Raw genomic sequence first — 127,650 nt, 5'->3', positions numbered from 1 at the left:
GATATATCATATGCAGTAAGTGTGGTGAGTCAATACATGCATAAACCACAACTTACTCATTGGCAAGCATTAGAAAGAATATTGCAATATTTGAATGGAGCTCCAGGAAGAGGGTTTCTCTATAAGAACCATGGTCACTTCAACATAGAAAAGTTCTCAGATATAGACTGGGCTAGATCCCCGGAGGATAGAAAATCTATTTCGGCATATTGTACAATGGTTGGAAGGAACTTAGTTACATGGAGAAGCAAGAAACATAATATAGTTTCAAGGTCCAATGCAGAAGCAGAATACAAGGCCATGACACACACAGTTAGTGAGCTTTTGTGGATCAGATCCCTTCTCACTGAACTGGGATTCTATAAAGAAGCTCTTATGGATCTACATTGCGATAGTCAGGTGGTAATACATATCACCTCAAATCCAGTCTTTCATGAGAGAACAAAGCACATTGAGGTAGACTACCATTTTATACGAGAAAAATTCCAAGCCGGCATATTATCTCTCAAACATATGTCCTCACAAGGGCAAATTGTTGACATTCTCACCATACTAGTCACTCATAAGATCTTTTCCACCATCTGCAACAAGTTTGGCATTTACAATGTTTTCTCACCCCCAGCTTGAGTGGGAGTGTTATAAGGAGGGACCAAACCTACTATGACCACACGAGCTAGCATGATGAGTCACCACATAAGGTGGCATGATGAGTCATCACATGAGGTGGAATCACATGAGTTAAAAGATTTGGCAATCTTCCTTGATTAATGTAATTGATTTATCTTCCATTGATTGATGTAATTTAGTTAATCATGATTGATATAATTAGGGATATTAGAGATCCTAATTGATTGAGAAGTTTTCCTAAATATGTAATGAAAATAGTATAAATAGGGGTCTTGGTTGAAAGATTCAATCAAGCTCACATGTTCTCAATTCGTGGAAGAATCTCTCTCTAGCCTAAAGTCTCTTTTCTCTCTTTTCTCTTCTCTCCTCTCTACCCAAGCTCTCTCTCTTTGCTCTTTTTCTCCGCTCTTCTCCCTCTCATATTGCTTTAGGTTTCAAGCCTGAGGTCCTAAATTCAACAACACCAAACAAATCTCACTTAAGAATTTGTACTAGTATATTTAGGTTAACGAGTACGAGGAGACATTTCAATAATTGACCTCATAGTGAGCTCCTATTAGTTGAACCTCGTAGTGTTTTAACCGAAAAACTAAGAACACAATACTATATTAGAATTTTTTTTTTCAAATCCCCACAGATGAACAACTATAGCTGACCAATATAAGCATTTGAAAAAATATTTTGAAAGGAACACACAATTTACTCATAATAGAGACTAATAGTAAATTGTAGCCCCCTTGCATTGGAAAACTTGGCACAAGCAAATCAAAATGACTAAAAAAATATCGGGGCATAGTAAACTTTTCCAAATCTAAGTGACTTTTATGCAAAAGGAGTAGGAGAATAATTCATTGGTAAATGTTCAATAGTTCTCTAGTAAATAAACTTTCCACTCGTATTTATAGATTCTACCAACCTTTTTTAGCCATTTTGGGGCATAAATTTGGATAACTTCAAAATTTTAAGTTTGGGGGATAATCATATGTTCATAGTCCTTCAAAAATAATATAAAGTAATTGGAGATTATGTAGGTGATTTTATAAGAATAAGTAGGTATTAGTAGGGGTGGCATCGAACCGAGCCGGTTCGCGAGCGGCTCGAGCTCGGGTCGGTTCCGACTTGGTTCGATTCGATTTATCTGGATCTCAAATCGAGTTCGAGATCCAGATAAGGCTCGTTTGAGTTAACGAGCTGAGCTCAACCATACCATGGTTCGGTTTGAAAGCTCGCAAGGTGGCTCTTTAACGGGCTCAAAAGTCGGGACTGGGAGAGAGAGCGAGGAGGGTAAAATTCTGCCGAGCCCCTCCCATTCGCTGTTGTGGCCGCCTCTTTCGCCGTCGACAACTGCTCGTCAACTGCCTTCGTTGCTACTCGGTTCAATTTATTCCTTTAATTTCTTCCTCCTCTCGTCTGCCTTCGCCGCTACTTCTGTCGTCGCCATCGCCTCCATCATAGCTGTCAACCCAGATGGCAGGTCCTCGTCGGCGTCGCTAGACCCCCTTCCCTCCGTGTCGGTGGAAAACCAGAGACCTAAGTTAAGGGAGAAATAATTTTTCTCCCCTGCCCGTGAAGACATTGTGCGATTTCACATGTGCTAGATCATAAGCAATTGAAAAAAGCCTCTTTCTTGAACTCCCGACTATCCCTTCCTTATGACTCTTGAAGAAATTGAAAATAAATTTTAGTAGAAATACGTTTCTAGGGACTATTAGTGTTTTTTTCAATAAATGTTGAAAAAACATTTTTAGTAGAAATACATTTCTAGGGACTATTAGTGCCTCATGTTTTTTGGAAACATTTTTCTAATTGGAAATTCTTATTAAAAAAATCATATAATTTTTTAAGTAAGATTTTCCTGCCAAGATGGGCAAGAAAAACGTATAGAAATTTTTTGAATAATTATTTGACAGTTGTTGTTGTAATACCTTTAGCAGGAGGCAATTTTCATAAGAATTTTGTGTTTGACGTTTTATTTGATTAAAAATTTATCAATAGGTATAGTAATATATTAGATTGATTGTTAATTTTTTATTTATTTCCCTGGAAGAGGCAATAAAAGGTCCTTTTAACTTTCCGAAGAAAAATTTAAAATATTTCTTGTAATTTTCTAGTAAGTCATTAATAGTAATAAAATTTTATTTAAAGATTTTTTTGGATATATGTATCCTAGGAAAAAAATATTTTTAGTTTTTTCTAGAATATAAATTTTCAAACAGGGGCACTAAGGATGCCATAGTAAATTTATGGCCATATTCAAAAATTAAAAAATAAGCTAGATAATATTTGGGGTAAAAAAGATTAATATTGGTGTATTCTAATCCATTTTCGAGATTCAATCCCGAATCTCCCTATCATTTTTTTTAAATGTATGCATAATTTTATACATAATTTACTTGACATATATTTTATGCAGAGTATTAAATGTAGGGTGAAGCTCGAACTCAGTTAAAATTATTAGGCTCGAACTCAAGTTCAAAATATTTAAATCAAGCTCGGCTCGAAAATAGGAAGGTTCGGGCTCAACTCGATTCGATGCCACCCTTATGCCCAATTTTAATTAAAGGTCATGCCTATTTTATGTAGAGGTCATGCCCAAATTATGTAAAATGTATGTATAATTTTATATATAATTTATTTGACATGTATTGTTTGAAAAATTTTAAATATATGTTGGAGCTTGAACTCGAGACATGTATTTTTTGAAAAGTTTTAAATGAATGTTGAAGCTTGAGCTCGGCTCGAACTCGGTTAAAATTATTGGGTTCAAGCTCGATAATAATTTTAGACTCGAGGCTGGGCTGGGCTGGGCTCGAGTTTAAATTCAAAATATTTAAATTAAGCTCGGCTTGAACATAAGCAGGTTCGGGCTGGGTTGGGCTCGATGCCACCCCTAAGTATTAGTTTGAATACCAGTGGTTATGCAGGCATTTTCTCATATTATAGGGGCATAGGGGTAACTGCACTTTTAGTTCGTCCTTCCTGGAATATCCAAAAATTCGCTCACTGAATAAGGAGACATATTTCGAATTCCGGTTCGGGGCTAGAGCGGCAAAATTTCTCATTTGAAAGGCTTTCAGTTTCAGAGCTCCTCCATTTTCAAGAAGACCAACGCCCTCCACCTCCATCCCGACAGTCCTCAACATTCCTTTCATTCCCATTGTACTAATCGGACCGAGAAAGGCTCATGTGCAACCGTTCTTTCTGATTCACTCTTTACGCACAGTTCGAGATGCCGCTGAGCCCCAGCCATGGAGAGGGAGTCTAAACTCCCCCAACAGGTACCCTCTTCGGCGTCCTCCTCGCCGCCCAGGGATTTGCTCCGACACGTGCAAGCAGCTTTCAAGCGGTCCAGGCCTCTCACTGGTCGGTACTGTTTTCCTCTTGTTGGGGTTGGATTTCATCATATCTTACCCAAGGAAGAAACACATGAATTTTGATTCCTTGGAAAAAGTTTGGAATTTTTATTATTTTTTGTCTTTTTCTGTCTTTGACTTAGGCAACATGGCCTCAAATGTCTCTCGGGCGAGGCGTGTATTAGTTCCTGAAGTGGAATCCAGGAAGATCGCTAGTTCTGCTAATCTTAGCGGCACCAGTGCCTTTGGGGAGAAGTTGCGGATTAACGTGGGAAGGGACCCAGGTGGTCAGAATGCTGCGGAACCAGTTCAGGAAGATTCTATATGCACCCCTCTTTCCATTACAGGAACTAGAGTGAGCACCCTTGATGAGAGCAATGTCACTAGCGACGTTGGTCATCGAGCTACTTCAGCAACAGATGCGCAGTTGGACTCTAAAGTTGAAGGCTTTCAGCCTGGTTTGGTTGATGATGCCAAAAAGGTTCAGTTTTCTCTGGCAGCTACTTTAGGTTCGATTGGTCCTACGGCTCACTCTCAGGGTATTCAATAATTGGTTGCTGGAAGTTTCTTAATATTGCTTCACATTGCTTTTTACCTTTTCATATAGCTACTTTTCATTGATTAATTGGAAAAAAAATAGATGACAACCCACAAATATTAGAGCTGGGCAAGGATACATTTCCCTGCAACAATCTCTTGACCAGTGTCTTTATAGACCAATATATTTCAGTACATTTGTTGCAGGGGCCTATGACAGAATGGCCATTGATACTGCTGCAATGGACATCATATCTTCTCATATGCATTCTATTGCATTGACAGAGAGTGAAAGTGCTGTGGGCATTCAAGTTGGACAAGCATCCAGGAACATCAAGCACGATCTCAAGCAGAGAGAGTTTCAGCACACTCAAATGTCTGATACGAGTAGTGTTAGGTCCGGTGTAACTCAAATGTTAGCAAAGAAAGATGACTTCTTGGTCCATCCAGTTAACCAGTCAGCGTCATCATTCTCATGTGCTGTTACCGCTTCTGTACATTCTATGTCAGCACCAATGTTGAACTCCACCACATACAATTCTTGTTCAAACATGGATGTGGAGACTGATGAGGAGTTCAATTTAAAACCTCGACCCACACCTCAAGGTGATGTAGTCACGCCATTGTGTCCTAAGTTTCAGCCTACAGGTGTAAGTTCCACCAGACAGTCGGCTGTATCTACCCTTGTCTCAGGTTCTGCTCCTGGAGCCTCACTAGGAACACAGGATCATAGCCTTTCAAAAGGGCAAGGATCAGTGTTAAAGGAAACTGATCCTTCAAAAGCTGCTGAACTTGATGACAAGTCATCTAAAGAGAAAGTACAGATTTCAGTTGTTGACTATGATAACAGACAATCTCAAGCTCAATCCGTGAAAGTACCACCATCTAGTTCAAGCATCGACACAGCACAGGTAAACAAAACCGAGAAGAGTGCTAGTGCAAGAGGCATGTCTGTACCTCGCAAAAAGAATTACGATCCTGATGTATTTTTCAAAGTCAATCGGAAACTCTATCAGAAGTTGGGCAAGATAGGAAGTGGAGGAAGTAGTGAGGTTCATAAGGTCATATCATCTGATTGTACCATATATGCATTAAAAAAAATCAAGCTGAAAGGTCGGGATTACTCCACAGCTTATGGGTTTTATCAGGAGATTGAGTATCTAAACAAACTCAAGGGGAAGAACAACATCATACAACTTGTTGATTATGAGGTACCTAACCTACTCATTGTGTTTAACCACTATGACTGACTTACTGCTTTATCAATTAACTATTGTGTTATTTCACTACATAGTTCCTACTTTCATTTGGTTACAAAGGAAGATTTTTCTCCTTGTTGAACTTCATTTTAATCTGTCAAAGTGGGAATAATCTTTTGTATACATGAATAAAATTTCTTTTTGTTATACCAATGACAGTAAATTTAAAGGGTTCTAATAGAACTTTAATTGATGCTTATTTTATATTTTAGGTACACCAACAGTTCATAAGTTAACTGGTGTAATTTATGAATCTATAATAGTCAACTAATCAACAAAACATCCTATCTTTATTAGTAGGTGTATTTTTTATCAAGATCTTTCATATCACTATAAAAGAAAATTACTTGCTCACGAAAATAGCTTCATCCACCGTTGCTGACCTAGAATTAACTGCATGGTATGTTATTCAAAGCCCTTGCCCTTCTCTAAGTTAAGTATGCGTATTATTATATAAAGTTGATTAATCCAGCCTCTTGTATGACTTGCAGCCACTAATTGGGCGTAGAATAGATTTTTGTATGAAGATTGATCGTCAGCTCCTTAAATTTAAATTTAGTGGCTATCTTGTGTTAGGAACGCCAAACAATAATGGAGGCTGCTCTCTTTAGAAAAGAAAAGGCCCAAGTGCACTGCAGTGGAGCTGATAGGAGAAGTTTATGAACCTTTGGTGGGATTGACATGCAATAAGCTGTTGTTAGTAGCCTAGGTCAGGGGTCATTTAGTCATTTTATATAAAAGGTTAGTATGAGCATTCAGGTGTAAAAGTGTGAAATTGTTTGAGTTAGGGGCATTGTAGACATTACTTAGTCAAGTTGGTGCTAGAACTGGTTGCTTAGTTTAGGAATGTCTCTAAGTTAGAGTGTCCTTATTGAGCAGGTTGCCTGAGTAGGAAGTTACTTAGAATTCTAGTAATAGAGTTTGCTTTTAGAAATAGTCTTAGGTGAGATACAGACCGAGCTAGCAGGTGTTTCCATCTAGTTGCTTAGGTTGCTTTAAGTATTTGTTTTCTAGTTGCTTTAGGTTGCTTAGAGTATTTGTTTTCTAGTTGCTTTAGGTTGCTTGGAGTAATTGTTTCCTAGTTAACTTTAAACTCTATGTATGAGATCAATTTAAATTCTTGAAATGAACGAGCTGGAGAGAGCAGAATTGAAGCTCTCTTTGTTTATTTGTTTTATGTCTTTTAGTATATCCAAGACTCATGTCTCTCTCTACCTCTTTTCTCTCTCTTTGATCAGTAAATATTTTATATCTTGTTAAGTTTCTCTCTTTCTCTTATCGAGTTAGAAAGTTTCATAACAGTTGTAAAACCAAACTTTCTAATTTTTGGATGAACTTTCTATTTTTTCTGTCCAAGTTGGGGAGCCACCTAGAAGCTGTGTTTTCTGGATGCATGGTTCTGCATGTGCCTGGATCAGATTGGACTCATTCTCTTCTTACTTGTTTTCAGACAATGGATGTTGCTTATAGTGCAAGCCCAAGTAATCATAATTTTAGTTTTAGCTTCTTCCTCCTGTTAAATTTGGTGTAGTTCTGATTTTAAGGACTTGCCTTAAGGCAAGATAGTGTTTAATTCTTCTGCTGATTTTGATTTCTAGTATAAAAGCTTTGGAATATTATCTTCCTACTTTACGTGATCATTTTAAGTGTGTTTTATTCGATGTTATAAAACCTGACTTGGCAAGGTGATTGGGTTTGATCGAACCCATGTTAATTGGTTTTGATCATTGATTGATCCGAAGATAACATCATATATTTATTTTAAAAAATATAAAAGATTGGCAGGAGTAAGGTGAGTGAGCCTGACACCTCCTCCTCCACTACCATTTTGCAATGGGGGATGGAACCTTTGCCTTAGCTGTTGTTGCAATGGCTGCCTCTTGCCTCTTTTATACATCTCTCAATTTTATTAAAGGAGTGAGTTTTGTACATATCTCCATTTTACAGAGAGTGTGGGAGGGGGTAAAGTGGCATTTGGCATCATACCAGTCAAGAATTGGGGCCTCACCACTGGCCAATATACTTTTCTCCCATGCCTTTGTTCATTCATGGAACGATATTCTGCTGCCTAGGCATAGATGAACCACTCCAATTCATTTTGAATTTGATGGTTAACTATGTAAAGTTGGGAATTAATGAGTGGGAGAGAGAAGAAGAAGAGAAAAGTCTGGGAGAAAGCAATGTAAGGAGAGCAGCAATCTTTAGGAGTCCAAACTTGACCCCTAATCCTTTTATTAAATCACTCTAGCATCATTACAGCAAAAGATTAAAATACCCCTCTTCTCTAAACGCTCCTAACTCCATGATTACTCACTATATTTTGATAAAAACATGACCAAATCAACTCTACTAGAAACATAAAATTATCCTGAGGTAAGAGGAGTAAACGTCCAGTTTAATGGCCATAATAGCCTTAATAGACACTCTATTTTGGTGGCCATGTAGTAGAGGGGAAAAATAGCTTGATGGCTTTGTGCTCCCACCTTGGTTTCTTCTGGCTAGTGCCAAGAGAGAGGGGAAAGGGCAGTCAATTTTTGTGTCATGCGAGGAAAATTCCCTCTACAAGGCTCAGTTAATTTATTGTTTGAACATGCAAAACTAGCCCGGTCAACTGGGTTTTGATCCTTTTTGGGTCTTGTAAAGTGTTGATCCAGTGAAGGGACTGGTTCTGCTTAAACACATTTTTCCCAGCGAGTCTGGTTTGGGTTGGATAACTCTGGTTTTGTCAATTAGTTGTATTTACGGTAGATGACACCTCCCAATGATTACTTTTGATATGCATACAGAGAATGCAGAGAGAGGGTCTCCAAAGGTTCTGTTTTAAACATTAAATTTGGAGGTTAACTTGATTGCATAATGCAAGAGTGTTATGAATTCCTAATATGAGAAGTATACAACATGCAATCTCTATTTTCCTTTGATCCATTGTAAAGAAAAAAATGCCAAAAGTGGTTACCTTGGGTAGAAGTTTATTTATATTGAATGGAGCTGAATTTCTCTCGTTGATTAGGCAGGTGTTTTAAAAATTGCCATTAATTGGAAAATTTTCTAGAGATGTATTTAATAGGACATGTTTCAATTTCAACAACATGGAATTGTTTACTAAGAAAAAGAAAACCAAATCATTGTAGGGAAAGTCTTGTCTTGTTAGAAAATACATTCAGGGATATTTTGGTCATGTTACCACTTCAGTGGTTAATTTTCTTTATGTAATCTTATTCTGCATGTTAAATTATATCAATGATTAAATTTTCATATACATAGGATGTGTAGTTGGGAAGATATAAGGAGATTAGGGTTTATTAAGTGTATAGACATTTTTGTAATTTGTAACTCAAAACACTTATTTAAGAAGTCTGGAAATTCATGCACAGTTACCAAAGAAGCCTTTTCAGGCTTTTCAGAAAATTTTTCTTCTCTTTTCTTCTTTTCTCTCAATTTTCTCCCATTCCTTCACCCAAATCTTGATTTTTACACGGTATTAGAGTAGTAGATCATTGCTAGGAACATTCTACTATAGATTCTTGCCATTTTTGAAGAGGACAACTTGTTGGAAGGAGAAAAACTACATGTTTTTGATCCTAGTTCATCAAAGTAAAACTTTTTTCTTCTTTTCTTTGCCATAACCTAGTGTTGGATGCTTGCGTTATCACCTAATTGCTACTACTTTTGCATGATATTGGTTGAAACAGCTGTGAATTGCTGGCTATTGGATTGTTGAAGTGCGCATATCCTATTTCTTTGCCCTAACCTTAATCTTGTGAGTGGGGGGCCCACCTTGGTAATAAATATGAAAATTGTTTGGAAGCTTACATTGGTTATTTTATGATCATATATCAGTATTATGTCTGAGACAGGAGAAATTTATACCCTAGCTAGAGAAAATTTTGGGTTTGATGAAAATGATATCATCATGATTACTTCAGAAAAATTGATAAGGCCTAATTATCTAAATTGGGTTAAGTCTATCAGAATGTATCTTAAGGGAAGAAAGAAGTTAAAGTTTATCCAAGATGATCCCTCAGTGCTTCCAGATGATGATTGAGAAGTAGAGAATAGTTAGGTTATGACATGGATTATCAAATGGATTATCAATAGTATTGTCTACTCTTAGAAATCAGGTGATAAATTGTGAGACAACAAAGACTATGTGATTGTTTCTAGAATCTTTATATGCACAGGAGAGTAATCTCTCTCGAGTTTATGAGTTGTCTATAGACTTTTTTGGGTTGAAAAGAGGAAATTGAATTATTACAGCATATTATAGTACATTCCTTGGCACATGGCAGGAGATCAATGTATATCAGTAGTTTACTACGGATGAGAATGAGTTGAGAAAACAGCAAAATCAACTGCTTGTTGCAAAATTTTTGGATGGTTTAGGTACTAAATTTGATGCTATTAAAGCCTAGGTGTTAGCTTCAAATGAAATTCTTACTCTCTCTACCACTTTTAGTCGTATTATGAAGGCTGAGAAGACTATTGCACCTGGAGCAGGTAATGGAGGTAAGATAATGAAAGCCACTGCCCTTAATGCTTCCAACACTACATCAGCCCTTATAGATTCCTCTAGAGGTAGAGGTAGAGGCTGAGGTAGAGAGGGCTTAGGTAGAGGAAGAGGACATGGTGATGTTAAGTCAGAAAGGAAGTATGTTCATTGTGGCAGAAATAATAATTATTTTGACAGATGCTGGGTTAAGTTTGGAAAGCTTGCATGGGCTAATTCTACAACTCTTGATAGTGGAAGTAGAAGTTTAGATTCTTCTATGTTGATTACACCGGGTGCTCCGGATGAGATGCAACAATTGATACAACAACAACAACAAATTGCTTAGTAACTCATGATTTTATCCCAGTACCTAGTTCTACTAGTGTTGACTCAAGAGCCTCTAGACACGTCAGGTATGTTGTCATTGTTTTTCGATTTAAAAGAGTCTCTGTGTGTCAAACATGTTAATCTGGCCGATGGTTCTACCTCTCATGTTCAAGGAGTAGGCAATGTTACTCTTGCTTCATTTCTATCTCCTCAGTCAGCGTTTTTTTTGTTCCCATGTTTCCTTAAATTTGTTGTCAGTTAGTCAGTTAGCCAAGTCAATGAGTTGTTCTTTCACATTTTATCCCACTTATTGTGTTTTTCAGGATCTTGCAACGAGGAAGATGATCGGTTCCACTCATGAGAGAGATGGGCTATACTACTTGGAGAACAATTGGCAAAATAATATTCAAGCGTTATATATTGCAAATTCTCCTCTACAATGGCATATGCGGCTAGGTCATCCGTCTATAGCAAAATTGACTCAAGTCTTTCCAGATTTTCCTTCAAGTTCTTTTTTTTAGTGCGAGTTGCGTCGACTGGGCAAGCATCACAAAAGTTTGTTTCTAGTCTTGTCTCATAAAATCAACCTACCATCTATTTGAAATTGTACACTCAGACATCTGGGGTCCTTGTCCAATGACTAGTTAGTTTGGTCATAGGTATTTTATTTCCTTTATTGATGATTTTAGTAGTTATACTTGGATTTACCTTCTTAAGGAAAAATTTGAGGTCTTTAATGTATTCAAACTTTTCTTCAATGAAATAAAAAATTAGTTTGCTGCTTCACTTCATATCTTACGTAGTGATAATGGCCTCGAGTTCATGAGTCATAAATTTCGGGTCTTTTGTCAAGAACATGAAACATCGTGTATCTTTATCCTTCATCAAAATGGCGTAGCTGAACATAAGAATCGCCATTTACTATAGGTGGCTAGGACAATGATGATACATATGCATGTGCCCAAGTCTTATTGGGGTGATGCTGTTTTTGTAGCCTATTTCTTGGTTAATAGAATGCCTTCGTTTGTGTTAGAAAGAAAATACCTATGCAGGTTTTTTTGTTGTCCGCACCATTATTTCCTATTTCTCCCTGAGTGTTTGGATGTGTCTGTTTTGCTCATGTATTTTTCCAGGGATAAGTTGTCTCCTCGAGCAGTTAGGTGTGTATTTTTTGGCTACTCTCGCACATAGAAGTTGTACAAATGTTTTTCTAGCTACAAAAACATTTGTATCTGCTGATGTTACTTTTTTTGAGGGTGTGCCGTTCTTTTCTTGTGTCTTTACCTTATGATCCTATTGTCTCACCTGAACCGGTACTAGTTATCCTTGTACCAGTTGATGAGCCTGTTGGAAGGTCACAAGTTGTCCATTATAGGTACATAAATGCCATAAAGAAGTATCACTGCCGACTCTCTCATTGGACCATGACTCTAACTCGTCTCAAGATCTTGGAGGTATTGATCTACATCTTCCTATTGCATTCAGGAAGGGTGTTAGGAAAGGTAAATGTATCCGGTATCCTTTATCTCAGTTTGTATATTTTTGTTCCTTATCTGACTCCTATAAAAAGATCGCTTTGTCCATTTCTACCTGCATTATCCCTTCTTCAGGAGGTTCTCTCGTCTCCTCATTGGAAGCAAGCTATGGATGTTAAAATGGATGCTTTGATAGATCGGGGTACTTGGCAACTATGTGATCTACCATCAGGGGCCAAAGTTGTTGGCTACCGTTGGGTTTATGCTATCAACTATAATGCAAATAGTTTTATTGAGCTGTATAAAACTCAATTGGTTGTGAAGGGGTATATTCAAACTGTTGGTATTGATGTGTTTGAAACCTTTTTGCCTGTTGATCGTTTATTGTCTATTCGTATTTTGTTCTTAGTTGCAATGAATCAGGGGTGGTCCCTACATCAATTGGACATTAAAAATGCCTTCTTATATGGTGATTTGGAGAATAAGTATATATGGAAAAACCTCCAGGATATGTTGCTTAGGGTGGAGACACATAAAGTATGCAAATTTAAGAAGGTGATTTATTGGTTGTAGTAGAGTCTACATGCTTGGTTTGAAATATTCAGCTAGGTTGTGATATCTATGGGGTCCTCGAGGAGTCATTGTGATCACTTCATGTTTGTGATGAAGAGGTCCCCTCTAGATTTGTGGTGCTTTTGGTTAATGTAAATGACATTATATTATCTGGGAGTGATATTTACCAAGTCTCGTTTGTCTACACATTTTCAAACCAAAGACTTGGGACCATTGAAAACTTTCTGGGCATTGAAGTGGCGAAAAGTACAGAAGACAATGTGATGACACAATGTAAGTATGTTACAAATATGCTTCAAGAATATGGTTTGTTGGGAGCCAAGCCAGCTGATACCCTAATGGAAGTGGGACATGATCTCCATGATGAGTAGAGTGATGAATTAAATGATAGAACACAATATCAGAGGTTAGTGAGAAAATTGATGTAAACAACAATTACTAGACTTGGCATTTCTTTTGTAGTAAGTGTAGTGAGTCAGTTTATAGAACATCCTCTGAAATTACATTTAACAGCTGTACAAAGAATTTTAAGGTTTTTGAAAGGAGCACTAAGAAAAGGTCTTTTCTTTAGACCTAACAATCATACGAAGATAGATGCTTTCTCTGATGCAGATTATGCAAGGTCCAAACTGGACAGAAAGTCAACCTCTTGGATATTGTGTCTTCTTAGCAGGAAATTTGGTTTGTTGGAAAAGTAAAAAGCAGAATGTTGTAGCCTGGTCTAGTGTAAGAGTTGAATACATGACGATGACTCACACAGTGAGCGAGTTGATGTGAGTTAGGTCTGTCTCACGATAGTTGGGTTTCAACCAGGATGAGCCAATGAACATGTTTTGTGATAATCAGGTTGCAATCTTTATTACAAGTAACCCAGTTTTCCATAAGAGGACTAAACATATAGAAGTGGATTGTCACTTTATTCGAGATGTGGTGATGAAAAAAGAGGTAGTAACTCCGTTTGTTTGGTTTGGAGATCAGTTAGGAGATGTCTTCACCAAGGCCCTTTGGCAAGCAAGAATTTATATCATTCTGTAACAAGCTGGGACACTTGGATATGTCCGCTCTAGCTTGAGGGGGAGTGTTAGAAAATACATCCAGGGGTATTTTTGTCATTTTATCACTTTGGTGGTTAAGTTTTTTAATGTAATCTTATTCTACATGCTAACTTATATCATTGGTTAAAATTTAATGTATATAGGATGTGTATTTAGGGAGATATGATGAGATTAAAGTTTATTAAGTGTATAGGGGCATTTTTGTAATTTGTAACTCAAAACACTTATTTAAGAAGTCTGGGAATTCGCGCACAGTTACCAACGAAGCCTTTTCAGGCCCTTCAGAAAATTCTTCTTTTCTTTTCCCATTTCTCTCAATTTTCTCATATTCCTTTACCCAAATCTTGATTTTTACAAGTCTCTTAAATTTTGAAATCCATTGACCATTCAAATTTACAAAGGGAAGGGACCTATGTCAACAATGAAGCAATGGAGTTTGGTAGAACCACAACATGCGTTAGTTGATAATGGGTTTGAGACCAAGAGAAAGAGAAATGGACAGACTAAAAGAAGAGAAATGAAAGTAGGTGGATTCCATGGATAGAAGGATTCCAATTGAGTGCCTACATGATTCATCATGGAGAACCACAGCCTTGAGGAGGTCATATCTCATTGGTGCAATGGCCTAAAAACTAGAAGCCTCATAAAAAATGAGCAGAGAGGGAAAAAGAAAAGAAGAAAAAGTCAAAATTAGAGTCTGAAGTTATTTATGTGATCATAGGAGATGAGAAAAGCCAAGAGATCAGGTGTTCAAATGGTTGAAGGAGAAGCTGCTTGCATGAGCTTCTAGAGCATCATTTTCTTTCACAATCTTGGGACTGCAGTTTTTTTTTTTGCTTGGAACGCAACTAGTACTTCATAAGTGGTTGATCAGTAATGAAACTACCTCTTTTTTGCTAATAAAGTTTTTATAGTTCCAATTTGGCAATGACGCTGTAACCTCTCTTCTTTAGTAATACACTCACACTTTTCTCTCAATTTTTTTTTGGCAATGACTAACCCCTACTATGTATTTATTGATCTTATATTTTCACTTTTGGTTCCATCCCAAAGTGATTAGTCATTTAGAAGGCTTATTGCTCAACATTATAAATTGATTATTTTTATTGACAATTATCTTTGTGGACTATTCCAATTAATACTCCCCCTCATGTCATGGCACACATATAGAGAATGAGCGTAAGACATGGTTAACACGGATAAAGTGCAAACTCAATTGGACACAAACTGGGCCTTCAAGCAAATGTCTTGCTCTAATACCATATTAAGATTGAGCTTGGTTCCACCTCAAAATAACTAGCTTCTTAGGAGGCCTATTGAACAACTTTATTGTTAAATTGGGTCCAAAGCCCTATCCGAAAATGACTAGCCAACTTAGGAAACCTCTTTACCAACTAATAAACTCAAGATCTTTGTACTCACTAATCTATGTGGGACTATTCCTTAACACTCCCCCTCACGTGTAGACCCTCTTTTGTGGCTCTACAAGTGGATAATTTAGGAGTAGGCAGTTTAGGTGTAGGCCCTCTTTTGTGGCTCTACAAGTGGATAGTTTTAGGTGTAGGCTATTTTTTGTGGCTCTACAAGTAGATAGTTTAGGTGTAGGCCCACATATGAGTTTCTGCTCTGATACCACGTTAAATTGGGTCCAATGCCCTATCCCAAAATGACTTGCCAACTTAGGAAACCTCTTTACCAACTAATAAACTCAAGATCTTTATATTCACTAATCTATGTGGGACTATTCCTTAACATTTATAAATTAACAAATTTTCTTACATTTATCTAACATTACAAATAACACTGATTTATTTTTTTCCTGATTTTCTTATTTGTCCATATTGCTAAATAACAAACATCACTACTCCTAGGTTACTGATAAAAGATTACTTGAAGAAATCACTCATGGCTCAATAAATGCAAAGGATGCCAGAATCAGGGAGGATGGGTACATTTACATGGTTCTTGAGTATGGTGAAATCGACCTGGCCCACATGCTGTCACAAAAGTGGAAAGACATGGACAGCTCCAGCTGTCAAATAGATGAGAATTGGCTCCGCTTCTATTGGCAGGTATATTATGTCTCTTTTTTCTGTTCTTCTTCTTCAAATTGCTGCCTAACTATGTTAGGATACCTACATGAATCCTTTGTCCTTATGATCTATCATCTGCCAGCTCTATTGATTGTTGGCCTAATTAATAACAGGCAAGACATAGCATACCCACATCTAAATAGGAAATATATCTGTAACTAGCATAAAATTTTCACTAGCTGGTAAAGTACCTGATGCAATTCTCACTCTTTACCTGGCCTTGGGACTGGCAGTTGGATATAACTTGCAGGCTTTTGTTATGACTAATTTTCCTTTATTAATAATTGGTTGATATTGTTGTAAGTATTGATGTTAACAGTTTATATATCAATTTGATGCCACCCAACAATAATTAGCTGAAGAAATTAAACAAAGCAGAATGGGAATAAGAGAAATAGATCTGTTTCACTACCCAGATATTGGGGAGATGGATTGTATGTTTGGTGTATTATAGCCATCTGAAGCAAGGATGGATGAACTAGAACTAATAGAAAACATCTCTCAAAGAAAAGTTGTTGTTTCATCTGGTGTTGATTTTCTATTTACAGAAATTGGTAGAAAGCCGTAATCTACTTCAAATAGTAATTGCTTTGGAAGAATCCTTCTGAAACTTCTCTGTGAATGAATAACTTTTCTATATTATGCCATCTACTGCAAATTTTTATATTGTTTCTTGAAGAAAGACACTCGAGGCAGTAATTTCATATATTCTGCAGCAGACTTTAAACAGAAATTGCATGTCAAATCCCTTTGGCACAAGTTCTCATGGCAGGACTTATTTAAGAAAAATATCTGCTGAGGAGGAAAAAAGTGAGAGTTTAACAGGTTAAGAGGAGAAGAAAGAGCCTAGAATTAGGATTGTTGGCCTTCTTCGACGCAGCACCAGGTCGTTTCTACTGTAATGAGAGTGAGAAGAGGAAGAATAGAAGGAGAAAGAACAGGGGGAGAAGAAGAAGAATTGAGGGAGAAAAGAGGGAACCAGCCAGGGGAAAAATGAATAAACTATTTCATTGATTCACTTAAAAGCATAAAAATTATTAAATAAGGTTCAAAATCTTCATTGACAATTCAAATAACGAAAATACCCCTAATAAAATAAAATAATCAATTCCTTAAAAAACACAATCCAAAATATGAATAATAAAATTACAAAAATGTCTTCTAATCAATCCTAGGTGAATCACTATTCGACCATGAGGTGGTGGGTTCAGTCGTGGTCCGATGCTTCCTATTATACACTCGTGTAATTGGTGGCACACGAGTGTGTTTCAACCGACTCTCTTGGGGTGGGGAAAATTCGACTCAAGCTTGTTGAGTAGGACTCCTGGTGGCTTCGCTAATATTCCGACAAATCGGGGTCTAGCTACTATCGCGTGTCTCTCGAAATCCATGTGTAGTCAAAATCTGTCTGCCCTGCCCATCGACTAGGAAGCATTGAATCGTGCCACTCTTGGTAAAAACAATTTGCTTATCCAAAATAACATCACTAGTTTTCTTTTTGTGCTGGTGCTATAGGTAATGGAATATGCTGATTTCTAGGGCCAACACATAAACACAAAAGATTTCACGGGAATGAAAGAAGAGAGAAACTCTAACTCTTGGGAGAGAGGAGAGTAGAAACCAAGGGAGAGAAAGAAGAGGAAAAGAGAGAGAGGTGTAAGGACGAATTTGAGGCAAGAGGAAAAGGATTGAATGCTCTACCCCATGCCTTGAAGCTATATTTATAGGTGTGGGAAGGTGTTTACAATGACCATAATGCCCTTTGGGCTACATGCTTCAAAAGGAAAAAGACATAAGAAGACATACATTTGTTTGCATAATTACAATTCTATGCTATCTCTATGGAAGTTCTCCTTATTTACTATCCATGCCACCCCTACACACATGAATGTCTTTTAACGAAATAGGTCCATAGGGGTATCAAACAAGGAAAGAGGGGGTGTGTCTGGCGAAGGTGAAGTACAAACAATTCATCAAGAGTGGAAGGGTGGTCTCTATATGCCATCAAATTTTCAATGTTAAAAGTGAAGCTAATGTCTGAATCTGACGACAAATCCACACTATAAGCATTAACACCTACCCTTTTCAACATTTTATGAGGTCCTGCTCTATGAGTTAGCAACTTTTGAGCAGATCCCATAGGAAATTGCTTTGGTCTAATCCGAACCATGACATAGTTACCCACATTAAATTGTTTATCACATTATACACATCGGCATGAAGTTTGTATTGGCCACTACTTGCTTGGATGCATTTAGTGATTTCAGCATGTTGATCTTAAACCCTACATGCAAATGATGTGGTGGACTCTGAAATCCTACCATGAGGGGACATGGGTATGAGATCCAAAGGTTTCTTGAGCTGATAACCATGGACAACTTGAAATGGGTTCATGCCTATAGACCTTTTGATAGAATTATTGTAGGCAAATTGGGTTGTTGGGAGAATTAAGTCTAGAGTGCAATGGTGATCTCCTACAAGGAAACATAGGATGTTTCCCAAGCTTTGATGAACGATTTTAGTTTGGCCGTTAGTTTGGGAATGGTAGATAGTAGAGAACTTTAATCGGGATCTCCATTAAATGCCGATGAGTTTTTCAAAAATAGCTCATAAAGTGAACATTCTTTAGAAAAAATGGGATGAGGAAGGTCATATAGCTTGAAGATCTCATAAAAGAAAAGTTGAGTGACTTTAGAGGTGTCAGAAGTTTTAGTGTAGGGGATAAAATGAGCTATCTTGGAAAAATGGTTCACCATGATGAATATGGAGTTGTGCATCCGAAAGGTACATGGAAGGTCTAAGACAAAATCTATATTGAGGTCTTGCCAAGGTCATGTAGGGATTGGTAGGAGAATAAACAACCCGTGTTTTGCTTGTTGTGTTTGGCCAACTGGCATGTCCTATACTGTCATACCAATTTGGCAACATCCCTTTTAAACTACGCTAGTAAAATCGACACTCTACCTCCGCAATGGTCTTGTTGTGCCCAAAATGTCCTCCGTGTCTTCCTCCATGAGTTTTCCAAATCAAGTCTCGCATTGACGTAAGAGGAATGCATAGCTTATCGGACCGAAATAAATAATCATTCTGGATGTAGAAGTCATCGATGGTGAGATGCAGTCCTTCCTGCAATTCAATATAAATGCCACCGAAGTCGAGAAACGATGCGTACTAGCCTATGAGCTTTTCAAAGCCAATAACTTGAACACTCATGGAGGACAACAAGCTGCTTTTGCGATTTAGAGCATCAATCACCTTATTCTCACTGCCTGATTTATGCTTTAAGACAAACGAGTACCCTTGTAGGTACTTGACTTATCGACCATCCTTATGGTTAAGTTTCTTCTGGGAGTTGAGATATTGAAGGACCTTTTGATCAGAGTATAGGCTAAATTTTTACAGAAGTAGATAGTGATGCCAGTACCGTAAAACTTGTAAGATCGCATAGAATTTTTTATCATAGGTTGAGTACTTTTATTTGGCGGCACTAAGTATTTTCACTAAAATACATCATTGAATGTCTCTCTTGATAAGTACTCCACCTATACCTATATCTGGCACATTGCATTCTACTTCGAACACTTTGAAGAAGTCAAGTAATCTCATAATAGATGCCTCTTTCATACGTTCTTTGAATTCTTGGAAAGCTCGAAAGGTACCTTTAGACCACAAGAACTCTCCTTTCTTTGTGTAATCCATGATTGGAGACATGATGGTGTTGAATCATTGGTAGAAAGTAGCAAGACCATGAAAATTGTGAACCTCATGGAGAGTATACGGTTTTGGCTACTCGACGATTGCTTTCACTTTTTGGAGATTAGTAGTAATACTAGCAGAAATTATCACAAAACTCAAGAAAACCACTTGATCAGTCAAGAAGGAGCATTTCTGGAGATTGGCATAAAGTTTCTCTTTTTGGAGTGTGTCTCAAACTTGGTAGAGATGATCAAGGTGTTGCACTTTAGTCTGACTATAAATGAGGATATCATCAAAATAGACTGCTAAGATCTTGTCGAGGAATGGTCGAAACACCTGTGTTATCACCTGCATAATAAGTGTTGGGTACATTCGACAGTCCAAATGGCATGATCATCCATTCATAGAGCCCATCTTTTGTCTTGAAAGTTGTCTTTCACTCATCTCCCGAGTGGATTTGAATTTGATGGTAACCGCTTTTGAGGTCTACCTTTGAAAAATATAGTGGAACCTATCAATGTATCTATCATATCATCCAGTCGGGGAAATAGGAATTGGAATTTCTTAGTGATCTTTGGTGTGAGTATGACCGGTATTGCACACAGACAGAAGCTCTCCTGGATGAATCCCTTTTGGAGGAACTCATTTACCTGCCACTGTAATTCTCCATGCTCAGAGGGATTCATTCGATAATAGGAAAGGTGCACAATGTGGCTCCTGACACCAAATCTATAGCATTTGGAAGATCCTGGGGGAAAGACATCTTAGAATTTCTTTAAAATAGAGTGGAACCTATAGTGGGGGATCAATTGAGAGAGTTCACGGGTGATTTGTGGGCTATTACAGCAAAAATTGCAGACTCATGCAGTATTTCATGCTCCAAATCCTTGGGATTATTGAGATGCAATGTTTTCTTTTGGGAGCTTGGTTGTCCCTTACCCTACACAATAGGTTTTGGTGGTAGTGGTTTAAGATGGATGGTCTTTTCTTTGAACATGAAAGAACAAATATTAGAGCATCTATAAATGATTACATCCCGATCATACAACCAAGGTTGGCCCAAAATGATATGTCCACAATGATTACGTCACACCAGATATCATCGTTGTACTCAAGGAATTGAATGGGGACAAGACACCTTCCCTCTATTGAAATGGATGTGTCATTAACCCATGAAACTCTATAAGGTCTGAGGTGTGGAAAAGTCTTAAGGCTAAAGGTGGGCAACAATGCGGGATGAAACGACATTGATGCAACGACCGCTATCAATGATGACTTTGTAGTCCTTAGCTTTACACTTGATGTAAGTATGAAAGATAGTAGTCTGACGCCAATCGTCAGACTCTTTGGACTAAGTCAATGCACATTGCATAATATTCAATCTATGAGCAAGAGTAAGAGTGGACCTGATACAACTCAAAGTGGATCTTTCTTCGCATAATCTAAGAGATCAGTGTCGACATGGTTAGGTTCGTACTCTCATTTTCTTGATCATCCTGTGAGTACTCCTGATCCTCAAAGAGAAGAGCCCAAGTGTTAAAATTAGATGAAATGTGCCCAAATCCTTGACACTTGTGGCACCGTATCTTAGAATTGAATTTTGACACTTATTTCCCTATCCTTGATGAAGGGAGGTCCAAATTGCAATTCACTCTTTGAGGGGGAGCCCCTAAAATTGACTTTCTTGGAACTTGGGGATTAATGGTAGGGGACCTACAAAGCATTGTATGGATATCCACGTGTTAGCTGAAACTTAGAGGCCAACTTGTAATTATGGGCAAGTATATAAGTATCTTCCATTGTGGTGACACCCTCAAGCAACATCTCACGCCTAAGGCCGTCATTGAGGTCCTTTCAGAAATGACTCAAAGTGATCACCTCATCTTCTATGACAAAACATCACATTGGAAACTCATCAAATTGAGCCATGTACTCGGAGACTGTCTTACTCCCCTACCTAAGACTGTGCCACTGGTCTAAAATAGTGCTTCTATAGGAGGGGGGAAGGTACTTTGTCTGCAACTTGAGTTTCATTTCCTCCCAATGAGTAATAGGAGGTTTGCGTCTTCTCACAATATCCTTCTCAACATTTTCCTAGAAAAGTTGAGTGAGTGTCTATTAATTTCATTTTTCGTGAACCTGACCTTCCTATCCTTAGATAGTATAGTTCCTACCATTTGAAATATCTGTCCATCTCACAAACCCACGTGGAAAATACCCATGGGTCTAAGGGACCATCAAATGCAGAAACTCATTCATTGATGGATCTTCGGCTTTGATACCGGACTGATGCAGCACTAGGTATGTTTCTACTGTAATGAGAGTGAGAAGAGGAAGAATAGAAGGAGAAGAAGAATATGGGGGACAAGAAGAACAAAGGGAGAAGAGAGGGATCCAATTTGGGGAAAAATCTCAAAACTGTTTCATTGATTCATTTCAAAGCATTACAATCCTTAAATAAGGACTCAAAACCCTAACTGACAATTCAAATAACAAAAATTCCCCCTAGTCAAATAAAATAATTAATTCCTAAAAAAACACAATCCAAAATATGAATAACAAAATTACAAAAATGTCTTCTACTCAATCCTAAGTGAATCGCTACCCAACCACAAGGTGGTGGGTTCAGCTACGGTCCGATGCTTCTTGGTGTATACTCTTGTAATTGGCAGCACACAGGTGGTGTCCCCACCATTCTCCCTTTCTTTGTTATGATTTAGTTAATAGTACAGTATGTTACAGTACCTATCTAGGATAAATAACAAGACAAAGGTGATGGAAGAACATTAGAAGTTTTCTAGTTTACACGGATCCAAGTCTTGACCTGATAAAGTGTATTAACTGCTGTCAAAGGTGTATATATTTCGTCATTGTGTCTGGTTATGCCTCCTGCATTCAGTTACCAAATTTCTTTCTTACAAGATCCACGTGAAGTAGCATGCAATGGATGTCACTCAATAAGAAGTGCGTTTGCTTGTGTACCTTGCAAGTGAACTCAAATAGTTTAAATGGAGAAGGAATAGGGAAAGACTATATTATCTACTCATGTAGCTGCGATAATAATGTGTTGGCGTATGCATGTGACAATCATATCATTTTTTCTTTGATTTAAAACAGAAAACCAACAATAACGGGGTCTTTTCTTGTAGCAAATGCTTCTAGCTGTAAACACTATACATGAGGAGCGCATTGTGCATTCAGATCTGAAGCCTGCTAATTTTCTTCTTGTTAGAGGCTCATTAAAGTTGATTGATTTTGGTATCGCAAAAGCCATTATGAGTGATACTACAAACATCCAGCGAGATTCTCAGGTTTCCTCTCTCTCTCTCTCTCTCTCTCTCTCTCTTTCTCTCTCTCATATTTTCTCTATTTCAGGTTGGGACACTAAATTACATGTCTCCAGAAGCATTTATGTGGAATGAGCAAGATGCAAGTGGGAATACCATCAAATGTGGCAGGCCATCAGACATCTGGTCCCTAGGCTGCATTCTTTATCAAATGGTGTATGGGCGAACTCCATTTGCAGACTATAAAACATTCTGGGCCAAATTCAAGGTCATTACTGACCGAAATCATGAGATTAAGTATGATCCTGTTTCGAATCCTTGGCTGCTTCATCTTATGAAGAAATGCCTTTCATGGGATCGTTCTGATAGGTGGCGCATCCCTCAGCTTCTTCAACATCCATTTTTAGTCCCTCTAGTGCCACCTCAGTTGCCCCTTTCACGGGATGAACACTGCAAACTGCTTATGGAGATGGCTGAAATTTATAGGAATAATCCTCAAGTTTCTAGCCTTTGCTCTCAACTCCAATCGGTCCTAACCAACTTAACAGGAGATTATATTTTGTAAAGTACATGGCCATGATATGAATCTTGGTGGAATGTGTTTTGTATCTGTGTGAGAAATAAGTAATTACATTTGATCTGTTTTCAAATACTCGGTTAGGTTGATTGTAATTTTTGTTTTTTGGAAGGTCCTCAAGTTTCTTGTATATGGTTTGCCATAAGATGAGTGATAGTTTAAACTTAGGCAAGTGCTTAGGTCTGGAAAGAATTCAGCATCTTCGTATTCAGGCTGATTGTCCACTGTTGAGTGTTTTTCTGAGAGTTTTTTGGCTATTAGTTGTTCAATTAGAACGAGATGAATCACATAGCATGGCCGCCTGCGGAGTGTTTCTTGGTCCTCCCCTGCTTAGCGCCCTGTGACTCTAGACAATTGGCTGAATCTTCATGCTGCGTTCAAAGCTCCTTAGTTCCACTTGCCTATTTCTCCAAAATTTTTCCACTTGTTTGCATAAAAGCTGTAGCCTCTACTCCAGAAAACAAAAGTCTCTCAGTCCCATCTGGTTTAAAAATTGGAATCTACGCCGCTAGATTTAGTAAGAAATTACTCTTAATCCCTCAGTATGAGACTTAGCTTACTCTGGATAAAAAGTAGGTTAGTCAGCCTCCTGTTTAAGAAAAATAAAGTCAAAAGGAAGAAAAACTCCATCTAAATCCGTTTGGATAGGCCTCAAACTCAAATTTTAAAATTCAAACCAAACAGCCAACCACAACTAGCTGTTGGCTTCTGCCTACATGAACGCCCACGTGGATCAGCCTTACCCCATGCGGGGGCCTTGCTGCGTCTCGCACGCATGCATGCATGGCCCCTTTTGTTCACCCCTTGCTACTGCTGCAACTGTTGTTGCCCTAGGTAGGCTTTTTGTGGATTGGGGCTGCCATACCTTGTTGAGAACACCATTTTGGTCGTGCGACATGTGAATTCGTTGAAATTGGTTGTTCCACGTCCGTCTACAACTATGCTGCCCATGTCGCATTTGCCTGCATACCATTCTCCCACAACAATAATCCAAACGTCCTCGTAGCATTAGAGGTTGAGAAGAAATAGTTACCAAATCAATGCGCTCCTTTGATCATTTGGCAAAACGCAAGTGAATTGAGTTCCTCCCAAACTTGCTAAAAAATGTGTCTTGTGATACAAGGTTTTGTAGTTCCGGTGTAAATGCCTCTTCCATTCTATACTTGTTAGGCATGAACAGAAACGTGCCCGAGTTGGAAAATTGGTCCAGTGGTTCCCCCTCGAGTTGATTCCAATGACAGCGGCTAGCCAATACAACTCAACAGACTAGTCAGGTGCAGAAAACTACCGCCTACAAGAGTGGACGGAACCACTCTGACACCCACCCTGCCCATTCTTGACCGCCACTCACGGGATTTGAACGTGAGACATGGCGTGCCCAGCTTTGATACCATGACAGCGGCTAGCCAATACAACTCAACAGACCGGTCTGTTAGGTGCGGAACGCTACCGCCTACAAGAGTGGACAGGAATTATTCTGACATCCAACACACATTCAGATCAAAGAGGATTTGTGCCTAAGTAGATATTTTGATACGTCAATTACCCCCGATCATGTTCATCACCTCCCTCTATGGAGGCAAGTTTTTTTTTTTTTTTTTGGCAAATCTCTTGACATGAAGTTCTTTAGAACTTCTTCATTTTCAACTAACATGGATTGACCCTTAACCCATTGTTCGTCACCTACAAAAGAAACAAAAAGATTGAACTCTCCACCCTTAAGATCCTTCTTAAGTTGGAGTGCTGAAATCATAGTCATTTTCCACTTTACATAGTTCCCTATACCGGAAATTACACAAGGTCCATCCTCATCCTTAATCCCTAACATTCCCATATAGGGCAATACAAATGCCTTACTTTTACAAATGAAATCTACCCCAAATATTATATTAAAATCGACTGAAGGAGCTACAAAAAATTCAAAAATTTTACCCACTTTCCAACAACACAAACATGCTTGGCCACCCCAGCACGACTTTGGTTTTAGAATTGACAACCTTTATTCAACTATTCGTCACTTCCTATCTTCAGTGTAATCTTCTTGCTTCCTCCTCCAAGATGACATTGTGGGTTGCTCCCAAATCAACAAGCGCATTAACCTTGCCATCATTTAGCAACCTTCCCATTCTTGGCATCACCAATTCTCTTTCTCCACCATAAGATAACATCATCAATGAAAAATAAAAATGCGGTACTAACTTTTGCTTCCTCATTCGTGAGATTTGAAGCTTTGAAGTACTGCTCAACTTGCCATTAGAATTTTTCAATCGCTTTTGGATCTCGTACGTCCATGTATTGTTTAGGTTGTAGAACTTTGATTTTGATTTGCTTAGGAACCCTTTTCCCTTCCAAAATGGCTCGCTCAAGAATCATCATTTTCATCCGCATATCTTCCAACTTCATTCTCATCTCGTTAACATCATTATGAGTGTCTGCCTTTAGAACGACAACAACGACATGCACATCATCCTCTAGCCCTTGAACTGCTTCCAGGTTATGTTCTCGTATGTCTGCCTCTTCTTGAATCTTTTCCTCCCAACTTTAGCATTGACACTCTACCTTCTCAAGCCTCGATTCAAAATAAGTTAAACAAAATTTAGTTTTAGAAATTTTCTTCTTTTCTTAGTTCAGTTGAACTTCTAACGTTGATTTTAAGAAAGACATGGCTGAATAGCTTTTGCTTGATACTAGTTCGTTAGAACTAATCCTTCACTCTGATGTCACTTTGTTAGAATTAGTCATTTGCTTTGATACCAATTTGTCAGAACTGAGCCTTCGCTCTGATACCAGTTCGTTAGAACTGATTCTTCGCTTTGATACTAGTTGTCCAAGAAATTACTCCTAGTCCCTCAAAGTGTGACCTAACATACTCCAGACCAAAAGTAGGCTAGTTAGCCTCCCGTTTATTAATAAATGAAGCCAAAAGGAAGAGAAATTCAGGTTTGGGTGTAATGGGGAAAGCCTTACACAAAAATGAGATTATTTACAAGTGATTTATAAAGCTATATTTAGAGGCAAAAGAGATATAAACTCCCTTATCCCTTATTCAAACCTTGTCCAATGAGAAATTGTGACCTAAGTAAGGTAAAATCCCAAGATTATTCAAATTCAAAAGAGGCATTATCACATATAACTAAAATCCTTCAATAACCTCATCCAAATCCCTTTGGATAGGCCCTAAACTCAAAATTTTAAATTCGAACCAAACAACCAGTTACAACCAACTACTGGTTGTTGCCTGCCTGTACACTACTGGTGCTCTTGCATGTGCGGGTGCCTAGCAGCTGCTAGTAGCCTACACGTCAGCATCCCTTGCTACTGCCTCCGGGTGGGCTTTTTAGTGACTTGGGATTCCCATACTTCCTTGAGAACACCATTTTGGCGTTGTTGGTAGTGCTCCCATTTAGGCCATGCAACATACAAATTCGCTGAAATCGGTTGTGTCATGCCTGTCTATGGTTGTACCGCCCATGTTGCATCTACCCGCATATCACTTGGGCTCATTCATTATAATCATTGCTTGGTGTATCTCTCAAGAGCCATATAGGATTGCCTCTTGATCTCCCATAGTGGATTGAGTCGTCCAAGAATTGTGATTTCGATAATTCTCTAATCACCAAGAGGATTTATTATTTAAATCTATTTATTATAGGTTTTCTCGACATAATGAAAAAAAAAAATAACCTGTAAGATTTCATAGATTTCTCCTTTATTAAACTAAAATACCACTTAAAAAATTTGAAAAAAATATTGTAATAAAATAAAAAAAAAGATAATTTTTTTCTCTCACTATATATCAGAAGGTCGGTTTTCCTTTATCTTGATAATGAATTCTAGAAGGGCTGATACAAACTGTTTTTTCTCTTCTTATAAGGAGGTTGCCCAACTCCTTACCTCCTCATCTTGAAATAAAGATAAACACTATCCAAAAATTATCGTGGAATGGATCCTAACCGCTCATCAAAGATCTCACAAAAAAATAACCTCCTTTCATAGAGAAGCCAAATATGCGCCACAAAGTTATTTAATGGCCATGCTCCATTTGACACCTTATCACCTAGCTAGTTGGTACAAGCCCACTTGACTCAATATCCTCCACTTGGGCAATATAACTTGAACCCTTAAGAGAGATTACACTAGTCTCTCTTTAGTCCCACGTTGTTGACATGTCTCACAAAAGATTCTGCAATCAATGTGGTTGTTAACAAATCCGTAACATTCTTAGAAGTTGGAATATGGCTCACAACTACTTTCCCCTTTGTAGAATATCAAACACATAGTGATAATGAATCTCAATGAGTTTACCTTTAGAACTTATTTCTCCATTTTCTAGAGTTGTATTTGTTGTTTGATTATCACAAAAATAATTGAATTGGATTCTCAACCTATAAACCTAAGTTTAAATTATTAAACCTTTGATTCACACAGCCTTAATAGTTACCAAACCTACAAGTTACAAACTTGGCTTTCATATTGGACCTCACAACATATTTTTTTTTTTTTCACAAGCCCTTGAAATCGTTGAACTACCGAGCATTTAGTTGCTCGTCCATAACTCGAGATTATCATGGTGGCTCTAACTTTTCTTGTCTTGAATAGCTTTTAAGATTTAGTTGAGTGCTTAGATTGTAATGTTTCTTCATAAGGTTGAAAAGCATCTCTAAGGGTTTCTTCACTTGTTTCATTTGTAACATCCATCATCACATAGTAATCGCTCAATGTTGAAGGAGGACTTCTATCTCTAAGATTACGAGTAATTGGATAAATTTGTTTAGGGGTTTCAGTGACTTCTTCTTGTTTAATAGAAGACTCATTTAGTCGTTGAATTTCAAATGACTCAACTTTCTTGACTATTCTCTTGGATCAAGATCCTTTTATAAAAAATATACATAACAATTTTCAAGTACCTCCATTGACCCATCAATGTGGTGTGTACAATAAATCAATTTCTTCCTCTCAACTACTGTACCCAATAAAATTATATTTTATTATTCTAGAATCAAGTTTACCTCTGTTTTGATATGACACTTTCACATGGCCTTGATGCCCAAACCCTAAGGTGACTAAAAGTCTAGGTTTTTTTTTCCAATCCATAGCTCATAAGTTATAATCCTAGTGATTTTACATAAAGCTCGAATAAGGATGTAAATACCAATACCTAATGCCTCACCCAAAACTTATGGTACTTGATAACTAGTGGTTTAACATAAACCTTACCATATCCAACAAATTTCGGTTCTCTCTCAACAAGTGTATTTTGAAGTAAATTCATGAAGTATTCCATTCGATTTGAAAAATTCAAATCAAAGGTATACCCTCCACTTCTTTCTAATTTCAAACACTTGATGATTCCATCTAGTTGATTTTCAACCTTAAACTTTAATTTCTTAAATTCATTTATCGCTTTTATTTTTCTAGTAATCAGATAAATATAGCCAAATCAACAATAATCATTATTAAATCTAATAAAATAAGACATTTCTCAATTAGTCTTAACATTAAGAGGACCTCATATATTTGAATGTATGACTCATTTCCCTTTACCAAAGGGCAACCTTGTCATTCAATTAGACAAACAATTCTCACATACACACATATTGTTATGCAATTTTATTAACAAAGAGCTATTCACCATACAATGCAATTTATTAACATTCTCATGACCCAAACGTTAATGCCATAGTAAAGAATCATGATCTTCTTGAAAACCTTAGAAAATGTGCTTCTCTTTAGGTATAAAAGTTTTTTTTTTTTTTTTTTGTAACATGATCTTCTTGAAAGCCTTATCTTCAAGAGAGAAAAGAGGAAGGGGTCCCCTTTCCCTGCTTCTCTTTTGTCATTAGTGGAAGGGGTGATGACAAGAGAGGGACTATCAACTCTCTTGAAGCAACAAAATAAAAAATAAAAAAATGTAAATATGGCACCCACTCCCTCACTTTTTAGCTCCAGGAATCAATTACCCTTTTTTGGGTGATGGAAGGAAGTCGGAACTAATTGATCCTTCTGTAAGCAGAAGAGAGGTTGAAATGTGGCCCTCCTTCCAGCCTTTCTTCTATATTTTAACAGATAAAATAGGTGAGGAGGGGAGTTTCTCTTCCTGGTTGTTGTTGTTGTTCTTCTTCTTAGAGAGGGTTCCGTGAAGTGAGGGAAGGGCTTCCGTTTCTCTTCTATGCATAAACTTCTGCAGGGAAGGGCTTACAAAAGAACCCAGAAATTTTCAAGAATTTTCAGGAAAAAGGTTGTGAGAGTGAGAGGCCCAGGGTTCATAGTTTCATATACTTAAACATCGCAACAGAAGATCCTTTCAATCTATAACTTCAATTATTTGCCAAACGAAGAAAAAAGTAGGCTCACCTTTCCTTTTTATCCGTTTTACCCTTCAATTATTAGTGAAGAAGGAAGAATGAAAGACCCCCTTCCCCGTTTCTCCTGTGTCAATTTTATCTTCCATTTTTTTATTTTGTTCTGTGCCTCTGGAAAGAGGTACAAGCAGCTGCCCCAAACACCTGATATTTCGTGGGATTTATCAGAGAATCTCGGGAGAGCAAGCCCCCCTACTTCGTTCCTTCAGAACACATTACAGAGATGAATCAGTGCCAGTGGAGAAACATAATTATTCCACTGGTCACCGTCAACAGAGATGACGAACGACACCATTAATCAGAAGATGTACCTAAACTTTCAACTTCACGAGTCACAACAATCTGAGAAAATGTGCGGAAACTTAATTCCCGTTTCCCTGTTCATCTTCTTCTTTCCCCGTGAGATTGCTTTCTCTGGCTTCACTGCCTTCCTCTCTGACTCAAGTAGACTGCACCCTGAAGACAAACGTCCTGCAGTCTCCTATATTAAAAGGTTGATCAGGAGAGCGTCCATGCGCCCTCTTGTTCTCGTAACCCGGATAGTCTTCCGGGCAGAATTCACGCTTCTCCTTCAACACCAGACCCATCTTCTCGGCTTTCTTCACAATGTTCCACTTGTCGTAGGTTTCCCCAATCTTGTGGGTCACATGGACCTCTCCTCTTCGCTTTAATAGCGCCCTCGCGTTCTTGAAAAAACCCTTCATCAGCCGCTTGTTCATCCTGTCGTTGGAGTTGGACCAGGAGTTAGAAGAACTTAATCATATCATGTCGCTGGAGTGGAGAAAATTTGAAGGGAGGAAGAGGAGAGTGAGATCGAGGTACTCGATTTGGAGGCAGTTCCCTTCTTTGTGGAGAAAACCCACATGGGGGAAGTTGTAAACGATCCGATCGAACCTTTGGGTTCTCAGAAAGAAGTGATCGCTCATCTTTGTGGCGTCCACTCCATGCAATACCAAGCAGCCCATTTCTTCCAGTTCCCTCACGTTTCCAATGGCGCAGCTGTACTTGCTGTCCAGACTTTCTAAACAGAGAAAATATACGAACCCGGAGATAGTTTCAGGAAAGGATAGATGATCGAGAGAGAGAGAGAATTGAAAGTACCTTGGGTATCTAGAGATGTGGCGACCATGTTGGCGGCAGAGCCAAAAGCAATTCCCAAGGAGAGGGCGAACGAGAAATTTCCTTCTCCCACCAGCAAAATCCGATGGGAACTTGAGTAGTAGTTCATTAACTTCTCTTTCCGAATCGGGTCTTCGAGAGAAAAGCTAGAGATTTCTTCCTCAATGTCTTCCATCTCCCTCCCAAGATGATCACGCAGAAATGAGGCAGGAACTGAGATGAATGGGACAGAAATGGTAAAGGTGGGCAACCGGGGATGCTAATGCTCAAAGATATTGAGGGATAGCCAACCTGGAAAGTTAGGTGGAATTTAATTAAAAGAGAGCGATTCGCCTCGTTTTTGTTTTTTTTTTTAACAAAATGATCGAGTTAGAATTTTAATTTTCATTGTTGGTTGCCTTCGTGGGTTTAGACTTTGCTTTTTCGTTCTTCTTCTTTATTCTATCTTTTTGTTTTTTCTCGATACAACCTAAAAGACTGATCTATTAAGTACCTAACCCATTAATGGTGGACGGAACCACCTAACTATTTACATTTAATTTTTTATATCAAAAACCAAATTCATACTATTTAATTTAAATTTTATTTTTATAAAAATAAATTTAATTTAAATATGATAAAAATATTATATATCTAATTTTTAAAGTATTCTTATTTGATAAAACTAAAGTTTTATTATTCTATACTTTTTATATAAATTGCTTGCAAAGCTTATGATTACTTGTCTTTGTTTGTAAATAAAGCAATTATGAATTTAATTCATAATAAAAAATTATTTTTTTGTATTTAATTAAAAAATATATACCACTTTAAATAAATTTAAATAATTGCTTAATTTAGTTATTTTTATTAATTTAATTACTTTAATTTTATATTTAAATGTGAATTAAATTCTAAATTACCTTTAAGATTTAAATTTTTGTAATCAAATTAAAAAAGTTATTTTATAACCAGAGTAGTCTATACCAGATTTATATTAATTAATAAAAAAATATTTATAATAACTTATAATAGCATGATTGCCTTTTTTTAGTTATTTCATCATAAATCTATTTTATTAATAAATCCATTCGTACTTATCATGATGTTAGACTAACACAAATAAGTCGCACTAACATAGTAAACATATACATTCTATATATATATATATATATATATGCTCTCGTTGACTCCAAGAGGCTCCAAATCTCACTGCTCAGGCCATGGCCACAAAAAAGACTTACAGAAGCCAAGTACTACACTATTCAGTAAGAATCTGTTCTCTATCACTTCAATCCGTACTTTGCTTGCCACTGCCAAGATTGCTGAGTTGAGCTTATATTTTGCTTCTACATAGTCTGCTAACAGAAGGAAAATCTGACAAATCAACAGGGAAGGAAATATTCAGTAACAATCATAACAGCTTCGCTGCACTTCCAGACATTGAATGTGATTACATCGGCAAAAGTGTTCAAATAACTAAAACTTTGAAATATAAATAGAACAAGTTAAACCTAGTTAGCACTAACTCGTTAAGAACAATGTGGCGTGTGTTAGTAGAGAGAGAGATAGGACAGTGGAGTTTACAAACGATTAGGCACTCAATCACATTGATTTGGCCTGAGCTTGTATGCTGCTTCTGCTCGTGCTTCCTCCAGCTTGCCCAAAAGTTCCTTCATAAAAGGTGTGCTACTACCATGGGTAATTCGCAGTATATCTGCAGCTTTGGTGAGGGATTTAAGTGCTTCCATTATTTCTCCGAGAAACCTATTTAAGATAAACAACAGCATTGTTAACCCAAATACTGGATTTATTCCAAGTAATCACTACTACAATCATGAAGGCATAAAAAAAAAGAAGGGAAATAACAACTAACTGTGCAGCCAAACATGATTGCATTTTGCCAATAGGAGTGCAATTATCTTAAGATGGTCACAAACAATCAGCAAAGATTCAGAATGGTAAGAGCTTAATTACCATGGTTCATGGATGTTTGCAATCACATGATATTTACAACAGACGGTTTCTCTGCACTACCATATGATAATCTTTTAGAAAATCTACTGAAGGGCATTTTGGTCATTTTATATATACAGATGTTCTTGTTTTCATTACCATCTTGTTCTAAAATTTTTATTATGTTTCTAGACAAAATTTCATGTAGTTTGGTTAAGTAGAATGGGAATTATAAGGATGTCAAAATGAAGATTTGGGTGAAGGAAGAGGAGAAGATTAAAAGGAAATGAGAAAGGAGAAAGAGATTTCTCTGAAGAGCTAAGAGAGGCTTGTTGGGGGTCACGCACAACCCCCAAATCTTCTTAAATAACATTTAGCCGCTGACATAAACCTTATTATCCTTATATCTCCCTAACTATACATCCTATGTACATGAAAATTTAGCCATTGACATAACTTAGCATGCAGATTAAGATTACAAAAATAAAAAATAAAAAAAAATAACCACGGAGGTAGTGATATGACCAAAATACCCCTGGTTGGTAAGATGACCAAAGTACCCTGCACGTATTTTCTAACACTCCCCCTCAAGGTGGAGTGTATATATCCCAGAGCCCAAACTTATTGCAAAATGACAAAAACTCTTGCTTGTCAAGGGCCTTGGTGAAGACATCTACCAACTGATCTCCAGACCAGACAAACGGAGTTACTACTTCCTTCTTCATCACTGCATCTCGAATGAAGTGATAATCCACTTCTATGTGCTTAGTTTTCTCATGGAAAACCGGATTACTTGCAATAAAAATTGCAGCTTGATTATCACAAAACATGCTCATTGGCTCATCCTGGATGAAACCCAACTCCCGTAAGACTGATCTGACCATCATCAACTCACTCACTGTGTGAGCCGTCATCACCCTGCAATTAGCTTCTGCGCTAGACCGAGCTACAACATTCTGCTTATCTAGAAGTTGACTTCTTGTCCATTTTGAACCCTGCATAATCTGCATAAGAAAAAGCCTCCATCTTCATATGATAGTTATCTCTAAAGAAAAGACCTTTTCCTGATGCCCCTTTCAAATACCTTAAAATTCTTTGCGCAACTTCTAAGTGTATGTGAGGATGTTCTTCTGGCTCACTACACTTACTACAAAAGAAATATCAAGTCTAGTAACTGTTGCATAAATTAACTTTCCCATTAACCTCCAATATTGTGTTTTGTCATTTAATTCAGCACTCTGATCATCATGGAGATCATGTCCCACTTCCATTAGAGTATCAGCTAGCATTGCCCCCAACAAACCATACTCTGGAAGCATATCTGTTATATACATACGTTGTGTCATGACAACTCCTTTACTTTTTACCACTTCAATGCCTAGAAAATATTTCAACAGTCCCAAGTATTTAGTTTGAAAATGTGTAGATAAACGAGACTTGGTATCTTCTATACCAGAAATATCACTCCCAGATAATATAATATCATCTACATAAACCAATAACACCATAAACCTCTTCATCACCAACAAGGAGTGATAAAAATGACTCCTCAAGAATCCCATAGATATGACAACCTGGCTGAATTTTTTAAACCAAGCACGTGGACTCTGCTTCAGCCCATAAATCGCCTTCTTGAGTCTACATACTCCGTGTCTCCCTTTAGTAACATATCCGGAGGTTGCTCCATATACACCTTTTCTTTCACATCACCATACAAAAAGGCGTTTTTAATGTCCAATTGACGTAGGGAACACCCCTAATTCACTGCAATTGACATTAAAATACGAACAAATGATAAATGAGCAACAAATGAAAATTTTTGAAACACGGCAATACCAAAAAGTTTGAGCATACCTGTTCACAACCAATTGAGCTTTATATCGCTTAATAGAATCTTCAACATTATGCTTGATAGTACCCAGTGGCAGCCAACAACTTTGGCCCTCGATGGTAGATCACACAGTTGCCAACTGCCCCGATCTATCAAAGCTTCCATTTCAACATCCATAGCATGCTTCCAATGAGGAGACGAGAGAACCTCCTACATTGAAGAAGGGGCAGTGCATGTAGAGATTGACAAAACAAAACTTTTTATAGGAGTCAGATAAGGAACAAAAAGACACAAAATGAGATAACGGATACCGTATACCTTTCTTGACACCCTTCCTGAGTGCAATAAGAAGGTGTAGATTATTACCTCAAGGATCTTGAGACGAATTAGAGTCATGGTTTAGTGAGAGAGTCGGAGGTGAAACTTATCCTTATCTACTTGTACAATTCCTTCTTCAGTGCAAGTTGTTCTTTCTTCCCCTTAGTGGAACCAAACCATGGATGTTGAAATGGAGGCATTGTTAGATAGGGGGATATGGCAATTATGTGATTTACCCCCAAGTGCAACTATTGTTGGTTGTAAATGGGTGTACATGGTGAAGTACAAGGCCAATGGTTCTATTGAAAGGTACAAGGCTTAGTTGGTTGCTAAGAATTACACTTAGACTTATGGCATTGATGTGTTTGTGAAATTTTTTCATGTTGCTAGGTTGTCCTCTGTCTGGATTTTAGTTTCTATTGTTGTGAATCAAGGGTGGTCATTATGCCAACTAGACACTAAAAATGCATTTTTATATGGTGATCAGGAAGAGGAAGTATATGTAGAACAACCTCCTGGGTATGTTGGTCATGGGGAGATGGATAAAACCCACGTGTATAGTTTGATGAATTTAGCCAATGTGACCGTTCGCTTTTTGCTCTGAAACAATCATCCGATATTGTTGTGTTATTAGTTTATGTGGTTAATATCATATTGTTTGGGAGTGATGTGACTGGCATTGAAGAGGTGAAAAAACATCTAGCAAAACATTTTTAGACTAAAGATTTTAGTTCATCGAAATATTTTCATTGAAATATTTTTTGAGTATTAAAGTGGCAAAGAAAAAACAGAACTTTTATTGACTTAGAGGAAATATGAAACAAATATGTTACAAGAGTATGAGTTATTGGGTGCCAAACCAGTTGAAAGTCCAATGGAAGTTCAATATGATCTTCATGATAGTTAGAGTGCTAAACTCAATGATAAGACGATGTATCAACGATTAGTTGGCAAACTCATATATGCTACAGTCACTTGTCTAAATATTTACATTGCTATTAGGGTGGTTAGCCAATTATAGAATGCCCAAGCAAAGTTCATTTAGACGGTGCATAGAGAATCTTGAAGTATTTGAGGGATCACCTGGAAAAGGTCTTGCCTTTAAGCCTCACGATCATCTTAAGAATGAAGCCTTTTCCGATGCTGACTATGCCAATTCTAGCTAGATAAGAAATCTACCACATGATACTGTGTGTCTTTAGGAGAAAACTTGACAAGTTGGAAAGGCAAGAAGCAAAGCATTGTAGCTCGGTCTAACGCTGAAGCAGAGTATAGGGCAATAGCCCACACTGTCAGTGAAATGATATGGGTAAGATCTGTGACACAAGAATTGGGATTTCACCAAAATGAACCTATGACTATGTATTGTGACAATCAAACAACAATTTTTATCGCTAATAATCCAATGTTTCATGAAAGAATGAAACACATTGAAGTGGATTGTCATTTTATTCGGGATGCTACGATGAAGAAAGAGGTAGTCACTCCCTATGTTAGATCTGGAGATCAGATTGGAGATGTGTTCACTAACGCATCGGGACAACATGAATTTATGACATTTTGTGACAAGTTAGGTCTTATGGACATTTATGCTCCAACTTGAGGGAGAGTGCTAGAAATCTAATTAAGGGCATTTTGGTCATTTTACATATGAAGATGTTCTTGTTTTCATTACCATCTTGTTCTATATCTTTTATTATGTATCTAGACTGAATTTCATGTAGTTTGGTTATGTTAAAAGGGAATCATTAAGGAGTTAAGTCATTTAAGTATGTAAGAGGCATATTTGTAATCTGTACCAAAATCACTTATTTAATAGAAAGGGAGTCGAGATCGATCCCCAACAAGACTTCTCTCAAGAGTCTCTTTCTCTCCCTTGCTTCTCCCTTCCTTCTTCAACTTCTTGATTCCTTGCTTCATATTTTACATTCTTACATGATTTAATGGAACTATTTACGTGGTTAAATAGTATGCCGTCAATACAAATACTGTTTTCATAATGCACATTGTGACAGGGTGCAGAATCTAAAGTATGGAATAGAAATTGAAATTGATCCAGGAGAGAAATTAATCCAATTTGTAGTTTGTCCTTTCAAGCAAATTATTGATCTCACCATGGTGAAAAATTGAATAGAAATATGATTATATTTAAATATCTTCCTCCATAACAGTGACAAATTGAAACTCTTCACATGGTTTCCAGGCTAAAAGCCTTTAGAAATCCAACTGTTGTGCAAAAACAAGAAACACGATACCACAATAAGTCATGAGACATTGATTATCATAAATATAATAATTATGATTATTTGTGCACAACATTCTTCGTATATCTTTCTGGAGAAAAACCCACACTATTGAGATAAAGTTCTTCCATAGGTACCACTGAGAAAAATGTATTTTTTTCTTTTCTGAATGGAGAAAATAGAAAAGCTCAGAAGTTAAAAAGTACAAAAGAAAAAAATATAGATAAAAGTTCAGATTCTAACCATTCCAACTTCCCACAGCAGTAATATTGCAGTCCTAATAGAGGATGTATCGGTGGATACACTCCTGCAAAAACACAGTAGTAGACCATAAACCCTAAATGGTTTACTCCTGGTGTACAAAAGATAAACAAGTAATACAGAAAAGCATGATCCCACTGTGCAAATGTTTATAAGTCAAGACTTCAACACAAAAATTATGCATTGCAATAAGGGCTACTGATCAACCATCGATTAGTAGCCTTGCTGCATGAAAAGACGATATTCTCTCTGTGAAAAAAATGTGCTCTTTTGATCAGTTTTCAGCAACCACCTTCATATTTTCCTCATAGATGAATGGTGCAGCACAGTTAACTATTGATCTTGCCTCAACCTAGACAAAAATCTAATAGTAGTAGATAAGCAAAAGGTTCTCTCCTTTCAGTTGAGTGAGGCATGAGCTGTAACAAAAAGAATGATGAAATCAAAGGTACACAAATGCAAATGATTCCTCAAGGGTAGTTTGCCAATATTCCAAAACATACTTTTGCTTTTGGCTCTCAGAAGTGAAGAAGCATTCTCTCAGGCTCTACCATCACTAATCGAATTAATCAGGCATAATATCTAGCTCTCAAGTTCATTACTACTGCAGCTAGAATCATGTGAGTAAACCCACTTGCTGGATATTTCTGTTGTCCACCTCTAATTTGCTTGATAAGAAACAAATTAAAATAAACTTCTCCAGATAAAAGAGAGTTTCCTGAGATTCTCTCCTTCTCTACAGCAGTGACCAGAAGCTAGGATTTGAGCCTCAACAACTATTTTCCTATGCCAACACTTACATAGAAGCTACGCTGTTACATTCTTATGAAGTCTTTAAAACCATTGTTAAACTCTTTCCACCCTTTGCATCCCTTTCAAATGTCCGAATATGTCCTTTCTGCATTAGTGTTCAATCCCGGAATCTAGATCACAGAAAGAGAAGTTAGCCAACGTGGTGGTTCGAGTAGTTGACTGCTTTTTGATAATTGCATTTTGAGAAAATGGAAGATATCTGACACTTTATATCACCTGGAACCATGTTTCCAACTCACTCTCTACTGTGCCTTGAGATTTCTTTTGTCTTTTTATTTAGTCATTGACATTGTCACTTAAAAACAACAAAACAAAACAATGTATAGGATCAAACTGTTCTTTGAGTAGTTCAATAAAGTGGCTTTTTATTCTTTCACCTCTTTATACAATCACTCATTATTCAAAGGAAAGGTCAAAACTGTACCAGAGCCTACTCGTTCTCAAACACATCCATCACATTGATGTTTGCTACTTCTAAGTTAATTAACTGAGATTAACATGGCAGGACGACTACCATGAATATAAGAAACAATAGAGTTCATATGATAATGTTGGATTCTCATAAGGTAGGCATTTTTTAAGAAAGAGGAAAACTTGAGAGAGAAGAGAGAGGAGAGAGAGAGAGCTCATGAACACAGAGAATGAGAGAAGAACGTGTTTTGTCTTGTTCTTCCTCTTCTAGAAACCTATAAAAGAAGTTACCATACTACAGTCTAACATTACCTTCCCAATCACCCAATTACACCTAAACACCCCTTTGCTAAATAAAATAATAAGTAAGAAACAAGACTGAAATAGGAAACTAAACAAGAGACTTTAAACAAAACATTCCCCCTTCATGTGCTTCTTGTAGGAGACTTCTTTCCTTCTTTCTTCTTTGAGTTACTTCAACTGGTGAGACATGTTCTACATGAGAATCACCTTAGACTCATCGACAGTCCTCCAACACTCCCCCTCAAGCTAGAGTTTGTAACTACAGCTTGCAAATAAAAATTTCTTGGTAAATTTTTTTGGCCTTCAATCTTTCTTCTTCAACATTTGAGGCTGCAAAATCTTTCAAAAATACAAATGCTTCATCTTCCATTATCCCCTTTGAATGTTTTTTACCACAACTCTTGGAATTTTTCATTGCTGGTCACATAAACCCACTCAATTTCAAGGGCAGAAAACCCCAGTTTTAGAGCATTAGAAAGAGCTACTCATTATTTTGAGAGTAGCTAAAAAATATACTTCTTGTTTGAAGAATAAAAGACTTGACACAAGCTAGATATTGGGCACACTTCTGTCTTTACAAATAATGGGTTCATAGTGATTGCTCTAAAGTGATGAAAAATAAATGCAAGTTGAAGAAATACTAGAGGTTTTGACCAATTTTGACACCAAGAAGGCATAAACAACTTAGAAGCACCAGATTTCTTTCCAATTGTTCGAAATTTTCTCAAAGGAAGTAATATGAAACCAAAAGAAAAACATGAGCTTGGCATGGTACTCTTTGATTGATCGATCATTGACATAATGGTAGAAAATTTGAGTAATATTTCCTTGTGGAATTTCTGGGATCCAATTACTTAACTCTTACAAAGAGAAGGATTGACTGGAGTTGAAAAACAATACCTGATATTCAGAATCCTAATTAAACTAAAGCATCCATTTGGCTTGAAAATTAAAAAAAAATTAATAGGAATCCAGCAAATAAGAAGAGTCCTAGTTCAGTTAGACCTTTAGCACATAGAGAGTCGCTGCTTGTTGTAGAGACGAAACTTCTTTGACATAACAAAGAAAGATGCCAGAAAAAAAGGAAATATGAATGTTGTCAAAAGATTCTTGAAAGGTGTTATGCTGAAATAGGAAACTTCCTTTGCTAGGATAGAAGCAAGAAAAAACTTGCCTTACAACTCCACTTCCGCAAGATACTATCGACATTAAATTTTGTATGAAACAAGACTCTTATGATGGACTGTAAGAGATATAATTGGCTGAGGACTCTGAGGTAGGACCAGAGATAAGGAGGACAGTAATTCTAGTTCGACTAGGAGAGAAAGACGCAAACAACAATGTGTAATTCAGACAGCATATGTGAGTTAGAGTTAGGACAAACTCAAACTCAAAAAACAGAAACAAAGACACACGGTAGTAAAGAGATTCATGGTGTAGAAACTCAAAAGAGAAACGGCATGAAAAGGAAACTCAAGTAGAGATTCACGGCAGCAGGATAGTATTTTGAAGTGCATGACAATCTCTTTGAACTGAGAATAGAAACTTAATGGAATTCTCAGAATAACACCAATTAGGAGACATGTGAAATTGGAAATCCCAAATAGGGGAGGAAACTTAAGAACAACGAAGCTAGCAAAGGACAACTCTGAGGAAACTGAAGCAATAAAATAACGCAGCAGCAAAGAAGGATGACAAAGGTGGCGAGTTGTGGATTTTCTGGTTTTGAAAGCAGAATTCCTCAACCATACTCAAAAATACATAATTCAAATATGAACTTCATGTAGAAAAGATATTTTTATCCTTACTAGACCACTGGAGGTTTTTCCGATGTAGAGGAGTTTTTTTTTTTTTAAATGGTGCTGAATTTTATTAAGACAAAAGCTTAAACGAGCAGATTACAAAGGAGGGAAGCCTTCTCAAACAATGAGAGATTGCTGGTAGGTTCCGAATTTTGACAATTTATCAACCAAAGAATTGGTTGATCTAGGAACGAGGTTCCAATAACAATGAATGGATGACACAATATTAGCAATACAATCAGTAGTTGGCCAGTGGCACCAAGGGGGGGAGCTATCTTTTGAATCCAATTGATGACAGTCTTTGAGTCTCCTTCGATAAGCTGCTTGCCATAGAGACGTTCTTTGAAGATTTGGAGGCCGAATAGAAAAGCCCTCACTTTAGCAGTATTTGAATCAGCAATGCTCACCGACCCAACATAAGATAGAATATGGTCTCCATTGCTACCTCTGAAAACACCACCTGCTCCAGCCGGCCTAGGACAACCTAAAGCAATGCCATCAAAATTGAGTTTGATGCAGTCGCAAGGGGGAGGATCCCAGATGGCCCGGAGAAGGGTTGTTTGCACTATCTACACCTCCTAGGAGTAATCATATCTTATTCAGTAGGTTTGAGAGTTTAGGTAGCTCAAGCTTTACATAATTAGGAGGTGTAAAATAGGATTTATAAGGGTTTAAGTGAGTTTAAATGAGTGAGGGTATTATAGTCCTTGTACCCACGTTTAAGCTATATATATGGATTAGGGGTTGACCAGAACTCTAATCACTAGAGTCTTAGCTCTCATGCTGCCACTTTCTCTCTTCCTCTCTCTCAATCTTCTTTACTTCATTATTTCACATGTTATCAGATCAGTATGGCCTGGTTACAAGCACGTGAAGCCTTCCTCTCCACTCCATTGAAGCCGGTGGCCTCTCACAAGGTAAACTCCAAGGTTATATTGCTAGTAGTTGACAAAAATCAGATTTTTTTGCTCTCTTTCTCTGCCATAACCTAGGGTTATTGGTTTCTGTTGCCCTTCGGCCTACCTGCGTCATCAATGTGTTGGCTGAAGTCAGCCCTAAACTTGAATTTTTTTGTGAGATTTCTAAGTACCTTCAACAGTGAAGGATTTGTGATTTTAAGGTTGATCGGTATTCCAATTGAGGAAACCTTAATTTTTTTGAGAAGTGGGGCCCACAGTACCTACTTAAGCTATTGATTTCGTGCTGATTTGTGGCTGTTTTGTGGGTTATGGCTTATTCTGGTGATGTTATCAACCCCTCTAGGGAATAGGGAACCTCAAAGGGAATAGATTCGATTTTGATTACTTCTGACAGGTTGAATGGAAAGAATTATCTAAGTTGGTCAAAGTCCATTCGGGTTTACCTCAAGGCCACATGATCTGGTTAATCAATAGTATTGATCTGGCTAATCAATAGTATTGATCTAAAACTACTTGTTAAATTGGGTCCAAGGCCTATCCCAAAATGACTAGTCAACTTAGGAAACCTCTTTCCTAACTAATAAACTCAAGATTTTTATACTCACTAATCCATGTGGGACTATTCTTAACACTCCCCCTCACGTGTAGACCCTCTTTTGTGACTCTACAAGTGGATAATTTAGGAGTAGGCCTCTTTTGTGGCTCAAAAAGTGGATAGTTTAGGTGTAGGCCCTATTTTTGTGGCTCTACAAGTAGATAGTTTTTAGGTGCAATCCCACATATGAGTACCTGCTCTGATACCATGTTAAGTTGGGTCCAAGGCCCTATCCCAAAATGACTAGTCAACTTAGGAAACCTCTTTCCTAACTAATAAACTCAATATTTTTGTACTCACTAATCCATGTGGGACTATTCCTTAACACTACAGAATCAAATTATAAATTGTGAAACAGCTAAAGAGATGTAGGCATCTCTAGAAGCACTGTATACTCAGGAGAGGAATTTGTCTCATGTGCACGAACTGTATGCAAGATTATTTGGTCTCAAACAGGGTGACCATTCAATTACAGAGTATTATAGTGAGTTGCTTGGAGCACTATAGGAGACAAGTGTTTTCCACGCCTTTTGCTTGGATGAAACAACAGATGAGGAAACAACAGGGATAGCTACATGTAGCTAAATTTCTAGATGGTTTGGGAAGATGCAGCTAGAGCCAACTGCTGGCTTCGGATGATATCCGTCTTTATCTATTGCGTTTAACAGGGTCATGAGAACTGAAAACGCAGGACACAAGGAGATTAAGTATGTCAACAGTTTAGCCCTTCATATCTTAAGCAACTCAGAATCTGCTAGAGGAAGTGGTGCATCTAGTAAGGGTAGAGGCAGAGATTGAAGTCAAGGTAACAGTAGACCTGGTAAGAAGTGTATACATTGCGGCCAGTCAAACCATTTCTCCGACAATTGTTGGAGTAAGTTTGGAAAGCTAGCTTGGCTGAATTCTCTTGTCCATAAAAATGCAGAATCCTCTAATGGACCTATTGTGAATATTGTGTCGGGTGCACCCCACGAGATGCAACAGCTAGCTCAGCACATGACACTGTTAGCTGCTACTCCTTCTATTACAACATCCATAGCTCCTCCTCCACCTCCCACTGCCACCTTACCCAATTCAGGTACATCTGTTCTACATGTGTGTCTCTCTTCTACCTAGGTTCTAGACTTAGGAGCCACAACATATATGCCTGGTATGCATGTTAAATTGTGGAGCCAAATTAACGCCTTACGCTGAGTCGGTACGTAGGTCAACCTTCGCGGTAAGGTCACTGTGGGGGTTGGAAGGGAGGCGGGGAGCCCCCACCAGATCCACAATATGTTGACTGTTGTTTCATTAAGGGCAATTTGAGAATTTCACTCTTGTAAAGCGGTTGCCCTAATTTTTTCTTTATAATTGGGGGGGCGCCGCAATTAGGGTTTTATCATTCATCTGAGGAGCATTAGTTGCGGCCGAGAGAGGTTAGAGAAAAACAACACCTGTAAGTGTGTGCAATCTCTCTTATAAACTATTTCATCTTCATAATGGATTACCTGTAGCGGCAGAAGACAGGACGTAGTCTCACCTTGAGGTGAACCTGTATAAATCTTGTTGTGTTTTTCATGTTTGTTTTTTCCTTCTTCCGTGATTATTATTATTGCTCTCGTTAGTTTGGAATTAGAGCGTTTAATTCCTAACAATGCCTTCTTTGTTTTCTACTTTAAAGGAGACTCCCGATGTCAAGTGTATTACCCTAGCTAATCATTAGTGTCATCAATTCAAAGAATGGATATACTGGTGCCCCTTTTATGCCACCAAGTCATGCTACTTGTCCCTGAATTTTCACTAACTTGTTGTTAGGATGTCAGATTACTAAGTTGATGAACTGCTCAATGACCTTTTATCCTTCTTATTGTGTATGTTAGGATCTCAAAACAAGGAGACCAATTAGTTTTCGCTATTCTGCAATATCACCACTCTAGTGGCACTTATTGTTATGACATCCATCTCCAGCAAAGATGATTTAGCTATTTCCCAAGTTTCCTTCCAGTTTATTCTTTCAGTGTAACTCATGTCAACTAGGCAAGCATCACCGAACTATATTCCTCTACAGCAAAACAAGACACACAAGTTTATTTGAAATTGTTGACTCAAATGTATAGGGACCATGTCCCATATCCAATGTCTTTGGTCATAAATATTTTCTTTCCTTTATTGATGATTTTAGTGCACCTGGGTGTATCTCCAAGGGAGAAATCTGAGGTATTCACTGTATTTCAAAACTTTTACAATGAAATAAAGACCCAGTTTAATGCATTTTTTTTTGTGTCCTTTGCATTGACAATGGCTTAGAGTACCACTAGTTTGATATGTTTTGTCAAAATCATGGAATTATTCATCAGTCTTTTGCATGTTCACTCAACAGAATAGGGTAGTTGAACCTAAAAATTGTCACTTGTTTGAAGTTGCCCACATTGTGCTCCTTCATATGAATGTTCCAAAAAAATATTGGGGCGATGCAGTCTTGACTGCATGTTTTCTTGTTGGCAGAATGTTGTCTCTGTCCTTGGAGGGAAAATTCCTCTCCAGCTGCTCATCCCTTAGTTTCTCTATATATGTTTTGACTCCACGATTGCTTGGGTGGTGTTCGTTTTGCACATGTGCCTAGTTCAACCACTGATAAGTTGTCCCCCTGTGCTGTGAAATGTGTCTTTTTAGGATACTCTTGTATACATAAGGAATATAAGTGTTTTTGTCCTACTAGGAATATATTTGTATCCGCATATGTGACATTTTTTGAAAATGTTCTCCTCTTTCGTATTGACGTTAGAGATACTTCTCTTTCTCCACCTCTACAAGTTGTTGCTCCAACTCCTGGAGAGGATAGTCCTACCCACACCAATTGTTACTGCAAAAAAACCATTATAGGTGTACCATATAAGAGAGGCTCCACAGTACCTAGCATCAGCTCCCTCTCTCCCACTAAATTCAGAATCGTCCTCATCTATTGATCCTAAGGAAAGTGACTTAGACCTTCCTATTGCTCTTCGAAAAGGTGTACGTAAGTCCACTAGACACCCATTATCTAATTTTGTCTCGTTTGACTCCTTGTCTCCCCAACACAAAAAAAATTGCCTTATCCTTGTCTTTGTGCACTATTCCTTCTTCTGTGCAGGAAGTCTTGTTATCTCTTCAATGGAAAGAAGCTATGAATGTTGAAATAGATGCATTATGTGATAAAGGAACACGGATGTTACGCGACTTGCCCGCAGAAGCTACTGCAGTTGGTTGCTGCTGGGTATACACTATTAAATACTAGGCTTATAGCTCGATCCAATGATATAAGGCCCGACTGGTAGCGTGTTGAATAGCACATATGGAAGAGTCTTACATGACTCTCACAATAAGAAGTCTTACAGAGCCAAAACTATTATGGAAGGAAGTATCACAGAAGAGTTTCAATTAAGAGGTGTTTTTAGTTATGCTAGTCTTCTATTTATGTTTAATTATGTTACGATTTATCTTTAAATGTTAGACTTTGGGTGTAACTGAGACAAAGGTAGTTTAATTGTAATTAGACTACTACTTTCTTCTATTATAAATAGAGGCTCATGTACTCAAATCACAACAAGTTGGTGGATTTTTTCTCTTTTCTAGAAATTCCACATGCTATCAGAGTAGGTTCTGTGAGTTGACTTAGTCAACCCACAAAGATAATGTGATCCTTTTCAGATCTATCTGATAGACCCCAAATCAGTATTACCTACTCTAGAAGGAGTAAACAAAAGAATAATTCGAGGGAGATTAATGGGTCAGGGGCATTTTGGGAATTTAATTAATTGCCAGGGGCATTTTGGGAATTGAATAATATTAAGTGATTTCGGGAGAAATTTAGGGGGGAAAGGAAGGGAGAGGAAGGGGCATCGATTTGTACTCAGAGCGTAGCTCAGGGGAGAGTACTGGTCTCTCGAATACCAATGGTTACTTGTTGATTTGGTTGGAGTTTGATCGTGAGTTTGATTTCAGAGTTTCCGTTTTGCCATTTCTATTGCATTCGCACGTATTGGTTTGTTGTACGCGGAGGTATTTCAGCGGTATCGGAAGGTGTCGTCTGTGCGAGGTGGTGATTTATTTCGATTTCAGCAGCGAAGGTTCGTGATTTATTTCTTTGTAGTTTGAAACTTTTATTTTGGTTATCGGGGTGTATCATTTGGTATCAGAGCCAACCCTCGATCGCAGGTTTGATTCCCCGCGGAGGCGCACTTGCAGAAAGGAGCGACCACACGGAAGGGGCGACAGGTATTAAGTCCTAGTGGGCCACCGAGGAAGAGTGGGCAGCCGTAAGCGTCGGCCCGCGAAGGGGGGGTGTAATGTTATGGGCGTTACACCCAACCCAGGGTGTTATGGGACACCCTGGGGCCCTGGTGGTCCTGGGCTAAGGGTTGAGTACCTATGTCTTCCGCTCTTGACAGGCCGGTCTTTTGGGTAGTATTGGCTTAAGCCCAAAATTCGGGCCGAGGTGAGGGTGTTGGAGCCAAATGGGTTGGGAAGGACCATGGAGTTGGCCCAAAAAGTTGGAAGAAAAAAACAACTCCAAAACCAGTGGGAAACATAGTTGGGGATAATGGGAGGACCGCATCCATGGCAGAAAAGACGAAACATGGGATGGAGAAGAGGATGCCATTCAGGAAACTCACGGAAGCCGAAATCCAATACCGGAGAGAGCGGGGTTTGTGTTACCGTTGTGATGAAAAATTTTCAACTGGGCATAGATGTAAAAACAAGGACCTACAGGTGATGATCTTACAGGAGCTAGAAGAAGAAGTTATGGAGGATGGCGACGACGATAAGTGTGAACAACAAGCGGAAGAGGTTAGTGCAGATGCTCACGTAGTAGAGGTGTTGTTGAATTTGATAGTGGGATTAACACTTCCGAAGACTATCAAGATTGCAGGAAGCATCGGAGAACAACCAGTCGTCGTACTTATTGATGGGGGAGCTACCCATAATTTTATTTCCACCACAGTGGTCCAGAAATTGCACTTGCCTTTATCTCCAACAACAAAATATGGCGTTCAATTGGGTACAGGTGCGGCACTGCCCAGGGAAGGAATTTGTCGGGGGGTTCGATTAACTCTTCAAGGAATAGAGATTGTGGAGGATTTTCTGCCTTTGGAATTGGGAAGCACCGATGTGATTTTAGGGGTGCAATGGTTGGAAACCTTGGGAGGCACTTATACGAACTAGAAGACACATGTGATGAAGTTTCGAGTGGGTAATGAGACAGTGGTGTTACGGGGAGATCCCTCCTTGCACAAAACTCTAGTTTCACTTTAGGCGATGATGAGAACTATCAAGCATGAGGGACATGGGGTTCTTGTGGAGTTGGGCAGTACCACAGTGGCAGAGTTACAACCGAGGGAGGACATGACAGCGATGGTGGAGAAAGTTTTGACGAAGTTCGAGGATGTTTTTGCCATACCCCAGGAGTTAACACCAAAAAGGGCAAAAGAGCATGCCATCACTCTGAAGGAGGGAGCTTCACCGGTGAGTGTTCGCCTATATCGGTACCCCCAAATACAAAAAGATGAAATAGAAAGGTTGGTGGGCGAAATGTTGGCTGCAGGAACCATACAACCTAGCACTAGCCCTTTTTCAAGCCCCGTGCTATTAGTCAAGAAGAGGGATGGAAGCCGGAGATTTTGTGTGGACTATAAAGCCCTTAACAAGGAGACTATTCCGGATAAGTTTCCCATTCCAGTGATCGATGAATTGTTAGATAAGCTTCATGGAGCACAAGTCTTTTCGAAGTTGGACTTGAAGTCAGGATACCATCAAATCCGAATGAAAGCAGCTGATGTGCACAAGACAGCTTTCCGGACTCATGAAGGACACTACAAATTCTTGGTCATGCCTTTTGGGCTTACCAATGCACCGGCTACTTTTCAATCCCTTATGAATGAGGTATTCAAACCCTTTCTCCGACGATTTGTATTGGTATTCTTCGATGATATTTTGATATATAGTCCCAGTTGGAGTGCTCACTGTGATCATTTAGTTGCCGTGTTGGAGAAATTAATAGAATACAGGTTGTATGCTAATTCTTCGAAGTGTTCTTTTGGAAGGGAACAGATAGAATACTTGGGACATATCATTTCTAGAGAGGGGGTGTCAGTTGATCCGAGTAAAATTCAGGCTATGCTTGATTGGCCCGCACCAACCACACTTAAGGACCTACAGGGTTTCCTTGGTCTAACTGGATATTATCGGAAATTTGTTTCGGGTTATGGTGATATTGCAAGACCCTTGACTGATCAATTGAAAAAGGATAGGTTTGGGTAGACAGATGAAGCCATCGGGGCATTTGAGCGTTTGAAGGCAGCCATGACTACGGTACCAGTTTTAGATCTACCCGATTTTTCGAAGTTGTTTGTTGTGGAGACTGACGCTTCTGGATATGGGCTAGGGGTTGTTCTACTGCAAGAGCAGCGACCAGTCGCATTTTTCAGCCAAGTATTGAGTGAACGAGCCAAATTGAAGTCTATATATGAAAAAGAACTCATGGCAACTGTGTTGGCTATTCAGAAATGGCGTCCGTACCTACTGGGAAGGAGGTTTTTGGTGCGAACTGACCAGCAAAGTTTAAAATTCTTGCTGGAACAACGTCTCGTCAGTGTGGAATACCAACGCTAGTTGGTAAAATTGATGGGCTATGACTTTGACATTCAATACCGACCGGGGGCAAGTAATCGAGTGGCGGATGCACTCTCTCGCAAGCCGGACATGCTGCATATGGCTGCAATTTCTGGGGTACAATGGCTGGATATGAATGTTTTACGACAAGAAGTAGCCGAGGACTCATTCTTACAACAAGTTATCACACGATTAGCAGCTGGTGATAGGGTAGTCGGGTTTCACGTTGACTGGGCAACTCTTTTACAATGGCAGGTTGGTTTTATCTGCGACTTCTTCATTAATTCCCACATTATTGTGTGAATACCACTGCACACCTATTGGGGGCCATTCGGGAGAGGTTAAAACATATAGAAGAATGGCTGTGGACTTATATTGACCGGGTATAAAGAAAAAAGTGACCGAATTCGTTCAAAATTGTGAGATCTACCAAAAGAACAAGCACCTGGCAAGGTCCCCAGCTGGTCTTCTTCAACCTATTGATTTACCGGAGATGGTTTGGGACAATTTGACCATGGACTTTATTGAAGGGTTGCCCAAGTCAGAGGGCGTGGATACCATTATGGTGGTGGTAGATAGGTTGAGCAAGTATGCTCATTTTTTGGTGTTGCGGCACTCATTTACAGTCAAAATCGTGGCTGATTTATTTGTGTGACAGGTGGTTAGATTGCATGGGGTACCCAAGTCTATTATTTCGGATCGGGACAAGGTGTTTATGAGTCATTTCTAGCAAGAACTCTTTCATCTTCAAGGGATAGACTTGCGGCACAACACCGCTTACCACCCTCAAACCGATGGTCAATCTGAAGTGGTTAACAGATGTTTGGAGACCTATCTGCGGTGTTTCGCTTCGGATAGACCAAAAACTTGGGCGAAATGGCTGTCATGGGCAAAATATTGGTATAACACCAGCTTCCACTCTTCTACTGGTACCACTCCTTTCCGAGTCTTATACGGACGTAACCCTCCGTCTTAATTGCACTATAAATCCCGGACAGCTACAGTTTCGGAAGTCGAGCAGATTTTTGAGGAATGGGATGCATATCTTGATGATTTGAAGATGCAGTTACTACGGGCTCAGCAGAAAATGAAGGCCACGGCTGATCGTACTCGGCGGGATGAAGAGTTTCAGGTGGGGGATCGCGTGTTCGTAAAACTCCGGCCATATTGGCAACGTTCCTTGGCCACCCGGCAGAGTGAGAAGTTGGCTGCACGTTTTTATGGACCTTTCGAGGTCGTGTCACGAGTTGGAAGAGTTGCTTATAAATTACAGCTTCCACCAGAGTCCACCGTGCATCCGGTGTTTCATGTCTTCCAACTGCGTCGAGCAAGAGGTATATCGCATTCATCTTCGATTCTTCCTCCCCAATTGAATGCTGAATTGGAAATGTTGGTTGAACCTGCTGAAATTTTGAATATATAACGCGTGGACAAAAATGGGCAGCCACGGATGGAGGTTTTGGTGCAGTTGAAAGACCTTCCCGAGTTTGAAGCTACTTGGGAGGATTTTGAGGCAATGCGGCTCCAGTTACTGCTTTTCACCTTGAGGACAAGGTGAAAGATTGGGCGGAGGGTAATGATAGACCCCAAATTAGTATTACCTACTCTAGAAGGAGTAAACAAAAGAATAATTAGAGGGAGATTAATGGGTCAGGGGCATTTTGGGAATTTAATTAATTGTCAGGGGCATTTTGGGAATTGAATAATATTAAGTGATTTCGGGAGGAATTTAGGGGGGAAAGGAAGGAAGAGGAAGGGGCATCGATTTGTATTCAGAGTGTAGCTCAGGGGAGAGTACTGGTCTCTCAAATACCAGTGGTTACTTGTTGATTTGGTTGGAGTTTGATCATGAGTTTGATTTCAGAGTTTCCGTTTTGCCATTTCTATTGCATTCGCACGTATTGGTTTTCTGTACGCGGAGGTATTTCAGCGGTATCAGAAGGTGTCATCTGTGCGAGGTGGTGATTTATTTCAATTTCAGCAGCGAAGGTTCGTGATTTATTTCTTTGTGGTTTGAAACTTTTATTTTGGTTATCGGGGTGTATCACTGTCATCTCTAGTAGTTTAGGTTCGTATTCTATCTTTTTATTCTCTTTCTAGTCCTAGTACTTGTTGTTTTCTTGGCATTCACACCTCCATACTAAGCTTTTCATATAGGAAACTATATATTGACAGATAGATCTTCGAGTCTACTTTCCAACGCCAAAAGAATTTTGGCAATCGAAGTTTTCTACAAAGAGAAATCGATACTTGAAGCAGTAAAGGTCAGACTGCAAAAGAGGTTCAAGCAACAACAGAAAGCATCATTTTGAGCCATTTTATGCCATCAAGAATGAGACTTTATGTGAAAAATTATATATCAAAAGAAATATATGTAAGTCTATTTTCTTACCTATTCAACCAATTCTCAATCTGAGTTTTCTAGAGAAAGATGTCGATCTCGGAAGAGTCAATGGTCATGCTGAAGAAGAAAGAGTACACAGTTCGGCCAGATTATAGAATCCAAAATCTATTAGATTCTTTATCTCATATATTATGAAGATAAGACATAATTGGATGAAAGATATTGAAGTCTAGTTTCAGAAGGAAAAAATTCATGTCAATTTAATCTATATTAAAGGAGATATTCGTATTGGAGTCGATTAGGGTCAAGCTACAAAATAAAGAAAATCAAGAGGTCATAAAAGATTGAAGAACGAATCTTTTTGTGTCAAATTAGGCATCAAATTAAAGCTATTCAAGTCTAGTTTTTTTAGCAACAAATTGTTTGTGATTCTGAGCTATATTTTGGGAGATATTGACATCACTTTTTTTTCCTAGTCTATCTCCTATTATCTCTCCAGGTGTTTACGTGAATTGAGTCACGTGAATTGAGTTTCCTTTTCTATTAAAACCCGAGTTTTTTAGCCAAATTTATCTTCTCATTAGAAAGTTTTGGTCTAACTTCAACACTGTCTCCTTTTTTGAAGCCTCTTTGATTCCTTAAATCTCTTATCTTTGGAAAGTCTAATTTAGGAAAGTGTTGTTATTTTAGAAAATTTTATCACTGGAAAGTTTCTGTTTTGATTCTGCAAAATCTGGAAAGTCTTCCAAATAGAAATTCGTTGAGTATTTGATTAGAGACTTTCCTCATATGAACTGATCAATTTGGAAATAGAAACTTGTAAGTTAAGTTATGCAATTATCAGAGTTTCCATAGTCAATGTTGTTTTCATGTTTTGTGTTTTTGTTACTTCGTTGTATATCTTCTGCATCGTCAACCCTGAAAAATTTTGCTCACCCTTGTGAAATTATCTTAAGGTCATATACTTGGTCAAATTTTTTAAGTTATTTTTCTATCGTTACAGTCTCCTTCTTATTATCAAGGTGGTTATTTTTCCTTCGTGACATTCTCCACATACCCCTTTTTATCTCTTACCTTTCTCTTACCATCTTTTTTTTACTCTTGCATACCCCTTTGAGACAACCTTTTGTGCGTTGCTTCGGTTGGTTTCTCTTTTTATATACATATGGGTGTTTTAAGTCCATTGAGACTTTTTTATAAGTACACAAGTGGTTTTTATCATCATCCCTTTAGTGACAAGCGTTATCCTTTTTAGTGATTATTATCACTACTTTTGTTTGAAATCCTATGAGGTTGGTTTCGAGCTCTTTTATATATACATCACCCATCTTATTTTTGAGAGTCTGTGTCCGATTGAGTTCTTATCCTTGAAACACCTTGATGGAGGAGATAATAAATACAGTTATATTTTTGTTTCAAGATGGGATTACACCGATACCTTCCAGCTTGAGGGGAAGAAGTACAAGAAGAAGTACAAGAAAGAGGTATTTTATTCCACATGTTGTGGTAATCTTTATGTAACCAAAATATTCAAGAAAGGGGGAGTACAAAAGATAAAGTTTTTCAGCAAAAGAAAATTGAAGACCAAAAATCCTTTTCATTGTGAGCGAAAGTTATAAACACTAACTTGAAGGGGAGTGTTGAAGAGCAGATATGGAAGAGTCTTACATGACTCTCACAATAAGAAGTCTTATAAAGCCAGAATTATTAAGAAGGAGGTTTTACAGAAGAGTTTCTATTAAAAAATGTTTTAGTTATGTTAGTCTTCAATTTATGTTCAGTTGTTTAATTATGCTAGGACTTATCTTTCAATGCTAGACTTTGGGTGTAATTGGGACAAGGGTAGTTTAATTGTAATTGGACTCTATTACTTTCCTCTATTATAAATAGAGGCTCATGTACTCAAATTACAGCAAGTTAGTGAAGTTTTTCTCTTTTCCAAAAATTCAACGTAGCGGAAGAGTATACATAGACATATGGTGCGGATGTTTTTGACACTTTCTCACATGTGGCTCATCTATCTTCGATACACATTCTAGTTTTCATTATTGTTAATCAAGACTGGCCATTGTTTTAGCTTAACATTAAAAATGAATTTTTGTATGGTGATCTTGATGAGGAAGTGTATACGGAGCAACCTTTTTGTATGTTGCTCAAGGGGAGATTCGGAATGTGTGTAAACTCAAAAAGGAAATTTATGGACTTAAACAAAGTTCAAGGGCATGGTTTGAAAAATTTAGCCAAGTAGTTATGTCTTGTGGGTTCTCTCGAAGTCACAGTGACCATTCTCTGTTAAGGAAGAGATCATTTAGTGTTATTATCTTGCTAGTGTATGTGGATGATATCATCTTGTCTGGAAGTCATAGAAAATGGATCAAAGCAGTGAAATCATATCTCTCACAACATTTTCAGACGAAAGACTTGGGTTCCTCAAAATATTTTCTTGGCATAGAAGTAGTCCAAAGCAAGGCAGAACTTGTACTCACTCGGAGAAGATATGTCACTGATACATCACAGGAGCATGGTCTATTAAGAGCGAAACCAGGAGAGACTCCTATAAAAGTTGGTCATGATCTTCACAATAAGAACAGTGACGAACTCAAGGACAAGACTATGTATCGCTGGTTAGTTAGGAAACTGATCTATGCTACAGTTACCCATCTTGACATATCATTCTCAATCAGTGTGGTCTACCAATTCATGGAGCATCCACGGAAGATACATCTTTTTTTTTTTTTTAAATGATGCTGAATTTTATTAAGAGAGCTCAAACGAGCAGATTACAAGGGGGAAAACCTTCACAAACAATGAGAGATTGCTGGGAGGTTCCGAATTTTGCCAATTTATCAGCCAAAGAATTGGTTGATCTAGGAACGAGGTTCCAATTACAATGAATGGATGACACAATGTCAGCAATACAATCAGTAGTTGGCCAGTGGCGCCAAGGGGGAGAGCTATCTTTTGAACACCAGCTGATGACAATCTTTGAGTCTCCTTCAATAAACAGCTTGCCATAGAGACGCTCTTTGAAGATTTGGAGGCCGAATAGAAGAACACTCACTTCAGCAGTATTTGAGTCAGCAATACCCACCGGCCTAGCATAGGATAGAATAGGGTCTCCACTGTTGTCTCTGACAACACCACCAACTCCAGTCGACCCAGGACAGCCTAAAGCACTGCCATCAAAATTGAGTTTGATGCAGTAGCAAGAGGGAAGATCTCAGGTGGCCATAACCGGATTCCTGTAGGGGCCCGCCATATGCGCAATCAAACCCCAGTTTTCCCCAAAAAAACACCTGATAGAGAGGCAAACTCCTTCCTAGTATGTAACCAACTTGAGATAAGGCCCACTGTCTGAGAAGCTGTATTATCTGAGGTGCTAGCCTTGGAGTTGAATCTCCGATTATTTTGCTCAAGCCATAGGCACCATGGGACATGTGCAAGACATGCCAAGAGAATTATCTTGCCCAACCTAGGAAGGTGGATCCTTATAACCATCTCATAGGTGTCAAAAAGGTCCTGATGAAGCCTCATTTGGAGTCCAATCTTCTGAAATATTTTCATCCAGACTTGCCAAGAAAAATCACAATGTAAGAGAACATGCAGGATTGTCTCATCGCACACACCACAAAGAGGACAAGTACAATCGGGGAACGTGTAGCCTCTTTTATGGAGGTTGTCAGAGGTGAGGATTTGTTCCCTGATGGGCGTCCACACGAATAATTTGATTTTACTAGGCGTTGAGAGCTTCTATGCCAGGTTTGCCTTGTGTTCATGCATGTTGTAATCTTGCTTTCTAATATGAGAGTAGGTGGATGCAACTGTGAATCGGCCATTAATGCTGGGCTTCCATGTCAGTTTATCAGCTGCATGCTCACAAATAGTAATGTTGCTGAGTCTAGAGAGGAGAGAGTAAAAAGCCAAAGTTTCCTCTTCATTTAATCCCTGGCGAATCGTTAGACTCCATGAGCGATCTCTCCAAGAATAGGCCACTGAGCAAGAGAGGTCCCTCACTACCCTAGAGAGCCTCGGGAAATCCTCGGAGAGGGGGCAGGGGCCGCACCATTCATCCGACCAAAAGAGGAGGGTCCTTCCATTGCCTGTGTGAAAGGAAGTTGCATCTCTGAAAATTGGGAGGAGCTTTTGAATTGATTTCCATATCGGGGGATAGTAGGCGAGTAGCACCATCCTTCCTCTACTAGGCACCCGAAGGTTGAAGATAGAGCCTGACCATATCTCCCCATAGGTTGTTGTGCTTGATGTTGAAGTTCCAAATCCATTTGAGCATTAGGGCATTGTTCATCTCCTACGTAGGTCGGATGCCTAAGCCACCCCGATTGCGGGGCATGCAAATATCCTTCCAACTCACCAAATGATATCTAAAGGTGTCTTCTGATCCTCTCTAGAGAAAACGCCGACAGATGGCGTCAATCCTATAGCAAATGGAGGTTGGACAGTACATAAAGGATAATAAATAGTTTGGCAGTCCTGCCAAACAAGACTTGAGGAGAGTGAGTTGCCCTGCAATAGATAAAAGCTTGCCCCTCCAAGTAGCTAGTATCTTTTTCAAAATTTTCAATAAGGGGGGACCAAAGCGTCGCTGAAGGCCGTGAGTCAAAGAGTGGGAGTCCAAGATATGTAACTAGCAAATTTTCCATTGAGCACCCCAAATAGTCAGCCATACCTTGAAGCACAGATGAGTCGATATGATATCCTAGGAGGTTGGTTTTCTTCCAGTTAATGTTCTAACAAGAAGCCAATTCAAATAGTCCCAATACAACACGCAGTTTTAGGATTTGATCCATTGTACCAAGCCCAAAACAAATGGTATCGTCTGCAAACTGAAGGATCGGCACATCAAAGGTTGCACAGTCAGTCGTGGGGAGGAGCCAACCCAGGTTCTTGGCCGAATAGATCAAAGAAGATAGATATTCCGCTACTACATTGAAGAGCAAAGGGGAAAGGGGGTCTCCCTATCTGATTCACTTGGATCTCTTAAAATACCCGCAAGCTGTTCCGTTGAGAAGAACGGAGTAGCTTGAAAAGGAGATGCAACTTTAATCCAAAAGCGCAATTTTCCCCCAAATCTCATCTGCCTCAGGAGAGTATCTAGAAGCTTTGTCAAAGGCTTTCTCGAAATCAAGCTTTTGGATGAATCTGGAGAGCTTTAACGCCTAAAATGGTGGATGAGCTTGTGACATGCCATGGCCGAATCTAATATATTCCTTCCCTTGATAAAAGCACTTTGGCCATGATGAATGGCAATAGCGAGAACCGCCATGAGGCGATTAGCCAGGAGGCGCGCATGCACCTTGTAGGCACTGGTGGTGAGACTGATCGGCCGGAAGTCAGATGGAAGTTCTGCGCCTTCTTTTTTAGGGATGAGGGCAATAAACGAAGCTCCGATGCTCCTAAATCTGATGCCATGCTGATAGAACGAGTGGACCATGCAGGCAATGTCATCTCTGATGAAGGGCCAGCTTCGGCGATAGAATTCCTTGTTGAAACCATTCGGGCCCGAAGCGCGATCCAAAGGAAGACCCAGTGCTGCTTTTTCAATTTCCTTTTCGGAGAAAGGGAGCTCAATGAGACTTGCTGCAGCCGAAGGAATGACCTGGAAATGAACTCTTTCGAAGAAAGGGTGGACTGGCTGGCAATCAGAATATAAATCTGCTAAAAAGTTCACCAGTGAGTCTGAAACAAGGGATCGATGCGGGGTAATATCACCATTGCCGCTGAGCGTGGTGATGCAGTTGGATCTTCTCCGTGCAGAGGCGACTGCATGGAAGAATTTAGTATTGGCATCCCTATCAGCGAGCCACTTAAATCTTGCATGCTGCTTCCAGTGCACGAGCTCACTATGAGTGAAGGACTGTATTTGCCTTGGAGGGCATATCTCTGGGTTACTTCCGAGGAAGAGAAGCTTCTAGATTCCTCCTCAATGTCAAGAGTGGCAATCTGAGAAAGGACGGAGGCTCTCTCGACTGAGGAAGAGGCCTTTCTAGCAGAGGCCCAGGATCACAACAATGGCTTCAACATCTTGAGCTTGGCTGGGAAAGTCCACCAGCTCGGGCTAGCCACGACCATCCTCTCCCAGAAGGACTGGATAGAGGAGTCAAAAGAGGGGTCTGCCATCCAATCATTGTTGAATCTGAAAGAGGGGGGGGGGGGGGGGGCAACTTTCCAAGTGGGTATCAACCATAATCGGCCAGTGATTAGAAATGACCCTATTGAGAACTTTGCCTGTGGCATTGTTGTATAACTAGAGCCAGTCATTATTGGCTACGAAGCAGTCAAGCTTGGAGAGGACAGGGGGTTGTCTACCATTTTACCAAGTGAAGGTCTTACCAGATAGGGTAATCTCATCAAGATCCCAGCTGCCAATAAAGTTTGCAAATAGCCTCATGGAGGTAGTGATTCGCCAGGAGGGTAGGGATTTCTCGGAGGGGAGGAGGAGGAGAGTTCATTATCTGAGTGGTCGCTTGAGGGGTGTGAGGACTGTGGGATAGATTTATAGGAAGGTCTGCTACAAGGCTTTTAAGGGGGGGAGGGGGGGTTATGTGGTTATTTCATGGGATAAGTTCGGAGGGTAAATGGCAGTTGTAGGTATTTGGAGGTTGGGATAGATTCTGTCTGGGATAAAATCTGTGGTGGGTTGAGATGGGAGGGTAGGTGGGTGGTATTGCAGGCTGGAGGGAGGGACTATCGAGGAGGCAGTTGGAATAGCATCAGTGCTAGCTGTAAGACTGGCTGGGTGAGGACGCATCTGCTAGGGAGAAGAGACCAAGGTTGCTGCTCTCGATGGACCTTATTTCGGGTGCGATTTGCTATAGGAGAGCGATCGTGAGAGGAGAGAGAAAGCTACGTGCATCGGAGAAACGCATACCGTGCACCGAGAGCTTTGAGTGTGCTAACGTGCACCGATTTTAGAAAATGAACCGAGACCCTTCTCCGGTCACCATCCCCACGGCCGGTGACCGAAACCCATGACAATGGATTTCCGACAAGGACACAACCACCTTCTCCGACGCCGATTAACGGAAAGACGACGTCTCACCGAGAAGACACAGAAGATCCAATCCAGAAAAATGTCACCCCAGACACTCGGAAATCTCGGAGCTCCCCTCCGACGAGCCTCTGAAACTTCCTACGGAAGGTTTCGACGCCATAGAAGACAATCTCCCAGTGAAAGAAGAGGAACCATCCCTTCCATTTCAGTTACGGAAAGAACAGAGTTACAGTGGAGATAGTCACCCGGAGCTCCGGACAGGTGATTCACATCTCCTTTGCTGTCGGATCGAAGATGTCCTTTCAATGGAAGCCATTTCCAGCTTCGTTCTTCAATTCCAACGAGTCACGAACGAAACCAATTTATCCCGTGAACTTTGGACACGGGATTCGATTTTCTTCCTATCGGTGAGCTCCTTTCGGGGACGAAGAGAGTGTCGTGTCGTCCATCGTCGCGGCTCAACAGTGCCTGCCAAGATCTATATTCCCGAGGCCACCTACTTGGGATTCGACTGGAAGGAGTTCGCAGAAGCCAGCCAAAGCCTCTCTCCGGCGTCAACTACTAGCTACTATGTGTTCTTGGGTGGAAACTCAATCAGTTGGAGAAGTAAGAAACAAAATATGGTGGCCCGATCCAAAGCCGATGCTGAGTATAGAGCTATGGTACATACAGTTAGTGAATTGATGTGAGAGAGATCATTTGTTGCATGAGAGTTGAACCTACAAAGTAATGGGCCCATGACTATGTACTGTGACAATCAAGCAGCTATTTTCATTGCTGAAAATTCAAATTTTAACGAAAGAACCAAGCACATAGAAGTGGATTGTTATTTTGTCAAAGATGCAGTAACGAAAAAGGATATTCGATCCAACGGTCGAATTGTTGATATGTTTACCAAAGTCTTGGGAAAACATGAATTTAGGAATTCCTATAACAAACTGAAGCTTATGGATATTTATGCTTCAGCTTGAGGGGGACTGTTAGAAAATATTTATAAAGGTTAATTTGGTAATTTCTCATTGGCTACACCTCCTAGGTATAGTCTTATCTTATGCAGTTTGTTTGAGAGTTTAGGTGGCTCAAGTTTCATGTAATTCTGAGGTGTAATATAAGATTTATAAGGGTTTAAGTGAGTTTAAGTGAGTAAGGTTATTATAGTTCTTGTACCCAAGTTTAAGATATAAAAATAGATTAGGGATCGACCAGAACTCTAATCACGAGAGTCTCGGCTCTCTTGCTGCTACCCCCTCTTCCTCTCTTCTTTCGCTCTTCCTCTCTCTCAATCTTCTTTACTTCATTATTTCACAGATATCAAGACACAAAATTTCAATCTTAGAACGTGAGAGAGATTGGACACTTTTGCTTCCATTGAATAACGTACTTTCATAAACTGTAATTGTCGAGCGGCAACATGTTAATGCTCCTCTCCAATCTTGCAGCTCCATCAAAATCTGCATTAGATATATTGGCCATCATAGTGAACCAGGATTACTGAGAAGAGAAACTTAGATGTCATAAATTACTACATAAAGAATGTTTGTGTCAGAGAGACCTGACATGCAGTCATGAGAAAAGGACTTATAAGAGTAAAATAAACCAGTTTATATAACTCAAGTGACAAAAAATGTAAGTCAATAAAATTTGATTCATGGACCTGAACCATGTGGAGTATAATTCTCCTCTGCTCGCTAATGTAAACTAACTCATTTACTAGGTCGTAAAGTAGATTTAGGGAATCACAATGTTCAATCATAAGTAAAACATAAAAATAGATATGATAAGTAATGACACCTTAAGAAGGCTTTCTCGAGTCTGCAGTAAACTGGTTGAAAAACAATGGAACAGTTCCAGTTGCAGCTGCTCGAGGGTCTTGTACAGAATGCTGGCTTCATAATAATCTAGTTGCTGTCAAGAAACCAATACCTTTGAAACAGAACCAGTACTTTAAAAATAATAAATAAACTGTCACAATTACATTTAATTTATCATAACAAGAAAAAATTACTAAGGAAACTTTTATTAACGGATACGTCCAGAAGATAAAGATACAGAAGCCTTATTTGATACTTGTTCTGCTTCACTTTTCAACTTTTTTATTTCATTTTGGTCTCTAAGGAGTCCACATTGCTGGCATATATATGTATTTTCAGCTGCAAAATTTCAAATTCAAAAACAAATCAGAAGCAAAGCCCGTAATATATATATCACAACAAAGGGGCCAAAGGAAGGCAACAGAAAAACAGAAAAGCGAATAATTGAGGAGATCTAAGGTGAAGATCAAGAACCCATACCAGGATTTGTGAGCAAAAAACCATCACATTTCATATCCTTACATCTATAACCTTCCAGAGTTGCAGTTTCCTGGATATCCTCAATGTGGCCCTTCATACATTGCATAAGCATAAGTCGTCTTATAGCAAAATATAAGGGAAGAGTCGAGCACTAAAATACATGGAGAAGAATGCATCAAATACTTGAGCTTCCAAAAGGAAAGAGTCCAGACAATACCAGTTTGATGCAGCGTGGACACTTGCAAGTGAAGAGGTATTGCTCCTTAAGAGCTTTCTGCCTAGTCTCAGTGCTGGCAGCAGTTTCTATATAACTAATTGTTACCTTCCAAATATAATCATGGAAAAAGAATTAGTATACAAGAGCTTTCAAAACTTCGCAAGGAAATTTAAATTCTAAGTCAATCAAACCAGTTCAGGAATCACCCAGACCCAAGACTGTCAATCACATGTTGGTGACTCCCAAAAATGTAATAATATAAAGAAATAAATAAGATAATAAATAAATAAAGCAGGTAAAACACAATTTGTTCAATCATGAAGTCGTGAACAGGTAAAATTGAGGGGTTTTCACCTAAAAAATACAATATGACAGAAAAAACAAAAGGTGTATCTAATTTCTGCCTTTTAAGTACTAACTTTGAAGTCGCTGATCCTCGAACAATTACTCTCCCCACATACTTTTGGAATGAAGGGGAAAAACTGCTCTCACTCTCCTTGTTGCCACTATCTGCAGGAATTCTGCTTGCTCCCCTTCCATTGCTAACTGGTTTGTTGACAGCCTGAAGCTCATGAATGAATGGCTACACCCCAACCTACTCCTTTCTGAGGGTAAATGAATGGCTGTTCTTCTTTCCCCTGATGACAAATCGACGGCCATGAGTCTCATTATCCTTCATTGTGCTACATCTCATCCCAACAATCTCTTGGGCCAATGGCTCAATGTGTGGGACTTCAGGCAGAACTGTGGCACAATCATGCATTCACTCAGATAGCCAATGCCTTAGGCACTTTGTCATCTCTTGATACTCCCACCTCCATGAGAACTAGGCTTGATGTTGCAAGATTATTCATCATACTTACCATCCCTCATCGCGGAACCACCCTTCTCAAGATCTCAATCGGAGATGTTTTCTTCTGGCTCAAAATCTTCTTTGATGACATGTCCGTGGTGCAACAAGCCAACTCTGAACTCTGTTCACTGGAACAACAACACCGAGTCAACTCGGTTACTGATGACCCACGCTACAAAATCAGAGGTGCTACTAAGTCGATGCCCACCCTGCACCACCACCTTGAAGTACGCTCTGACCACCCCCACCCCGCTGCCCCAACATTCAAATTTCAAACACCCTGCACCATCGCCTGAACCTGCCTGACATGCCGACACTAACACTGACACCACTGATCCTATCCTGACATCCCTGCCTCTTTATACTGCTCACCCTGAAGAGACCCATGAACCACAGCCTCCTTACCCAAAATCTTCTCCTTTTCCTATTCCCCCTGACCACGTCCCTCATCCCGAGACTCTGCCAAGTCCCCTTCAACTCAGACTCATCTTTTGAGCTGTCACCCTCTAAACCAACACTCAATAGCCCCCCACACCTCGAGTGCAGCTTCCTGACACACCTAGAAGAATGAATTTCCTATTTCAGCTAAAGCCTCTGCCCCCTTTGTTTCCATAACCAGCATTCCTGAACACGCAGTCACCTCGCAAGCCACTCCACACAGTCAGTCCTGCACCCCCTGTTTTTGGAATGTTATCCCCCCTTCACCACCCACGCTTCCTTCTTCACCAAATCACCCAACAGATCCCCCTGCTGATACCGAATCCACTACCCCACCACAATTCGGGAAAGTACCTCTTTTTATCCCTCTGAACTATTACCAGAACAGAGCTACCTACCCCTTCTGGCAACCTACCAGCGGAAAGGAAGACCTCCAGCCAAAGGGCTTCTCCAGGGGGAATCCAGTGCCCCAACCCAGTTTCATATTGACCCAGCAACAGGCAATCTCATTTTCCCACCCCCAGGCGAGAACTGCAGGAAATTAGTTGGTGAATTACAAATTGAACATCGCAAGTATGACGAAGAGACATGGGCATAACTGATGAGGTTAGCTGAAATTATGGGAGCCATCTCTCAGGACCCTCCCACCAGGGTAATGTCCAACTTGGGAATCCAAAACATGGGGAACATTTGCAGAATTGGCAACCATCGCAAAAGAGCTACTGTTCGTGACTTTCTGGTCTCCTCTAAGGCATCTATCATCTTTCTCCAAAAGACCAAGGCCCAGTGCTTGGATGACCAAACCACTCACAAGCTCTGGGGCTGCCCGTCTCTTGCCTAGACCACCCTGAATGCTATTGGTCAATCCGGGGAAATTCTTACCCTCTGGAATACCAACTTCATGGACATCCTAGATGAATGCACTGGCATCTATTTCATTGGCCTAAAAATTCGTGGACGCTCCTCTGGCAGTGTTTGGGGTCTTGCTGGTGTTTATGGTTCAATCCGCTATCATAAGCGGCACCAATTTTGGGATGAACTTCTCCTCCCTATCTCAGAGATGGCAAATGGGTTGGCTCTTCACGGCAACTTCAACACTACTCGGATCTGTAATGACAAGCTTCCTCCCATCTCTAGAATCATCGCCTCCATGCATAATTCCGCCAACCTCATTGGCGGGTGTGAGCTGGAAGAGATTCTTTTATTTGGGAAAAATTACATGTAAAAATCAAGATTTGGCTGAAGGAAGAGGAGAAAATTGAGAGAAAAGGAGAAAGGAGAAGAAGAATTTTCTGAAGAGCCTGAAAAGGCTTCGTTGGGAATTGTGCACGAATTCCCAGACTTCTTAAATAAGTGTTTTGAGTTTCAAATTACAAAAAATGCCCCTATACACTTAATAAACCCTAATATCCTTATATCTCCCTAACTACACATCTTATTTACATGAAAATTTAACCACTGATATAATTTAACATGCAGAAAAATATAACATAAAGAAAATTAACCACTGAAGTAGTAAAATGACCAAAATACCCCTAGATATATTTCTTAACTCCCCCTCAAGCTGGAGTGCATATATCCAGGAGTCCCAGCTTGTTGCAGGATGATGTACATTATCGCTTGCAAAGGACCTTGGTGAAGACATCTCCCAACTGATTTCTAGAACGAACAAATAGAGTTACTACCACTTTCATCACCGCATCTCGAAGGAAGTGGCAATCCACTTCAATATGTTTAGTCCTCTCATGGAAAACTAGGTTACTTACAATAAAGATTGCAGCCTGATTATCACAAAATATGCTCATTGCCTCATCCTGGTTGAAACCCAACTCTAGTGAGACTGACCTAACCCACATCAACTCACTTCTTCTGTGAGTCATCGCCTCGTATTCAGCTTTTGCACTAGACTGGGCTACAAGATTCTGTTTTTTACTTCACCAACAAACCAAATTTCTTCCTAGGAAGACAATATCCAAAGGTTGACTTTCTGTCCTGTTTGGACCCTACATAATCTGCATCAAAGAAAGCCTCTATCTTCATATGATTGTTAGGTCTGAAGAAAAGACCTTTTTCCTGGTGCTCCTTTCAAATACCTTAAAATTATTTGTGCAACTTCTAAGTGTATTTTCCGAGTAGAGAAAAATTCCAAGAGAAGAAACTGGGAAATCGACGACATGGTGCGAGGAGGCGAGGAACGACAACCAGGAGAGGAAAATACACTTAGAAGTGGAGGTCACCAACGAAAATACACCGTGGAGAAGTGGCATGGTGCCCAACGAAAGACTGTGGAGGACGGCGACAACCAATAGGAGGTCACCATGCGACCAACATGACGGGTAACTCAGGATTTTTTTTATGGCTCCGAAGACCATGATGGATTTTGAGACCTTACACGGAGGGATACAGTTTGGCGAGATGAAACAACACTAAATCCCACTGTCATCGTTGACGACATCCACCCCAAAATTCCCTCAATCCTCCCTAGTTATAATCGACATCCTGCGAGAAGTTTCCTTGCTCACCAGTGATGCTCCAACGGAAACAACTGTTACTCCCATTGATGAAGATGAGTGTGTGGTTGCCAAACGACTAATCGACGCAAAATATTCTTCAACTCACTATAGTAATTTGTAATTGACCTTTTACTTCTCTTAAGGGTAGATAATCTAGCATAGAATTCATAAGACTTTGGAGAGACTACTCTCTTGCATGTGTAAAGCTTCAAGAGACATCTATATTTTCTTAGGGGGGGTTAGTCCACAATGAAGTGGAATGAATTCCCCCCACATTACTTAGTTCATCCCACTTATGGCGTTAGTCCAGAATGACTTAACTTGAAGTGAGATAACACCATTTCATCTCCTCAGGCAAAAACGACGGAATTCTGTTTCCGCCCTTTTTTTCAAGTCATCCAATTACCACGAGCGACGGCGTCGCTTCTTCCCCCCCCCCCCCCCCCCCCCCGAAACTAAAAAATCACGCTCATTTCCTTTCTCCTCTCCTCTCGCTCAGCCTTCGTCTCTGGACGAAAAATTTTTGCCCGACTTCTTCTCTCTTTTTCGCTGTATCTGCTCGCTTTGCTCCTCGCGCTCGGCTCTCGTCTGCTCCTCTCGCTCGGCGCTCGTCTTCGTTCTCTGCTCCCTCTCTCTTGTTATCTCTCGTTTTTGCCCCATCTCCCTCTCTCGTCTCTTTCTCTCTCGGCCTTTCTCTTCCCTCTCCCTCTCTCGTCTCCCTCTCTCTTTTCCCTCTAGGCCTCCATCTCTTTTCACTCTCGGCCTCCCTCTTCCTTCTCGTTCTCGCTCTTCTGTTTCCTCCTCCCCCGATTTCCTTTGATTTAACCTATTCCGGTTTCGATATCCTTTGATTTCCTTCAATCTTCTTCGATTTTCGACAGTTAGGCGTCGATTTCTTCCATTCGGCGGTGATTTCCCCTAAATTTCAGAAGGTAATCCGAAACCCTAATTTTTTTTTCAACTAATTTAGTTTTGTGTTTGAGTTAATTTTAATTTTTGTGCGTAATTTATCTTTATTGTGGCCAAATTAATTCCAATAGTATCACATTCATTGAAGCTGTTTTTATCTTTCATAAACTTGTGATGAAATTTATTTCTTATACTGTTTATTAGCAAAATCTCTACACCCGTCACAGAAGTGATTGTTCCGACTCTAAACATAACTCCCCTTTTATTAGTTGGTTTGTTACAGATTTGATTGTGCCCCAATAAATAATTTGGAAGAGTATTGACTAAGAGAACTGTAATGTTTCCCCGTTTGCTTTTAAAAAAATTATAAAATACTAAAAAATGGTTGCTGCAACCCCTATCTTAAAACCAGAGTTGGTAAAAAGAAAATTGGCCGGACTCTAAAATCTGAGATTTATATACGAATGGGCATATATCTTGGAGATAACATGGGGATGTAAGAAAGAGTATGTCGATAGGTACACACTCAGGAGAGTAAATCTGATGATGATATATATGTAGCAGGTTCAGCTACTACCCTTGGTATGAACCTTTAAAATCTGAGAGTATTGAAAAGGGGGAATTAAAGATCTGGAAAGTAAAATGCCCTGTAGAGAGATGTGCTATGAAGATAATACTCAGGAGAGTAAATCTGATGATGATATATATGTAGCAGGTTCAGCTACTACCCTTGGTATGAACCTTTAAAATCTGAGAGTATTGAAAAGGGGGAATTAAAGATCTGGAAAGTAAAATGCCCTGTAGAGAGATGTGCTATGAAGATAATACTCAAAAAAATTTCTTTTCTTCTTTTTTAAGATTTGAGAGTTGCACATAATAGTGGTCAGCACTTGATCGATCAAGAGCAGAAATCTGTTCTGCTGCATATTGTCCTAACTTTATATTCTTAAAGAATTTGCAGGCACTTAATAGTGCCCACCACATTGTTACTTCTGGTTTTATTAGCATACTTTCAACAAACTGATAAGCATCTGTCAAGTACCCAGCTCGGCCTAGAAGAACTACCACACAATCATAATGTTGTTGACGAGGTTCTATGCCATGGTCTCTCTTCATGAAATGAAAATATTTCCATCCTTCTTCCACAAGATCTTAAACACAGAATGAGCATGCTCCAAGCTTCCACACTTTGCATACATGTCAATAAGAGCCATATTAACAAACATATCAGTTGTAAAGTCACTGCCTTTAACAAATTTGTTCTAGTCATCTGCAATGAAATTAGTTAGATTAATTTTGAAATGTGTTAGAATGTTGTTGAATATGTTTGAAGTGCTATGGAATGTTTATGTCATGTGGTGAGGAGATTTTGGAGTTATAAATATCCACCACATGGTCCAATTCAAACAAGGCTGAGTCGCCTACACGGGCGTCCATTAGCCAACGAAACCCGAACCCATCAATGACGATGTACGGTTCATAGTGACTGCGAAGTCATATGGGGCTCTACCAGGGGTGTTCGGTGAATTTGGACTTCATGAGTTTGTTTTTGTATTGTTCTAGTCATCTGCAATGAAATTAGTTAAATTAATTTTGAAATGTGTTAGAATGTTGTTGAATATGTTTGAAGTGTTATGGAATGTTTATGTCATGTGGTGAGGATATTTTGGAGTTATAAATATCCACCACATGGTCCAATTCAAACAAGGCTGAGTCGCCTACACGGGCGTCCATTAGCCAACGAAACCCGACCCCCATCAATGACGATGTACGGTTCGTAGTGACTGCGAAGTCATATGGGGCTCTACCAGGGGTGTTCGGTGAATTTGGACTTCATGAGTTTGTTTTTGCATTGTTCTAGTCATCTGCAATGAAATTAGTTAGATTAATTTTGAAATGTTTTAGAATGTTGTTGAATATGTTTGAAGTGCTATGGAATGTTTATGTCATGTGGTGAGGAGATTTTGGAGTTATAAATATCCACCACATGGTATTTTGTTATTTGTTGGTTGTGTTTCTATGGGTCCCTAGTTATTACGACGAGTAATGGTTGTCTGATAAAAAAATTTCCATGACGACCATCTCGGATTTAGATTATAAATGGCTGGAAGAAGACAACAAACTCCTCGATCATATGACATTTGGACCTTCGATGATGACAACAAAATGCTCGATCTGTTGGTTGAGCAAGTCAATATGGGGAATAGGATGTCTAATGGGGTTTGGAAGCATGAAGTATATTTGGACTGTGTCAATAGGTTCAATGAAGACACAGCTAATAAAAAAACTGTTGAGCAGCTCAAGAATCGAACAAGATCATGGAAGAAAACTTACCAAACAGTAACAAGTTGTCTCAACACTAGTAGGTTCGGTTGGGATGCAACTACACATCGAGTTATTGCATGTCATTCTGTATGGCAAGACTATATTAAGGTTAGTAAATTATGATTGACTGTAAAACATTTTGTATGTTTTCCGCATTACTAAAACTCTATGCCAAGTCGTCTAAATGATGTTTTATCCTTGTAGGAGCATAAAGAAGCTGAAAAGTACAGACAACAAGGCTGCCCTCTTTATGACAAATTGGCTTTGGTAGTGGGAAACTCAATAGCCATGGGGAGAACAAGTCAAACTGACGAAGACATGTGCAATGATGTCCAACATCAGGAAGAAAATGAGCACGTGGATATGCTCGAGGATGTCGATTTAGGTAGAGAATCTCCTTCGCCATTCTTTACAGAAAATGAGTCGGCACCTGATCAGTCTCCAAGTACTAACCCGTCAAGTTCAAGTCATCATAGAAAGAGATCACAAATGGCCACTGATGATAGTATTATGTTCGTTGATCAAGAATTGCCACCCTACTGCAATCTCTACAAGCTAAAAATGATAAAGCCACAGGAGAAAATTGGTATGAAGCACTCACAGAAATCCCGGACCTGTCGGTAGAGATGAAGTTTCGCGCTCCTATATTGTTAGATACACCAATGAAGAAGGACATGTTTACGAAGCTGCCAGTGGAAGAGCGAATTAATTGGCTTAAATATTGTGCTGGTGAAATGTAGTCAATAGTTTGAAGTACACTATAATGTATTTTGGGACGATTGTTTTGAAGTTTAATTATGTTTTTTTAATTATGACTTTATAAGACGTATCATTGATAGATTATGAATTTTATTATGGTTAAGATTTGGGTTTTCATGATTGTCATGTTCTTATTGTGTGGATGAATGTTGTGGGTGTGTGATTGGAGATGGCTTTATATAGGTGTGATTAAAAATAGGTTATGATTGAAGAACATGGTATGTTTTTGTGTTTATGATATTATGAAGAAACAGGAATTATTGTTGTAGTCGTTATTATGGTTGTGGTGATTGTATTTGCAGGTTTCCATGGAAGACGAAAATAGGAATACAATGATGATTTTATTGACATGTCTTATGTACATGATGGGAATATACTATATGAACCATAGGTCTAGACGTACATTACGTCCTCGTGGGATTGGTGGTCCGATTTATTTACAAAAGGCATTAGCGAAATCACCTGTTAAATTTCGAAAAGTTTACAGGATGAATCAAATTGTGTTTAAAAAAATGGCAGAGATACTTTATAGCAAAGGATTTTTATCACCTACAAAGACCATCTCAGTGGAAGAACAACTTGCATATTTTCTCTTAACTGTTGGTCAAGGACAAGCGTATAGTGTCACAACAGAGATGTGAGATAGATCAAACTTGACTATAAGTAGGTATTTCAATAAGGTGTTGAATGCTATTATCAAACTTCGGCCTGATTACATCAAACGGCCTTCAGAACGGACTCACTCGAAGATTTTAAACAATCCAATGTTTAATCCATATTTTAAGGTAACATCACTTGACATATAATGAACAATTTTAGATTAATATTTAGAGTTACTTGTATTAATTGAAATGATATAATTAGGATTGTATTGGGGCTATTGATGGAACTCATATCAAAGCAAACATCCAACTTGAAGAACAACAAAGGTTCTGGAACAGAAAAGGCTATCTCTCACAAAATGTGATGGCAGCATGTACATTTGATATGCAATTCACTTATGTACTTGTTGGATGGGAGGGATCAGCAGCTGATTCCCGTGTATTGAAGGACGCATTGACTCGCCGAAATAGAATTTGTGTACCTGAAGGTAAATAATATATTGTTATGTAGTATTTTTTTTATTTTATCTTCAATTATCTTATGTGAAAAATATTTTGTATTGTAGGTAAATATTATCTAGTCGATGCTGGTTATGCAAATATGTCAGGATTTTTGGCTCCATATCGAGGAACTCGTTATCATCTACAAGAATTTGGAGACAACTTTCTTAGAAATGATAAAGAGCTATTCAACCGAAGGCACTCATCTTTGAGAAATACTATTGAACAAACTTTTGGTGCTTTAAAAGCTCGATTCCAAATGTTGAAAGTCGCTCCTCCCTTTTCTTATAAGATCCAGATGAAAATTGTAATAGCTTGTTGCATATTACACAATTATATACGTAAAGAGGATTACAATGATATGTTTGAATTGGAAGATGATGATTCCGATGATGAGGTCCGATTAGCTGGTGAAAATTTGGATGGAGATAGCGATGATAGCGATGATAGCGATGATCTTGGGGATGAAGGCAACCTATCAACAACAATGCGGAGGTGTCGTGCATTAGAATCCACTAGAGCTGCACAATTTCGAGATGCCATAGCAACTAGCATGTGAAGTGATTATTAGTGGTTGTACTTTATTGCATTTGAACATGTATGTTGTCGTTCGCATCTACTAAACTAGTAAGTTGATGATGTTAAACGCACAAACTCTAATTATATTGGTTGTTGTCATTTTATACCTTTATGTTTTATTTTTATTTATTAAATATTTTTATACTATATATTATGTTATTAAAAAATAATTTATTTATTAATTATATTCATTTATGTTATTTTTAACTGTTTTATGTAATTTAAATAATTTATTCTACTCACACGTAATTAGTTTAATAATTAATAATAAAATGTAATCATTAATTGGTTTAATTATGCAATTGCTATAATTAATTAAACAATTAGGTTTATTTATTACATTCCCTTATGTTATTTTTAAATTTTTATTAATTTTAAATAATTTATTCTAATCCCACGTAGTTAGTATAATAATTAATAATAAAATGTAATCATTAATTGGTTTAATTATGCAATTGCTATAATTAATTAAACACTTAGGTTTATTTATTATATTCCCTTATGTTATTTTTAAATTTTTATTAATTTTAAATAATTTATTCTAATCCCACGTAATTAGTATAATAATTTATAATAAATTGTAATCATTAATTGGTTTAATTATGCAATTGCTATAATTAATTAAACACTTAGGTTTACTTATTATATTCCCTTATGTTATTTTTTAATTTTTATTAATTTTAAATAATTTATTCTAGTCACACGTAATTAGTATGTTAATTTATATTGAATTGTAATCATTAATTGGTTAATTATCCAATTGCTTAAATTAATTAAACCATTATTTTTATTTATTATATTCCCTTATGCTATTTTGTAATTTTTAATAATTTTATATAATATATTCTAGTCACGTAATTAGTATATTAATTTATAATGAATTATAATCGTTAATTGGTTAATTATCCAATTGCTATAATTAATTAAACCATTAGGTTTATTTATTATATTCCCTTATGTTATTTTTTATTTTTTTAAAATTTTATATAATTTATTCATGTCACACATAATTATTGTTTTAATTTATAATAATCTATAATCATTAATTGGTTTAACTATCCAATTGTTATCATTAATTAAACCATTATGTTTATTTATTATATTTTCTTATGTTATTTTTAACTTTTTTATTAATTTTATATAATTTATTGTAGTCACACGTAATTATTGTTTTAATTTATAATAAACTATAATCATTTATTTAGAAAAGGACACTGAAATCTGTTTTCCAAGCACTAACACTGGAATCTATTTTCCAGCCACTTCAACTGGCCTGGACTAACACCCAAACATGACTTGAAGTGGAAACAATTCATCTCACTTTAATTCAATTTTCCACTTCATTTTCACTTCATTGTGGACTAACCCCCCCTTAGCAATTTCACAATTCATAATCTTAGAATCCATGCCATTGAGTAACCAGGTCATGAGACTATCCTCTACTGGTGGGTCATCTACAATATATATATATATATATATATTTCCTTTTAGCCTTGAGATAAATTCAAACTGACTTTAACCGACTTAGATAATTTTGACCATCCAACTTCTTAGAAGTGATAATAGTAGCGCCTTTACCTTCCGAACCCCCCGACCCTCTTGTAGGAGTAATTATATCATCAGAATCACCCATAGGTTATGAAAACAATCAACACAACAATGATAAATAGCAATCACAGCTTCATGCCTGCACAAGCAATGTGAGCCCCACTTCACCAATTAGGGTTCTCAATAAAATAAAAGAAATTCAATCCAAGCACAATCATACAAATTCAATCTCAACAAGACTAATTGACACCATAAACAAGTCAAATATCTTAAAAAAATGGTTCATGTCAGCCTTTTTGTAGATAACGCAAGCACAGAAAACAAGATTGGGATCCTGGCGCACACTTCAATTCGGAAAATCCCAAGGTGCAACCCTCTATGGGCTTGAATTAAACATATAACTGCTCAATTGGCAGTACAAGCTATCAACTCCAGGGTTATGGAACAAAAGGAATCAAAAAAATCTGACCTTGACTTCTGATCAATGGTGAATCCTGAAATTCCCCTTTCCTAGAATGTGGAGACATCATAAAAAGAGGAATAGAGTGCTTAAAGAGCTAAAAATCAGAACCTTATTACTCTAATACCATGAGAAAAGATGTAAAATAGGACAAGGAAGAGGAAGAAATAAAAAAGAGAGAGATAAGGAGAAATATAGTGCATTGAATGGCACTCAATGGGGTAAAAAGATATGTCACCTTCTCTTTCATTCTCGCTTAAGAGACTTAAAAGTCCATTTACATAAATACCTCTCATGATTTAGAACTCTCTATCTCACTAATTACTCATCATGTAATCTGGACCATAGACTCCTATTAATCACCGAATCTCTCTATCACTCCTACAGACTCATATAGAATATATAAAATGACCAAAGTACCCCTATTTGATACTTAACATGTTTCCATTTCACCACATGAGGCAGCAGGAACCAGCTCAGCAGGTGCATCCATCTTCACGAGCATACGCACAAGAGAGAGAGAGAGAGACCGAGAAAGAGAAGGCAACCCACTTGATCTAGCTCCATGACCTCTAGAACCAAGACCACCAGATTTGAATCAGCTAGCAAACAACGCATGGTTCACGTAGTGAAGGTGCACATCCAATTTGGAGAGATGGTCAGATAAGGGAAAAGAGGAGGGGAGAGAAAGAAGCTTGTTATCTAGTCAGAATTGAGGGAAGAAACTGGACCTATTAAACCAGTTGCCAGTTCCACCCGATCACTCCAATGTTCAAGGATAACAACATTTTCAACCAGTTGATTCCCAGAAAATTTTAAGTAAATAGTTTTGTTCTTTTTCAGGCAATCACTGTTAGAGAATATCTGGGTTACTTTCTCAAAAAAAAATATCTGGGTTAAATTGTCAGAACCCGATCTCATCCTTGTATATAAAGGACTATCCAGTCAATACGCATCCTCACGGACAAAGCAAGCTTTTCATTTGAGCCTGAACCTGAACAACCCTAAATACATGCAAGAAGAATAGATCTTACCTCAGTATCTTTCAGTATGAAGTCCACTGCACGAACTACAGCTACTTTTTCTTCAAATACCAACACAGAATTAGGCAGGCAACTGGATTCAAGACATTTCCAGGAAGCAAAAGAAATATTATAAGAATGATTAGAACGTTACAAGCAGTCATCAACACCAAAAAATGGTAATGTAGTTTCCTGATGACCACATAGTTACCTATGGTTAATGATGGAAATAACAGGATACAGGCCAGTCCCCATGGGCCTGAGTTCACTGTCACAAATAGTATGAGCATTGCATGCAAGCTGCAAACGAAATAATTACAGCGTGCTACACAGAGCAAAAGGAAAGATAATTAAAAGCCGTTGCAACTACATAAAACAATATAAAAATACCTTGGAAAAATTTTGAGCAATCTCTTTTAAGTTGAGCTCCAACGATGGAAGTATTAAGCTGACAAGGTTTGCCATCTGGGCATACAACACCAATTTTTGTTCCCCAATCTCTGACATGTCTTCGATAAAAATTAAGTAAAGAAACACCTTTTGCAATTTTTTTTTTTTTAAATGTGATGTATAAACTGTTAAAAAACCTTTTGCAATTTTTGGAACACAGTACATCCAATCAGAAGATAAAAGTAATGAGGATACCAAAAATGTCCCCAACAAGACTCAAAAACATACTAGGATACGAGCCATCAAAGACTCCACAAGTTCATAGTTATTGTTATCAGTCATAGGGATCACCTGTCAAACAGAACAGAAGTACAGGTCAAAATCACACATCATCTAGTTTTTAACTTTCAACAAGATAAACTGTTTTTATCCAACTATGCAGAGAGAGAGAGACACACAACTGTTCTTGGAATAGAGGAAACATTAATCAGAGGTGCTTACCTATTCAACCTAGTCAGCAATAGGATCTATACTTTTGAGTTAGTAAAAATTCCACTCTTGACTTCAATCTTCCAGCTCTAGTTGCTGAACTTATGCCAGAATTTTGATACAAATCCCATGAGGAACCATGCCAGTAATCAAGTAGATGTCATGGGTACCTCTTGCACTATTTATTGGAACAAATAACTATTTGAAGCCTTTCACCATAGTTCACTATGAACGATATGTATCCTATACATACAAACAACTAAAACTTTCTACTCCCAATCTCATGGAATTGCCAATCAAGACCGGTAGATCTCTTAGCTGACTCCGTCACAAGAGAAGCAGTACCCTTTTAATGCAATCCTTTTGTTTTAACATCTTTTTTTGGAAGCATGAGGTGTATTTTTTTTCTTTTTTTTTCTTTTTTTTCATAAAGATGTATTTATATTAACAAGAGAAAATTAAAACTAAGTTCATGAACTTTTGTTTTAACATCTTGTGCTATGCTTCCTTGAAAGGCTCTATGCTTTTCCATTGTAATCCTTCTAATATAATTTCATCACCTATACAGAGAGAAAAAAGAAAACAGGAGACAAGGAAAATGGCCAAATAAAAAAAAACTAAAATTAGTGAACAAAAATTTGACAAAAAAAAACACAATAAGAATTAAATAAAACACTTGCAACCTGTGGATTTAGGAATTTCTGAAATTTTATTTAATTTCAGCCAATTTCATACTGATTTTAACTCATGTTTTGTCCTTCTATAAATATATATAACTCCAAGGAACATTTCAATAGTGATGCACTAAAATTTTCAAATTTTACCTATATGAAATTTAAGAAAGAAAATACAGGGCGAACAAGTTGCTCAACAAAATCATCCATCTACAGGAAAGAGTTGCATTTGCATGAGATAATAAATCAAGAGGTACTGGTAACACGACGATAAGCACAAGCACAATAGATTGTGGTAAGAAGAAAAAAAAATTAACGAAGTCAAAAGAAAAAGGTTCAGATGCAAAGTCAACACCCTTTCACTCTGTAGTTTTCTTTTCAAAAGAAGCTTGACCATCAAACGTATAGTAGCTGTAAGCATTTTCCTTCTGTCTTCAGAGAGTTTTACCAGAGCTGCACATTCAAGTTGATGTAATTTCCATTCTGATTTCTGAGAAACAATACAAATTAGATTGGAAGAGTTAAAAATCTGAACATCCAAGATATCTGAGTACATCTTGATACTCAGCAGATGAAACAAAACAAAAGCAAATGGTTGATAAATGGACTGAAGCAAATGACGTTTAGTTCTACTATGTCTATAAAGTATATATATATATACACACACACATACACACACACACACACAGTAACAGATGAATCTAGTTCTGTCTGAAGCATAATCTCCAAGACATCAATGTTAGCTTATTGTTTAAGTATATGAGAATCCTTGTTTTTTTTAAATGAATATGAGAATGAGAATCCTTGTTAGGAAACTAAAAGGTTAACCCATACTGAGTTTATGTAATACAGAGTCCTAATTGAAGCCAATCTTCATGTAATTAAGCCAACCTGCCAGAAAGCTGTCACTAACATTAGCCAAAAACCAACGATCCAAAATTCGATCTCAAAAACCAACCAATATGAAAATCTTCATGTAATCATGTCACCAATATCAGAAATCTGGACACTATAAATCTCAATGTCCTCAAAAGGAAAAGCCATTATTAGTTCATGAAGAGAAAAGGTAGTAAAAAGAAGTAAAATAAGAGAGGAATGAAGAGAGAAGAAGAAAAGAAAGTTAGATGAGAGAACTTATGGAAGGAAAGAAATAATCAAAAATTCAATCTAAAATCTTCTCCTAGTAACATTCTGATTGAAAATATTGTGGGCCAAGTTTCCACGTGGGTCCTCATGCGTAAGGATTTCGAAATATAAATGGCTCCAACCTACGAGGAAACTGGTGGCTGATAGTTGGCATGTCATATCCATCCCACCCTCGGCTATGGAAACTTGGTCTCCTCCTCAAATTAAATTTTGACGGAAGCGCATTTGGCTGTCCTAGCCCTGCTTGGTATGGGGGAGTTATCCATGATGACAATATAAATCTTCTTTTTACTTACGTTGGGCCAATTGGACTCTCTGACTCAACCACGGTTGAACTCTCTGGCCTGTTTAATGGACTGAAACTATTCAAGCAACGTCTGGTGGGCCCTCTCTGCATAGAAGGCGACTCAAAAATTGTTATCATCTGGTGTCCGAAGTCCGTTAATCCTCCTTGGCAGCACTGGTATCTGTTTTTTTTATATTTGTAATTTAATTTCTCAATTAAACTGTAACTAGAAATACATTCCTAGATCAACTAATCATTTAGCCGACACTCAGGCTAAATTAGGTGTTTCACTCCAACACATTGTTGTGGAGGAAAACCCCTTTTAGCCAGGTATTGTACTCTTCACTCTTCTTAATAGCATTTACAACTTTTTCTCAAAAAAAATAAAAATAAAAAATGAGAGAACTTAGAGGTACTTCGGATAGCATTCAATTAGGGATTCTGCATATCCCTTCTTCCTTTTATTTCATTTAAGTAACTTGAAGCATCTCTACATAAATACCCATTAAGCCTCATAACACCATAACTCACTAATCACACACCCAAATAACATATGATCTGAACCATAGACTTCCAACACTAATCTGATCTAGCTAGCACTCTTACAGATTTATCCAGAGTACGTGAAATGACTAAAATACCCCTACACGTTTCACTCCCCCTCAAACTGGAATGTATATATCTAGAAGTCACAGCTTGTTATAAAAAATCTCATGATTTCATTTACTAAGAGCTTTGGTAAATACATCACCAAGTGGATCAGTAGACTTGATATAGGGGGTGACCACAGTTCCACTCATAATAGCATCTCTGATAAAGTGACAATCAACCTCCATGTGTTTAGTCTTTTCATAAAATATAGGATTACTTATAATGAAGATGGCAGCTTGATTATCACAGTACATAATCATAGTTGTTTTCAATAGGAAAGCCCAATTCTTGGAACACAGACTTCAGCCACAAGAGCTCACCAATTGTATGTGTCATCACTCTATATTCTACCTTAGCACTAAAACGAGTAACAACAGCCTACTTTTTGCTTTTTCAACTTAATTACCTCCAACAAACACACTATATCTCGAGGTGAATTTTCTGTCTAGTTTGGAACCTACATAGTCAACATCAGGATACCCCACAATTTGAGAATGTCTATGTGGCTCATATAATAACCTTTTCCCCAGTGCACCTTTTAAATATCTCAATATTCTCAATGCAGCTTCTGGATGAATTTTTCATAGGTGCCTCATAAATTGGCTAACCACACTCACTAAAAATCTATATTAGGTCTAGTCACTGTGGTATAAATAAGTCTTGTCTTCCAACCTTCTGTAGAGAGTCTTACACATGAGCACATCAATGGTCTCCTCATGAAGGTTATGTCCTACTTCTACAGGGGTTTTATAGGTTTAGCTCCAAACAACCCATACTCATATAGCATATCAGTCACATATTTTGTTTGAGTCAGAATTATAGTTGCCTTACTTCTTGCTACTTTGGTCCCAAGGAAGTATTTGAGTATCCCTAGATCCTTGGTTTGAAAATGAGTGATCATAGTGACTCCTCTGAAATCCCAAGGGCATCACCATATAGCTAATTTCTCAAACCAAGTTCTAGGACTTTGCTTGACGCCATAGATAGTTTTATGCAATAGACAAACTTTTCCAGTCTCCTTGTGAGCAAGATATCCAAGATGTTGCTCTATATACACCTCCTCAGACAAATCTCTATAGAAATAAAATATTTTGGATATCAAGTTGGTATAACAGCTAGTCCTGATTAACTGCAATAGATATTAAAATTCAAGCAGAAGATAACCTAACAATAGGACAAAATGTCTCAAAAACATCTACACCATAAGTTTGCATGTAACCTTTTTTTCCACAAGTCTAGCCTTATACCTCTCAATTGAACTGTCAACTTTATATTTGACTGTATAAACCCACTAACATCCGACTATGGTCACATTAGGTAGTGGCTCGCACAAAATCCATGTTCACCTATCAATCAAAGTTTCCATCTCAATATCCATGGCCTGCTTCCAAAGGGTTAACCCCAACGCTTCCTATACTGAAGAAGGTATAGAGTAGGAGGACAAGAACAATGCAAATGTTTTAAAAGAATCAAACGGTTATCAAAGGACACAAATTTTGAAATAGGATGTCTAGAACCTTTTTGTGTACAAGCATGAACACCCTTGCAAAGAGAAACAAGGAAATTTCAATCACTTACCTCAAGAACCTTGAACAAAGCATTGGCATGGGTGGAGGACGAAGCACCATAGAAACATTCTTGGAAGGCATTCGTCGCTTGTATACTTGCTGTTAATCGGGTGTCTTGAATCCGATTACCCGGTTCGGATCCATGTCGGGACCCGATTACGGGATAAAATCGGGAGCTCTCTAGATTTAGGGATTTTGAGGAGGAAGAGAGGTTTGAGAAGACGAGATTTCGGGATTCTCTGCACAGAGAAAGAAGGGGTTCGTAGAGGGAGAAATCGGAGCTTGACTTTGAGTAGGAGCACGGTTTTGTATGCTTGAAGCCGCAAAGCTTCACCCCATTTCGTTTTAGTGGATTCTCGTCCCCTCCCGTGGAATAGGCTGTCGCCGAACCACATAAGATCGTTGCCTCTTGTGTTTTGCTGTTGATTTACTGTTATTTATGCCCATATTGCGTTTTCTATTTGATGATATGCTTCGTGGTGATTATACCCTCAGATTAAGGGTCTATTATGCTCAGATTACGGTCTTGGTCATAACAAGTGGTATCAGAGCGAGGTTTTTCGGCGTCGACGCCGGAATTCCGTTCGTTTCTCTCTGTTTTCGCTGACAGGAAGAGAGCTCTGTCCCGAGCTTCCATTTGGTAGTTTCTGGAAGTGCCGAAAGGAGAAGAGACAATTTGTTTTTTGGGCACTGTCCGTGGTGTCTATCAGTGCCCGAGGAGGAAGAAAAAAAAAAAAAATTGGCACTGGTCGGTGGTGTTTGACAGTGCCGAGGAGGAAGAAATTTTTTTTTTTTTGGCACTGGGTGGTGTCTGACAGTGCCGAGTGGAAGAAGAATTTTTTTTTTGCTTTTTGGCATTGTTCGGTGTTGGATTCTGGGAGCGACGAGAGAGAAGAAATTCCGTTTATGAGAGAAGTCAGAGAGAAGATTTAAGAAATCTGAGCATTTTTTGTGTTCGAGGGTATTTCGGTAATTATGACTACGAATTATATATTAGAGAAATTTGATGGGCAAATGAGTTTCAGTTTGTGGCGCGTGAAGATGTGTGCCTTGTTAGTACAGCAAAGACTCCACAGAGCATTGAATGGAAAGGATAAGTTTCCATCTACGATGTCAGAAGCAGCCAAGGAGGATCTTGACATCAAAGCTCTCAGTTCCATTCAGTTGTGTTTGGCCGATGAGGTTTTGCAGGAAGTTGCAGATGAGATGACAGCAGTTGGTTTGTGGTTAAAGTTGGAGAATATTTATATGACTAAATCCCTCACGAACAGGCTGTATTTGAAGCAACGCCTTTATACTCTTCGGATGAAGGAAGGTACATCTCTCAAAGACCATCTTAATGAGTTCAACAAGATTATTATGGATTTGAGAAATATAGATGTTACCGTGGAAGATGAGGTTCAAGCACTGATTGTGCTGTGCTCTTTACCCCCATCCTATGAGCACTTCGTTACAACTATGCTCCATGGGCACGATACCATCTCTATGGAGGATGTTAAGGCATCGTTATACTCTCACGAGTTGAGGAAGAAGGTTTACCAGTGGGAGCGAGGAGCAAGTAGATGGTCTATTTGTTCGAGGGCAAACGAAGGAGAAGGATTCTGGAGGCAGTGGCCGTTCTAGGCCGAAGTCAAAGGGGAAAGGGGGCAAGTGCTATTATTATCATCAACCAGGTCACTTTGCAAGAGACTGTCCAAAATTGAAAGAGAAGGAGAAAAGAGAAGAAAAGGAAGAGGTTGCTGGGTTTGTTGAAGATCATTCTGATGGTTCAGAGTATGTTCTCACAATTGAGGGCTGCACACTCACAGGGTGAGTGGATACTTGATTTGAGTCGTTCCTACCACATATGTCCTATCTAGGATTTTTCTACGACATATCAGTCGGTAGATGGTGGTACAGTTTTGATGGGGATTTTTGCTCTGTAAGACTGTTTGGGATTGGAACGGCTCAGATCAAGATGTATGGCGGTATAGTGAGAATTTTGTAAGAAGTTCGGCATGTACCAGTTTTTTGTTTTGCTTTCTCTAGGTTCTCTTAATTACCTTGGTTGTAGATATACAGCTGAAGGTGGAGTTTTTTGGAGGTCTGTATAGGGACCACTGGTTGTGATGAAAGGGAAAAGGGTTGGTAACCATTTATGTGGTTCAGGGCAGTACAGTCATAGGTACTGCAGTAGGTTCCTTATCTTCAGATTCAGTTTTTTTGACACGATTCATCTATGGAATATTTGGTTAGGGCATATCAGTGAGCAGGTGGAGTTTGAGGGTGATAAGTACGGCTACGCCGACATGGTCGCTTATGCATTACCTGTGGCAGAGACCGGTCTGTTGGGAACATTGTGGAGACTCGCCACTGCTAGAGGCTAAAGTCGTGGACTCGCCGTTGCTAGAGGCTGGAGTCGTGGAGACTCGCCATTGCTAGAGGCTGGAGTCATGGAGACTCGCCGTTGCCTAGAGGCTGGAGTCTTGGAGACTCGCCGTTGCCCAGAGTCTAGAGTCATGGAGACTCGCAGTTACCAGAGGCTGGAGTCGTGGAGACTCGCAGTTGCCAGAGGCTGGAGTCGTGGAGACTCGCCGTTGCCTAGAGGTTGGACTCTTGGAGACTCGTCGTTGCCCAGAGTTTGGAGTCGTGGAGACTCACCATTGCCTAGAGGCTAGAGTCTTGGAGACTCGCCGTTGCCTAGAGGCTGGAGTCGTGGAGACTCGTCGTTGCCAGAGGCTGGAGTTGTGGAGACTCGTCGTTGCCAGAGGACTAAGAGTCATTGATTCCAGAGGGAGTCATTGTAGCAGAGAAGTCTTCCAGTGGCTGCAGGCAGAGGCAGAGGCAGCAGTGGTTGCAGGCAGAGGCAGAGGCAGAGGCAGCAATGGTTGCAGGCAGAGATTACAGTGAGATTTTCCACGTGTTACTAGTAGAGGCAGTAAGGAGTCGTTGTTGTGAGAAACCGTTCAGTTTCCAGAGCCTTCTAACTACCGTGAAGCGGTTACGGGTAGTGATGCTGCCCAATTCAGATGCCCTAGCAGGCAAGGTGGAGATGGCGATAGACATTTCAGTTTTTCAGAGATAAGTAATCAAATTCAAGCCAAGGTGGAGATTTGTTAATCGGGTGTCTTGAATCCGATTACCCGGTTCGGATCCGCGTCGGGACCCGATTACGGGATAAAATCAAGAGCTCTCTGGATTTAGGGATTTTGAGGAGGAAGAGAGGTTTGAGAAGACGAGATTTAGGGATTCTCTGCGCAGAGAAAGAAGGGGTTCGTAGAGGGAGAAATCGGAGCTTGACTTTGTGTAGGAGCTCGGTTTTGTATGCTTGAAGCCGCAAAGCTTCACCCCATTTCGTTTTAGTGGATTCTCGTCCCCTCCCGTGGAGTAGGCTGTCGCCGAACCACGTAAGATTGTTGCCTCTTGTGTTTTGCTGTTGATTTACTGTTATTTATGCCCATATTGCGTTTTCTATTTGATTATATGCTTCGTGGTGATTATACCCTCGGATTAAGGGTCTATTATGCTCAGATTACGATCTTGGTCATAACACTTGCAATAGCCTTGGTTAATCTAGAACACCTATAAGAACTGGTACATCACTCGGAACATACTCCTCAGGAAGTGGAGCAACTATCTCAATACCCATAGGAAGGGCATCAGACTAAACGGACTAAGGAAAGAAATGGACATTTTGAAAAAAGGTAATATCAGCAGAGATATAAATGTTCCTAGTGGATGGAATATAGCAATTATACGCTTTTTGAGAATGCGAATATCCAAGAAACACACATTTAACAGCTCTAAGGGCAATTTATCAATAGAAGAACCAATAACATGAACATAACAAACTGACCCAAACACACATGGGCAAAGAGGAAATAACTCACAATCAGACATGAGAACACATAAAGGTATTTGTCCACTAAGTATAGAGGATGGCATCCTATTAATGAATAAACATGTTATGAGAACAGCATACGCCAATGGTGTTTTGGAAGTTTCATTTGAAAAACCATTGCCTAAGCAACATCAAGTATGTGAAGGTTCTTTCTTTCGGTTAGACCATTTTGCTGGGGAGAGTACACACATGAAGATTGGTGAAGAATACCATTTTCAGTGGAAAAATAACTAAACTAAGTGTTGATGTACTCAAGTCCAATGTTAGTACTCAAAACACAAAGTGAAGCACCAAATTGAGTTTTATTTCATAAGAAAATTGCAGAAATACATGAAAAACTTCATATTTCTCCCGAAAGAGATGCACTCAAGTGGTTCTACTATAATCATCAATAAAGGAAACAAAAATACTGAAAACTAAGAGACTTGGAATGTGAACAATCTCAAATACACTATGGCTACGCTATGGACAAGAAGGAACAGATGATTAATGTTGCTTCTCGATCCCATTGAAAAGATAAAGTGGAAACAAATTCTAGAAATCACTAATGAAGCTTCTCTTGAGATGGATGTCCAAGTCTCAAGTGCCAATGGAAGAGGGATTCCGCAGCCTGAAGTGCTAATGATGTTTGATTAGTTGGGCCTTCCAAGTAGTAGAGGCTTCCACTCTTATGCCTTAAACTAAACTAATTGTCCTCCTCCCCTCGAGGTCCTGAAAGACACAATGAGTAGGGAAGAAGGATACTGAATATTGTAAAGCTTTAGTAAGTTGATTCACAGACAACAAGTTGACTAGAAATTTAAAAAAAAAAAAAAAAAACAGAATCTGGAGACAAAGATGAAGTAGCCTTAATTGTCCCAACTTACCAACAAAAGAAAGAGAGTCATCTACTAGTGTAACATTCTTAAAAGGAAATGAACAATTAAGAGGAAAATACACCGGACAAAACTGACATGTGGGTAGAAGCACCAGAATCAATGACCTAGACATACTTGAACTGCCATAGTGATTGTAGCAATGGAAATAGTCTGGTTCAAGGATGGTGAAGAAGCATTAAATTGAGCCATATGCTAAGCCAACTGCTGCAGCTCATCAGGTGCACCAAGAAGAGTTCCAATTGGACTAGTTGGCATGGACTGCCCACCTTCTATAGCACTCGAGTTCGCCCAAGCTGACTTACCAAACTTGTCCCAACACTTATTTGAATAATCCTTGGTACTCCCACAATGAGCACACCTCTTATCAATGTTATTTTCTCCATGATGTCGACCACAACCAAAATTATTTCTACCTCGACCATGTTCACCTTTGATCTCTAAGAGCTATTGTGATGGCTGGATAATAAGTGCAGTAGCCTCTATATCATTATTCTCCTCTTTTTAGAGCAAACGACTGAGCACAAAGCTGATATACTCTAGATAGGTTGCTCTCTTGAGCGTATAGTGACTCGAGAACAGTCCAAATTTGCTTGGAAGTCTCCCAATTCACGACTTATTTTTTGAAACTTATTTCCATATTATTCAGTAGTCAGGTCATAACTTAACTATCCTCAGCTTCCCAATCGTCTATAAGTGGCTGGGGAGGATCTTCATGCAAATATTTTTTTTTCTTCTTGGTCTTTATGCAGATTTTGACAGATCTTGCCCAACTCAAGTAATTAGAACTACTCAACCTTTCAATAATAATAGCAATTGCATCCTTCCCTTCTGAATGCACACCACTTGTTGAAGATAACTTCCCCCAAATCAGACATAGTTACTTGTTAAAATTATTCAAACAATCTAAAAAATTGCTATTTAGCAACACTGAATCCACTGGAATCACACAAGCATATCAAATTCCCTACGCAGATGATGTGCAACACACACAGGACTAATAAATTTAGGGCTTCAACTCATCAACACCAGCACAAGGCACAATATCTATTGTAATTGCCTGGAATCCCCTTCAATCACACAATTTCATGCAAAACAAACGTTGATGCAGTTCCAGGTACTGGTCTAGAACTCTGCGCAAGCACAAAGATAGGAAAGCGGCTATAGATAACCCTCAAGGGGCACAAAACATATAGATAATTACTCAATCGACAGCACAAGCCATCAAGCCTAGGGTTATGGCACAGATAAAGAGAAAAAATTGAACTTTTACATTCAATCAGCAGTAACTTGATAAAAGTTTTCTTCCCACACAATTTATAGATTTGAAAAGAAGAAGATCTTTGCTAGAAAGCCCAGAGCAATAAGCTCGATTGCTTTGATACCATGTAAAAAGATGTAAAATAAGAGAAGAAAGAAGAGAGAAGAAGAAAAAAGAGTTAGATGAGAGAACTTAGTGTTAGGAATTAGACGTCCTAATTCCAAACAAACGAGAGTAATAATAATAAACGCGAAAGAAAGAAAAAGTAAATATGAGAACAAAGACAACAAGTTTTATACAGGTTCGTCTCAAGGTGAGACTACGTCCTATCTTCTGCAGCTGCAGTAATCCACTATAAAGATGAAATAGTTTATAAGAGAAATCGCACACATTTACAGGTGTTTTTCTCTAACCTCTCTTGGGCCATAACAGATGATGCTCCTCGGATAATTAAAACCCTAATAGTGGGGCCCCAAATATAAAGAAGAAACTAGGGCAACAGCGATACAAGAGTAAAATTCCCAAACTGCCCTTAATGAAACAGCAGTTAATATATCGTGGATCGGGAGGGGGCTCCGCCCCCCTTCCAACCCCCACGATAACCTTACCGCGAAGGTCGATCCGCATACCGACTCAGCGTAGGGCGTTGATTAGGCTCCACAACTTACCACTTAAGAGTGCTTTGGATAGCACTCAATTAGGAATTTTGCACATCCCCTTCTTCCTTTTGTTTCACTTAACATTTTATATAAATACCCCTTAAGCCTCATAATACCATAACTCACTAATCAAACATCCAAATAACATATGATCTGAACTATAGACTTCTAATACTTATCCAATCTAGCTAACACTCCTAGAGATTTATATAGAGTATGCAAAATGACTAAAATACCCCTCCATTTACAACTTCAACAAATTTCAATAAGGGTAGCATGATTTACTGTTGATGACGAGAAGGAATAAGAAATTATGATGAAAATCAAGAAGAAGAAGCCAAAATAGTTGATGCTTGAGATTATGGCCCAAGTTTGATGAATAGAAAGGTCTTTTACACTTCTAACAAGAAGAAAATTGGTTGAGGCATAACATCTTATGACAAAAGCAATTATTAATCCAGGTAGTTGTAAGAATGTAATCTCACAAGAACATATTCGATAACAAAAGAGTGATTTCGGTGGCTACTCAAAGAAATAGCAAATAGAGAAAAAATAAAGGATAATTTTATCCAAGAAAAACCAAAAACAAGAACATATTCGATAACAAAAGAGTGATTTCAGTGTTACATATGAAAGTCTTTATAGGCATACAAATCAACAAAATAGAAAGCTCCTATATTGTCCACTTTAAGAAATAGACTCCAAGTATGACTTTTAAATCTAGATCTACTTGGAGTTCTCTGCTCTCTCTGGGCTCTCACTCAGGGAAAATTGGAGCACCATTGCCCAATCGGGAGTTCCATCGAAGCCTCCAAAAATGCAGGAATGGCAACCCCCTGATCCCGGCTACATCAAGATGAATTTCGATGGCAGCTCCCTCGGCAACCCTGGTTTGGCTGGCTATGGTGGGGCCTTCCATGACTCAGTCGGTACCCAGCTCTTGTCCTAGTCCAATCCCAAGGGCATAGCGGACTCCACTACTGCTGAGCTTCAGGCCCTCCGCAGAGGCCTCATCATCTTTCGTGGGCATTTCGCTGGGCTGCTCCACATTGAGGTAGACTCCGCGGTGATCATCTGATGGTTCTCCTCTCCCTCTCCCCCGCCATGGCTTCACTGGGATGTTTACCATTCCATTTTGGACATTCTCCCCTTATTACCTGTATTTGGTCACATGTTCCCCGTTCTACAAATTCTGTTGTAGACGGTTGTGCTAAGTAGGGGGTCTCCCTCCATGCTCCTCTTGTAAGGAGGAGGCCTGCCTAATCTTGTTTTTGTTTCTGTTTTAATGAAATCATCACATTCTCAAAAAAAAAAAAATCTAGATCTACTTACTGGATTAGATATTTAAAAACAAAAACAATTTCTAATCAACAGAGTTGCTAATTTTAAACTTCCCTAGTTTAAAACAAAGACCCACACTTAAAACAGGAAACTACTACTTCAAAGAAGACTTTCTAACTGAAGCTTTTAACCAAAATAGAGTTGCTATTTGGGTGATGCTTCCCATAAAAAAGCAGCAAGTTACTTGCCCATGAAACTTCTAATTTCAGCAAGCTTGAAATAGGAAAACTTGCAACTAAGAGAAACTTTTTTATTAAAGATTTTCTATTCTTGAAACTTGGACCCAAAATAAAAAATTTAGGCTGCTTTCGATTGAATCTCCTTCTGTCTTTTTCTTTCATAAACATAGGAGATTTTGGGGTGATCTCTTGTCCATAGATATTCTTTAGCTAAATCTTTCATATTATAATGTACTGCTTCACTACCAAAAAGCTGACATTATATGGTATAGATCACAGACTCTTGGGAGAACAAAGAAAGACCATTTACGATGGCCATGTTTCCCCCAGCTAAGGTAAAATGAATTTCCACAAGCCAACGTCCTACTATAATGCCTCCAACAGAAAGCATATAATAGCCAGTTGATATTTCAATGCCAAGACCTCTTCCAAAGACATATCGCCAGCTTTCAATCAACAATTTATTCCATCAATACTACTTTGTCCAGTTAAAACATCCGTGACCTTCAAAGATACAACCACAATTTGATGACCTCCATGGAGCTCAGGTTCTTATGTTTCAGGAACTTTAAGGTTAAAAAGGATTTTGAGATAACAACATGTTTATGGAGGCATGCCATATTTGTAAATTTGAAGCCGGAGATGACCATCCATGCATGAAAAGTACTTTGTAGCAAACAGAAGAGAGAAATCAAATGATGTGTTGCAGTATAACAATTTTCCACAACAAAGCATGACAGTCAAATGTACAAAATGATATAAACAACAAAAGCATGGCAGGCTATAACTATACTGTTCGTTTGTAAACCAGGTTAAAACAACTATAATGATAGCCTCGAGCTTAAACTGAATAAGATGATTCAAACAGTCCCCACCAAAACACCATACATGACATCTCCTTAGTTTACCTGGCATGAGATCCCACAGTACCAAACCATCCGGCATGTTGAGCATTTCTTGAGGTTGGTTGATTTAAAACAGCCATCACATCTTAGGCCATCTTGTGGATTGACTACAGCGGCATAGGGTTCTTGACTAATAATGACTTCACCTACAGGGGAAATAGCTTCTTATTACAGAAGAAACTAAATGCAGATTGATTTTTAAAAAAAAAAAAAAAACCTCAAGCACCCAACATGTAGACTAGATATTTGTTGTAAAAAAAGACTAACTACTTACGAATGAAATTCAAAACTCTTGTGGTATGCAAGAGTTCACGGGATTAAGGTCTTTAACAACTGTTTCCAATAATAAACTGAAACCTTTCCTCTAGCCAATCACAAATATTCTTTTGTCAATATGATTCTCCTTTTTTGGTTCAATATGCTGTCAACGAGAGCGATACTTATTTTAATTGGACTGGATTTTTCAGTTTTTTTGGAATAATGGACTGGAAGCATATAATAAGCAAATAAATGTGTAACTTGTTATTTCCACACTCACTGAATGAGTGCAACTTGATAGGAGGAGAAGAGGATGGAAGAGATAATAAACCTGGAGAAAAGTTCCTGGTGGCAATAAAACAACGACCTTTTTCTTCAGTAAATGAAATCTTCAAGCCGCAGCGAGAGAGGATGCCATCTAAATCCGCCATCATATTATACTGCGCCACAAAAGTCTGTTCCCTTTGCGCTGAACCCATCACAATTTTGAGTTAAAAGTAAAAGAAGAGTAAATGAATCAAAATAGAGAACTAGAGGAATATTAGATCAAATTCATTGCGCTTCCTAATATTGATTTAGCTTTTGAAATAGCTGAACGTTTTAGGGCTTATATATATTGAAAAAAGAATGACCAGCCTCCTACTCCTTCGAGATAACGCAAGTGTTATTTCTACTTATCGTCTGAACTTCTAATGGGTCTTTTTTTTTTTTTTTTCTTCTTTGAGAAACAAGCACAAGTTCAGTTTACAACTATCGATTCCCACATGTAGATATTTTTAGGTGATGTACTTCCAATTGAACTATTGTACTCTTTCGCTGGACGTTTCGTTATCGTTTAAATTCAGATTCTCAGAGAATTTATGCCATTTTTGAACGGAATCTATAGGAACCCCAAAGGAACTTACCCTGCAAAACGGATCACTCACACTAAGAACTCAAAAAAAGATGATGCCAGTTCAGGGCCAAGATTCCACTCGAGTCCGCTATATACCCCGTCCAGAGATATGGCTAACGCTAACCCCAAACTCAACAGGTAATGCTCCGCACAAAATGTAAAATCATAAGTAACGACACTGACAAAATTAGTCGATTCCAACAGATCATGGGAATTGAATTCTCAAGCTAATGAATTGTTTCTTATGTCACATGAGCTGCAGCATGAACGAGTTCTTCTTCTGTAATTCCGAGGTTAGTCTATTACCTGCCCGTGGACTCTGACAGTCGGTCTGACTAAATGCTAGAACAAGCTAGAGATTTCTGGCACGAACAAGCAGTCAATTTGAAGTAGCAGTCTATTGCCTTCCCGTGGATTGAGCTCACACTGGTCAATTTCAGGGCGGGTTTATTGAAAACCCAACACATATCCGGCCTGTTCCTCCCACTCCATGCATCTCAATATCTGCTAACCCGCCCACGTTTTATAATGGCCCATATCTTATTCCAGTGTTTTTCAAAAATGCCCTTGTTTGAGTTAACTTATTACAGTTTATTGTTATACGAGTATCAACTGTTTTTTTCTGGAAAACACAAATATAACTTAGACTTTTATGTAATCTTTTTTTCTCAAATACTCTCTTGCAAGTCTATGTGTTTTTTCAATAAAAGTAAGTCCTTTAGATTATAAGAAAGGTGATATAATAATAAGACCCCTTCGGTGAAAAACTCATCCCCACTCCAAACATGCATGGGTTTTCTTCCCTCTCCTTATTAACACATACAAGTTAAGCATAAGGAAATCATTTTGAAAAGAGGAACGGGGAGAGTGACAGGTTAGGTTGCAGGGTTTAGGAGCGTCAATGGGTTAGGCGAAAAATGAGAAGAGAGTGAAAGCAAGGGAAGCAGGGAACCGTTTTGTGCCATTGATGATGATCAAACAACTGGGCAGGGATGAGTAGGAAAAGAAAGGGGAGCGAGGAGCAGGAAGCGAGGAGCGGATAGTGGGAATCGGGTTTCGTTTCTCGTTGTTGATCAAAATCGGACGGTTGAGATAGTCGTTGATCGAATGACATTGATCGGACAATAAACTTGAATTGAAGCTTAGAATTGAATTGAACTTAAATGATTTGATTCAACTTCAACTCATCCTTGGGTGTTAGTGTAGACGAGTTCAAATGCACTGGAAAACAGATTCTAGTTTTAGTGCCCCCAAATGAAAAGTATGATATAAACAAGAGAATGAGTAACCTTTTATAATATACTTAAATAGAACATATACCTAAACAGATAATTGACCAAAATAAATATGGTTACTACACTTATAAGTGATTTAACGTATTGTATTAAAATATATTAATATCCTAATTAATGAAAAACTATATTATATTACTTAATGATTATAGTTTATTATAAATTAAACAAAATAATTACGTGTGATTAGAAAATTTTATTAAAAATTAATAAAAAAGTAAAAAATAACATAAGCGAATATAATAAATAAATAAATTATTTTTTAATAATATAAGATATATTTTAACATCAAAACTCACTATTTTAATACAAGATAAAAAATATATAATAAATAAATAAATATATTAATTTATTAATAACATAATATATATATATTTACGTATTATTAATTAATAATATATTGACACAAAATGTAAAATCAGTGGTTTAATTAATTATAGCAATTGTATAATTAAACCAATTAATGATTAAAATTTATTATAAATTAATATACTAATTACGTGTGACTAGAATAAATTATTTAAAATGAATAAAAAAGTTAAAAATAACATAAGTGAATATAATAAATAAATAAATTATTTTGTAATGACATAAGATATATTTTAACATTAAAACTCACTATTTTAATACAAAATACATAATAAATAAATTAATATATTAATTTATCAATAACATAATATATATTTTTACGTATTATTAATTAATAATATATTAACACAAAATGTAAATCCAGTGGTTTAATTAATTATAGTAATTGGAACATTAAACTAATTAATGATTAATGTTTATTATAAATTAATATACTAATTACGTGTGATTAGAATAAATTTTAAAAAAGTGAAAAAAGTAAAAAATAACAATCGTTGTCGAAGAGTCCTGCCGCGAAAGAGACCTTCGATTTCGAATTTCCCAAGCGGCTCCGAGACCTTTGAAACCACCGTGAAATTCTGTTACGGCGTGAAGATCGACCTCACGGCAACAAATATCGCTCCGCTGCTCTGCACCGGCGAGGTTCCTGTCCCAATCCGTTCTCCGAAGCATCAGACTCGGTAAGAACCCTAAAATCCTATGAAGCGCTGATGTCAATGGATGAATGAAGTTGGGGCGAACGGAGAAAACAAAGAGAGAAAGCAGAGAGCGAAAACGAGAGATGAAAAGAGAAAGCAGAGAGAGCGAAGACGAGAGGAAGAAGATGGAGTGAAAAAAATCGTCGGGAGACGAAGGCCGAGGGAGAGGGAGAGGAGAAGCAACGAGCATCGCACGAGTCAAGTGGATGATTCAGAAAATCGGACTGAATCCAAATTCCCTGAGAATGAAGTGATGTAATTTAACTTTAATATAATTCATTATACACTAATGACGTTATTTAATGAACTAGGTAATGCGAGGGGAATTCATTCCACTTCATTGTGGACTAACCCCCCCTTTAAGATAGTCATTGATTGAAAGGCTAAGGTAGTCGTTGATCATGATCAGACGACTAAGATAGTGTTCCGTATGTTTAGCACCAAATGAATATCTCAGCAAATGGTTTTTCGTATTAGATATGTCGTATATATATATATATATGCTTATCATTTTGTAAGAGCAAATTTACTTTCAAAAAGGCATTATTCATCTTCAAATATCATGTCTGATAGGATATCCTACATAACTAGTGGTTGATACAAATATACTTTTGACTTCCATGAAGTAAATTTTAGCGAAAAACAATGGCCTTTCACCTTGCTTAGTTGCAAAGGGACAACTTTGTTTGTGAGTCTTATCCCTTGGAAATTTCAAGGTTGCTCTCCAGAAGTAGAAATATAGCTATAAAAGAGTTATTTTTTTATGTTTATTGGTGTGCAGTAGAAGACATGATACTTGGTCTCACAAGGCTCGTATGGTGATGTTGAAAACCACCCGAGTACTAGTGGTACCATGTCCATGTTTCATACATGTCAGTCATGATGTAGGACCTAGCAAACATACTCATCCATGCCATCTATGTGTGTGTATACTAGATGAGAGAGAGAGGTGAGTATACTAGATGACAGAGAGGTATGTTGAATGAAAGATTGGTTGATGCTCTAGTTTCACAAGCTCCATCTCCATCTCCATCTCCACCGGTAATAAGCTTACCTCCACATGCACGTGGATATCGTGGACAAGCTCATACACAAATACATAAATTGTAGTTTTTTCTTAATTCATATTAAAACTAAGTTGTATAATTGAAATATTTCTCATTTATAGTGTAATTTCCCATTTTTATTAGTTCTTCAAATTTTAACGTGTATATTTAAAAGTTTACATGTTCATGTAATTTTAACAACTGTATATGTGAATTACATGACCTTGAAATTTCAACATCATCGAAATTACATGTGTAAATTTAACAAGTGTTCTTCACCTACATCTCTGATGGTGAATATGAATCGCAAAACTATTTTATGATTTTTTTTACATTTAATGGGTGTATATCTAATAGGTATATTTAATTTGTGCATATTTAACAGGTTTATATTTAAAAAGTATATTTAATAGGTGTATATGGGGAATCTGAACCACATTACAATTTTCTTTGTAGCCATCTTCTTATAGTGTTTGTATGCATGTCTTTTTCTTGGTTTACCCTCTCACATGGAAAGTATTGAGTTTAAAGGCATTTGCTTTTAATTATATAGAGAGACTGATTATGACACATTTCTTGAAATATATATGAGTTCTATTCATCCTTTTCATGTGATTAGAAGAGACTAACCCCATTGCTAATACTAGAAAATCTACACGCACTGATATTTATCTTAATTTGTAGTTTTACATGAGCTTCATCATTGTTATGTACGTAAGCACAATTACTTACATTATAAGTATAACTAATAACAATTACTTTTTTTGCTTGAATGGTGAATAATACCACAACTCATCTTTGGGTGTTAGTGTAGACGAGTTCAAGTGCACTGGAAAATAAATTCCAGTGTTAGTGCCCCAAAATGAAAAATATGATATAAATAAGAGAATGACTAGTTTTTTATAATATGCTTAAATAGAACATATACCTAAACAAATAATTAACCAAAATAAACATGGTCACTACACTTACAAGTGATTTAATGTGTTGTATTAAAATATATTAATAAACTAATTAATGAAAGACTATATTATTGTATTACTTAATGATTAGAGTTTATTATAAATTAATATAATAATTACGTGTGATTAGAATAAATTTTAAAAAAAGTAAAAAATAACATAAGCGAATATAATAAATAAATAATTTTTTTAATAACATAAGATATATTTTAAAATTATAAACTTCTAATTTAATACAGTAATAAAAAATAAATAAATATTTATTTTTATCAAAAACATAATATATATTTTTAAGTATTGTTAATTAATAATAAAATGCCAAAATATTTAAAACCATTGGTTTAATTAATTATAGCAATGGGATAATTAAACCAAAACGATTTATCAAATGTTTATTTTAATAATATTTTAATTACAACTATTAAATCACTAATTAATATATTAATTAAAAATGAATATATTGAATAAATAATAATAATTATTTTATAAATAAAAAAATAAATATAATGAAGTTATGACGCTAGTTTAATTTTTTCTAACTTAGGAAAAATTAAACCAGGGTCGTTTTCCTCACGGCACTGATAATAGAAGAAGACAACGGCAGACCAGCTGGCAATGGTGACGGAGGCGGCGCTCCGACGGTACGCCAAGAGGGAGAAGAGAGGGACGCCAAGAGGCTCTGCGACGGAGCGGCGGCACGGCTTTGCGACAGAGGCTCGGCCTCCCGTGCTCTGCAATGGCAGCTCTACGATGGAGGCCAAGAGGGAGAAGATAGAGGGAAAAATTCGGGAGAGAAAGACAGAAGGGAGAAAAATTGAGTGGGAGAAGCAGACGAGAGAGGGAGAAGGGAGAAAAAGCCGAGAGGGAGAAGAGAGCGGGAAAAGAAGCTGAGAGGGAGAAAAAAAATTTGGGAGAGGAAGGCCGAGAGAGAGGGAGAACATAGTGAAACGAGGAAAAAAATTCATCAGGGGAGGGAGATGCGTCTTGTGCGATCACTTCATGTGAATGATTTTCAAAATAGATATGAAACACGATTCCCTGATTTTTGCCTGAGAAGATTACCTGGCGTGATTCAAATGAAGGGGTGCTCGTTCACCACTAACGGCCTAATCGAATGAACGAAGTAATGCACATGTAATTCATCTCTACTTCATTTCGGACTAACACCACCACCTCTACACCACCCCCCCACCCCCCCCCAAAGTGAAAACCTTTGGTTTTAAACATAGGTAATTCCTAGTGTTCCATTACTAATCCACATTTTATTTTTTTACGTGTATTCTAAAGTCTTTTGTCATTCAAATGGACAAAAGTTTAAAATTAATATAATTTATATGTATATTATCGAATAATGACCATATTATCAAAGTTAAATATTATATACATAAATATTTTATGATAAAAATTGTTATGTCGTGTTTGTTGTTATTTTATTTTCTAATATAGATGCATACTTTATGAGTTTTTGTTAAATTTTTTTTAATATACTTGCTTCATGACTGTTGTTTACGTGGACTTTGCTAACATGGAGCATGGAAATGTCAGTCTGGCAAATATTTTGTGTTGACCGTAATCTCTACAGTTTCTAAGACCTTTCCAGACATGCAAATGGCTGAAATCCTAGAATTAAAACAATGTTTGGAAAGATCCTTTCACTTCTCAGCCTTTCACTTACATGGCCAAATGATCAATGGTCATGCGAGTGGAAGGAGATGACTGGTTATCAGTGGTTTCAGTTTAATGAAAATGGTTTCAGTAGCATTCAGTGGTAGGTATGACGTTGCACTCAAGTTTTTCAGTCTTTGTGGCAAAGATTTTTTTCTAGTCTTTGTACTTTAGGCTCTGTTTGGAACATAAAAAGTGGAGAAAAAAGAAAAGAAATAAAAGAGAAAGAGAAAAGAAAAGTGGTCTCTTTCCTCTTGTCTGGATACCCATGAAAAATTAGAGAAAAAAATGAAAGAGTGTTAAAAGACACCCACGAGTGTAAGGGTGGCATGACTAGTACATAAGGAGAACTTTCGTTGAGATGACATATAATTGTAATTATGAAAGATGTTGTATGTTCTCTTATGTATTTTTTATTTTGAAGCATGTAGTTCTAAGGACATTTGTAATCATTGTAAACACCTTCACACAACTATAAATACAACCTCAAAGCATTTCTTATTCTTGGCTGAAATTCGTCCATGCACCTCTCTCTTTTTCCCTTCCTGTTCTCCCTTGGTTTCTTCTCTCCTCTCCTCCAAGAGTTAGAGTTCTTCTCTTCTCTCATTCCCTTAAGATCTCTTATGTTTATATGTTGGCCCTAAAAATTAATATGGTATGAGACTGACCAAAGATGTAACATGGAAAAGGAGAAGAAGATGGAGAAAAAAGGGAGGAAGAAGAAGAAGAAGAAGAAGAAGAAGAAGAAGAAGAAGAAGAAAAAGAAAAAAAGAGAAATTTCTCGTTGTTCCTCAAGTCTTCTTTTTGAATTCCTATATTTTATTAGATGTTTCACTCTCTTACCATATGTTTCATATAGAAAATTATATACCATTGGAAATATCTTTCCAACTCAAAAAGAATCGTTAAAATCAGGTTTTTCTACAAAGAGAAATCAACATCTGAAGCAACAAAAGTCAAACGACAGAAAAAGCCTCAACTTTCTAAAAGGCTTGTATGAACATGATTAAGAACTTATATTGAGAATTATATCTTAAAAGAAAGCTACATGAGTCTAATTTCTATCCTAGTAAACCGTTTCTCAATCTGTTATTTCTAGAGAGAGAGATATCCACATCGGAAGGATCAAAGGTTATGTTGGTATCGTGTTGGAAGCAAAAATCCGAATTTAAGCCGAATTTTTTGCTTCACTTTTTGAGTAGCTAATGCTGGTTAAGTTTTCTATTTGTTTTCACTCTATTCAAGAGTTTACCAACTTAATTATCTTTCCTTCATTAATTTTTTTCTTTGACCTCACATTACATTAGTTTCCTTACGAGAAGTTTTTCCCTTTATGAATTTAGTTTCCTTTTTAACAAAGTCTAAAGTAATTATCTTATATGATAAGTCTGTGTTTAGAAAGTTTCCATTATTATGTTTCATCTCAAAACTTTTTATTGGGGTTGTTTTATGTTTCCTTAATCATCATATTCATAGATGAATTATTTTTTTACCTTCCTCTTGAGTAAAACTTGGTCACTTGGTCTAAAAATGCTTCCTTCTTATTTGGAAGTATGAAGAACTGCATTGTGCGCTCCTTCTTTTTGAAGTATGAGAACTGCTATCTTTTATTCACACCTTTAATTCCTCAAAGTACTTTCTTCAATTTTTTTTTGTTAAAATCACTTCAGAGTAATGCTTATAGACCCACTACCTAAAAAGTATAGGAGAGTGACCAACATCTAACTTGAGTTAAGTCTTTTTATTCTTCACTCAAGAAGTGTTTTTTGTTTGAGATACCCTTAGAAAGTGAATAGTCTCTTTGTTGTGCCCTATAATTGGGCTATGTTTTCACCATTGAAATTGAGCGGTGTGTATTTTAGACTATGATCATTTTGACTGGTGTATGAAGTTTTGTCGTACAGTTAGAAGTGATTTTTTTCTGTCACCATTATGTTGTGCAAGTTGGGTCTCTTGGTAAAGAATAAAAAGATCCACATTTTGAGGGGGGAGAAGTAGAAGAAAAAGTACAAGAAAGAAGTAACCAACAATGAAGAATTCTACGTGTTGTGGTAATCAAGCTTTATGTGACTAGAATATCTTAGTAAGGGAGAGACAAGATGGAAAAAAAATGGAGACCACAAGCAAGATGTGAACAAGAAGAAGATGAATCAAAACAAGACAGTAAAAAAAAAATTAAGCCACAAAAAAATAAAATTTCTTTTCATGCGCACAAGTTTATTTACCAAGACTATTTGCAATGTGGAGTTACAAACACCAGTTTGAGGGGGAGTGTTAAAAGACACCCACGTGTGTAGGGGTGACATGGCTGTAAATAAAGAGAACTTTTATGGAGATGACATAGAATTGTAATTATGCAAACTGGTGTATGTTCTCTTATGTCTTTTTTCTTTTGAAGCATATAGCCTTAAGGGCATTGTAATCATTGTAAACACCTTCACATAACTATAAATACAGCCTCAAGGCATGGGTAGAACATTCTAGCCTCTTACTCTTGGTTCAAATTCGTCCTTATATCTTTCTCTTTTCCTCTCTTCTCTCCTTCCCCTGTGATCTTTTTGTGTTTATGTGTTGGCCCTAGAAATCAACAAAGAGAACTATAGTTTCTCATGTTTGGATACATGTGGAAAATGAAAAAGAAAAGAAAATTAACAATATTTAAAATTTTTTATGAATGAAATTTTCTCTCAAGTTTTTATTTCTTTTTTTCTCCCTAAATTCCATCATTTTGTGAGAGAAAATATATTAACTAAGAGAGAATAATTTTCTCATTTATTTTATTTTCTCTCAATGATTCTCTGCTACCAAATAACAAAAAATAACTTTCTCTCTCATTTTATTTTATTTTCATTTCTTTTCTATGGGTTCAAACAGGCCCAAAACGTTGGTCAAAATGTGAGCCAAAATGTGAAGAAGGAAACATCGTTTCTAAAAAATTTCCCAAGGTATTCATGATGCCATGTAAATTTGGTCTGATTTAGTATATCTGGTTTGGTTCAGCTAAAACAAGAAGGCAAGCTTGGGTTCTATTCAAGGAGAACGAACCGAGTCAATTACCACTTACGAGTTATGCTCGACGTCAGTGCCCACGTCGGAACCAAACCATCCTCTTCCAAAACAAAGTCAACAGAATCTGAACCACATTACAATTTTCTTTGTAGCCATCTTCTTATAGTGTTTGCATGCATGTCTTTTTCTTGGTTTACCCTCTTACATAGAAAGTATTGAGTTTAGAGGCATTTGCTTTTAATTATATAGAGAGACTGAATATGACATATGACACATTTCTTGAAATATGTATGAGTTCTATTCATCCCTTTCATGTGATTAGAAGACACTAACTGCATTGCTAATACAAACAAATCTAAGCGCACTGATATTTATCTTAATTTGTTACTTCAACTTATCTTTGGGTGTTAGCGTAGACGAGTTCAAGTACACTGGAAAACAGATTCCAGTGTTAGTGCCCCAAAATAAAAAATATGATATAAACAAGAGAATGAGTAATTTTTTATAATATACTTAAATAGATCATATACCTAAATAGATAATAAACCAAAATAAACATGGTCACTACACTTATAAGTGATTTAATGTGTTGTATTAAAATATATTAATGAACTAATTAATGAAAGACTATATTATTTTATTATTTAATTATTAGAGTTTATTATAAATTAATATAATAATGACATGTGACTAGAATAAATTATAAAAAAATAAAAAAAATAAAAAAAATAAGCGAATATTAAAAATAAATAAATTATTTTTTTAATAACATAAGATATATTTTAAAATTATAAATCTCTAATTTAATACAGTAATAAAAAATAAATATATTATTTTATCAAAAACATAATATATATTTTTAAGTATTGTTAATTAATAATATATTGCCAAAATATTTAAAACCATTGGTTTAATTAATTAAAGCAATGGAATTATTAAACCAAAACAATTTATCAAATGTTTACTTTAACAATATTTTAATTACGACTATTAAATCACTAATTTAATATAGTAATTAAAAATGAATATACTAAATAAATAATAATTATTATTTTATAAATAAAAAATAAATATAATGAAGTTATGACACTAGTTTAATTTTTTCTAACTTAGGAAAAATTAAACCAGGGTCGTCTTCCTCACGACACCGATAATGGAAGGACAACGGCGGGCCAGCAGGCAATGGTGATGGAGGTGGCGCTCCAATAGTACGCCAAGAGGGAGAAGAGAGGGAGGCCAAGAGGCTTTGCGACGGAGCGATGGCACGACTCTGCGATAGAGGCTCGGCGTCTCATGCTTTGCAATGGCAGCTTTGTGACGGAGGCCGAGAGGGAGAAGATAGAGGGAAAAAAAATTCGGGAGAGGAAGGCCGAGAAGGGAGAAAAATTGAGAGGGAGAAGCAAACGAGAGAGGGAAAAGAGAATAAGCCGAGAGGGAGAAAAAATTTTCGGGAGAGGAAGGCCGAGAGAGAGGGAGAACATAGTGAAACGAGGAAAAAAATTTCATCAGGGGAGGGAGAGATGCGTCTCGTGCGATCACTTCATGTGAATAATTTTTCAAATAGATATGAAACACGATTCCCTGATTTTTGCCTGAGAAGATTACCTGGCATGATTCAAATGAAGGGGTTCTCGTTCACCACTAACGGCCTAATCGAATGAACGAAGTAATGCACAGGTAATTCATCTCTACTTCATTCCTCCTCCCCCCCCCCCCCCCCCCCCCAAGTGAAATCCTTTGTTTTTAAACATAGGTAATTCGTAGTGTTTCATTACTAATCCACCTTTTTTATTTTTTTACGTGTATTCTAAAGTCTTTTGTCATTCAAATGGACAAAAGTTTAAAATTAATATAATTTATATGTATGTTATCGAATAATGACTATATTATCAAAGTTAAATATTATATACATAAATCTTTTATGATAAAAATTGTTATGTCGTGTTTTTTGTTATTTTATTTTCTAATATAGATGCATATTTTATGAGTTTTTGTTAAATTTTTTTTAATATACTTGCTTCATGACTGTTGTTTACATGGACTTCGCTAACATGGAGCATGGAGATGTCAGTCTGGCAAATATTTTGTGTTGACCGTAATCTCTACAGTTTCTAAGACCTTTCCAGACTTGCGAATGGCTGAAATCCTAGAATTAAAAGTGACAATGTTTGGAAAGATCCTTTCACTTCTCATCCTCTCTACTAGCTTCTCATCCTTTCACTCACATGGCCAAATGATCAATGGTCATGCGAGTGGAAGGAGATGACTGGTTATCAATGGTTTCAGTTTAATGAAAATGGTTTCAGTAGCATTCAGTGGTAGGTATGACGTTGCACTCAAGTTTGTCAGTCTTTGTGGAAAATATTTTTTTCCAGTCTTCGTACTTTAGGCTATGTTTGGAATACAAAAAGTGGAGAAAAAAGAAAAGGAAGAAAAGAGAAAGAGAAAGAGAAAGAGAAAAGAAAAGTGGTCTCTTTCCTCGTGTCTGGATACCCATGAAAAATTAGAGAAAAAAATGAAAGAGTGTTAAAAGACATCCACGAGTGTAAGGGTGGCATGACTAGTAAATAAGGAGAACTTTCGTAGAGATGACATATAATTGTAATTATGAAAGATGTTGTATGTCCTCTTATGTATTTTTTCTTTTGAATCATGTAGTTCTAAGGGCATTGTAGTCATTGTAAACACATTCACACAACTATAAATACAACCTCAAGACATTTCTTATTCTTGGCTGAAATTCGTCCATACACCTCTCTCTTTTTCCCTTCCTTTTCTCCCTTGGTTTCTTCTCTCCTCTCCTCCAAGAGTTAGAGTTCTTCTCTTCTCTCATTCCCTTAAAATCTCTTATGTTTATATGTTGACCCTAGAAATTAATATGGTATCAGACTGACCAAAGAAGTAACATGGAAAAGGAGAAGAAGATGAAGAAAAAAGGGAGGAAGAAGAATAAGAAGAAGAAGAAGAAAAAGGAAAAAAGTGGAATTTCTTGTTTTTCCTCAAGCCTTATTTTCGAATTCCTATATTTTATTAGATGTTTCACTCTCTTACCATATGTTTCATATAGAAAATTATATACCATTGGAAATATCTTTCCAACTCAAAAAGAATCGTTGAAATCAGATTTTTCTACAAAGAGAAATCAACATTTAAAGCAACAAAGGTCAAACGACAGAAAAAACCTCAGCTTTCTAAAAGGTTTGTACCAACATGACTAAGAATTTATATTGAGAATTGTATCTTAAAAGAAAGTTACGTGAGTCTAATTTCTATCCAAGTAAACCATTTCTCAATCTGTTATTTCTTGAGAGAGAGATATCCACATTGGAAGGATCAAAGGTCATACTGGTATCCTGTTGGATGCAAAAATCCGAATTTAAGCCGAATTTTTTGCTTCACTTTTTGAGTTGCTAATGCTAGTTAAGTTTTCTATTTGTTTTCACTCTAGTCAATATTTTACCAACTTAATTATCTTTCCTTCATTAATTTTTTTTCTTTGATCTCACATTACATTAGTTTCCTTATGAGAAGTTTTTTCCTATATAAATTTAGTTTCCTTTTTAACAAAGTCTAACATAATTGTCTTATATGAGAAGTCTGTGTTTAGAAAGTTTCCATTATTATGTTCCATCTCAAAACTTTTTATTGGGGTTGTTTTATGTTTCCTTAATCATCATGTTCATAGATGAATTATTTTTTTACCTTCCTCTTGAGTAAAACTTGGTCACTTGGTCTAAAAGCGCTTCCTTCTTACTTGGAAGTATAAAGAACTGCATTGTGTGCTCCTTCCTTTTGAAGTATGAGAGTTGCTATCTTTTTATTCACACCTTTAATTCCTCAAAGTACTTTCTTCAATTTGTTCTTGTTAAAATCACTTCAGAGTAATGCTTATAGATCCACTACCTAAAATGTATAGGAGTGTGCCCAACATCTAGCTTGAGTCAAGTCTTTTTATTCTTCACCCAAGAAGTGTTTTTTGTTTGAGATACCCTTAGAAAGTGAGTAGTCTCTTTGTTGTGCCATATAATTGGGCTATTTTTTCACCATTGAAATTGAGCAGAGTGTATTTTAGACTATGATCGTTTTGACTGGTGTATGAAGTTTTGTCGTACAACTAGGAGTGATTTTTCTTCTATCACCATTACGTTGTGCAAGTTGGGTCTCTTGGTAAAGAACAAAGAGATCCATAGTTTGAGGGTGGAGAAGTAGAAGAAAAAGTATAAGAAAGAGGTAACCAACAATGAAGAATTCCACGTATTGTGGTAATCAAGTTTTATGTGACTAGAATATCTTAGTAAGGGAGAGACAAGATGGAAACAAAATGGAGACCACAAGCAAGATGTGAACAAGAAGAAAATGAATCAAAGCAAGACAATCAAAAAAAAAATTAAGCTACGAAAAATTGGAATTTTTTTTCATGCGCACAAGTTTATTGACCAAGATTATTTGCAATGTGGAGTTACAAACACCAGCTGGAGGGGGAGTGTTAAAAGACACCTACATGTGTAGGGGTGGCATGGCTGTAAATAAAGAGAAATTTTATGGAGATGACATAGAATTGTAATTATGCAAGCTTGTGTATGTCCTCTTATGTATTTTTTCTTTTGAAGCATATAACCTTAAGGGCATTGTAATCATTGTAAACACCTTCACACAATTTTAAATACAACCTCAAGGCATGGGGTAGAACATTCTAGCCTCTTATTCTTGGTTCAAATTCGTCCTTATATCTTTCTCTTTTCCTCTCTTCTCTCCTTTCCCTGTGATCTTTTTGTGTTTATGTGTTGACCCTAGAAATCAACAAAGAGAAATATAGTTTCTCATGTTTGGATACATGTGGAAAATAAAAAAGAAAAAAAATTAATAATATTTAAATTTTTTGATGATTGAAATTTTCTCTAAAGTTTTTATTTATTTTTTTCTCCCTAAATTCCATCATTTTTTGAGAGAAAATTTATTAACTAAGAGAGAATAATTTTCTCTCGATGATTCTCCGCTACCAAATAACAAAAAATAACTTTCTCTCTCATTTTATTTTATTTTCATTTCTTTTCTATGGGTTCAAACAGGCCCAAAAATTTGGTCAAAATGTGAAGAAGGAAACATCGTTTCTAAAAAATTTCCCAAGGTATTCATGATGCCATGTAAATTTGGTCTGATTTAGTATATCTGGTTTGGTTCAGCTAAAACATGAAGGCAAGCTCGGGTTCTATTCAAGGAGAACGAACCGAGTCAATTACCACTTACGAGTTATGCTCGACGTCAGTGCCCGCGTCGGAACCAAACCATCCTCTTCCAAAACAAAGTCAACACAATCACGATTATCGCTGAAAAAGTATTTGGTGAAGTCAGCAACGGTCGTGCCAGAGCTATGAGGAGAGTGGAGTCTCTCAACGAGGCTAAGCTTACAAATGGCACCGGACGAGGAGCGTCTGTAAGTTTGCCAGCGAAAGAGCGAAGCAGCATTAATGGCGCCCGTTATAGTATCCTCACACAGTACACTCCGCCAGCGTTTAGAACACTAAAACAGAGTGCATGGCGATGATGGAGCTGCAAATCAATTGGATTCTGAAAGTGGTATAAGAACAGCGTGGTTTTCTCTGTTATCTCCGAGAATCCTGCTTCTGCTTGCTACTTTTGGGCCGATGGGTGGCGAGTACAGCCAATCTCTCTCTTTTTTGTTTTACAGGTGGCTGCATTCAACTGTTAACTGGGCGTATACAATGAAGGGGTGCGCTTGAAGTAGAAAAAAGATGCAGAAAGAAGAGGGAAATTTATCTCTTCCTTGGTATTTAAAGCAAAGGTCCCGAGGCATGCAGAAGAAATCATTCGGAATTGACTATATTTGGTTCAGTCGTCTTAACTTATCCTGAACGTGCTCTCACAAAGAAGAATCATTTAAGAGATTCTTCAAAAAAAATCGTGCAGAAAGGAGCGGAGCGAAGAGTTAATAGTGAACCATAAAAGACTCTGTCGATATTAATTTTGAGTCAAAATTTGCTGTCTCAAAGGAGTCCAATGCGGCATGGCTTTGCTGTAAGTATCTGGAATCTTGCTCTCATTTCCTAGGTACTTTTTGTTATTGTTCTGTTAGCCGGCATAGCTGCAAGATACCTTCAACCTGGACTTCCTTCGTGAGTTTTTTGGATTGAATAAATATTCTGCTACTTGGGTTTTGTTCTCTGTTTCTTTACCCAAGTTTCGGTATAATTTTTCTCACTATTAGCTATTGAAGTCTTTGAAGCTACAGACGCACCCTTGATTTGTGGGTTACTGGATTTTCTTGGTATTCTATTTGTTCTTCTCCGCTTCTTATTTGCAGATTGCTAACCTGGTGTCCGCTTCCCAGGTTGAATTAGTTTACTCCAGAAATTGCTCTTGGAGATGCGTATGGGCAAGCAGGGCCCATGCTGCCATTGCGGAGTGACTAGTGAGTTTTATTTCTGTTTGTTTGGTATCCTGATTTAGGTTTCATTTGCATCTTGTTAGTCTTACAAGGTTCGCATTCTTCAACTGTTTGTATAGAACTTTCTTTAACACATGCCAAGATTTGGTTGATCTTTTGTTTGAGTGTTGTAGTGTAGGTGTTGAATTAATGGCTTTTTCTTTCCTGATTGAATGTCATGTGGCTTTTTTGTTTCCTTATCTGTACTGGTTACGGCACAAAAGGTTTATTGTTGAATTTTTTAAAAAATTATCAATGTGATGATTGTTTTATTTGATAACTTGTCTGCCATTAGAGGATATGTATAGAAAAGTTTTATAAACATCTTATATTACCGTTAATAAATCACTATAGGTTAATCCTACTGTTTCTTGACTGATTGAAATGCTACACGTTCTAACATTCCTGATCCTTTAAAGCTCCTGCCCCAAGTAATCTTTTTTATAACTTTGTATATGTGCCATTTGTACTTTCGTTCTGCAGGATCATCAAAAGATTTTGCCTTTCTACTTTTGTCTCTATCTTGCTTAATAAATAATTTTTATACTATTGCATAAGTGATACACAGGATCCTTGCAAAATATGGCAACAATACTATTGTCCTGTATATTACTATTCTTCCATCCAAATTCAGGAAACTAGCTTTCAATAAAATACCTTTCAATTTTTACCACTAGTTTTACAGGAATACTAATAATTGTATTGGAGGATTTAGTTTTCCACAGTTTTCGGGCAAACAACATTGTCTCTCTCAACTTTATACACTACCTGCTGCTCTTTTTATCTGTTTATCTGTATGTTCAAACTTGTGTCTTACTTTCAGTGACAAGTCATCAAGTGCCAACAAGAGTAATTTGAGATACTTTGTGAGCTACCTTACCAGAGACAGTTGTACTTCGGGTGTCTGTTTTTGTAGAATTTCTTTCGTCAAAAGCATAACTGCATAAGAAATTAAATATATTTGCTCATTTATTCCTAACTAGGCATACTTAGTTAGGAGATGACTTAGAGTTATTGTTGGATTTATTTGATCATGTGACTGGCAGTCCCAAGTTACAGAACGTGGGTTGTGTTGAATTGCTGATTACCATAAAATCTTTTCAAACATCAAAATATCAGTTCAAATTTTTCCAAATTTGAATAGATTAAATGGGGAAAGATCCATGCTATCGACACAATATACTCGGGTTGGAAGTTATGGTGTCGATGATGATGATAAAGATATTATACTCGAGTTTTTATAGGTGTATGCTTTTTCCTATTTGCTTCATCATTTTCTGGCATTCTTCAATTTCTAAAGAATGTGACAAACAAACAGGCACACCACTGTGGAGGAACGGACCACCTGGAAAACCTGTGTTGTGCAATGCATGTGGATCTAGATGGCGAACCAAGGGTACGCTTGATAACTACACTCCAGGCTACTTCTATGAGGACAGAAAACCTCATCAGAAGAGAGTTAAAGCACATACCCTAAATCCACTCCATCACTTTGAAGGTTGTTCTGAAGGTAAAACAACCGAGCAAAACTATGGTGCACATATGGCAGGTACTGAGGGTGAGACAATCAATCAGTCCGGTTCAGGATCTGGAATGTCAGACTCAGTGAAGAGTGTTCAGTTGGGAAGCATGGATATCATTGGTGCCTCAGGTTTTGTAATGTTTCCACGGCTTTTCTGTAATCATCCTGATTAGAGCATTTCTTCTATCTATTTATTCTGCTTTCTGTTTAAAAAATACTCTAACTATGGATCTTTTTAAATTGGTATCTCACAATTACTGCATGCTTTAGTTCAAACACCATGGTTGTTTGCATTGAGAATGCCCTCCTGCTGGCAGTAATGAAGAATGTACATAACTAGGAACTCAAATTTCTTCTTCATACAACCTTATGGAGCACTTCAATTGAAGTGGCTTGATGTGGCTCATAATCTTGTAATTAATGTGGAACTGATTCCCGCTGCTCACGCATGACCAACAGGATACGGAGGTAGAGTAAAAAGCTAAAAGCAACCATATTGAAATTTGACAGAGAGGATGGTATTTGTAAATGCATTGAGATAGGCCAAGTTGTTGTAGAACTGAAACAGAAACCTTCAAGGTGGCATTTGGATCACTGATGCTTATACAGAACAAATGAAAGCATGTATGCTACCACCAAACTTCCGTAGTTTAATATTTTGACACTAACTTAATCAGTCCTTTAGTCATGATCGGTGTGGTTTAGAAGCTTATTTCCTGAACCCTAGGAGCCGTGAGATGCATGTCTAGTGAAGGAGTCAATATGCTGGTCCAGCTAGAATTATGGTCCTTCTGTTATCCACCAACATCTTTTTTTTTTTTATTTAAATGGTGAAGCTCTATAAACATGGAAAAGAATACAACAGGGGAGTCTTCCCTAATCAACAGGGAAGGAATTTCCAATGACAATAGAAGGCCGATAATGCTATTGGCTTCTCTAGGAATATGTACCATGAAATCTGTAAAGGTTTCATAAGTCTTTAATTTCCTGGAAAATGTTCTGTAGATGCCAAGGGGTCTTGGCATTACCCTTCATCCAACTAATCACCATTGCTATGTCACCTTCAACCACAACTGGTCCTGAAAAGCTTCATGAATGTATCTTTATTCCATGCTCTAGAGTGCTGATGTCGGCTTCAGTTGAGTCCTTTTGATGAGGGGACCCGGGTACATCATCAATATTATTCCAACATCGTCCCTAATAACTTCCCCAAACCCTATTGCGCCAGGGTTACCCATGGAGCTCCCATCTAAATTTAAGTTTTTTGGACCACTAGGAGGAGGGGACCATGCTACACAGGAGGAATCTTCAAGATTGGAGAACATTCCCACCATTTCCCAATGTTCCAACTTCCTTTTTCATACACAGATTTCCGCAAAATTGGAATATTTTTCATTCGTTTCTCACAGATAGCTTAGGTAATTCAGGTTTATCATATCTTCAGAAGTCGTAAAACTTGGGGGGTGAACTTGTGTCTGGCACCTCATCATCTTGCGAGATGTTGCTTATTAAAATCACAATCAATACTTGCTAAGTGTTTTCTACTGCTGTGAATGGGTGTGATCTAAAACCTCTCACCAATTTGATCAGCTTATCCATGTGAGCAGTGGTCTTAAACATAAAAATGTTCATTACCCCAATATGTAAGTTGTTCATTCTTCGTTCTTGTTTCCCTCATGGTCTTTTCTTAGGGGCATCACATTTATTTTCAGTTGTTTAGAAAAACACCTTTTTAAATAAGGTCTTAAACATCACCATCAATGTTGATGTTTGGATGATATCTTGTCTTGATGTTATCTTTATTTGTTGTATCGAACTTGCTAAAAAGTGCCTTGCATGTTCAAGCCTCCATTGGGTTTCACACTTGAGAGAGCCTGCCATTCACTAATCACACACGTTCACGTGTAAAAATGCATATATGGGAGTTGGTGCTGTGTACTGCCATACAATACTTTTGACTTTTTCTATTAATTGTGGTGAAGTTTCAGCACTAAAAAAAGCTAAGTGGCAGCGAAAGATATGTGGTTGGTCATGGCTAACCTGTCAAATTACTCTTTCACTTACACATGTTTGCCCATGATGATCACTAAGCCTGCTGTACCTTGGACATTGCGTTATGTATTCCTTAAGTTTGAACTTGCCAAGTTTTAGTTGCTGAGTTGTTAGTATTTTGAGTCTGAGCATTAATCTACTGTTGGGTTGTAACATCTCCAATTAAGTGCTGGTTTTGCTTTTCATTATGACCATATTACCTGGTGACAAGTTTCAAAACTTTTGAAATGAATTTGCTTACCAAATAAATCTATTTAATGCAAAAGATTGCCTTCTTTGTTTAGAAATGCCATAACTTTCCGTTTCTTGTAACATTTTCCATCAATTGCATGCTTATGATTTCCATATTTGATCTTTCTTCAACCATTTAATCCTATCATTTGATACCCTAAAATCTTGCATGTTCATTACAATTTCTTTTAATGTCTTACTAATATTTTTTGCATTGTAGAACTTATTCTCAAAATAAGCTCGTGAAACATAACTGTCTTTAGTAGTCATAGCTTGATGAAGAACTGCACTCTTACTATAAAGACTAGGCCAGTGTTTTGATTCCGAAATACTTCATCCTAGATCTCAGTCACAAATTTAGAAATTGCTTCAACTTATGTTCAAAGCAGAGAAGAACAAAATCAAATCTTTAAGTCCTAAAATGTGAAAACTCCAGTAGGAGGATATTAAACCTTCATTAATTTACAGAAGAATGGAAAAAGCCTTCAATTAATTTTTCCTCAGCATTTCTGCACTGGAAGGTGATTTTTGTGGTTGACATACTGATGGAATCAAGTGTTTTTTTCATTTTTTATGTTTATTTGTTTTATTATTATTTTTTTATTTTATAATGTTGAACACCTTACCCTGGTGGGGCTTGAGCTTAAGACCTCACACTGGAAAGTGGAAGCCCCGACCATCTTAGAGAAGTCCTGGAAGTATCTTTTGTTCTAAAGTTCCTTCATTATTGTCGAAAAAACTGATGTCTGCATTCTGAAGTTGCATACATCTGTCCATCATAATAAAAAAAGAAGTTGCATACATCTGTCAGTTAATTGGAGTCTGACTGTCCATTGCTCTTGTGGCAGTAAATGTTGGACAAGTAATTGGTCCCAAGTCATAGCGAAAACGCCGATGGGGTTGTGCCAGATATCGGAGTCCCCCGACCAATGAATTTATACTCATAGACACTTCTAGTGGAATGGTCTGGCTATGATACACTGGGATGTCAGATCTATGGATATGTTTCACTTTGGCTATGGAACTACTTCATGGTTGAGTTGGATTTTGAGGGAAATCGGCCACTTCTTCACATTGGCAAAAGTAATTTCTCGTTATTTGCTACGACTGTGGTTTTTTAACTTTCTCAAAAGGTAATCCCTTTACTGAAGCAACTTAAGCAGAAACAAATTAAACCCGTTTCGGTGTTAATTGGAGGATATGATATGGGAACCAGTAGCTGCTTATGCACTTCAAGCTGAATTCCCCCACAGTCAAGCAGCAGGAGCAGCAGCCAGTTCATATAATGGTTTTAAGCACCAGTTGGCATTTTAAATGTTAGACCTTGTTTAAGCCTGTAGGTTAGAGATTTTGCCACATTTTTTATTATGAAAAATACTCGTCAACAACTTCACAAGTGGAATCATCTGTAGGATAGCTGCTGTGTGATTTTTTATGAAATTAGGCAGGATTTTGATAGTTACTACGTAGACTCTCTGGCATGAATTAGAAAGATTGCTAGGTCTTGATTTACAGAGATGGCAATCTGATTTTTATCTTTTAACTCATGCTGGATTTTATGGAGGGGTAGATAAGGCCTGTTGCAACCCGTTTACCTTAAAATGTGCTTCGACAGCCTTTGGTACTCGGGGGGGGGGGGGGGGGGGGGGGGGGGGGAGGGGAACTCGTTCAGAATATCTGATTTCAAAACTTAATTTTTTTTTTTCTGTTCCACGTTCCTTTGATTGTCTTATTTATTTTCATTCATCTTCATAGTTATTGTAATAGTACAACATTTTTAGTACTGATGCAGTGATGAAATTTTTGAAATTGTATTCTTTTGGCCAACCTTTCCCCAAAAGCTTCTCACTCTTCCTGTAGATTTCACTCTGAAGTTTGACTTGTTAGAACAAATTCATTCAGATGTTTCACCATTTCTATCTGATTAATCATTTTATTTAAATTTTTTAATTTTTGTATAATTATGAAGCTTGTATTGCTCGTGTTTCTCAGGTCGCATCCTTTCAGCCATCCATCAAATTTCTATCCCTAAAAGAAAGCGGACAGCCAGAATCTATTACACTCCAACTCCTGTTGAGCATCTCCAAAAGAGCCTCTTTGAGGTGATGAGGGATCCAGAATTTTCTCACCTAAGAGAGTCTGCAGAAGATGTCCTTATATATGAATGCCAAAATCCATTATCCTGGCCTGAAGTCGGCCTTGGAACTATTCTCATTAAACCTCCAAAATCATCTGCAGAAGAAGAATCAGTTGGTAGCTCACTTATACTAGAAAACCGGATCCACAGTGTCGAGGGCACCCATGTGCCCCCACCTATTTTCAGTGCACAGTCTCAAAGCGTCAAAATAAATGCAGACCTTGGAGTGAAAGATGTTAGTATGCCACATCAATGGACTCCCACAAACACAGCGTAAGCATTTTAAACTTGAATACTGGCATATATTTTGTTCTAGTAAAGTACTTTTATTTGTGCTACAAACAACTTGTATTATGGTTGAAAGGTACTGTAGAAAGTCCTTAATAGGAAACATCTGTTTTACTCAGGTAATTGAATGGTAGTGAACTGGTATAGTATACATGGAGAGATCATGACAATCAATTAGTTAAAATGAAAATCAAACATCAGGGTGGTTTGAAAAAGCGGGGATAGCATATATAGGTAACAAAATTAATAGCTGTTTAGGGGTATGTAAAATCATATAAATTACCCGTTTCTCCTTAAATATCTTTAAATTTGCTACTGAATTCCCAGGAAAAACTTCAGCAGCTCTGTCCACAATCTTGATGCACAATGGAGTAGCCTTTCATCTCAGAGGAACACACAAAACAAAGTGAGTATATATTTGTGTAGCTTCACCATGATTAGCCACCAGTTTTAGTCAACGCCTCACCATCAAGTGTTACAGGTTTAATGTTTGATGCATTGTAGGAAAAGTTCTTAAAAGGCACTCATGGACTCAACTAATCATTTTTTTTGTTGTTGCAGCCCTCAAGTGAGGATTTGAAATTGGAAAAAGAAATATCATCTCACCGTGAGAAAAGTCAAACCTTACTTCCAACCAAGACACCACTTGGCCCTCCGGGTTTCCAGAAATATCAAGGTATCCTTCTATGTTCTATATATTCTTTGCCTGCAGTACAAGGGGATCTAGTGTTTACAGTTCCAGTAATGCCAGCAATACTCTTCATTCCCAGATTTCGAAATTAATGTAAAGATATTATTAGTGATTGACCAAAGCCAGGAATTTTGAATAAATCCAGCATAATAATAATCGTTTGGCTGATAATCTAGCAAATTTTGGTCTATCCAGAAATTGTATTTTTTCAGGGAACTCTGTTCTCCCTGTGGCTTGAGGCTCTCTCTCCCCATCTTATTATATTTTGCTCATAAAATTTTACCCTTTTAAAAACTAATAATAACAACAATAATAAAAATGATAATTATAATAAAAACAATAATGATATTAAGAAGTCATAGCACCCTTTCCATTTAGAAGTCTTAATAATAACGATAATCGTATAAAAATAACAAATAAAATCTGATCCAAGTGTGCCCTGAAAATTTATGGTTTAGAAAATTAAAAATTAAAATCACCATTTAAGATTAGTTTTACTAAGTTACTGTTTTTTAAATGATTAGCCACTTAGGGGCCTATCACTCAACCTTATAACTCATTCACTTCTCTTAAGACTTCTCAGTGTGGGACTTTTTTCCACTTCATACTCTCCCTCACATCCAAGCTTACATGTAATGACCTACTATGTGTTTACAATACATAAACAACCTAGGTTTTACCTCATATAGCCCACAATATACAAATAACATAGAGATCACACATTCGGCCTCGACATATACACTCAATCTGCTCTGATACCACTGTTGGGTTGAGCCCGATTCTATAAATAACATGGTAAACACAAACTTGGCCCCACTGTTGGGTTGAGCTTGGTTCCATCCCAAAATGACTAGCCACTTAGGAGGCCTATTCCTCAAATCTTATAATTCATTCACTTCTCTTAAGATTTCTCAAATTTTTCCACTTCAAACATATTTTTTAAATGACTACATTCTCCCTATACTAGGCTCCTGAGCAATTCTTAAATGTTAACCTATAAATACCTGAATTTCTAAACTAGTTGTTTGGTAATTGTCAAAGTTTTAATAACATTGGCAGAGAATGGCACTATTAATATTAGATTAGGGACGGAGTTAGAAACCCTACGATGAAGTGTCCAATCAAAATTAGCTTGTACTTTTTAAATTAAGAAAGTAGAACCTTACAAAAGATGAAACCTAACACATTTGTAATAACCTTTTTTTTCTTAATCCAATGTAGGATACAAGGTTCATTGAATCTAGAAGAGGACATGAATAGGCTTATTTATTCTGAAGTGGATGAATATGCTACATTTACTGATTTTTCTCTTCATTGTCAAAAAGGATCTGGCTTTTCAAAACGACTGAAATGCCATCTTTTTCTTCCATAAAGAAAATAGTTATGTTGATCGAAGGGTATTCTTCTCTTTTTTAAATCAATGGCAGTATGATGATTAATTGTTTTCATGCAAATGACAACTTTACACCTGAAATGGTGATCTCTGGGCTTCTCCAAAACAAAAAACTAATCTCTGTTGGGTTATTTTGCATCGAATCCCTGGTTCATTTGTCTCTTGGTAAAATGGTACAGCTTGTTCTTTTGTTCTCTGAAGAATAGCATACTGATGTCCTCTTTAAGGTCAAATTGGAGCCCTTATTCGGAGAAGTGCTCTAAAAGAAGCTGCAACTAGAAAGAAGCTCGGCTGCTTTCTTATATTTCTTAATAGTGTCTTCCGTGAGATGCTATGTGATATATGCTCTAAGATCATTATCTCAAGTTTGTGTAATGAAGAAAGAAAGCTTGTCTTTTTTCTTTTTTCAAGCAGGGACTCCTTTTCCAACTAAGACACGACTTTGCCCGCCAAGTCTCCAGAAATCTGGAGGTAGTTTTCTGTGGCTTTCTATTCATGTATTATATGTGCAGAAGGGGCTCATATTTGGTTTCTTTTGTTTTCAGTACTATTCATCATTTGTAATCATGGCACGAGTAAAGATTGTTGTTGTTATTACTCCTCCTGTGTAATCAGGACAAAGAGTAAAGATTGAATGTGGTGATTATTTCATTCTTATGCAGTGAAAAAAGAAGGTTCGTCTTGCTTTTCTACTGCTGTTGGAGCTGGAACCCTAATTCCGATTTTAAGGCCTTTTGGCCCACCGAGTTCTCAAGCATCTGGAGGTATTTTTCTAGTGTCTCCCATTCATTTCTTAAACTATATTCAGAGGTAATACCTGTTTCCTGTAATCTCGAAGTAGTAATGATCTTATTGTAAGTGTAGATTATATGTAGCAGTGGATTCTCAAATTTATTTTTTAGTGGAAGGTATCTCTTCTAGTTTGTCTCAAGCTGTTGGAACGAATTTTTCTCAAGGCTCACTAAGTGTCTGGGCATCTGGAGGTGCCTCCCAAATCTACCTTGTTTTTTGCTTTTTTATTATTTTAAAAATTGGGAGGTTCAATAAATGTGGGGTTCCCTTTTGAGCCCAAGAAAAGAGAGTTGAGGTTGTTTTACCCTTCTTATAAGGCCAATAAGTGCATGGGGTCAATAGCCTGCACGGAAGGGTATTTGTATTTGGTCTAAGTTCATTGCGTTTTATATCCTAGTTTTGTTACTACTGTTCATTTCTGCACCTTAATTCTCTTTGAGTCTAGGTTCGATTATCAAACCCTGGAACAGAATTATAACAAGTGTTTCTGGGTCAGATCCTAGCGTAGTGGCAACTTGCTGGTTTTCTATTTTTCTGTGGACCTGAAGTACAAACTTTGGTCTTTAGTATTTGTTTCTTTATTTCCATGCCTTCATCCCCCGGTTCCTGTTCTTTTAAAACACTTGTCCTTATATGGTTATATGCTCTTTATTCTGTGTAGCTGAAAAAGAAACCTCTTCAAGCTCATGTTGCACTGTTGGAGTTGGAACAATACTCTCAAGTAAGAGATCGCAAGAACAACCAAATACTGAGGCATCTAAAGGTACATTTTCAGTCTGCTCTATTTTCATAAGATATACAAAACAGGGCTATATCATCTTTCCTGTCTTGTTAATAGTCTTAATCTTCTGTGTTCGTAAGAAAGTACTTTATTAATATTCATGGTGACATTGCATAGAAAATTGTGTAGATGATGTTCACGAAATTAGTTAGTAATTTTTTACCTTTCTTAGATATTTTTTAATTGTGCAAGCAAACTGATTCGATTATTTTAAATAAGCACTAGGTTGCCATATAAATTGCGCATGCTAAACTGTGTCGGACATAAGCATCACCAAGAAAATGAAAATCAACTTGTCTAACAAATGGGCGGTGTTAGTTATCATCTTGGTGAGTTTAACTTGAAATGGACTTCTCACATGAAAACGTTGAAAACAGAAGGACAATCTCCAATTCTTTTGGAAAGTGTCATGCATAAATTGATTTATTGAAGACTTGAAATAATGGCATACGAAGAAAACTCAAGGAATGTACACGTACACATATTCTACTTATGCTGAAATGTGAACAAAAGCAGGGATGCAAGGGAGTCCGAAGGCTCAGTATCATGGATGGACAAATAGTCGACCTCCAATGAATCGAAGCTCACTCAAAGATTTTGAAAGTGGAAACGTAGCCAGAGTCCCACCTGGTTATGTCCAAGGGCCTGAATCCCATTTGAGGGCAAGATGTGCTTCTGTTGTTCCCATTGAAAGTGTTGAAAGGGATATAGTTGGAAGCTCAACTTCTAATGGAGGAGTCTCCTCCATGCTGGAAGTACCTCTTTCCTTACCTGTTTCAAAAGAAGAAACCAAACTGCAAGAAGAAATTCATGGAGCTTTTTCATGCACTCCTAGAGTTCCCCATCCCGACAAAAAATGCTCTGGCTAGCTCTCAAGTGTCAGAACCACAACCAGTCCATGAAAGATACATACATCAAACAACAAATGTTTATATGATTGAGATCAATCCCTCTCCTGTAAAGACTTCTATTGAGCAAGTTGGTTTTCACTTTCAAGGGAGTTCTTTTTATTTATTAGCTGCTGTTGCATCCTAGTTACCTGACTACTGTTTTGTTTCTTGACATTTTGAACAAGGTTTGCAAGCAAGTGAGTCTGCTCAATCCACTTCAACAATTCTGAAGCTGAGCACAACTTCAGCAAGCCTGACATTTTATTTTTCAAGGTTCTTTTATTGTTTTCCATTTTTTTTACTTTATAATTTTTTATTCTTAATTTGTGTAAATGCTACACAAAAAAAAAAAAGGTTTCAATTGATTTGTGATGGATTTTGGTCCGTTCTGTATGATGATAAAGCAGACATAATTCAATGTCAAGTGAGCAGAAACTGTTGAAAGAACATAAGTCTCATTTTTTCTTTTTCCAGAGCTATAATTCTGAGCAGACGTGATTCTGCTTGATTAGAAAAGCCATTACCTGATATGATTCAGCTGTATAGAAAATCGGCAGAAATATAATATGATTTAAAAGTAACAGTAAAATCTTATATCATGTTGGACCAAAAGCCTTAAATGATATTCCCTGCATTTCTTCACTAGGGTTAGATGGCTTTCTGGAGCTAACTGGCGAAGTGCATCAGTAAGCCTCTTGATAGCAAACTGGATCTTCAGATATTGTGGTTCATCAACCAAAGGAGATTGTTTCAGCAGTTGATTCAAAAGAATATCCATAATCTGTGAGGTTTATATAGTAATAGTATCTAAAAGCATTCATGATATCACTTTGAATGTATTAGTAAATCAAAACAGTGATAGCATAGATTATTCATGCCCACTTCTTAACAACATAAGTGAGGAACACCAACTGGTAACCACAGTCATCTTATTTATGATCCAGCAAAAGAGCATTGAGCGTCTTTCTAGATTTCATCTGCTACTACCTCCCTGACTGCGATCTTCTTGACGACTCCTGGAAGCAGTATCAGCTCCATACGAAAACCCTCCATTACTATCAGTGCTACCCCCTCCAAATCCAAACCGGAATCCAGCACCAGCACCATTATACCAGCCACCACCGCCGCCACCACCTGAAGCAGAGCTCCAACCGAAACCGAACCCACTAGAACCATTGCTGGATTGTTCAGCTCCTCCTCCTACACCCCAAGTGGTGTGCCCACGACCTGTTCCAAAGCCCCAGCGGGAGTCCCAGCTGCTGTCAGGAGCAGAGGCAGAATTCCAAGGGAAATTCCATCGTCCGTCCTGGTTCCTGCCGCTTGCCATGAGTGAAGACACCCTCTGCTGGTAGTGGAGGAGACGATGGCGAAGTGATAAGAAGATTTGATGCGATTATCTGTCCCATTTTATTAGTGCTGGTGTTAGTTGGGTTGGTTGGGTGATGAAAGGTGGACTTTCAGCTTGTTTACTTGGCTAAGAAATTAAACACAATCGATCGACTTTGTGACTTCAATTTTGCCACCCACTTTGGACCATGCACTAAAGGTTTCAGTTAGCTCTACATGGCAGGCTTCATTTAGTTGTAGAAGAATGAAATATTGGCACAACGCATAAATGATTTTATGTGAATTCAAATGCCATCCTTCGTCAATAACCTCGAAGATGATGAGTTAAATAAAACCTTTTCCTAGGTGTAAATCCAGATGAATGAAGATGACTAATGATCTTTGCTAAAATTAAATTAGAGCACCGGGGAACTAGTTGGAGAAAGTAGTCCAAGAAGCAGTAGATAATGGCAAACCACATAAATGAAAGAAAGCAAATAGAAAAATGTCTAAATACTTGCGATGACTGACTCGGGGAAAGGATGGGAAAGACGTTTATAATGGCAAACCCGCAAGGGAGAGTACCCACAGATCAATGGCTAAGAAGAGAATAAATACAAATAAGAAACTAAAATAAGCAACCAAAAAAAAAAAAAAAAAAAAAAAACTAACCTGTTGATATGTTGGTATATCATCACCACACAGATTATGTAGCTTAACTTGTTGGTATTGGATTCAAGCTATTGTATGGAGAAAAACAAAAGATCTTTTGGAGCTATAGACCCACATTTGTGTAAAGTGAACAGAGAGAAGCTCCACCTAGTTCTTATGATGCCTCATTCAATATAATGTAGGTGCACCTCCCAATATTCAAAGGTAGGGGCTTATATAGTAAAGACCTGAATAATTTCACCATGAACCAATTAACAATAAATTCTAAAAAGAGAAACTTATATTGGAATCTTATTTAATGATGTGTGTGATATAATATTCTCCTATATGTAAATCTAGGGGTGGTATTGAACCGAGCCGGTTCATGAGTAGCTCGAGCTCGGCTTAGCCCCAACTTGGTTAAGATCGAGTTATCTCGAACTCAAATCAAATTTGAGATCATGAATCAGGTTCATTTAAATATGAAATGCAAGGAAATAAAGGTTGAAAGAGTGGGAAGATTTACAAAGGTATAACTCTCTTTCACTCTAATACACTTTAGAGAAGAATTTCAAGTCTTTGAGAATAAAAGCTTATGGATTTTCCAATAAATGGTCATTAACTTCTCTATATGAGGTTTGGTGGGGGTATTTATAGATTCCCCAAGCCAAACTAGTTTTTTTTTTTGTTTTTTTTTCAAAAATGAGTATGTGACTTATTGATCAATGGACTAATCGATCAATGAGTTACCGTTGGTCAAGAAAAGTTAAGTTGATCGACCATTACCAAAGGATGATAGATTGGTCATATTTCCCTCTGGTAGCGTAATACAAGTATGATTGATTGATGTATTTTCTATGATCGATCATGCTTTATGTCCCTGACTGGCAAAATTTTGTTTGATCGATCAATCGTGTGAGATGATCTATTATGCTTTATAATATTGGCATGCACACTTCTGGATAATCAATAAATGGTAGAGGCTGATTATTCATTCCAATGCCAATTCAACTAGGTTGACTTTTAAAGCATGAAAATGACTAAATCTAAGTGCTCTAACATGTTTGAAAAGATGTTTACGATGTTTCAAAACATGTGTACATACAATGTATGTCCTAAAACTCCATGTACACCATTGTACTTTAAAGAAAGGACTTAGGAAAGCTCTTTTACATTTTTGAGTGAGTTTTGATATACACGAATGACACTTAAACTTTAGTCTTCATAATGTCTTCTTCTCTAAGGGTGCTCCTTCAAGAGTTGTTCTTCAATGTTGCTAGAGGTCTTGTGTAAGCTCATTTTCTTCGAAGCTTTAGACATTAAAATACATATCTCTTGAAGGTGAAGTATCTGAAATACTCGGTTTGTAAATTGTCACCTCTATTAATTTTTTTTATCATCAAAATCAACAAGGGAGTCAACCAACAGTTAACAATCTTCCCCTTTTTTATGATGACAAAATCTAACATGGAAAATTTAAAATCATACACATTCCCTAAGGTTCGGAGCTAAGTTAATTATGTAATATTTGACATATGCTCCCCTTTACTCTTTGCATAGTTCTTTAAAGTCGTTTTAAGTTGTAATTTTCAATTTCTAGAGGATCCAAGTGCAATTTCCATCCTTTTCTCCCCCTTTTCATCATATTCAAAAAGATATTAAAAAGTAAATATGTTAGTAAGCAAAAAGTTTGGCTGATATGCCATTTCATATATATGTAATTCATTACAAAAGGTGTACATAATTACAATGCTTCAATGAATAAAAAATACAAGTATGCAAGCATTCATAAGTACAAAAGGGAGTAAAAAACGGAATGGTCCTAAGGACTAGAGAGATGTAGCTAGGCGGGAGGCGGTAAACGGCTGAGGATGGTCTTGAGTAGACTCTCAATCCTCTACTGGCTTTGTTGTAGCTCAAGTTGTCCTACCTTCAACTGTTCGTCCGTAGCAAGAATTGCTGCTTGAGTAGCTCTGATATCATCCACAACATCCTCAAGTGTTGACAGTTGGTCGGTGGATCATGTGCCTTCTTCAGTACATCTCATCTTCATGAATTCGAATTGATTTGCTTGAGGCTCCAAAGTTATCTCGTCTCTAGATTTGACTTGTTGTGGGCTTGCTTCTCTCTAAATTATATCCTTTTGAACCCATTGACCCTGCCATTTGGCAAAGCCAAATTTAATAACCTTTTCCCCCCAATGGACATCTTTTTGGTGATGTCCACCAACTCCTCATCTAAAAAATCAACTTTGCTTTGTTGAAGGATGGTTGTGATGACTTGAGCAAAAGTAAGTTTGTCCACTCTGGAGCTAACTGCAATGTCGACCATCTAACTAGCCATGAAGTATCTGAAGTTGAGTTGCACCCTCTAAGTGATCGCCCACATCCAGAATATGTTGCACAGTCATCAATCTCGAGTACATCCCCTTCCTCAGATTGAGGACATGGGTGACAACTTCCATGATAACCCGCTGGGCCATCGTGAAGTCCTTGAACTTGACTTCATATGAGCTTCCTGTTTTCTGCCCAAATACTATCATGATGGTGTCTTGTATGTTTTAGGGGCAATCAGAGTGAAGATCAATAGGCAAATTTTCCTTCACATGTCGGGTCATCCCATGAATGTAGTCGGAAGAAGACCATTCAAGTCCATAGAATGATTTGATATCATCGTTTTCATCACATAGGATGAGATTTACAAGTTATTAGGCCCAACCTCTTCTACCTCAAGGTTTGAATTGAACACTTTTACTCGCAAAGCGTACACAAGCTCATTCAACTCGAGTAGGCCCTTGTAGGAAGAAAACATCCTCTCAAACCCTTCAATCTCCCTCGTGCAAAAGCCCATGTTGACTTTGCACGACTCCACTATACTCTTACGAAAAAAAATTTCAAAGTACTTTCGCCTTTATTGCCTCGTTCAGAAATTTCCCTCCTACAATGGGGTATTGCTTTGCAAATTTTTGGTTCCTTGGATAGCCTTGACTTTTGTCCTCACAGTGGTGGAAAACATTGATTTTGAGAGAGATTGGGTGAAAATGAGAGTTTTAGCCTCAAATTTGAATGAAAATCGCTCAAAAGTCTGAATGGAAAGAAGGAATACGTCTTTGGAGCTATTAGGAAATGTTAGAATAGGTTTTTGAAATGATTTGGAGTGAAGAGATTAGGTTGAAAATTATTTGTGTCTCTTCAACTTCTCATTGCACGCTGCAAATCATACATCATTATGTATCGATTGATCGATCAATCGTTTAAGTTAATCAATCAACCAACAAGTATTGATCGATCAATGACCTATGTAGAGTGACATAAATGTAATCTTTTGATTTCTACTACACTCTTTTGGCACTACTAAGGTCAGTTGTGTTCATTAAGCTCATATTTTTCATCCTAAGTGAATCAAGATGGATGCTCATGCCTAGTTCTTCTTAAAGCTTAGAGAAATGGTCAAATCCTGATGGCCTTATAAAGATGTCCACTAATTGATTTCAGTGGGGACTCAATTCTAATAACCTTGATTTGAATCAACTCTCTTATAAAATGATCATAATCTCTATGTGTTTTGATCAAGAGTGGTGAACTGGATTCTTACTTAGACTTATGGTGCTCATGTTGTCGCAATGGATTGGAATTTATTTTTTCTCTAAGCCGTAGTCATCTAGTTGTTGTTTCATCCAAAGAAGTTGAAAACAACAATTTCCACATGCAATGTATTCAACTTTGGTAGTGGATAGTGGAACCGAAAGTTGTTTCTTGGAAAACCAAGAGACAAACATATTTTTAAGTAATTGGCAACTACCACTCGTACTGTTTCTATCAATTTTGCAACTAGCAAAATCAGCATCGGAGTAACCTACTAGATCAATGCCTGAAGAGTTTAAGTACCAAAGACCTAAGTTTGGTGTCCCAAGTAGATAACAACAAATTCTTTTCACTACCCACTAAGTGAGATTCTCTTGCAACTAGCAAAATCAGCATCGGAGTAACCTACTAGATCAATGCCTGAAGAGTTTAAGTACCAAAGACCTAAGTTTGGTGTCCCAAGTAGATAACAACAAATTCTTTTCACTACCCACTAAGTGAGATTCTCTAGGATCAGATTGAAATCTAGTACATAGGCATACTGAGAACATTATGTCTGGTCTACTGACAGAAAGGTATAGTAGGGATCCTATCATGCTTCTATATAATTCTTGATCTATGGCTACATCAGAGTTGTCCGAGTCAAGTTTCTAGGAGGAAATCATGGGTGTGCTAATTGTCTTAAAAATTTTTCATGTTGAATCTCTTAAACAATCCTTTAGTGTATTTGGATTGATTTATGAATCATTATCTGTTTATATTACTTGAAGTCCAAGGAAGAATGTGAGTTCACCCATTAAACTCATTATTAATCACACTAGCAAATTCTTGACATTGAGAGGAGTTTGTAGAACCAAATATGATATCATCCACATAGATGTAAACAATAATCAAGCTTTAATCATGGTTCTTTGTACATAGAGTCTTATCTACATTGCCTCTCTTATAGCCATTCTTTTCTAAGAATTCACTTAATCTTTCATACCACGCTCTAGGAGCTTGCTTTAACCCTGTAAATGTATACATGGTCAAACTTACTCAAGTCCTCAAAACCTTTGGGTTGTTCAACATAGACTTCTTGTTGAATGCACCCATTTAAGAAAGCACACTTTACATCCATTTGGTACAATTGATTCTGTTAAGTTGTAGAGCCTAATCAATGCCCTACATTGAGTCAGTGCGCGGATCTCGGTTTGGGAATTTTACTCTTGTATCGTGGTTGCCCTAATTTTCTCTTTATAATTGAGGGGTGCCACTATTAGGGTTTTATCATCACCGAGAAGGAGTTGGATAGCTTGAGAGAGGTTAGAGAAAACACTTGTAAGTGTGTGCAATTTCTCTTGTAAACTATTTCATCTTTATGGTGGATTACTGTAGTGGCGGAAGATCGGACGTAGTTTCACCTTGAGACAAACTTGTATAAATTTTGTTGTTTTTCATGCTTGCTTTTCCTTTCTTCCGCGATTTTTATTATTGCACTCGTTAGTTTAGAATTAGGGTGTCTAATTCCTAACAAGTGGTATAAGAGTTTTGGTTTGTGATTGAGAGCAATGGCTAGCGGAGAAGGATCAACACTTGGAATCAACAAGTTTGATGATATAGATTTTGCGTTTTGGAGGATGTAGATCGAAGATTATCTGTTCAATAAAAAGTTGCACGCACTACTTCTGGATATGAAACCAGAAGGTATGAAAGATGATGAGTGGAATTTCCTCGATAGACTGGTGTTGGGAGTAGTTTGGTTAACACTATAGAAAAACGTTGATCACAACGTGTCATTGGAGAAAACCATGGCGGAGATAATGAAGATTCTATCCTACATGTATGAGAAGCCTTCCGAAAATAACAAGGTACATCTCATGAAAAAACTCTTCAATTTAAAGATGGAAGAAAATACACCAGTGGCATCACATTTGAATGAGTTTAACACGATTGTCAATCAATTGACCTCCGTTCAAATTAAATTTGATAATGAGGTTTGTACTTTAATTCTTTTGTTGTCTTTGCCAAAATTTTGGGAGCCTACGAGCACTACAGTCAACAACTCTGTAGGCAACGAAAATTTGATTTTGAATGATGTTAGGGATACCATTTTTGCAGAGGAAGTTCGTAGAAAGGACTCCGACGAATCATCGACATCTAATTCTGCACCAAGTGTCGATACTAGGGGCATGAACTTCGAGAGGAATTCCAACAAGGACAACAGTAGAGGGAAGTCAAGGAATAGAAGAAGCAAGTCCAAATTCGGAAGGAATGTGGAGTGCTGGAATTGTGGCAAGCCTGGTCACATAAATAAGAACTTTAGAGCACTGAAGAAGGATGAAAAGAAAAATGATGATGAAAATGTGGTGATTGAAGAAGTACAAGATGCTTTACTCTTGTCGGTTGATAGCCCTATTGACTCTTGGGTGTTAGATTCAAAATTTTTTTTTCACACCACCACATATCATGAGATCATGGAGAATTATGTTATTGAAGATCACGAAAAGGTGTATCTTGCTGATGGAGAACCTTTGGATATTATCGATATTGGTAATGTCAGTTTGAGGATGTCAAACGGGTTAGTGTGAAAAATTCACAAGATGAGACATGTACCAAAACAAATACATAATATGATTCCAGGAGAGCAACTTGATGATGAAGATCATAATGTGACTTTTAATGGTCCTACTTGAAAAGTCACTAAGGGAGCCATGGTTGTTGCACTAGGAGTTAAAACTGGAACTCTTTACATCACTTCCAGTTGTAGAGACACGGTTGTATTTGCTGATGTTGTTACTGATTCTGACTTGTGGCATTATAGGCTTCGTCAGATGAGTGAGAAGGGAATGAAAGTGCTTCAGTCCAAAGGGAAGCTACCAGGGTTAAAAAATCTAAACGACAATTTGTGTGAAAGCTGTATTTTTTATAAGCAGAAAAGGGTTAAATTTTCTAAGGCTGAAAAGGAGCAAAGGACAACAAAATTGGAGTTGGTTCACACAGATGTATGGGGGCCTTCAACTGTTACTTTCCTTGGTGGTTCTAACTGCTATGTGACATTTATTGATGTTGCAAGTAGAAAGATATGGGTTTATTTCCTTAAAAAGATCTCTGATGTCTTTGATACCTTCAAGAGATGGAGAACAATGGTTGAGAATGAGACAAATTTGAAGGTAAAGTATCTACAGTCAGATAATGGGGGAGAATATATAGATGATGATTTCAAGCGATATTGTGCTGATAATGGAATCAAGATGAAGAAGACCATTCCTGGAAAACCTCAATAGAATGGATAAACAGAACTTTGAATGAGCATGCTAGGAGCATGAGATTATATGCGGGATTTCCAAAGATGTTTTTGTCTGAAGCTATTAGCACCGTTGCCTATTTGATCAATAGAGGTCCTTCAACACCATTGGATTGCAAAATACCAAAAGAGGTCTGAAGCGGCAAAGAGGTAAACCTTTATTTCTTGAAAGTTTTTGCTTGTGTTTCTTATATACATACTGATTCTGCTATTAGAAATAAACTTGATGCTAAATCTAAGACATGTTTCTTTATTTGCTATGGTGGTATCGAGTTTGGTTATCACTTCTGGGATGTCCAAAGTTGTAAGGTTATCAGGATCAAGGACGTGATCTTCAATGAAGGTGTCATGTATAAAGATAGATTGAGAACAAAGCCTGAGAGCACAAGTGATGAAGCCAAGAAGTCTGAATATCGCTCAGGAAGACTAGGAAAATATACCATTAGAAGTAAATCAGGACATTCCTGTGACTGAACTCAGGAGATCTGCTAAAACTAGTAGACCACCACAGAGGTACTCACCTGCACTGAATTATATTTCATAAAGGTGAACCAGAGAGTTATGAGGAAGCCGTGTAAATTGATGAATCAACCAAGTGGGGGTTGGCAATGAAGGACAAGATGGATTCACTGTTATCCAATCAAATATGGCAGCTAACCGAGTTACCAAAAGGGAAGAAGGCCTTGTAGAATAAATGGGTGTACCAAATAAAAGACGAACATGATGGCAACAAATGGCACAAGGCAAGACCAGTGGTAAAAAGGCTTTCAATAAAAAGAAGGTATTAAATACATTGAGATTTTCTCTCCAATAGTGAAATTGACTACTATTACAACAGTGCTTGGCCTAGTGGCAAATAAAGACTTGTACTTAAAGAGCAGTTGGATGTAAAGACAACCTTTCTTCATGGTGATTTGGAGGAAGAAATTTACATAATGTAAAGGTGTCAAAGCACAAGGACAAGAGAAAATTGTGTGCAAACTTCAAAAGAGCTTGTATGGTCTTAAACAAGCTCCAAGACAGTGGTATAAAAAGTTTGACTCCATTATGAGTAGTAATGGTTTCTTGAGGTGTCAAGCAGATCATTGTTGTTATGTAAAGAAGCTTGATGAGTCCTATATCATTCTACTACTATATGTTGATGACATGTTGATAGCAGGTGTTTGTAAATAGGAAATAAAAAAGTTGAAAAAGGAGTTGTCCAAGAAGTTTGTAATGAAGGATGTGGGTGCTGCAAAAAAAATACTGGGGATGAGGATTACTAGGGACATTGATGTCTGGAAACTGTTACAAGAAGAATATGTGAAGAAAGTGCTGAGTAGATTCAACATGAATGATGCAGAACCAGTAAGTACTCCTTTGGCTAGTCACTTTAGGCTATCTAACGAGCAGGAGCGAGCCAACATGGCCAATGTTCCTAATGCTTTTTCTTTTGGCAGTCTCATGTATGCCATGGTGTGCACTAGACCAGACACAACTCATACAGTGGGAGTTGTGAGCAGATATATGAGTAATCCAGGTATGCAACATTGGGAAGCAGTGAAGTGGATTCTCAGGTATTTGAGAGGCACTTCAGACTCAACCTTATGTTTCAGAAAAATCAGACTTGGGATTACAGGGTTATATAGATGCTGACATGGCTGGAGACATTAATGGCAGGAAGAGTACCACTGGATATATATACACATTGGATGATACAACAGTTAGTTGGATCTCTAAGTTGCAGAAGATAGTTTCTCTTTCCACTACTAAGGCAGAATATGTTGCTGTGATTGAAGCCAACAAAGATATGGTATGGTTGCAGTCTTTCTGGGAAGAATTAGGTCTCAAGCATGGCAAGAATATGTTGTATTGTGACAATCATAGTGCTATTCATTTAGTAAAGAATCCCGTTTATCATGCCAGAACAAAACACATACAAGTTTATTATCACTTCATCAGATCGGCTTTGGAGGATGGAGCCTTAGCACTTGAAAAGATTCAAGGAAGTCAAAATCCGATCCATGATATATTAACTATTGTTTCATTAAGGATAGTTTAAGAATTTTATTCTTGTATCGCGGTAGCCCTAATTTTCTCTTTATAATTGAGGGGTACCACTATTAGGGTTTTATCATCACCGAGAAGGATCTGGAGTTGTAGCCCGAGAGAGGTTAGAGAAAACACCTGTAAGTGTATGCGATTTCTCTTGTAAACTATTTTATCTTTATAGTGGATTACCATAGCGGTAGAAGACAGGACGTAGTCTTACCTTGAGGCGAACCTTTATAAATCTTGTTGTTTTTTGTGCTTGCTTTTCCTTTCTTCTGTGATTATTATTATTGCTCTTGTTAGTTTGGAATTAGGGCGTCTAATTCCTGACAAACACTGGTTTTGCCATGTATGCATAGGTTTCTTTGAAATCAATACTTTATTCTTGGTTGTATCCTTTGGCAACTAACCTAGCTTTGTTTCTCACTACTTGATTTTCTTCATTAGCTTTGTTCTTAAAGACCCATTTAGTTCCTATAACTTGTTGATTTTGGGTCTAGGTATAAAAGTCCAAAATTTATTCCTCTCAAATTGGTTCAATTCTTCTTGCATTGCCATGATAAAAAATCATCTTTTTCGGCCTCGACAAAGCTTTTGGGCTCAATTTGAGAAATGAATGACTACTTGTCATAGTTCATGAGTTGCTCTTCTAGTTGCAATTTTTCTTTGAGGGCCACCTATGATTGGTTCCAAGGGATGATCAGCTATGAACCAATAGTTCTTTATCTCCATAGGTGGTTCTTGTTGGTTGTTTAGGTCTTTTGGGTTCTCTCCAATATTTTGGTCTTGGGGTTGAGATCCTGGGGATGATTCGAAGGGATTTCTCTCTTCATCATTATAAATTGGAGTTGGGGTTGGATTTGGCAAATCATATTCGTCAAACTCAACATGAACCGACTCCTTGACTCTCATAGATGTCTTGTTATAAACTCTATATATTTTTTATGAGTAAAATAATGCAAGAAAATTCCTATACCAGCCCTAGAGTCAAACTTATCTAGTTTTTCTTTTGTTTTTTTTTTTTTAATATGAATATTTTGCATCCAAAAGTTTTAAAGTATGTAATGTTGGGAAGGGTGCCCGAATGCAACTCATATAGAGTACTATTGAGAAGAGGCCTTATGCTAACCTGATTTATGATATAGCACGCGGTGTTTACAGCTTTGGCCCAACACCTACGTAGCATGTTGTATGCATGAAGATTAGCTCTAGTCATTTCAATTAAGGTTCAGTTTCTTCTCTCAATAACACCATTTTGTTGAGGAGTTCGAAGAGCTGAAAATGGATGCTATATACCATACTTTGTGCAATATTCTTCGAAGTGTGAATTTTCAAATTCTCCTCCATGGTCACTCGTAATTTTGACAATGCTATAGCCTTACTCTTTTTGAACTTTTTCACATAGTCTGGTGAAGGCAGAAAAAAACATCATCCTTATGAGCTAGAAAATCTACCCATGTGAACCTTGAGTAGTCATCTACCACCACTAAAGTGAGATGCTTCCCATTTAGGCTTAAGGTTCGAGTTAGTCCAACTAAATCCATGTCGATTAGTTGAAGATGACGAGAGATTGAAACTACATTTTTTTATTTGAAAGAAGTTTTTTGTTACTTTCTAGTTGGCAAGCATCTCAAGGTCTCTCTCTTACAAATTTTTTACCCAGTAGTCCTCTCACTAGGTTTTTCTATGCTGAATTGGTCAAGGAATCTATTCCTATGTGTCCTAGTCTCTTATGCCATAACAAAGATTCATGAATTTTCGCACCCAAACAGATGGCGCTAGTTGAGGGCA

At 37.7% G+C, this 127,650-nt stretch overlaps 5 protein-coding genes across 10 annotated transcripts; 2 read left to right on the top strand and 3 right to left on the bottom strand.

Annotated features, from left to right (window-relative positions):
• Positions 1 to 3,704: 3,704 nt before the first annotated feature.
• LOC137941400 (serine/threonine-protein kinase MPS1) lies at positions 3,705 to 23,529 on the top strand. Of its 2 annotated transcripts, none has more exons than XM_068786790.1 (6): positions 3,705 to 3,990; positions 4,124 to 4,519; positions 4,803 to 5,728; positions 15,567 to 15,767; positions 22,634 to 22,795; positions 22,860 to 23,529. In XM_068786790.1, the coding sequence occupies exons 1-6, from the start codon at positions 3,876 to 3,878 to the stop codon at positions 23,334 to 23,336; spliced, it is 2,277 nt and encodes a 758-aa protein (XP_068642891.1). In that variant the 5' UTR covers positions 3,705 to 3,875; the 3' UTR covers positions 23,337 to 23,529. The 2 variants fall into 2 exon arrangements, with proteins under 2 accessions (XP_068642891.1, XP_068642890.1); XM_068786789.1 differs by having other exon boundaries at positions 4,725 to 5,728.
• A 6,313-nt stretch (positions 23,530 to 29,842) lies between these two features.
• Positions 29,843 to 31,079, bottom strand: LOC137941619 (uncharacterized protein At4g26485-like). The gene is made up of 3 exons (XM_068787106.1): positions 30,812 to 31,079; positions 30,533 to 30,731; positions 29,843 to 30,430 (listed from the first exon to the last, which is right to left on the bottom strand). The coding sequence occupies exons 1-3, from the start codon at positions 31,002 to 31,004 to the stop codon at positions 30,151 to 30,153; spliced, it is 672 nt and encodes a 223-aa protein (XP_068643207.1). The 5' UTR covers positions 31,005 to 31,079; the 3' UTR covers positions 29,843 to 30,150.
• Positions 31,080 to 31,998: 919 nt separating this feature from the next.
• Positions 31,999 to 89,193, bottom strand: LOC137940935 (histone-lysine N-methyltransferase ASHR1). Of its 5 annotated transcripts, none has more exons than XR_011110338.1 (16): positions 89,025 to 89,193; positions 88,155 to 88,292; positions 87,569 to 87,711; positions 75,170 to 75,304; positions 73,948 to 74,002; positions 73,652 to 73,770; positions 73,473 to 73,561; positions 73,274 to 73,355; positions 60,753 to 60,857; positions 60,536 to 60,626; positions 60,275 to 60,394; positions 60,036 to 60,142; positions 59,626 to 59,695; positions 37,400 to 37,463; positions 32,338 to 32,575; positions 31,999 to 32,185 (listed from the first exon to the last, which is right to left on the bottom strand). XR_011110338.1 is itself a non-coding variant. In XM_068786052.1 (16 exons), the coding sequence occupies exons 2-15, from the start codon at positions 88,255 to 88,257 to the stop codon at positions 32,410 to 32,412; spliced, it is 1,449 nt and encodes a 482-aa protein (XP_068642153.1). In that variant the 5' UTR covers positions 88,258 to 88,292; positions 89,025 to 89,193; the 3' UTR covers positions 31,999 to 32,185; positions 32,396 to 32,409. The 5 variants fall into 5 exon arrangements, 4 of the variants coding, with proteins under 4 accessions (XP_068642153.1, XP_068642152.1, XP_068642154.1 ...); XM_068786052.1 differs by having other exon boundaries at positions 32,396 to 32,575; XM_068786051.1 differs by having other exon boundaries at positions 31,999 to 32,575.
• Positions 89,194 to 103,722: 14,529 nt separating this feature from the next.
• On the top strand, positions 103,723 to 110,423 carry LOC137940253 (GATA transcription factor 26-like). Its single transcript, XM_068785201.1, has 4 exons — positions 103,723 to 103,795; positions 104,109 to 104,189; positions 105,523 to 105,860; positions 110,100 to 110,423. Exons 2-4 carry the CDS (start codon positions 104,144 to 104,146, stop codon positions 110,421 to 110,423), a joined length of 708 nt encoding a protein of 235 aa, XP_068641302.1. The 5' UTR covers positions 103,723 to 103,795; positions 104,109 to 104,143.
• A 5,531-nt stretch (positions 110,424 to 115,954) lies between these two features.
• On the bottom strand, positions 115,955 to 116,308 carry LOC137940252 (uncharacterized). Its single transcript, XM_068785200.1, has one exon. It carries the CDS (start codon positions 116,306 to 116,308, stop codon positions 115,955 to 115,957), a length of 354 nt encoding a protein of 117 aa, XP_068641301.1.
• Between the last annotated feature and the right edge of the window lie 11,342 nt (positions 116,309 to 127,650).

The sequence above is a fragment of the Aristolochia californica genome, unplaced genomic scaffold (assembly GCF_029961685.1).
Source record: "Aristolochia californica isolate CCGP_79_NKW_82.1479 unplaced genomic scaffold, dmAriCali1.0.hap1 SCAF_9, whole genome shotgun sequence".
Taxonomy (NCBI): domain Eukaryota; kingdom Viridiplantae; phylum Streptophyta; class Magnoliopsida; order Piperales; family Aristolochiaceae; genus Aristolochia; species Aristolochia californica.
This window is presented reverse-complemented; position numbering and strand designations above follow the sequence as displayed.

Coding starts and splice junctions, on each gene's coding strand:
- LOC137940935 (XM_068786051.1), bottom strand. CDS start 88,257: ATGATGGCGGATTTAGATGGCATCCTCTCTCGCTGCGGCTTGAAGATT. Junction 73,771..73,947: donor TGTGGAGTCTTTGATGGCTC/GTATCCTAGTAT, acceptor TTTTTATCGAAG/ACATGTCAGAGATTGGGGAA. Junction 73,356..73,472: donor ATTTCCATCATTAACCATAG/GTAACTATGTGG, acceptor TCTTGAATCCAG/TTGCCTGCCTAATTCTGTGT.
- LOC137941400 (XM_068786789.1), top strand. CDS start 3,876: ATGGAGAGGGAGTCTAAACTCCCCCAACAGGTACCCTCTTCGGCGTCC. Junction 3,991..4,123: donor GCGGTCCAGGCCTCTCACTG/GTCGGTACTGTT, acceptor TCTTTGACTTAG/GCAACATGGCCTCAAATGTC. Junction 4,520..4,724: donor TCCTACGGCTCACTCTCAGG/GTATTCAATAAT, acceptor CATTTGTTGCAG/GGGCCTATGACAGAATGGCC.
- LOC137941619 (XM_068787106.1), bottom strand. CDS start 31,004: ATGGAAGACATTGAGGAAGAAATCTCTAGCTTTTCTCTCGAAGACCCG. Junction 30,732..30,811: donor CACATCTCTAGATACCCAAG/GTACTTTCAATT, acceptor TTCTCTGTTTAG/AAAGTCTGGACAGCAAGTAC. Junction 30,431..30,532: donor GGGAACTGCCTCCAAATCGA/GTACCTCGATCT, acceptor CTCCAACGACAG/GATGAACAAGCGGCTGATGA.
- LOC137940253 (XM_068785201.1), top strand. CDS start 104,144: ATGCGTATGGGCAAGCAGGGCCCATGCTGCCATTGCGGAGTGACTA. Junction 104,190..105,522: donor CTGCCATTGCGGAGTGACTA/GTGAGTTTTATT, acceptor ACAAACAAACAG/GCACACCACTGTGGAGGAAC. Junction 105,861..110,099: donor TCATTGGTGCCTCAGGTTTT/GTAATGTTTCCA, acceptor CATCTCCAAAAG/AGCCTCTTTGAGGTGATGAG.
- LOC137940252 (XM_068785200.1), bottom strand. CDS start 116,308: ATGGCAAGCGGCAGGAACCAGGACGGACGATGGAATTTCCCTTGGAAT.